The sequence below is a fragment of the Harpegnathos saltator genome, unplaced genomic scaffold, assembly GCF_003227715.2.
Source record: "Harpegnathos saltator strain DR-91 unplaced genomic scaffold, Hsal_v8.6 scaffold542, whole genome shotgun sequence".
NCBI classification, from domain to species: Eukaryota; Metazoa; Arthropoda; class Insecta; order Hymenoptera; family Formicidae; genus Harpegnathos; species Harpegnathos saltator.
The window spans coordinates 1-137,773 of record NW_020230363.1 but is presented as its reverse complement, the minus strand read 5'-3'; the positions used below and the strand labels follow the sequence as shown (position 1 = coordinate 137,773).

Genomic DNA, 137,773 nt, shown 5'->3' with positions numbered 1-137,773 from the left:
TCACGAGCATGTGGTAATCAAGCGCGAATCTCCCTTTAACGAATTAATGATAGCTTTATTCCCTGTCCGGCAGAATACGCGGATAAGACAGGCGCGCATCCGGAAGATAGTCAAGCTTTTAGTAGCTTATCCTTTCTAATATCCTCGAGAACCATCATATGCACTCCTCGACTAAGTGTAACTGAGTCACGCTTATCAATGATGAATAAACCAACTCCGGTTCGCAGTAAACAAGCAGATGAGCAAATTCCCTCAGCAACCGTGGGTAGAGACGACATCCAACGCGAACAAATACTCTTTGGATGTTGTAATCTCAGATGCCGGCAAAATGTGTCACATGAAATTGACAAATCCATGCACTCGCGGAAAGTCACTATAATCACGGATAAAGTCACGGTCCTATGAACGTGACGTATGGACGAAACAACCAACGATGTACGAAACCGACACTCGGTTACTTCCTAATTATAATGCAACTAAAGGAAGCACGAAATATAAATACCCGAATTTGATGGTACTTCGCTGAGTAAACTACAGATTTTCAATTGAAGTTCTTATGTTATGAATAATATTAATCCCAGGAAGAACCTAATGTTACTCGAAGCAATAATTATGTACTAAACTGAAAGGCAAGGCTATGAATAGAATTTCGATACTAGGAATATTCAAAATTTCAGAATTGAAACAGAATTAAGACAATGTTATTCTACTAGGAAAATACGAACACATTTACAAATTGAATTTAATCCTTGAGCAACGAGTAGGCGAAAGTGCGCAGAGTAGGATTAACTAACCGAAAACTTGCATGCAACTTTAGAAATCCATGATAAAATGGACAAACACACTTAACGGAAAAAATACATGTCACTTAGAAACTATAATTCATAAAACGAGGCGTTTTACAGACACTATTATTATTGGTCTAATAACGACGATAAGTTTACTCCGTTCGCTCACTAATCTATCGTACGTTCACGAAAGCCATAGCCCCGGAGCCAGTTTCAGTAAGATCTGATAATAGGATCGAGCGCTCGGTAGAGGATTGTGTTGTTATAAACAGATTAGAATTTTTTGTATTATTAAATTTGGGTAGACTGAAGAATGATTGTGAAGTTAGGAGAGTTATTAAGGACATAGTGTTTTTATAGTCTTTATGTGGTGTGTACTTTTTAAGGATGTGTTAATTTCCATCATATTAACATAGCTGGAATCAAGACATACAGCGACGGTTTCGGAAGAATCGCTATCATCGTACCGTGATTCTAAAGTTCTACGAATATTATCAGCGATGTCGCGAGTCGCGGCCTCGATTACACGCAACGAATTCAAGCGAGTATTTAATGAGCGATCGCTGAAAGACCGGAACGGTGCTAGTCTAATATTTGGTAGTCGTCCCTCAGACATTCAAATTTGCAATAGGAGTCCTTGGCTGACTTACAATATTGCTGTTATATACATATCTGCTTGGTGCTGTCTTCCTTAGCGGTGCAGTCCGTATCCGTCAACCCGTTGAGCTGAAACAACTCGAGGTGTACGCTCCTTTTCAGACCTTGCTGGTTCCGTGATTGTCCGGAGAATGCCGGTGAGCTCTCGTGTACTGCCTGACGTGGTGTGGGAGCCTCGGCTGCAGCTTATCGGGCTCCTGAGGTTCCTCTTCTTTTGCCAATCCTTACGGTATTGGTATGACCTGGATGGTGTCTGTATCTCCGCGATGCTGACCAATATGCAAGTTGTTGAGCGATCCCACCGCTGTCACCAAATTTGTCGTGGCCTTCGCGCCTGATGCACTAAGACCGGTTAGGTTTCGGGTTCGTTCGTGGTCTTAGGGATTGGGATCCCGAGCTTCGCTGGTCCAGGCGAGATAGAAGTAGTCGGTCGTACAAAAGAAGGTGGTGTTTATTTGTTCCTCCTTACACTTGCGCTTACGTACTAGCGTGGAATGACGGACCCAGATTTTATATGTAACTAACGAGACGCTCAGTTCTCGGTTCAATCTTCTATCTCCCCTTCTTTTTCGGCTCCAGTCTTATATATCCTGGTGCCTTTGGTATGACTGACACAATAACCTACTTTCGTGATCTCAGTCAGCAAAGTTGCAAGTTTATGTATTATATATACTTTATGGTGTCAGCACTCTAACCGAATTGTGTAAGACGTGCTTACTAACTGCAGCATAAGGTGGAATAATTAGGACGCGGTTTACAACACAAGGCCGACGGATTATGGAACACGGTGTCCTGCAGGGGTCGGTGTTGGGACCTCTGCTATGGGACATTGCGTTCGGCAGGGTGTTGCGTTCGCCCCTCCTCCCTGGTTGCCACGTTATCTGCTATGCAGATGACACTCTAGTGGTAGCCGGGAGGATGCCCGCGTCCATGCGGAGGTGGCTTTGGCGACGGTGGTGGGCACCATAAGTAGCCCGGGTCTGTAGGTGGCGCCCTAAAAAACGGAGGCCGTCTTCTTTCACGACGGCAGCCGTGGGGCGCCACCGGAGGCCCAGGTCATGGTGGACGGAGTCCGCGTCCACGTCGGGCCCAAGATAAAATATCTGAGCCTGACGTTGGACGGCCGATGGGACTTCAGGGCCCATTTCAGGGACCTGGCTCCCCGGGTGAGGAAAGCGGGTCTGGCATTAGCCAAACTTATGCAGACCCAGGGGGCCCGGGCTGACACGCGCGCCGCCTGTACGGAGTTCTCTCGATCGCCCTCTATGGGGCCTATATGGGCGCCCCAGCTAATGGCCACCACTCGAGGCAAAAGCCTCATGCGACAGGCGCTAAGGGCTGTGGTTATGAGGGCGATTCGGGGGTTCCATTCTATGTCGTACATGGCGGCGACGACCCTGGCCGGTTTCCTCCGTGGAGCTTCTAACGGACGAGAGAAGCGTCCTGTATTGGAGGATACGAGTGCTCCGCGAGAGGGGGACGGATTATCGGCCAGGGATCTAACGGCCCTGAAGTCCCAGTCCGTACTCTCGAGCGATAGGCGGATGCGATGTTCGCGCCGTGGGAGTTTGGGCGACTGACGTCAGAGGCTGTCCGCCCCTGCCTGGTGGAGTTCGTACGCAGGAGGGGGCGCGGACTCACTTATCATCTAGTGCAGGTGTCGTCCGGACATGGTAGTTTCGGACATTACCTGCACCGGATAAAGAAGGAGCCCACCACCGGATGCCACCACTGCCCGGAGCCGGATGACACCGTGCATACGCTCGCAGAATGCGAGGCGTGGAGTCGAGAGCGCGGTCTCCTAGCCCGGGCGGTGGGTTGCAGGGAGCAAGACCTCTCGCTCCCGTGCATTGTACGAGCCATGTGCGGGAGCGAGGAGGTATGGGGAGCGGCGGCCTCTTTTTGCCGCGACGTTATGTCGCGGAAAGAGGCCACCGATTGCGAGCGTCGCCCCGGAAACTGTTGCAGGGGCTCTCCCCAGACATGGGCAGCGGGCCTGAGGAGGCGCTGGCCGAGGAGGAGGCGTCACCGACTCGCCGAAGGCCACTTCCTCGGCCGCCTAGGTCCCACCATCGGATCCCTCTCTCTTAAGGAAGAGGGGGGATAAAGAGGAAGGGTGGATGTCCCCTTTCGCCAAGGTGACACCAGAAGGCCAACCGGCGGGGATACCCGCCGGGGACCGCACCTCTCCCATTAATTCCCCGAAAGGGGAAGGGGGTGCGGTACAAGAAGGCGAGGGGCTCTTGGAATAGGGCTCTGGGGCCGGGAGGTTGGGAGGGAATGCGGGAGCAATTCCCCTAACTCCCCTCCTCACGGTCCGACAGGTAGACATCCCGCAGCGGTTTTAGTCGGTAAGAGTCCGACATAACCCCCGCCCCTCCCTAAGGGGGCGGGGGTATCCATGATGGATTTCCCCTGCGTGAACAAAAAAAAGAGGGACCCTAACAGAAAGATTCCTTCCTGCAGGCATCGTGGTCACTGTAAGTGAGGTGACGGCAAGCCAGGCGACTGCCAGCTGGGCGGTCGCCACGGATACAGCCACCACCAGCAGGGCTGTTGCTGGTGAGGGGGGGGCAACCAGCTCTGTGCTGGGTAAAAGAAAAAAGGAAGAGAGCGGGGACTCCACTTCGTCGATCAAAAGAGAGGTGAAGGAGATCGTCAAGGGGCAGATCCGGGAAAGGGACCCTAGGGGAAGGAAAGCCACCACCGGGGCTGGTGTAGGCCTTCGACAAAAGAGAGGAAAGGAGGCGATTAGGAAGAAGGTAGTGACACACAGAAATCTGCAGAAGGAGGTGGAGGACCTCCTCAGCAGGGGCATGATTTGAACTTTGAATGACAAACGCCCTGCTGAGGAGGTCTTTAAGGACCCTGCTACAAGGGCATTATTAAAGAAGGCTGGGTCGGCAGAACTGGCCTCGGAGGCTGGCCGTGCACTCGGCGCGGTTCGGCTTGTGGCGCATAGGTCCCTCCGAGGGACCTCCTGGCTACCTCCGAGGCGGTCCTGTCGAACCTTATAGCGAGGATCGCGGCGCGTGATGGGGAGGAGGACATAGCCTCCGAGATGTGGAAAGAGATGTAGGAGCTTAAAGGGGAGCTCAAAGGGGTAAGGGTGCGGAATAGAGAGCTCGAGGAGGAGCTCGGTGCGGTCAAGCTGGCCGCGAATGATGCTGCACCCACATTTGCTATTCTAACCAAGGCCAGAGGAAGGACGTATGCTGAGGCATTGACGGGCAGTGGATCCTCGGCATCGGGAGGAAACGGGACTACCCAGCCGTAAAAGGACGGGATGGCAAAAAAGGAGGAAGGTGGTGAAGCCACCATCCGGGAAGAATCCAGCTCCACGGATGGCATGGAGATGGACACAGGTAGGATTAGATCCGATAATGACAATCTGGACCTGTTTAAAAGAGAGGAGGCAACTGCCCCGATGCCGCCGGCCAACAGGCGCTGTTCCTTCGCCTGCCCCAGGTACTGGGGCAGGCGAAGGAACTCAATGACGCCCTGGCAATCAGCAGTGTGGATGCTGGAACCAGGAAGTCATACGATCGACTAACGGGAAGGATGGAGAGATGCGTGGACGAGAGGGCGTGCCTTGACCCGACGAGAGAGGCACACCTTCATCTGACGCAGGAGCTGGAATGGCTCACGGGAAGGGGGAAAGAAGTTATGGAGGGTATGTCTAGGGGCTTGACCCTGGGACCGGTGGTGCGGACCAGGGCTCCTGACCCTGTCTCACTCCTGAAAGGGGAGGCTGCTGCCAACCCAGTCTGGGGTGGGGGGAAGGGGGTTAGGTCTGCACCCAAGGTCTCGAGGACTAAGTCCCAGAAAAGGAACACCCGAGGGAAGAGGCAAGAAGAGAAGAGGAGGCAAGCGGCAGCCATTCGAGGGACGGAGGTTGCCACATCGGACCCGGCTAAACGGAGACAGGGTATCCCCCAGAGTGAGGGGGTTATTCTTTACTCGCATGCGGCTGCCCGGGCAAGAGAAGAGGAGAGGAAGATAGGACCCACAAGGGGGCCCACCAATAAGACCCAGTCTATCCGGGAACCAGCGGAAGGTAAAGGAGAGTGGACGACGGTGAGGAGCCGGAGGGAGAAGGAGAGGATGAAGAAGGAGGAAAGGAGAGGACCTCTTCCTCCCACCAACCCTCCTCCTCAATCCACCGGGAAGAAGAAGGGGGGACAAAAGCTGAGGCCGCCGAGATCGGCCGCTGTCACTCATTTGCCCTGACGGCGAGTACGCCCAGTTTATGGCGGAGGTCAGGCACCGTATCAGGCCGGCGGACCTGAGGATCCCGGGATCCCTGAGGATCCGCCGGGCCCTCACGGGGGCCCTGCTTGTAGAGGTGCCTGGCCTCAATGCCGGGGCACCAGCCGACCGGCTTGCGGATGAGCTCCGCAGGCTGGCGGCTAAAAAGGGCCTCGAGTATCGGGTCCAGAGACCGGTGAGAACCGCAACGTTGCGGCTGACCTGCCTGAACCTGACTATCGGGGCCTAGGAAGTGGCGGAGGTTGTAACCTTCGCTGGGAGGTGCTCGCCCGCAGATGTGTCTGTGGGTGAGCTCCGGGTACTTCAGCGAGGGATGGCGACGGTTGTGGTGCGGTGTCCGCAGGCGGCGGCCGCTAAGGTCGCCACTGCGGAACGGCTCCAGGTTGGCTGGACCCAGGCCGGAGTGGTGATGTTGCCCGCTCGCGCATCGCTGCGTTTCAGATGTCTGGAACGCGGCCATGTGCGCGAGCGGTGCAAAAACACCGCTAACCGCAGCCATACTTGTTGTCGCTGTGGTAACCCCGGTCACCGCGCCAAGGAATGCAGGGCGGCCTCAGCTAGGTGCGCGGTGTGCGCCGAGAGGGGGCCCAGCCGACCATAAGGTCGGTGGGACAGCCTGCAAACCCCCGAGGAATCGGGGGTGGAGGGGGAAGAAGAGAACTGTAGAGGAAAGAAAGAGTGGGGAGGAGGCTGGAGCCCCTCCCTCCACCACTCGAAGGGACCCCCCCAGAAAGGAAGGGGGAGACCAGACCGTTCTCCCCCCAGCGGAGGACCGGGTACAGGAGGGAAGGAGGACGAGACTCTACTCCCTCCCCCATGGAGCTGGAACCGTGGACGGAGGTGGTCCAGGTTATGGTCCACAGGGATCTGGAGCAGGAGGAGCCGCTCCAACAGAGGATCACCAGGAAGAGGGGTCGGCCAAAGAGGACACTGTGGAACAAGCGGATCCGGAGTTGGGAGGAGAGACCGGACCTTTGGAGGTCAAAAAGGTGAGGAGGATGATGTCGGAGAGCTCACCCCCAACAGCCCTAGAAGGAGGGAAGTCGGAGGAAGCGCCCCCTCTAACTTCCCATATTGCGGACCCCTCTTCATACTCCCCAGAGGAGGAGGACACGTAGGCAGGGACTCCCTGTGTCTCCGCGAAGGCACCCGTTGATGCAGAGGTCACCATGGCCGAGATCCCCCAGGGTGGAGCTGGTGCGACGCCAGTGTCGCTGGAGGCTTTAACCGAGGGGGCAGAGGTGGACAGCCTGGAGGAGGTGCCGAAAGCGTAGCTTTCACCCCCCTCCTCCGGGTGTTCCAAGCCAACCTTGGCGTTAGCGCCCGGGCCCAGGACCTGTTGATATAGAGACTGAAGGAACTGGGCGCCGGCCTAGGGTTGGTCACCGAGCCGCACTTCATCTCGGTGAACAATACCGCGTGGATCAGGAGCCGGGGCGGCTCGGAGACCATGGTGTCAACCCCTTACCGTGCTCACCTCCCTGCCAACTTAGGAGGAAGGGGACCTGGTACGTGGCAGTCGATTGGGGACCCGTTACTGTGGTGGGGATATATCTTCCCCACCGCAGGAACAAGGCTGGTCTCGGTGAACTGCCCTACGTTATGGGGATACTTGACGAGGTCAGGGATGTGGTTCATCAGTGCCAGCCCCGACCCGTCGTGGTTGCCGGGGACTTCAACGCTCACTCCGTGGAGTGGGGTTGCGATCCCCGGCAGGGGGATCCCCGGAGGGGCGACGCCGTGATCGGCTGGGCGGCGGGACTCGGCCTCCTGTTGATGAACAGGGGGTCGGCCAGTGCCTTTGTACGGCCGAACGGAGAGTCGATCATTGATCTGACCTGGGCCTCCCCGTCGGCCGACCGGATTTTCCGGGAGTGGGCAGTGGTGACCGAGGGCGAGACGTTATCTGATCACAGATACATAGTCTGGCCCCTCGGTCCCGCCGACCCTCCGCAAGTACTGGACCGCCGCCCGGGGGAGGGAGGCGAGACTCCCTTCCACGCAGATGGGCCCTCAGTTGGCTGAATGCGGACATGTTCCAGGTGGCCTCGTGGCTACTTGGCACTTGGACGAGGTGCCAGGTGAGTGGGACACTAGCCCCCAGGAGGGGACTAGGCAGTTGGTGGGCATCATGACGGCGGTGTGCGATGTCGCGATGCCTCGGTCCCACCCCCATCGGCGCTGGGCTGTCTACTGGTGGACGAAGGGCACCGCCGAATTGTGCGGGGCCTGCGTCTACGCCAGACGGGAGTTCACCCGGACCCGGCAGCGCGACGGGGATGCCGCGAAGGAAAAGGAGGGCTATTGCCAGGTGAGAGAAGCCCTCAAGGCCGCCATAGCCGAGGCGAAGGAGAGAGCTTGGGAGCGGCTGACGAGCCCTCTGGACGACGACCCGTGGGGGCGTCCGTACAAGCGGACGGTCGGTAAGATCCGTTCGTGGGCGCCTCTACCCACGGAGTCGATGGACCCTTAGGACCTCGAGAAGCTCTTCGACACCTTTCCGAAGGTGGAGGGGGGCCCTCCCTAGATCCCCTCCCCGGAGGGAAGGGATTGGGGCGAGGAATTGGAGGTTGATTCGGGGGAATTCGTCAAGGCCAGAAAAAAGCTGGGGGCCAAGGGCAAAGCCCCGGGCCCCGACGGCATTCCTGGCCGGGCCTGGGCTCTCGCCCTCGGCGAAGGGAACATGGCCGCAGTCATGAGAGGGGTGATCAACGGGTGCCTCAGGGAGGGGGTCTTCCCCCCAGAGTGAAAGAGGGCCAAACTGGTCTTCCTCCCAAAAGCGAGCAAGACACAAGGTGGGCCACCAGCCTGCAGGCCGATCTGCCTTCTTGACGAGGCGGGCAAGTTGCTCGAACGCATAATTGCCGATCGCCTCGTCCAGCACCTGTCCTCAAAGGGGCTTCCACGACAGGCAATACGGGTTCAGGCCCGGACGGTCGACACTGGACGCGATACAGCACGTCCGGAACCTGACCTGTGCCGTTGTGAAGGGGATGTTATTGGCGGTGTCACTGGACATAACGAACGCCTTCAACATCCTGCCCTGGCCGGAGATTGGGCGGGCTCTCGAGCACCACCGGGTGCCCGCCTATCTCCGGCGCATCCTGGCGGCGTACTTTGAGGACAGCGACCTCGCCTTCTCCAAGAAGGGTGGGGTCCAAGGCCGGCGGAGCATAGAACGCGGTGTCCCGCAGGAGTCGGTATTGGGCTTTCTGCTATGAGACACGTGTTCGACAGGGTGTTGCGCACGTCCCTCCCTCTCGGCTGCTACGTCATCTGTTACGCGGATGACACACTAGTGGTGGCCGAGGGGAAGTACCGGGGGGAAGCCCACCTCCAGGCGGAGGTAGCGCTGGCCTCGGTGGTGGGAAACATCGAAGACCTGGGTCTGAAGGTGGCGCCCCAGAAAACGGAAACTGTCTTTTTCCATAACGGCCGCCGTAGGGCGCCACCAGAGCCCGGGGTCTCGGTGGACGAAGTCCGCGTCCAGGTCGGGCCCAAGATAAAATATCTGGGCCTGATCTTGGACAGCCGATGGAATTTCAGAGTCCACTTTAGGGATCTGGCTCCCCGGGTGAGGAAAGCGGGTCTGGCATTAGCCAGACTTATACGGACCCAGGGTGGCCCGGGTGCCCACCACGGGCTGTCACCACTGCCCGGAGCTGCAGGATACAGCGGAGCACACCTTGGCCGTGTGCCAGATTTGGGCTCCGCAACGCCGTGTCCTCGCTCGGGCAGTGGGGTGTCAAGAGGGGGCCCTCTCGCTCCTGCACTTGCTCAAAGCAATGTGCGGGAGCGAGGATGTTTGGGGAGCGGCGACCTCTTTTTGCCGGGACGTCATGTCCCGCAAGGAGGCCGCCGAACGGGAGCGCCGTCTAGGAGTCCGTCGCAGGGAGCGCCGGAGGGGGCGGCGCTCCTCAAGGGTGGGAAGCAGGCCTGAGGTGACGCCAGCCGAGGAGGAGAGGCCACCGGCTAGTTGGAGGCCGCCTCTTCGGCCGCCTCGGACATGCCTTCGACGTACCGATGGGGGTGGGTAGGAGAGGGGGTAAACTCTCTCGCCCACCCTGAGCGTCGGTGATGGCAGGAAAAAGGGGAGCGAGGACCGGTTGAGGCCGGGGTTCGCACCCCTGCCTCCCTACCCACCTAGTAGGGAAGGGGGAAAGCGGGGGCGAGGAGAGAGAGCGGGTGTCCTCTCTCTCTTAATTAGTACCGAAAGGCCAATCCGGCCGGATAACCGGCCGGGGCATCGCGCCCTTGACTTCCAGTTTGGGAGGGGCGCGGTACTTAGGCGTGAGGCTCCAGAGAGCCCTGGGCCCGGGGTGTCGGGGAGGGAATGCAGGCGTAGTTCCCCTGACTCCCCCCACCACGGTCCGAGCGGTAGGCACCCCGCAGGGGTTTCAGTCGATAGAAGTCCGACATAACCTACGCTCTCCCCAAGGGGCGGGGGTATCCATGAGGATTTCTCTGCGTAAAAAAAAGGGGGGGGCCGGTTGGCACGCTCGCTGCTTGTACGTCGGAGTGGTTCTCTCGATCGCCCTCTACGGGGCGCCCATATAGGCGCGCCGTAGAGGGCGCCCGAGATAGCAACCGTCCACTCTCCCATGGGCGCCACCTTGACGTGGTGGAGGAGCTTGAAGGTCCCGATGACGTACAGAGCTGTGCCGGCGGGGGTTTCGGCCCTACCATGCCGGAGTGGTCTGTACTGAGGGACTGGACTAAGAGCGCCCGACCAAGTTGGTTAACCAGCCTGTTCTTGACCAGACTGGTCATAGAGTGGGTGGGAGGAGAATATCCCTGGAGGCATTGCACGCCGATGTTCCGTCAGCCAAAAGGGATGACCTCTTCAGCACCCGCTCTAGGAAGGTGACCCCGTTCTTTGAGGCATTGCACACCGGTGCTCCGGCAGCCAATGGAAATAGACCACTCCCTACCCACCTCGATCCGACCGTTATCGTTAGATCGGGGTGGAGGGACGTACTCGCACCCAGGCTCCACCCCATGGGGATCCTCCTCCATGGTGCCTGGGAAGCGGAGGGATGCTCCGGGCCGCTCGGACATATTCCGAGGTCGGGATCGGGGCACCCTATCACGTCCTGAGAGGACCCCGCCTTCAGAGGCATTGCACGCCGGTGCTCCGGCAGCCAAAGAAGGTAGACCTCCCCGCTTTCCCTCATCCGTTCGACCTCGGCCGAGCGGAAGGAGGAACCCACACCTGGGTCTGCACACTATGGGGACTAACCTCCCCCATGGTACCCGGGGGGTGGAGGGGTGTCTCGGGCCGCTTGGACGTACTCCGAGGCGGAGTCGGGACACCCTCAAGCGCCAAATAGAGGACCCACTCCCGGAGGCATTGCACGCCGGTGGACCGGCAGCCGAAGAAAGTGGACCTCTCCCTCATCCGTCCCAGTCACGGCTGGGCGAAGGGAGGAACCCACACCCGGGTCTGTACACCATGAGGGCTTGGAACCCCTCATGGTACCCGGAGGGTGGAGGGGTGTTCCGGGCCGCTCGGACGTATTCCGAGGCGGGGCCGGAACCTCTGAGTGCTGTGCCCGAGGGAATGCGATCGCATCGCCCTAAAGCGTACCCTCGAGCGGCGCGAGCACGCTGGCTGCCATGGGGGAGGCGTTCCAGGTGGGGTGCGACATCGGTAAACTACCTCCTTCCATGGGGCCCCTCGCGTAGCGGCGTTCTGCACGGTATCCGCATTCGGAGGTGCGGGACCCCCGAAAACGATTTGGTCACCAGAAATAGTGGTCAGGGCATGTGTAGGGGGCAGAAGGCCAGTGCCGGTAATGCCCATCCACCGGCCCGTGCCATATGTCGGTTGCCCGACGAAATTCGGGGACACCATTCCGGTCATGTTTCGGGTGGTGCGGGTGTACCCGGTCGGCAGAGCCGTGCAGAGTTGTGGGTTTAAAACCAGAAATGACGACCTCGCAATCTTCTATTAAAAACGAAAACTTAAAAAAGGATCTGGACAATGATATCTGTATGACGAACTCGGCAAGTCTCAAGGAAAAGAGCGAGCTGGAGATCCTCCCCAGCCCGCAGACGGAGGAGACGGTAAGAACAACTTCCGTCATGAGCCAACCAGGCTCAAATAATGCGGCTAAGAGAGGGAAGCCTGGAAGCTCCTCTCGCAACGTAGCCACGAGAGGGAGAAGCACGCGCACAATAAGGCGAAGTGCTTCAAAGAGGAACAAGGAATCTCCGTCGAGGTCCAGATCCAGGACACCGAACAGGAAGGCAGAGTCCACGTCTGCCACCACGTCGCCAGAAAGACCGGCGTTACCCCCGGTATCCAGATGGTTCATCCCCGTCAAATCTGATGAGGAAACCGATGAGGAGGCATTCAAAGCCAAGGCCCTCCGTGGAAGAGGGAGACCAAAAGCGACTGGGGAATACGACCTCAAAAAAGAGTTCATGGCAAGAAAGGAGGCTCTCCAAACTAAAATGAAAGAGGAAGAGCTCCTTAAAGCAATGGAGAATCCGTCCACGTCATTTGCAAACCTGACGAACAACCGCAAATACGTGGCGGAAATTAATAAATAAACGGAGAGCATGGAAGACGCTCCGACAAACGATCTGGCAGCATCGGTACTACATGCGGCAAAGAAAGTGTTGGAGATCGCCATTAGGTCGGGGAATATCAAGGGGACATATATAAAGGTTCTCAGGGATACGGCAGCTGCAATAACAGTAGGGGCCATCCTGCTCAGTAAAAGAACAGCGGAAGGAGGCGGAGAGAGTGCGGAAATCCTAGAAGAAATAAGAAGGGAACATCAGAAGCTCCGCACTTCTCACGAAGAGATGAAGAAGGAGGTGGAGAAATTGAAGGATTCCCTCCGCAGAGCCAGGGAGGCAACACCACCAGTGCCGAAGAATCTGTCTCCTCCACCTCCCCCCACCCCAACTCCAGTATTCGTGAAGGAGGAGGAGGTGAGGAGATGTATCCATCCCATAAAGGATGGATACATATCCCCCCCAGCGAGGACATGGAAGAGAAACTGCCTTTGGCGGGGGTGATAGAAATTCAAAAAGGGCTGGTCAAAACAAACCTGAAAGGACCTGGCCCCAAGCGGACTTATAAAGAGGTCGTCAAAGCCGGGAGAGAGCAGGCCAAAGTCGGACCCACAATAAAGAAGGATATTCTGATCACTAAGAAGATCAGAATTGAGGAACAATGAGCACCAGAGGAATCGGAGGCATAAGCTCTCGAAAGGAAGGTGGCAGCAATTGTAGCCAGGTTGATGGGCACAACAGCGCCACAGAGAAAGGAACGGCAAGGGGAAATAACATCCCTACCGGCAGAGCAGCCAAAGCCGCAGAGAAAGGAGAGAAAGAGAAGAAAGGAGGTAAAGAGGGAGGAGAGACGGCGAAGCCAGCAGGAAAGAAAGAGGCACGTAAACCACAGCCTCCTCCTCACCCCAGGATTGAAAGAGAAGAATTCCCAGACCTTCCCAGCAAAGGACCGGTGGAAACAAAACCCACTGTGGTAGGGGAAAATTGGGTTGAGGTGGTGGGGAGCAAAGAAAGGAAAGGAAAGAGACGGAGAAGACTCGAATCCAGCCCCAAAAACCTGTAAGGAAAACAGGGGAAAAGGAAGAGGAGGGGGAACGAAGGAAAAAACAAAGAAAAAAGGGAAGACGCAGGATACCCAACACGGCTGCTGTGGCGATCACAGCGGAAGGCAGGAGGTATAAGGAGCTGTTGATGGAGGCGAAGGCTAAAGTCAACATTGAAGAGCTTGGGATCTTCAAGACGAGGACGAGAACGGGAGTAACCGGTGCTCTAATCTTGAAGATCCCAGGGGAAAGGAGATGCGAGCAAGCGGATCTGCTCGCTGAAAAATTGAGAGGTGTAGTGAAGGAAAGGGTTAAAATTAGCCGCCCCCAGAAGATGGGGGAGTTGAGACTGAGGGGACTCGAGCCGTCCACAATTCAAGAGGAGATTGTGGAGGAAGTAGCAAAGGCTGGAGGATGTGAGCCCAGATATGTGAAGACGGGGAGAATCAGGGTGACTTCGAACGGATATAGGTCGACATGGGTCCAGTGCCCCCTACCTGCCGCAAGAAAGGCGGCAGAAAAGGGGATATTGGCCATAGGTTAGACCCAAGTTAGGATGGAGACGTTAGAAACGAGGCCTCTCCAATACTACAGATGCATGGAGAGGGACCACGTCCAGACAAAATGTAGCAGTGAGACGGACAGGAGCAGGAATTGCTATAGGTGTGGAGAAGAAGGACACCTGGCCAGGAAGTGCGAGTCCCGGGCCAAATGTCAACTGTGCGCGGCAGGAGGAAAATCCTCCAACCATCGCATGGGAGTACCGGCAATCAATCCCCCTAAGAAAGGGAAGAGAAAGGGGAGGAAGGTGATGACTGGTGAAAGACCACCGATAGCAGCAGCGATAGTAGCAACAACATCGACAGCAACAACGACAACACCTTCCTCCCTAGAGAAGGAGAAAGACGTAGGAGAAGCAAAGACGGAGGTCACCTCCCCCATCTCCCCGTTCAAGGACCCACTTCCTCCCAACGCACGGAGAGAAGAGGTGATGGACGTAGAGAGAAGAGGGGAGATGAGACGGCAAGGAGAGTGACGGGCTGGAGGAGCCTGGTGAAAAGGTCGTTCTAGTAGAAGAACTATAATGGCTACCCGGCTCCTCCAAGCCAACCTGCACCGCGCTCGCGAAGCAATGGCTCTGTTTGAGCACACCATGGCAGAGCGCGGTGCAGGGTTGAGCATAGCAGCGGAGCCCTACCACGTCCCCAAGAACCACCCAAGATGGTTCGGGGACGATCTGGGTTCCGTCGCTATTACTTGGAAGGCGAGCAACCATTCCCCCCCCTCAACTCGATTGGGTGGGGGACAAGGGTTCGTCGTGGCCAGGTCGGGCTCCTTGATAGTGGTCAGAGTCTACCTCCCCCCAGCAAAAAGCCTGGACCTCAACTACAGGTCCAGGCTCCGAGAAATCGGGAGGGTCGTCAGACGGCATCTCCCAGGGCCTGTCATCATTGCCAGGGACTTCAACGCTAAATCAGCGTTATGGGGTTCCCGGGATGGTGAAAAGCGGGGGGAGGAGGTAGAGGAATAGGCCGTAGAACTAGGTCTGCATCTATTAAACGAGGGAAACAAGTCTACCTTCGTTGAGTCGCAGGGGGAATCGATCATCGATCTTACCTGGGCGACCCCTGCGGCCGGCAGAAGGGTGCGGACCTGGAAGGTGGCAGAGGAACTAGAGTCCATGTCTGACCATATGATCATAGAGATGGAACTCTCCGCTACCCCCAATGGATTACGGCCCAGAGCAATAAATAGGCCCCGATCAGCCAGATGGACCTTAAGCCAGCTCAACAAGGAAGAGCTGGACATTGTCCTGGAAGCGACCACCTGGCCACGATGGGTGGAGGGGCAGGACCTCAACTCGGCGGTGGCCGAGTTTACGGGTCTGATGACGCAGGTGTGTGATCGGGTCATGCCCAAAGTGAGGTCCTGCCCCAGAAGATCCGCCTGGTGGTGGACCGAAGAGATTGCCGAGCTCAGGCGCAAAACGGTCCACCTCAGGCGGGTTCGCCTGAGATGGAATCTTCAGAAGGGCTCCCGATGGCAAGAAACCCCGAGAGGAAACCTAGGCTGCCTGAATCGATTTTTGTTTAGCTCCGCGAGCATTGCACAAGGCGATAGGAGCAGCCAGGGGACAAGGATGGGACAACCTCCTCAGATCGCTGGATGCGGATACGTGGGGGCGTCCACACAAAGCGGTCATGCAGAAACTAAGGCCAGGGATGCCCCCACTGACGGAAACGCTGGACCCCCGGTTCCTGGAGCGGGTCATGGGGACTTTATTCCCAATGAGGGACGGGATTCTCCCCATAGACCCGTACATAGCTCCCCCTCTGGATCAACAGAGGGAGGTTCCGGGGGTCACGGAAGAGGAGGTGGCCGAGGCCATCAGAAAGGTCAAGAGCCGCAAAGCTCCAGGACCAAATGGCATACCCGGCCGTGTATTCACCTTTGCCTCGGGGGTCATCGCGGGCAGAATGGCCGAGATATTCTCGGTCGCCATGAGGGAAGGGAAGTTCCCCCCAGTCTGGGGGAGGGCCAATGTGGTCTTCCTCCGTAAAGAGGGCAAACCGGAGGACTCCCCCTCAGCGTACCGCCTCATATGTCTCCTGGATGAGGCGGGCAAAGTCTTCGAACGAATCATTGCTGCCCGTCTCACGGAGCATATGGCCCAGGTAGGTCCAAGCCTATATGACGGCCAATATGGCTTCCGGGAGGTTAGATCCACCACGGATGCGATATCGCATCTCAGGACTTTCTCGGAGACCATACTACAGAAGGGCAGGATGTCTGTGGCTGTATCTATTGATATAGTAAATGCCTTTAACACCCTGCTCTGGGGTAGTGTGGTGAAAGCGATGACAGATTATTTCCGCTTCCCACACTACCTCGTGGCCGTCATCAGGGACTACTTCCGGGGTCGGCGTCTGACCTGGACAGACGCCGACGGTAGGACGTGTTAAAGGGGGAGCTGTGGGGTTCCACAGGGGTCCGTGTTGAGCCCCCTCCTGTGGAACCTCGCCTACGACGAAGTCCTCCAGATGGCCCTCCCCCCCGGCTACAGTATCATATGCTACGCTGATGATAATCTGGTACTGGCCGGGGGGAGAGACTGGAGAGATGCGATTACCAATGCAAACCTCGCGGTGCACTGCGTCGTGCGTTCCATCAACGAGGTGGGCCTGGCGGTGGCGTAGAGGAAGACAGAGGCTATATTCTTCCACCGGAAAAGTATGAAGCCACCCCAGGCTCACCTGCGGATAGGCAGGATGAGGGTCTCTATAGAGGCCCATATGGGATACTTGAGCCTCAGACTGGACGGCACCTGGTGCTTCAAGAAGCACTACAGCCGCCTGGCTACCCAATTAAAGGTCATCTCGGCCAACTTGGGCAAGTTGATGCCCAATATCGGGGGACCCGATATGAAGGCGCGTCGTCTCCACGCGAGCATAATCAACTCGGTCGCCGTATACGGGGCGCCCATCTAGGCAGAGACTCTGGCCGCCAGCCGTCAGTTGCAGGCCATTAGGCGCAAGGTACAGAGGACGGTGGCGGTCAGGGTCATAAGGGCGTACCGAACGGTGTCCCACGTGGCGGCGACGGCCTTGGCGGTCATGCCCCCTCTGGAGCTACTCGCGTTGATGTACAGATCCATGTACAGGAAGAAAGGGGAGCTCCGGAGGAACATCAGGTTTGGCGAATCGCTCGCCGAAGCGCTGAAGAAGACTAAGCACCAGGCTCGGCAGCTCCTCCTCCAACGCTGAGATAGATGCCTGAGAAATGCTAGGTATGGGAGGAGGAATGTCGAGGCCGTCCAGCCCTGCCTGACCGATTGGGTGGGCAGGGGCACAGGAACCCTGACATTCAGAGCGACACAGGTGCTCACAGGCCATGGTTGTTTTGGCGAATACCTGTGTCACATTGGCAGGGAGCGCACGGTGCAGTGCTACCACTGCGCGGCTGACCATGACTCCGCGCAACACACCCTACAAGACTGCCCAACCTGGGCGGTGGAGCGGGGTCATGGTCAGGGAGTTGGGTCCCGACCTCTCGCCCCCCAGCGTGGTTAACGCAATATTGGGGAGCGAGAGGAAATGGGACGGTTGTCTCACAGAAGGAGGAGGCGGAAGAAATCCGCCGTCAAGCGAAGGGAAGAGGGAGAGCGCAGCGAAGACGGCAACGCCTTCGCGCTGAGCGCCGCTCCCCCAATAGGGAAGGAGATATAGACTCCTCGGAGGAGGAGGCTGTAAGGGACATGGTAAGAATACCCCCCACCACCTCCCGCACCACGTCGTCCACGTCCTCCCCCCAATTATCCCGACCCAACCTCCCACCCCGTCCTTCACATCCTCCCCTTTCCCGATCCTTACCCCACCCACTGCCTCGCAAGAAGGCCCTTCCCACCCGCGTAATGGCAAAACGCGCTGACCGTGCTGACCGCAAGGCAAAACGCGGGGGAAAGTTGTCGGCGGAAAGAACAGCCTGTGACCAATAACAGGCTGAAGAAAGAAAGAGATAGGACAGACGGGGAACTGGCGCTCAGGCGTCTCCCCGTCGCCCCCTAAGACAGGGGTTGGATGAAGGTAAGGGGGGAGGTGAAATGAGATGACACAGGCATCAAAAATCACCTCCCCCCTCTGCCTCACAGGACATTTAAGTGGGTAGGAAAGGAGGGGTTATGACCCTCTCTTCAGCCTTTTTACAGGCACATGTGCCCGGCGGCTAGGGGACAATATTATTCCCCCCGTAACCGTCGGGCGGGAGGATGGGGCACCGGGCGGGGATTCCCGGTGTCCCAACTAGCCCTCCCAATGTAGGGTGGCTGGCTGATTCGGTGAGTCAGCTAGCCACGCAACGGTATCTTGGCGGCGCCCCGCCTGGCTGGGGACGGAGGTTGAAGCGCAGGCGTTGCCGGCTTCCCCCTTCCTAGCCATATAGGTGGTGCGTAAGGGGTGGAAGGAGAGCGGTGGTCGAAGAGGAGTTACGGCTCGCTTCCCCCCTCCCTCCCGCCCCTTGGGGAAAAGACGACAGTTTTTGTCAGGACTCGGGGCCCCGATAGCAGTTACATGGCTCCGGGGTCCCGAGGAAAGTCCCTTCGCAGCGCCACCCTGGGAGGTTTTAGCCGGTAGGAGTCCGGCATAACCCCCCACTCTTCCCCAAGGGTGGGGGGTATTCATGACGGATTTCCTCCTCGTTAAAAAAAATGATGGCAACCGTCCAAGGCAGAAACCTGATGCGCCAGGCGCTGAGGACGGTGGTCGTGAAGGCGATACGGGGGTTCCGCTCCATGTCGTACATAGCGGCAACGACCCTGACCGGCTCCCCCCTGTGGAGCTCCTAGCTGAAGACCGTAGTGTTCTCTATTGGAGAATACTCAATTAGAGAGCTCCGCGAGGGAGGTGAGGCGACGACGGCCAGGGAATTGGCGGTCCTGTAGTCCCAGGCGGTCGCCGGGACTCTCGAGCGATGAGCTGACGTTATGTTAGAGCCACGAGGGTTCGGGCGGCTGACAACAGAAGCAGTCCGCCCCTGCCTGGCGGAGATGCTGGGCAGGAGGGGACGCGGGCTAACATATAATCTGGTGCAGGAGATGTCCGGGCATGGATGCTTCGGGCAATCCCCCGTGGGCGCCACCTTGTCGTGGTGGGGGAGCTTGTGTGTCCCGATGAAGTACAGAGCTGTGCCGGCGGGGGTTTCGACCCCTGGCAGGTCCTACCATGCCGGAGTGATTTGTACAGAGGGACCAGACAAAGAGCGTCCATAATACTTCTGGATGGGCAGCTGCCTCTAGGTTTTAACCAGGGTCTGGAGGGTCTCACTCGTGGGACCCAAAGGACCCTACAGCGCGGGCAGAGCGGGCTCGTGAGCCGGGTGAAGACAACCGTTCTAGGGGAAGGAAAACCCTGATTGCAAACCCATACTTGTCAGGACGTATAACCTGACACAATTGCGAGGGGCCAGGGTGCTTCGGTACTCTGGTACAGGGGACTCAGGCAACCCCGGCAGACCTTAGCCTACTACACCGTAACCCTAGGTCATGTCTCTAGGGCCAGGGGTCTTGCCTTAATTGCCGGACCACGAGGCGGGTCCTCTATAAAATACCACGTAATCCTACGGTTGAGGCATGCCACGCTTTGGGATGAATGGCAGATGCGTAACCTGTCACTAGAGGTTCCTCACCTTGGGCACCTGGCGAACCCAAGGGACATGCTAGCCTTACCCCGGGTGATGCGGGGGCTCTACCCGGGGTCGACGGCCACTTTCCGCCGAACTCGTGGGACGAAAATGAGATCTCCACAAATTAAAAAACCAAATTTCTCCGAGTCTTCGGACTCAGAGTCCCGAAAAGGTGGGTGTAGCAACCCGCCTAAGGGCTCACCACCTGCTTCGACAGGTGATTTTTTGTCAGAGGAAGAGAGAGGAGGAAGAATGGGCAGAGATTTGCCGGCGGGTGCCATCTCCCCTCCCCCCGGGGAGAGAGAGCATATGGACCTCGGAGGAATAGCCTCCGGGAGACCATCTAATGAGGGTAGTCCATCCCCCTCAACGACCACTAGCGATAGTGGTCGGGACTATCGTCCTCACCGGAGGATTGATAGGGTGAGCTCTCCGCGGAGGATCACGAGAGCGGCCACCCAACGAGGGACAGGCACGTTCCTGGGGTCCGGGGTCGCTGAGGGCCAGGGGACGCCGGTACCAGGAGCCAACAAGCCCAGCCCCCTCTGCAAAAAGAAGATGCAGAGAGAGTCTGTTCCCAAAGATAATCAGGGGGCACATGGGGCCAACCGGTATGCGGGTACCGAGAAGAGGGAGGGGGTGTCGGTGGAGAGGATCGCGGGGCCGGTCGTAGTCACTGACATACACCTCTCTCAGGGGTCTAGATACCAGGTCCGAAGAGCAGGGGGGAAGGCGCTGCTGCAACCGACAGTGGTCACGGGGATGAAGAGGGGAAGGTCTTCCACCAGCGGAGGATCCACATCGGCGGTGGAGATCGTGGAGGGCCCGGACCCGGCCCTAATACCAGAGGGAAGAAAGAGGGGAAGAACAGCCACGACCGGTGAAGGGGTTGGGCTAAAGGAGAGAAAAGAAAAGGAGGCGAGGGAGAAAAGAGAGGAGCGCCTCAAGAAGTTGGAGAAGGAGGCATGGAGCCTTCTTGAAAAGGGGCTCTTCCACACGTTGGTGGACAAGCGCCCGGCTGAACAGGTGTTGAGAGATGCCACCTCTCTGAACCTCCTCAGAGGAGCGGGTGCAGCGGAGCCGATGAGGTGGGACGGGCCCTGGGGGCGGTGAAGTTGGTGGCAGTACGCTCGAGCACCCTCAACGGGACGTTCACTGGTTTACTTAACCAGACTACTGCCACCACTCGGGCAGCTATGGTGACTTTGATAGCCAGGACAGCAGCACAGGAGGGTGGAGGAGCAGAGAAGCCAGAGGTGATGAGGGAGATAGAGGAGCTTAGGGAGGGAATCAGGGCACTGCGGGCCGAAAATCTGAAGCTCCAGGAGGAGCTTCAGAAGACCAGGGCCCTGGCGGTCCCCACTCAGCCCCCTCTCCCAGAGCCGTCCAGGAGAAGGAGGACATATGCGGAGGTAACGAGTGGAGAGGCGTCCACTTCGGCGGAGGAGGGAATAAGAGAGGAGAGGGAAAGGAAGAAAAAGAGGAAGAGGAGGAGAATGGCAAGAATCATCTCCCCCTCTTCCTCCCATGGGGGAGAGGTGAGGAAGGGGGAGGTTCTTCCGGGGGTCTACCCCGTATATATGACGATAGACTCCCGGGGGAGACTCCCTCTCCGACATGGAGACCCGAGTCTGAGCAGGTACAGGAGGACCCGGATGCCTCAATGGCGACTATGGCCCGTGCATCCGGGGACGGGGTGAGGCGACTGATTGATCAGAAGCCTCACCTCGTCTACGGATGGGACGGGAGCCGGGTCGCGGAGGGGGCGGGGACCCCTGTGCCGACCCAGGTTCACAAAGGGAAGGAGAGGGAAGAGGACTGCGGAAAGAAAGAGGGTCAGGCCCAGGCCCAACAAACTCCGGCGGACCGAACGGGGAAGAAGGAGAGGGCCAAGGAGAAGAAGAAGAGGAAGAAGGCGAGGGCTAGGTTCCAGAAGGAGAGGGAGAAGGAGCTAGCCAAGGAAGGAGGACCAGGAATTCCGGCCAAACAATTAGAGGGGCTGGGAATCGAGGAGGGACTAAGATATGCACTTCAGGTAGAGGGAAAGAAGGAAGAGGTTTGGTCCCGAGTACTGGGGAGAAAAGAGAAAAAGAAAGAAAAGGAAGGGGGAAAGAAGACTCTCACTCCTCCCCCTACCATCCAGATTGGGGCAAAGAAAGGGAAGGAGGCGAGACCGGGTCAGCCGAAGCCGCCAAAGAGCGCGGCCGTCGCCATAACCTGCCCCCCCGATCGCTATCGGGAATTTATGGTAGAGGCCAGGCGCCGCATTATACCAGTGGATCTGGATGTTCAGGGTTCCCTGAGGGTAACTCAGGCCCTGAACGGGGACATGCTGATCGAGGTGCCTGGCCTCACCGCGGGGACAACCGCCGACCGGCTTGCGGAAGAGCTCCGCAAGCTGGCGGCGGAGAAAAGCCCCGGTTTTCGCATCCGCAGGCCGGTCAAAATCGCAGCGTTGCGACTGACCGGCCTCGATGCGACGACCGGGGCCGACAAGGCCACAGTGGCCCTTGCAGGGGGATGCACGCCGGAGGAAAGCGTCTCCCGGTGGGGAACAGGCAAGGTGGTGGCGCGGTGTTCGCTGGCGGCTGCCGTAAAGGTAGCGCCGGGGTGGTGGCGCTGCCCGCTCGCGCAAAGCTATGCTAGCGGTGTTTGGAACCGGGGCATGTGCGCGAGCGGTGCGATAGCGCCCCCGACCACAGCGGACTGTGTTATCGCTGCGGTAAGCCCGGCCACCGCGCCAGAGGATGCCAAGAGGCGGCTCGCTGCCTGGTCTGCGCCGAGGCGAGCAGGCCCTCCGATTATAAGATCGGAGGGTCTGCCTGCAAACCTTCCTCCTCCAGGAAGAGGAGGGGGGTTAAGGCGCGAGAGAAGGAAAGGGCGGAGGAAGTGCTGCCGACCGTGGCCGAAGTAGCCGAGGAGGGGAGGCCCCCCCCGGAGGATCCCGTGGACCGGACCCAGCAGCCGCAGGAGGCCAGTCCGGCCCCCTCTGCAACGAAGGACCAGGATGCTCCGGGAGGAGACTACGAGGAGAGGGACTCCTCTCTGGTGTCGTGGGGGTTCCCAGAAAGGACGTCAACACCCGTCCAAATGGAGACCGAGCCGCTGCCGCAGAGAAAAAGGAGAAGAGACGAGCGGCAGAATACCAGCGGATCTTCAGAGGAGGACAAGACGACGAAGGTAAGGCGAGTGCTGTCCGTGGACTCTCCCCTAACCATCCTAGCAGAAGAGGAGATAGTGGGTGATACACCCATGTCTCCCCTCGTGACCGTAGACGACTCCCCCTCATACCCCCCAGAGGAAGGAGAAGTCCAGGTAGGGTCACCAGAGAAGCAATCGCCCTCCGCGCAAGAAGAGAAAGAGGTCATAGCCACCAAGGCCAAAGCCCCCTCTGGGGAGACTGAGGCGGTCCAGCCGCCAGAGGTCTCCCAAGATGAGGCGAAGGTAGAGTGCCCGGAGGAGGCGTGTAAGGCCTAGCCTTCACGCCACTCCGTGTCCTACAGGCCAATCTCGGCCGCGGCGCCCGGGCCCAGGACCTCTAGGAACAGAGGATCCGGGAACTGGGTGCCGGGCTGGAAGTGGCCACTGAGCCGCATTGGGTGCCGATCAGCAGTCTATGCTGGTTCGGCAGCCCGGACGGCTCGATGGCTATGGTGGCGGAACCCGCAGCGAGGACCCCCCTGTGTACTCAGGGAAAGGGGATCCTCATATGTGGCGGTCAATTGGGGTATATCTCCCCCACCACAGGAACAGGGCCGATCTCGATAATCTCGCCCGCATAAAAAGGGTCCTCGATGGGATCGGGGAGATGGTGCGGAAGTGCCATCCCCGACCCATCGTAATAGACGGGGACTTTAATGCCCACTCGGATGAGTGGGGCTGTAGTCCCCGGCAGAGGGACCCTCGGGGCGAGACTGTGATCGGCTGCGCAGCGGGGTTAGGCCTCTTGTTAATGAACAAGTGGTCGACCAGTACTTGTGTGCGGCCGGGGGGAGTTGGTTATTGACATGACCTGGGCTTTCCCCTCGGCTGCCTGGATGTTCCAGGAGTGGAAGGTGGAGGTGGTGGGCGAGACACTGTCTGATCACAAACATATAGTGTGGGCCCTCCGCCTCCCCGAACCCCCACGGGTGCTGGCCCGCTACCCATGGGGGAGGAACTTTCCCCTCCCCAAAAGATGGGCTCTCAGTCGACTGGACGCGGACAGGTTTCGGGCGGCAGTCCTTGCGGCCACCTGGCACCTAGACGAGGGGCCAGGTGAGTGGGACCCCAGCCCCACAGAAGGGGCTGGGGAAATAATGGATATTGTGGCGTCGGTGTGCGACGTCGCGATGCCCCGATCTCACCTTCGCCGACGCCGGATCACACACTGGTGGACGGAGGAAATAGCAGATCTCCGCGATACCTCCGTCCATGCCAGACGGTTGTATTACCGGGCCCAGCGACGAGGCGGGGATGCCGTAGGGGCGAGAGACGGCTACCTCCGCGCGAGGAATGCCCTCAAGGCCGCCATAGCCGAGGCTAAGCGAGTAGCCTGGGAGCAACTGGTGAGCTCCCTGACGATGATCCGTGGTCCATATAAGAGGACGATGGGGAAGATTCGTCCGCCCCCACCAACAGAGACAATAAGCCACCAAGCCCTCGAGGGGCTCCTGGATGCCCTTTTTCCGAAGGCGGAACGGGGCCCCCAGGATCCCTGTCCGCGATTTCGGGGAGGGAGATTGGGAAGAGGGTCTGGAGGTGAGTCCAGAGGAGTTCACCAGGGCCAGGAGAAGACTCGGCGCCAAGGGGAAAGCCCCTGACCCCGATGGAATCCCTGGCCGCGCCTGGGCTCTCGCATTCGGCGAGGGAAACCTGTCCGCGGCCGTGCGAAAAGTTATGAGTGGATGCCTCAAGGAGGGAGTTTTCCCCCCAGAGTGGAGGAGGTCCAAATTGATCCTCCCCAAGGAAGGCAAGGCACGCGGGAGTGCGTCGGCCTACAGGCCAATATGCTTGCTGGACGAGGCGGGCAAGTTGCTCGAGCGCATCATTGCCGACCGCATCGTCCAGCACCTGTCCTCGGAGGGGTCGAACCTCCACGACCGTCAGTATGGGTTCAGGCCCGGAAGATCGACACTGGACGCGATCCAGTGCCTCCGGGACCTGACCCAGACGGTCGAGGAGAGGGAGGGTGGGATATTATTAGCGGTGTCATTAGACATAACCAACGCCTTTAACACCCTGCCCTGGCCGGAGATCGGACGGGCCCTTGTGTATCAAGAGGTGCCCGCCTATTTCCGGCGGATCCTTTCGGCGTACTTCGGGAACAGGGACCTCACCTTCCCTAAAGAGGGCGGGGTCCAAGGCCGGCGCACAATGGAACGCGGTGTTCCACAGGGGTCGGTTCTCAGCCCTCTGCTATAGGACATCGCGTTCGACCGGGTGCTGCGCACTCCGTTCCCCCGGACTGCCACGTCATCTGCTACGCGGATGACACGTTAGTGGCAGCCGGGGGGGAGAGCTGGGAGTGGCCCACCTCCGTGCGGAGACGGCATTGGTATCGGTGGTGGGAACCATCAGAGACCTGGATCTCAAGGTGACGCCCGAGAAGACTGAAGCCGTGTTTTTTCACGACGACAGTCGAGGGTCGCCACCGGAGACACAGGTCCTGGTTGATGGCGTCCACATCCGCGTCGGGCCGACGATAACATCTCGGCCTGACGCTGGACAGCCGGTAGAGCTTTGGGCCTCATTTCAGGCAATTGGCCCTCAGGGTGCGCAAGGCTGGACTGGCGGTAGCCAGTTTAATGCACGCCCAAGGGGGCCCAGGTTGGAGGGCTCGTCCCCTGTACGTGAGTGCGGTACTCTCGATCGCTCTGTACGGGGCACCCATATAGGCGCCCCAGCTTTTGATCAGCAGCAGCGGGAAACGCTGCCTGAGGCAGGCTGAGGCCTGTAATGATCAGGGTGATTCGAGGGTTTCGCACAATATCGTATATGGCGGCGAACACCCTGGCCAGAACCCCCCCTCCTACGTGGAGCTCCTCGGTGAAAATAGGAGAATCCTCTACTGGAAGGTGAAGGAGCTCCGCGAGGGGGGTGACTTGTCGGCCGGGGATCTGAAGGCCCTGAGGCTCCAGGCCAAAACCCGGACCCTGGAGAGGTAGGACATTTTGTCCGACCCCCGAGGGCCCGAGCTCGCAACGGCCGAGGCTGTCCGCCCCTGCCTGTCCGAATTGACAGGCAAGAGGGGATGTGGAATGTCCTTCCATCTGGCGCAGGTACTGACCGGACATGGGTGCTCCGGTCGGTACCTGCGCCGGATCAGAAAGGAGCCCACTACCTGCTGTCACCACTGTTCTGTGCTGGAGGACACGACGCACCATACTCTGGCTGCATGCTCGGCATGGAGCCAGGAGCGCCGTGTCCTCACCAGGGCGGAGGGGTGCCGAGCGGGGGGGGGTGACTTTCGCTCCCGCAATTGGTAAAAGCCATATGTGGGAACATCGGAGATATGGTCAATGGCGGCCTCCTTCTGTAAGGACGTGATGTCCAGGAAGGAGGCCGCCGAGTGGGAGCGTCGACCCGGAAGGCGTTGCGGTAGGTAACGCGGGGGTCGAGCCTCCCCGGGGGGGGGATCTGCAGCGGACCGGAGGTAGCGTCGGCCGAGGAGGAGCGGCCACCGGTTAACCGGAAGCCGCCCCCTCGGCCGCCACAGGCACGACTTCGAAAGTGGGGGCAAGGGATGGCGGGTGAGCAAGCCCGCCCGTTCTCCCCGCGCGTCGGTAGGGGGTAGGTAAAAGGGAAAGTGGAAGCCCGGTTTGGGGCCGGGTACCACTTCCCCGCCCCCTTCTCTTGGAGGGGAGTAAGGGGGCGCGGAGGGAGGGTGGATCTCTCCTCCCTCCATGACAAAATCAGAAGGCCAACCCGGCTGGACAACCGGCTGGGTGAACGCGCCCTGGACTCCCTTTGTGGGACAGGGCGCGATATTCGTAACGCCGGCCATCGCGCCAGAGGGTGCCAAGGGGCGGCTCGCTGCCCGGTCTGCGCCGAGGCGGGCGGGCCCTCCGACCATAAGATCGGAGGACCTGCCTGCAAGGAACCTGCCTCAAGGAAGAGGAGGGGGGTTAAGGCGCAAGAGAAGGGGAGGCTGCCGACTGTGGTCGAGGGAACAGAGGAGGGGGAGGCCCGAACCCCTTAAGAAGATCCCGTGGACCGGACTCCGCAGCCGGAGGAGGCCAGCCCGGCCTCCTCTGCAACGAGAGACGACAAGGACGCTCCGGGAGGGGACCGAGAGAAGGGGGACTCCTCCCTGGCGTTGTGGGGGATCCCGGAGAGAACTTCGACTCCTGTTCAGATGGAGACCGAGCAGCTGTCCCAGAGGAAAAGGAGAGGGAGGAGGAACAAGGAAAGAGGGACCAGCGGATCCTCAGAGGAAAACAAAACGAGGAAGGTAAGGCGATTGCAGTCTGAGAACTCTCCCACAACCACCCTAGTGGAGGGAGAGACAGGGTGATCCACCCCTGTCTCCCTACCTTGTAGTAGACAACTCCCCCTCATACCCCCCAGAGGAAGGAGACGTTCAGACAGGGACACCCGAGCGGCAGTCGCCCTCCGTGCAGGAAGAGTCGAAGCCACCAAGGCCGAAGCCCCCTTTGGGGAGACCGAGGCGGCCCAGCCGCCAGAGGTCTCCCAAGAGGGGGCGGAGGTAGACAGCCCGGAGGAGGCGTGTAAGGCTTAGCATTCACGACACACGGGTGCTACAGGCGAACCTCGGCCGCGGCGCCCGGGCCCAGGACCTGTGGGTATACAGGATCCGGGAACTGGGCGCCGGGTTGCGGGTGGCCACCGAGCCGAACTGGGTGCCGATCAGCAGTGAATGCTGGTTCGGCAGCCCGGACGGCTCGGTGGCCATGGTGGCTGACCCTGCAGCGGGAACCCCTCCCTGTGTTTTAAGGGAAAAGTGGTCCTCGTGGCGGTCGACTGGGGGCCCATAACTGTGGTGGGGGTTATCTCCCCCATCGCAGGAACAAAGCCCTACTTGGCCGTCCCGCCCGTATCAAAGGGATCCTAGACACGATCGGGGACCTGGTACGGCAACCACGACAGGTCGGGAATGGCAAGTGCCATCCCCGACCTGTCGTGATTGCCGGGGACTTCAACGCCCACTCTGAGGAGTGGGGTTGCAGTCCCCGGCAGTGGGATCCCAGGGGCGAGGCGACCATCGGCTGGGCGGCGGGATTGGGCCTTCTATTACAAAACAGAGGGTCCACCGACACCTGCTTAAGGCCAGGAGGGAAGTCATCGGTCATTGATTTGACTTGGGCCTCCCACTCGGCCGCGAGGTTATTCTTTGAAAGTAGGGTGGAGGCGGAGAGTGAGACGTTATCTCACCACAGATACATAGTCGTAGTGGGCCCTCCGTCTCCCCAAACCGAAGCAGATGTCGGATCGCCGCCCAGGGGAGAGGAAGATTCCTCTCCCCAAAAGATGGGCCCTTAGGCGACTCGACGTGGACAGGTTCCAGGCTGCTGTCCTTGTGGCCACCTGGCATATAGAGCCAGGTGAGTGGGACCCTGACCCCCTGGAGGGGGTTGGGGAAATAACGGGGATAGTGGCGTTGCCATGCGACGCCGCGATGCGCCGTCCCGTCGGCGCCGGGGTAGCGTATTGGTGGTCGGAGAACATTGCGGTACTCCGCAGTGCCTCTGACCGCGCCAGGAGGGCGTACACGCGTGCCCGGCGATAAGAGCCACAAGGGCAAAGGAGGACTATCTTGCCGCCAGGGTAGTCCTCAAGAAAGCCATCAAAAAGGCCAAGCGGGAAGCCTGGGAGCAATTGGTGAGCTCCCTGGATGACGATCCGTGGGGGCGCCCAACAAGAGGACGATGGGGAAGATTCGTCCTTGGGCGCCCCCACAGATGGAAACGTTAGACCCCCAGGCCCTCGACATGCTCCTGGACGCCCTCTTCCCGAGGGCGGGAGGGGGCCCCCCGGTGATCCCTTCCCCAGAAATGGGGGAGGGGAACTGGGACGAGGGCCTGGAGGTCACTCCAGAGGAACTTGCCAAGGCCCGGAGAATGCTCGGGGGCAGGGACAAAGCCCCTGGCCCTGACGCGATTCCGGGCCGGGCCTGGGCTCTTGCGTTGGCCGAAGGGGACCTGTCCGCGGTCACGTGCAGGGTCATGACCGGATGTCTCAGGGAGGGGGTCTTCCCCCCAGAGTGGAGGCCAAACAGGCCCTCCTCCCGAAGGAGGGCAAGGAGCCCGGTAGTGCGTCAGCCTACAGGCCGATTTGCCTACTGGACGAGGCGGGCAAGATGCTTGAGCGCATCATCGTGGACCTCCTCGTCCAGCACATGTCCTCGAGTGGGCTGGACCTCCACGACCGCCAATACGGGTTCAGGCCCGGACGAGCCACGTTGGATGCTATCCAGTGGATCCGGGACCTGACCCGGTCGTGGAGATAAGAGGCAGGGTGTTGCTGACGGTGTCGTTAGACATTTCCAATGCCTTCAACACCCTGCCCTGGCCGGAGATAGGACGGGCTCTTGAGCACTTCGAGATGCCCGCCTATCGCCGGCGGATAATGTCCGCCTACTTCGGGGACAGAGACTTTGCCTTCACGAAGGAAGGCGGGGGGTTCTAGGCTGGTGCACCATGGAGCGCGGTGTCCCGCAGGGATCGATGCTCGGCCCCCTGCTATTGAACATCGGCTTCGACCGGGTTCTTCGCACTCCGCTCCCCGACGGCTGCCACGTCGTCTGCTACGCAGACGACACGTTAGTGGTGGCCGAAGGGAAGAACTGGGAAGAGGGCCGCTTCCGCGCGGAGGTGGCAGTGGCATCGGTGGTGGGAACCATCGGAGACTTGGGTCTCAAGGAGGCGCCCCAGAAGACTCAGGCTGTGTTCTTTCACGGCCGGCGTCGGGCGCCGCCGGAGACCCGGGTCCCAGTCGATGGCGTCCACGTCCGCGTCGGGCTGACGATGAAATATCTCGGCCTGACGTTGGACAGCCGGTGGTCATTCGGGCCACATTTCAGGCAGCTGGCCCCCAGGGTGCGCAAAGCTGGACTGGCTGTAGCCAGGCTGATGCGCACCCAAGGGGGCCCAGGATGGCAGGCTCGCCGCCTGTATGTCGGTGCGGTGCTCTCGCCCTGTACGGGGCGCCCATCTGGGCGCCCCAGCTGCTGGCCACTGCGGTGGCCAGACGGCTCATGAGGCAGGCCCTCAGGCCTCTCATGATCAGGGCGATTCGAGGGTACCGTACAGTGCCATACATGGCGGCGACCACTCTGGCCGGCTCCCTGTGGAGCTCCTAGCCGAGGAGAGGCGCGTCCTCTACTGGCGGGGAAAGGAGCTTCGCGAGGGGGGAGAGCTGACGGCCAGGGGCCTGAAGGCCCTAATGATCCAGGCCAGAGACCGGACCCTGGAGCGGTGGGAAGGCGCGCTAGCCGACCCCCGAGTGTCCGGTCTCGCAACGGCCGAGGCTGTCCGCCCCTGTCTGTCCGAAGTGGCAGACAGGAGGGGGCGTGGAATGTCCTTCCACCTGGTACAAGTATTGACCGGGCATGGTTGCTTCGGGAGATACCTGCACCGGATAAGGAAGGAGCCCACCGCTCGGTGCCACCACTGCCCCGAGCAAGAGGACTCGGTGCTGCATACCTTGGCTGCCTGCGCATCATGGGATGAGCAACGCCGTGTCCTGCCCGGGGCGGGGGACTGCCGTGACGGGGAGCTCTCGCTCCCGCACCTAGTGCGAGCTATTTGCGGGAGCGAGAGAGCGTGGGACATGGCGATCTCCTTCTGTAAGGAGGTAATCTCCCAGAAGGAGGTCGTCGAATGGAGGCGCCGGCCTGGGAAACGTCGTCGCAGAGGACGGCGGCGCCGGCGCTCCCCAGGGAGGGGAATCAATAGCGGGCCCGAGGTAACATCGGACGAGGAGAGGCCGCTGGCCTACACGGGCCGGCGCCTCCCTCGGCCACCTCGGGCCAGGCTCCGCCAATCGGGGGGAGCGAGGGGGATACCTCCCACTCCCCCGAGTGATCGGGAAGGATGGAAAAGGGGAGGTGGAATATTCGATTGGGGTCGGGCCCTCCTCCCCAATCCCCCCCTACCTGCATCTTTCAGGAAAGGGGGGGGATAAGGTGGAAGTTTGGATGTCCCCTTCCTCCTAGGAGACACCAGAAGGCCAACCGGTGGGATTACCCGCCGGGGACCGCGCTCCTCCCACTAATTCCCCGAAAGGGGAAGGGGGTGCGATACAAGAAGGCGAGGGGCTCTTAGTTAAGAGCCCTGGGGCCGGGGGGTTCGGGAGGGAATGCGGGAGCAGTTCCCCTAACTCCCCTCCTCACGGTCCGACAGGTAGACATCCCGCAGGGGTTTTAGTCGGTAAGAGTTTGACATAACCCCCTCCCCCCAAGAGGGGGATGATTATCCATAATGGATTTCCGCTGCGTGAACCAAAAAAAAAAAGGGTGTTGGCCTTAAATATATCAGGTGTAGTAAAAAGAAATCCATTATTTTTCCAATAGATGGCTGTAGTTCTCTATATCTCGTGTTGTATAAGTCCGATCGGGTTCCACTAAATGGCGTAAGAATGATGAGATTCGTACTAAAAAACTTTTGTGACAGTTTTGTGATTAGTTGACTCAGTTTTGTTTGAGCGCGCGTCGAAGATGGACACTAGCAAAGAGAAAATACGCTATATTTTACAGTTTTTCTTCGATAAAGGCGAAAACGCAAGCCAGGCAGCTGAAAGTGTGAATAGTGTTTATGGTCCTGATATTGTAACAGCCAATCACGCGCAATTTTGGTTGCGTCGATTCCGTTCCGGTAATTTCGATGTCAAAGATGCACCACGCACTGGAAGGCCAATTGTCGAAAATATCGATAAAATCATGGACATTGTCGAGTCCGACCGTCATGTAAGCACTGTTTCGATTGCCCAAGAGCTAAAGATTGCACAAAAAACCGTTTGGAACCATTTGAATAAGGCTGGATACAAAAAGAAGCTCGATATATGGGTGCCACACGAGTTAACGAAAAAAAACCTCATGGACCGAATTTCCATCTGCGAATCGCTGCTGAATCGCAACAAAATCGACCCATTTCTGAAGCGGTTGGTCACTGGTGATGAAAAGTGGATCACTTACGACAACGTCAAGCGAAAACGGTCGTGGTCGAATCGCGGTGAGCCGGCGGAAACGGTGGCCAAGCCAGGATTGACGGCCAGGAAGGTTTTGCTGTATGTTTGGTGGGATTGGCAGGGAATTATCTACTATGAGCTGCTCCCCTACGCAAAACTCTTAACTCGGAACTGTACTGTCAACAATTGGACCGTCTGAAGGAAGCAATCGCCCAGAAGCGGCCAGCCTTGGCCAATAGGAGAGGAATTGTGTTCCATCAGGCCACACACATCGATAGTGCCTCGCCAGAAGCTCCGGGAGCTTGGTTGGGAGGTTCTTATGCATCCACCTTATAGTCCGGACCTAGCACCAAGTGATTACCATCTGTTGCTGTCCATGGCGAACAATTTTGCTGGTGAAAAATTCGCTTCAAGAGAGGCTTGTGAAAATCGACTGTCTCAATTTTTTGCCAATAGGGACGAGAGCTTCTACGAGAGAGGCATAATGAAATTACCTTCAAAATGGCAAGAAGTTATCGAACAAAACGGCGCATATTTGACCTAAATCGGATCATTCTAACTATGATAATTAAAGCCTTCAATTTCATGCAAAAATAATGGATTTCTTTTTACTACACCTGATATATGGGCGGCAAAGGCAGCGGCGAAAAAGTAGGAGGTGAAATGCCTGTAGAGGGATGTGGAGAACCTCCTCAACGGGGGCATCCTTCGCTCCTTGAAGATCGGACGTCCCCTCGAGGAGGTGTTCAAGGACACTATCTCGAAGGAGCTGCTTAGGGAAGCAGGGTCGGCGGAACTAGCCTCGGAGGCAGGCCGTGCAATCGGTGCGGTTTGGCTGGTGGCACGGAGGTCCAAGACGTTGAAAGGGACCTTTGTGGAGCTGCTGAACCGCGCCGCGGCAGCCTCCGAGGCAGTTGTGTCGACCCTGATCGCAAGGGTTGTGGCGCAAGAGGGAGGGGAAAGAAGCCATCTCGGAGGTGAGAAAAGAGATGGATGGCTTAAAGGAGGAGATGAAGGCACTGAGGGTGGAGGACAGGCGACTCTTGAAGGAGCTGAATGCAGCCAAACAAGCCAACGCTGGTCCCATCCCTGCTTCCGATTCTTCGCCTCCCTTTGTAAAGGAGAGCACATACGCGGAGGTCACGTCCGGTGAGGACTCCTCCGCACGGAAGAGTGGGTCCAAACCACCAAGGTCGAAGAAGACCAGGAGAATGGAGAGAAGGAAGGCGACCAAAACTCCGCCCTGGGAATCCTCTAGTGAGATGGAGGAGAGGATGGAAGGGGTAAGCGAAATAAAGGTCTATGATGACAACTGCGACCTCTTCAGGAGGGAAGAAGACCTCTCCGGTGGCGGTGAATAGGCCGGCCCTGAAAGGAGTCCAAAAGGAGCTCGATGACTCTCTGGCCATAAGGCACCTGGACCCACTAGGGAAGGAGTTCTACAAGGAGATCCAGGGGGATCGACCGGATCCTGGACACGAGGAGGGACTATGATCGGCAAAGCGAGCGACATGGGCTTCTGACAGAGAAACTCCACAGACTGCTGAAAGAGAGGGAGAAGGTCATGGGGAGTAGAAGGGCAGAGGACTTGTTATCGGCGCCGGCGACGTGGACACTGGCTCCTGGCCCCGCTCCCCTCCCGGCCGGAGAGGAAACAGTCAATCCGGTTGGGATGGGCGGGGGGAGGGAGCTGAGCGTCCAAAGTCGGGGGTGCAGATGACAAAGACCCATAAGAGGTAGAACAGGAAGAAGAAGTAGGCGGAGAAGAAGAGACAGAGGGAAGCAATCCGGAAGACCGGATCGGGCCAGGCAGCGCTAGGACCGGACGGCTCCCACAGAGAAGGCGAGATTATATATGCCCAGGCGGCTGCTGGCGCAAGGATGGAGGAGAAGAGGGGTCCTGGGGGAAGCTCCAATAGAAGGAGCCGAAGAAGGAGCCCAACAGGCCGGCTACCCAGCCTCGACTCACTGCTCCGGTTGAGGAGAGTTGGACCGAGGTGAGAAGCCTGAAGGAGAAGAAGAGGGCGAAGAGGGAAAAGAAGGGAGGATCCGTCCCAATTCCTCCCCCTCCTCCTCAACCATCTTCCGTACGAAAGGAGGAGAAACGAAGCTGAGGCCTCCAAAATCGGCCGCCGTCAGCCTCAAATGCCCCGAGGGTTAGTATCACAAATTCATGGCGAAGGCCAGGCGCCGTATCAGGCCGACGGACCTTGGGATCCCCGGATCCATCAGAGTCCGCCGGGCCCTTACGGGGGCGCTCCTCGTGGAAGTGCCTGACCTCAACGCCAGGGTATCAGCCGACCGGCTTGCGGAAGAACGCAGCCCCCCGGAACGAGCCGAAGCGACACCTGTGTCGCAGGAAGCTCCAACGGAGGGGGTAAAGATGAGTGGCCCGGAGGATGAACTGGAAGCTTAGCTTTCACGCCCCTACTCCGGGTGCTACAAGCCAACCTCGGCCGCGGCCGCAGAGCCCAGGACCTTTTTGCCTAAGGGCTAAAGGAACTGGGGGCTGGGCTGGGGTTGGTCACCGAGCCGTTGTGGATCCCGGCCAACAGTCCCGACTGGTTCAGGAGCCAGAACGGCTTGGTGGCCATGGTGGCCAACTCCACACCGGGGTCCTCTCCCTGTCAACGCAGGAAGGAGTCCTCGTACATGGCGGTTGACTGGGGGCCCATTACTGTGGTAGGGATGTACTTCCCCCTCCGCAAAAATAAAGCTGGTCTCGGTGAATTGCCCAATGTTATGTGGATCCTTGATGAGGTCGGGGATGTAGTGCGACGATGCCACCCCCGACCCGTCGTGGTTGCCGGGGACTTCAACGCCCACTCCACGGAGTGGGGTTGCAATCCCCGGCAAGGGGATCCCCGGAGGGGCGACGCTGTGATTGGCTGGACGGCGGAACTCGGTCTCCTGTTGATGAACAGGGGGTCGGCCAACACCTGTGTGCGGCTGAAGGGGGAGTCGGTTATTGATTTGACCTGGGTTTCCCCTTCGGCCGCCCGGATTTTCTGGGAATGGGCGGTGGTGACCGAGGGCGAGACGTTATCTGATCACAGATATATAGTCTGGGCCCTCGGTCCGGCCGCACCTCCGCAGGTGCTGGACTGCCGCCCAGAGGGGGGGAACCGAAGTTCCCTCCCCCGAAGGTGGGCCCTCAGTCAGCTGAATGCAGACATGTTCCAGGCGGCCACCCTCGTGGCCACCTGGCATCTAAGAGAGGGGCAGGTGAGTGGGACGCTAGCCTCCTGAAGGGGGCTAGGAAAATGGTGGGCATCGTGACGGCGGTGTGCGACGTCGCGATGCCCCGGTCCCACCTCCGTCGTCACCGAACCGCGTATTGGTGGAGTGAGGCCTTGGCCGAGCTCAGCCAGGCCTGTATTCAGACCAGACAGGAGTATTCCCGGGCCCGCGAGAACGACGGGGATGCCGCGAGGGTAAGAGAGGGCTACCTCAAGGCGAGAAAAGCCCTCAAGGTCGCCGTAGTCGAGGCGAAAAAGGGAGCCTGGGAGCAACTGGTGAGCTTCCTGGACGACGACCCGTGCGGGCGCCCGTATAAGTGGACGGTCGGTAAGATCCGTCCATGGGCGCCCCCACCCACGGAGTCGATGGACCCCCAGGACCTCGAGAGGTTCCTCGACATCTTCCCGAGGGTGGAGGATGGCCCTCCCCAGATCCCCTCCCCAAAGGGAGGGGAATGGAGTGAGGAACTGTAGGTCGGTCCGGAGGAGCTCGCCAGGGCCAGGAAGCTGGGGGTCAAGGGCAAAGCCCCGGGCCCCGACGGCATTCTTGGCCGCGCCTGGGCTCTCGTCCTCGGCGAAAGGAACATGGCCGCAGCCACAAAGGGGATTATTAACGGATTCCTTAGGGAGGGGATTTTCCCTCAGGAGTGGAGGAGGGCCAAATTGGTCTTTCTGCCAAAGGCGAGCAAGGTACTCGGCGGGCCGCCGGCCTACAGACCGATTTGCCTGCTGGACGAGGCGGGGAAGATGCTTGAACGCATCGTTGCGGACCGCCTCGTCCAGCATTTGTTCCCGGAGGAGCCGAATCTCCACGGCCGTCACGGGTTCAGGCCCGGACGGTCAACACTGGATGCGATCCAGTATGTCCGGGACCTGAACCGGACGGTCGTGGAGCAGGGGGACGTGATGTTATTGGCGGTGTCCCTGGACATCATTAACGCTTTTAACACCCTGCCCTGGCCGGAAATTGGACGGGCCCTTGAACACCACGGGGTGCCCGTCTATCTCCGGCGTATCCTCGCGGCCTACTTCGAGGACCTCGCCTACTCGGAGGGAGGCGGGGTCCCAGGCCAGCGCCAAATGGAACGCGGTGTCCCGCAAGGGTCAGTTCTTGGGCCCCCTGCGCTGGGACATCGCGTTCGACAGGGTGCTTCGCTCTCACCTTTCCCTCGGCTGCCAGGTCGTCTGTTACGCGGAAGATACTTTGGTATTGGCCGGGGGGAGGACTGCGGGGAGGCCTGCCTCTTAGCGGAGGCGGCACTGCAGTCCGTGGTGAGCACCATCAAGGGCTTAGAACTAAAAGTGGCGCCCCAGAAACTGAAGCCGTGTATTTTCACGACGGCAGTCGAGAGGCGCCGCCGGAGTCGCAAGTCCTGGTGGATGGAGTCCCCGTTCACATCGGGCCAACGATGAAATATCTCGGTCTGACGTTGAACGGCCGATGGGACTTCGGGCGGCACTTCAGGCTCCTAGCCCCCCGGGTCCGTAGGATTTTGGTTTGGCCTTGGTCAACCTAATAAGGACCCAGAGGGGCCCTGGATGGAAGGCTCGCTGCCTGTATGTGAGTGTCGTGCTCTTGGTCGCCCTTTACGGGGCGCCCATATGGGCGCCCTAGCTCCAAGCCAGTTGTAGCAGCATCAGGCTGCTGCGGCAGGTCATGCAAGCCATTGTAATGAGGGCGATCCGGAGGTACGGCACAATATCATACATGGCACCACTCTGGCCGGCACTCCTCCCGTGGGGCTCCTGGCTCAGGAGAGATATACTCTCTACTGGAGAGTCAGAGAGCTCCACGAGGAAGGGGAGGTGGTAACGGCCAGAGACCTGGCGGCCTTGAAGTCGGAGGCCAGAGTCCAGGTACTAGATCGGTGGTCGGCCATGTTGGCGGAATCCCGAGGACCCGGGCTCCGAACGGCCGAGGTCGTCCGCCCCTGTCTGCCCGAGGTGGCGGGGATCCATCTTCCATCTGACGCAGGTGCAGGGACATGGATGTTTCGGAAAGTACCTGCGTCAGATCGGAAAGGAACACACCACCGGCTGCCATCACTGCCCGGAGCCCGTGCACACGGCGTTCCATACCCTGGCTACATGCTCAGTATGGAGCCAGGAGCGTCGTGTCCTGGCCCGGGCGGTGAAGTGCTGAGTGGAGGACCTCTCGCTCCCGCGCATGGTTCGGGCCATGTGCGGGAGCGAGGAGGCATGGGGGGCGACGGCCTCCTTCTGTCGCGACGTAATATCGCAGAAGGAGGCCGCCGAGTGGGAGCGTCGTCCAGGGATCCGCGGCCGCAGAGAGAGGCGGCGGCGGATCCCTGAGAGCTCTGGAGCCGGGGTGTCGGGGAGGGAATACGGGAGTAGTTCCCCTGACTCCCCTCACACTGGTCCGGTTGGTAGATATCCCGCAGGGGTTTTAGTCAGTAAGAGTCTGACATAACCCACGACCCCCCCCCCCAAAGGGTCGGGGATATCCATGATGGATTTCCCCTGCGTTAACAAAAAAAACTAAAGAGGCTAGGTCAAGTGGGAGCTACGGCGGACAAGGAGAAGTATAGAGAATTATTAATCGAAGCCAAGGCCAAGATTAATATCCTACCTAGGACCTAGGGATCTCCAAGTTGAGGACCAGAATGGGCGTGACCGGGGCACTAATACTGGAGATCCCTGGGCAAAAGCGCCGTGAACAGGCGGACATCCTTACAGGAAAATTGCAAGAGATATTAAGGGACAGAGCAAAGATTAGCTGCCCCCAAAAATGGGGGAGCTAAGACTGAGAGAGCTGGAAATAGCTACCACAGAAGAAGTAAGGGAACGAGTGGCAAAGGAAAGAGAATGTGATATAAAAGATATCAAAACGGGAAGGATAAAGGTCACACCAGCTGGATCCAGATCTTCATGCGTCCAGTGTCCCCTGGCTGCAGCGAAGAAGATAGCAAATAAGGGGACACTGGCTGTGGGCTGGACCCAAGCAAAAGTGGAACTTTTAGAAACAAACCCCTACAATGTTATAGGTGTCTGGAGAAGGGACATGTGCAGACAAACTGCAGCAGCGATACGGACAGAAGGGATAACTGTTACCGATGCGGGGAAAAAGGACACCTGGCCAGAAACTGCGAAGCAAAAGCCAAGTGTCAATTATGTACGGCAGGTAACAAACAATCAGACCACCATATGGGGGGACCGGCATGCCATCCCCCCAAACAAAAGAGGAGGGGGCAGAAGGTACCCGAGAGACAAAAGTCTACAGACACGATATCTCCTGCTCCAAATGAAACAAAGGAGAAAGAAGTGGAGAAAATCTCTCTCCCCTCTATCCCTCCACCCATCGACCCCCTCCCTTCCAACGCACGGGAAGAGCAGGAGATGGATGTGGAGAGGAGGGAAGAGAAGAGGGCACGTCCGAGAGACGAGGAAGGAAGCGATGGAGCGGAGAAGCCGGGTGAGAAGTTAATCGTCGTAGACGTGTAATAATGGCCACCCGACTCCTCCAAGCCAACCTGCACAGCGCCCGCCAAGCAATGCCTCTTTTTGAGCACACAATGACGGAGCGCGGTGCAGGGTTGGGAATAGCGGCGCAGTCGAATTATGTCCCCAAGAACTACCTTAGATGGTTCGGGGACGAGCTGGGCGTCCCTACAAGCGGATAGTAGGTAAACTCCGTCCGTGGGCGCCCCCGCCTACGGAGACTCTAGAGCACTAGGCTCTCGAGGGACACCTGGACACCCTCTTTCCGAGGGTGGGAGGGGGACCCCCCCAGATCCCCGTTCCAGAGTTACGGGACGGGGACTGGACGAGAGCCTGGAGGTCGATCCGGAGGAGCTCGCCGGGATCAGGAAAAGACTCGGGGCCAAGAGGAAAGCCCCTGGCCCCGATGGCATTCCTAACCGCGCCTGGGCTCTCGCCCTCGGCGAGGGAAGCTTGTCCGAGGACATGCGGGTTCTCATGAACATGTGCCTTAGGGTGGGAGCATTCCCCCCAGAGTGGAGGAGAGCTAGGTTGGTCCTCCTCCCGAAAGAGAGCAAAGCGCCCGGCGGCGCGTCGACCTTCAGGCCGATATGCCTGCTGGATGAGGCGAGCAAGATGCTCAAGCGCATCATTGCCGACCGCCTCATCCAGCATCTGTCCTCGGACGGGCCGAACCTCCACGACCATCAATACGGGTTCAGGCCCGGACGATCCACGCTGGATGCCATCCAGCACGTCCTAACCTCTAGGGTCGTGGAGGAGGGCGGAGTGTTGATGGCGGTGTTGTTGGACATCACCAACGCATTCAACATCCTGACCTGACCTGGCCGGAGATTGGACGGGCGCTCGAGTATCATGGGGTGCTCGTCTATCTCCGGCGCACACTATCGGCCTACTTCGGGGGCAGGGACCTCACCTACTCGGAGAGAGGCGAGGTCCAAGGTCGGCGCGTTATGGAGCGCGGTGTTCCGCAAGGGTCGGGCCTCGGCCCCCTGCTGTGGAACATCACGTTCGACCAGGTGCTTCGCTCTCCCCTTCCCCTGGCTGCCACATTATCTGCTATGCAGATGATACGTTAGTGTTAACCGGGGGGAGAGGCTAGGGGGAAGCTCGCCTCCAAGCGGAGGTGGCGCTGGAATCCGTGGTGGGCACCATCAAGGGCCTGGGATTGAAAGTGGCGCCCCAGAAGACGGAGGCCATGTATTTCCATAGTCCCCGTCGAGAGGCACCACCGGAGTCCCGGGTCCTGGTGGTGGATGGAGTCCGCGCCCGCGTCGGGCCCACGATCAAGTATCTGGGCCTGACGTTGGACGGCCGCTGGAATTTTTAGGCCCATTTCAGGAGTCGGGCCTCCCAGGTCTGTAAAGCAGGCCTGGCATTGGCCAACCTGATGAGGACCCAGGGGGTCCTGGATGGCATGCTCGCCGCCTCTATATCGGTGTGGTGCTCTTGATCGCCCTCTACGGAGCGCCCCGACTTATGGCCACCGGCCGCAACAAGAGTCGCCTGTAACAGGCGATGCGGTCGGTGGTCTTGAGGGCGATTCAGGGTACCGCACCATTTCGTATTGGGCGGCGACGGCCCTGGCCGGCTCCCCCTCCCGTGGAGTTCCTTGCCGAATCAAGGCACACCCTCTATTGGAGAGTATAAGGAGCTCCGCGAGGAGGGGAAAGGTCCATCGGCCAGGGACCTGAGAGCCTTGGAATCCCAGGCCAGATCCCGAGTCCTGGAACGGTGGTCAGCCATATTGGCTGACCCCAAAAGATTCGGGATCCGAACGGCCGAGGCTGTCTGCCCCTGTCTGCCAGAAATGGCAGACAGATGGGGACGCGGGCTCATCTTCCATATGGTGTAGGTGCTGACCGGGCACGGGTGCTTCGGTCGGTACCTGCACCGGATTGGAAGGGAGCCCACCATGGGCTGTCACCACTGCCCGGAGCCGCAGGACACGGCGGAGCACACCCTGGCCATGTGCCAGGCTCGGGCTCCGCAACGCCATGTCCTCGCTCGGGCAGTAGAGTGCCACTTGCTCAAAGCAATGTGCGGGAGCGAGGAGGTTTGGGGAGCGGCGGCCTCCTTTTGCCGGTCCCGCAAGGAGGCCGCCGAGCGGGAGTGCCGCCCAGGAGTCCGTCGCAGGGAGCGACGGAGGGGGCGGCGCTCTTCAGGGGTGGGAAGCGGGCCCGAGGTGGTGCCGGCCCCCCGAGCGCCACCTCGGGCCCGCTTCGATGTGCCGATGGAGGTGGGTGGGAGCCGGGCTTCGGTGATGGCAGGGAGAAGGGGAGCGAGGACCGGTTGGGGCCGGACCTCGCACCCTTGCCCCCCCTACCCACCCAGTAGGGAAGGGGGAAGGCGGGGGCGAGGAGAGAGGGCGAGTGTCCTCTCTCTCCTAATTAACACTGGAAGGCCAATCCGGCCGGACAACCGGCCGGGGCACCACGCCCTTGACTCCCAATCTGGGTGGGGCGCGGTACCTGGGCGTGGGGCTCCATAAGAGCTCCGGGGCCGGAGTGTCGGGGAGGGAATATTGGCGTAGATCCCCTGACTCCCCCCACCACGGTCCGATCGGTAGAGGTTTTAGCCGGTAGGAGTCCGGCATAATTCCCTACCCCCTAAGGGTCGGGAGTATCCATGATGGATTTCCCCTGCGTGATAAAAAAAAGCCCCTCTCCACGCATATACGTGTGCTGCAAGGATTACAAGGAGTTTGTTTGACGTTTATAATAAATTTACTCAGAAATCTTGTCATTAAGTGGATAGAATCATAAATTTATTAAGTACTGTTATCATTAACTGAATCAAAATGAGCCATAATTTCAAAAAATTTATCAATTCGATCTGCATAATTATATTTTCGTTTGAACAAAAATTCAGCTAAATAAAATGAGTAATGATTTTTACGCGTACCAAAACGAAGTATTCCATTGCGAATATCACATCATAATCGTTCAATATTCTGAGTATCAACTCCAGTAATAGGATCGACGAAATTACGAGAATGATTTACAGTTCTATGTAAATAATTCTCATTAGACAAAGCATCATAAGCACACCAACAATCGCTATGTATTATACTTCCAGAGGCAATATAACGACGAATTATAGGTACTAATATAGCTGCTGTTCTATCTGGGATTGATACTACAAGTAAACGGTCACTGTCTCTTTCAACACTACCAAACAACCAATGTCCAGTAATTAATCTGCCTTTATAATATTTTCGACGTCCGAATTTCGCTTCATCTATCTCAACAATTATTCCTGGACCACCTAACGGTTTGCTACTATCAGTCAACCACTGATTTAGTAACTATAAAATGTAAATAATTTAATAATTAGAAAATTTATTTTAGATTATTTGTTAATAATACTTACTTCACGACAAAAATTAGTCCAATCCGCAGTAATAGATGTTGATATTTGCATTTCAGTTTGAAATAGTTTCTGTCGTGGTGAATTTATCATTAAAAAGTTGGAAATAATACGACATATTTTTACTAGATCTAAATATGCCTTTATAAACCACGTTCCTGTTAATGCACTTAACTTATAATTGCAAGCCTTTCTTTGCCATTTTCGCCCACGTATTTGTTTATAATGCATATTAGTACAATGCATTATAAGTGATCCTTCTGGTTTTAATTGAATTTCTTTATTACATCGTGGACATAAAATACTTTTTTTAAGCACTTTTTTGGTACCTAACCAACTTACTAAATTGTTATATTGTTATAATTATACGTATTATATTGTTATAATTAAATTACGTAGTAATTCATACGTTTATAATTAAAATACGTAGTATATTGTTATAATTAAATTGTTATAATTATACGTTAAGTGAATTAATTCGTGAAACAGCATAACTACATGTATAATAACGATCTTTCTATGTTTCTGTTCCAACATACATTGGTAGTGTATATCAGAATACAAGCATGATTTGAAAATGAAAACAAACGAATTCTACATGTGAACAAAACAAATTGCCTGTTTACAGTGTCAGCAATCTACATGGTGGCCAAAAATTATATTCATTATATTCAATTTCTTTCTTTAATAACTTTTTAATAAATAATGAGCGACGGTTAAAACCATTTGAAGGTTACTCAGTAAGATGCCCTCTATAACATATTAAGATCGAAGTTATCGGAGTTGACTGTGCTAAAGTAAACATTTACCGACTCTACCCCTGGATCTCAGAAATGGCTTTAAATATAGAAAAATGTTTCAAACAAAAATTGTTATTAGGATATTAAGGGGAACAGATGAAAAAAATACGAATTTGACCTTGAGTGATTTTACTAGGTGCGCAACTAAGTTTCCGGGTTTTTTGATCAATGGAAAATGGAAAATTTCAAGAGAAATACAAAAAATGGTTTATTCAAAATATCGTCCCTCGCTAGCTACACATTTTTGTCATCTCTCTGGCAATACATGAATACCGCGACGATAAAACGACGCGTCTTTGGACCGAAACCATTTATCCAACCAATTTTGCACTTCTTCGAAATTAGCCAAGTGTTGCCCAGCCAAGCCATGCGCGATCGACCGAAACAAGTGATAATAGGAAGGGGCCAGGTCTGGCGAATACGGCGGGTGCGGTAACAGATCCCATTTCAGCGTTTTGATGGTATCCTGGATGATGGAAGTGCGATGGCACGGAGCGTTGTCGTGCTGCAATATCACTCGTTCGTGTCTCGTCTCATTCTGGCCGTTTTTCGAGCAATGCATGGTTCACATTGATCAGTTGTCGGTAGCGATGCCTATTGACAGTTTCGCCCGGTTTCAGCAGCTCATAGTACACGATTCCTTTCTGGTCCCACCAAACGCAGAGCATTGTTTTCTTTCCGAAGCGATTTGGCCGTGCCGCCGATGTTGATGCTTCGCCAGGTAAAAGCCACGATTTTTTGCGTTTGGGATTCTCGAAATATATCCACTTCTCATCACCAGTAACAATTCGATGCAGGAAATTCTTTCTTTCATGCCGCAAAAGCAAAATTTCGGAAGTGGCTCTTCGATTTTCCATCTGTCTCTCAGTCAACTCATGCGACACCCATTTTCCTTCCTTTCGAATTTTTCCCATGGCATGTAAACGTTTGGAAATATCTTGGCGAGCCATGTTTAACGCCTCCGCAAGTTGATCTTGTGTTTGCGTATCATCTTCATCCAATAACGCTTGCAGATCGGCGCCCTCAATTGTTTCTGGTCTTCCGGAGCGCTCCTTGTCCTCAGTGTCAAAATCGCCACTTCTGAAGCGTTTAAACCAATCTTCACAGGTAGTTGTCGATGGTGCATGTTCGCCGTAGGCCTCCTCAAGCAAACGACGTGCTTCAGCTGTACTTTTTTTCAAGTTAAAGCAGGCAAGCAAAGCTTTCCGCAAATGCTATTGGGTATGGGAATAAGTTTTAATCGTTTCCCCATAGATGGCATTAATAATATCGCTTGCATCTTTTCTAACCTTTCGATACATGGATTTAAAAGGTGTATATGTAAGCTGTTAAACGCAGTATAAGACTTTTGTTTGGAGTGCAAACAGCAAGTATTCATATCGCATCGAAAATGTCGGAATTTGTTCCAAAAAAGCAGCATTTGCGGGAAGTTCTTCTCCACTACTATCTTTTGAAGAAAAGTGCAGCGGAAACGTGCCGTTTGCTTGTAGATGTTTACGGCGACCATGCTCCATCGGAGCCAACTTGCAGATATTGGTTCCAACGCTTCAAAAGTGGTGATTTCGATGTCAACGACAAAGAACGCGATGGTGCCTCAAAAAAGTTCCAAAATGAGGAACTTGAGAAATTGCTTAATATTGATCCATGTCAGACACTTGAAGAATTGTCTGCAGCATTGGATGTTGATTGATCCACCGTTGGAAAACGCCTACATGCGCTGGGAATGGTTCAGAAGGTAAGAAATTGGGTACCACACAAGTTGAAGGAAAGGGACATTGAAAGGCGTTTGGTCACGTGCAAAATGTTGCTTCAACGACAAGAAAGAAAGAGTTTTTTGCATCGGATCATCACTGGCGATGAAAATGGATTCACTACGACAATCCTAAACGCAAACTAGCATGGGTGAAGCCAGGTAAACCAGGTCCATCAATGCCAAAGCGCAATATTCACGAGTCAAAGGTCATGCTCTGTATCTGGTGGGATATGCGGGGTGTAGTCTAATATGAGCTGCTGAAACCGTCCGAAACTATCAATTCCCAACGTTACCGACTTCAACTAATGCATTTGAAACAAGCTATTCAAGAAAAACGGCCGGAATGGCGCGATAGACACGAGAAGTTGATTTTGCAGCATGACAACGCTAGGTCACATGTTGGTCAACCCGTCCGGACATACCTAGAAGGAGTGAAATGGGAGGTCCTACCCCACCCACCGTATTCACCAGACATTATCCCTTCAGACTATCATTTGTTCCGGTCGATGTAGTCGGCACTTACTGGAGAACGCTTCACCTCATATGCCAGCATACAAAAATGGGTCGATGACTGGATCGAAAGAAATAGAATTCTTCACTCGAGGAATCCGTTTATTGCCCGAAAGATGGGCGAAGGTTATCGCTTCAGATGGAAAATATTTTGAATAAAATCATTTAATATTTTCATATTCAAACTGTTTTTTGCCTACATAAAAAGCTTATTCCCTTACCTTAGATTAAAACCTTAGATTAAAACTTATTCCCATACCTAATATTTATTTGGCACAAAACTCGACATCTTCGTTGTCAGAAAAAATATTTTTGCGTTGCGATATGTGTTGGTATTACGACTGGTTATTGTTAACAGATGTCCAAGCTATAAAAAAAAACACAACTTCAGACATGTATGTCGACTACATATGTCGTTAGCGCCATCCATGTGTGAAACCCGCAAACTTAGTTGCGCATCTAGTATTTGCCAACCGAATATATTAGGTGTACAACTTCCGCCGTTTTCCTACAGATGGCTTTAGCGGTAAGTAGTGGTCGAAATAAATAGATCATAGACGTCATGCAATAAACTTGGGCATTTGTCAACATAACCCCATAGAAACATTAGTCGATTTGTGTCTGCATCATATAGTTATTCTCGATTGAAAATGTCAGTTTACGAACCAAATTCTCGTCATTTGCGGGAGGTTTTAATTTTCTGCTTCAGTATGAAGAAATCTGCGACTGAGGCTCATCGAATGCTCTCAAATACTTATGGTGAGGCCGCTATTAGTGAAAGAACGTGTCGTGAATGGTTTCAACGCTTCAAGAATGGTGATTTTCACGTCGAAGACCGGCATAGCGGTGGAAGAGAGAAGGTTTTCGAAGATGCAGAATTGGAGGCATTACTTAACGAAGACTCGTGTCAAAGTCAAGAAGAATTGGCACGATCATTGGGAGTGACTCAACAAGCAATTTCAAAACGCCTCAAAGACATGGGAATGATTCAGAAGCAAGGAAATTGGGTACGAGTTGCCGTACGAGTTGAACCCGAGAAATGTTGAACGGCGTTTGTTTGCTTGTGAACAGTTGCTTGAAAGGCAAAGACGGAAGAGATTTCTGCATCGCATTGTTACTGGGGACGAAAAATGGGTTTGTTACGATAACCCCAAGCGCAGAAAATCATGGGCATATCCCGGCCATGCTTCCATGTCGACGGCCAAACCGAATATTCACGGTTCCAAGGTCATGCTCTGTATTTGGTGGGACCAGCTCGGCGTAGTGTATTATGAGCTGTTAAAACCGACTGAAACAATCACAGGCGATCGTTATCGAACGCAATTAGTGCGTTTGAGCTGAGCATTGAAAGACAAACGGCCGCAATACAACGAGAGACACGATAAGATTTTGCAGCATGACAATGCTCGACCCCATGTTGCGAAAGTGGTCAAGACATATTTAGAAACGTTGAAATGGGAAGTCCTACCCCACCCGCCGTATTCTTCAAACGTTGCTTCCTCTGACTATTATTTGTTTCGATCAATGGCACACGGCCTGGTTGACCAGCACTTCCGGTCTTATGAAGAAGTAAGAAATTGGATCGATTCGTGGATCGCTTCAAAAGATGACCAGTTTTTTCAACGCGGGATTCGTACGTTGCCCGAAAAATGGGAGAAAGTAGTGGCCAGCGATGGACAATACTTTGAATCATAAATGTATAACCAGTTTTTTACAATAAAGCCTCGAATTTCGGAAAAAAAACGGCGGAAGCAAAGTTGTACACCTAATATGTCATGTAAATAGGTAAATTATAATTTATTTTATATCTTTTATCCCTTTTAACACTTTATTTTAGATGTGGTTAGTTTTAATTTATTCAAATTATTTTCTATAATATAAAAAATATCTTCATCGTCGGTATGTTTTTAATAATGTAATTTATTGTACTTTAACAAATCTGATTGTTAATTTGTTTGATAATTTCTATCATGATCTACCATGATTGTTATGAAGTTTTTTCTTGGGGATCTTGAATATAATCTTTTACTACCAGGAAGAATATCTTTCCGAAATTAATAAATTCTACATACTGTGACGGTGTTCATTTTTTGCGTTGTAAGCGCTCACAAATCGAATAATGATGTTCTCATGATGTCATAACTTCTGCTTGTAAACACTTATTTCAACGAAATAGTAGTAGAGCAATAAAAATATACGTTTGGTTTAAAACACATTAAAAACAGTATTGAGTATAAGTATGGCTCCCATGTTATTAAAAGATACTGAAATGAAACAATTTACGATATTCGTTATTTTAGATCAAATAAACGTTCAGAAAGTGATAAATTTATTAATTATTTTCAAAATCATTATATTGTTACTATATTGCCAAATATTTGAAGATTATGAACTACATATTTTCCATTTCGTAATTCTTGTTAGTTAATGATCATTCTTATTATTTTTATATTATTACTTTCCTTGATTTTCAGATTTTGTTTTGGCAACTCAAAAATTAAATAAAATAATAAACAGAGTAAATCTGATATATAAATATATATGTTCTTCCTTTAAATCAGTTTATAATAAAATGTTAAGACACATATGTATATACAATATACAATATGTATATACAATATACAATATGTATATACAATATACAATATACAATTTTTAAGTTAAAAGTTTAAAATAAGTTTCTTAAAATAATATAAATACCTGGGTAAATGACACAAGTTAATTTTTTATTCGCCATTTTGATGCACTTGTAATTGCTCAAAATGGTGAAAATGTTGTTCCTTACTATCATATAAATGTTCATATATTAAATTGGACGATTAAGAATTTATAAGAGTGGGCATTTAGAGCGTGTGACTGCACAAAAGCATGAAGGCAACCCATAGAAGACTCACTGCAATACTTTATGTGTATTAAGTGAATAAAAAAAGAAAATTAGTTGACAATTTTTTGATCCTTAATGTAAACCTTTTATTAACATCAATAAATTTCATATAAGTATCGGAACAAAATAGAAACATTTAAATAATAAATTTAAATAATAAATAATAAATTAGTTTACCTTTATGTGTACAGTATATTTTAACACGTTAAGCGCAGCGTCGGTCTCTGGGGACTGACAGCGAATTTTCCATTTAGGCGGTATCGGTCCCTGGGGACTGACAATGAACTTTTCGTTTGGGCGGCGTTAGTCCTGAGGATCGGTAGTATTAAGGTTAAAAATAACTCACTCGATGAATCGCTATCTCCTTCTCCTCTCAACATTTTCGGTATTATGGGCAATACATTTTTTTGAAAATAATGACTGTGAAAATTACTTTATAAAACAGAACTAAAATTCTCTCTGCTCAAAGAACCTTTACACTTCCGCGGGCTTTTTCTAACTGATCGTCTTTTGGGGATCGCTTTCTTACCGTTCTCCATCTGATTATCTTTTGTTTATACTTTGTATACTTCTGTATCGGCGGCGCCATTACCATAGCCCAAACGGAAAATGAAGTAAAATCGTCACCGCGATATGTGTGTATCTTCTGTTTATACTATGTAACCCAACACTCGAGTGGTCGCCGCCCGCGCCGGCACGTCGCCTGAACGGAAAGCTCAGCAAAATCGGCTCCGCGCTTAACATGTTAAACAAACTACATACTCGTAATAACTAGAAACAACTGCAAATGATTCTTACCGTCCTTCATTATTATATTGTTTGATTTTAATTAAAGACTCTTACAATCATTTATTTGGAATTTGTCAAATAGCTCGCATTCAAAATGACAATTATATTGTACCTGCATTAGTACACTATATTAGTACGTATTTAGTATACTATACAATATATTTAGTATATTATACAATATACAATATACCTATATTGGTAAACGCTTTGACTTAAAAAAATATTGTTGACTAATAGCACCAATTTTTATTTCTTTTCTTCCTTCTTCCCTCAATCTATTTTCCTCGTTCAAAAATTTTCCTCGTGTCAAACGCCAACAAGTTTCAAAATCGTTTCGCAATTTACCTGAAAATCCCAGGTACATAATCGGTCGATCCTTTCAAAAGTCCCGTTGGAAATGAAGGCTTTGTGCAGCATGAGTTTTCTCAAAACAAGCAATCAATATTATTTAATAGAAAAGTTCTCAAACTTTATAATTCAATATATTGTTGTCACACACCTCATGGAATGTTTTTGCATTTTAGACGTATAAACAGCGGCATATGTACTATCGCTTCCTCCATTCACCAAATCCGAGTGTGGAGGCAAAATTTAGTTCTATTTAGTATATACTATATATAGTATATACTATACACGAGACTCGTCTGGTATTATATTGTATTATATATCGACGTCAGGCATGTATCTTCTTTCGATGATAAGTGCGTCATCCTTATAGAATCGTACATTTTCTTTTTTTCACCGGCTCAGGTGGTTCCAACGCAGCCAAAATGGCTTCGTCGAATACGTTCTTCAAGCCTTTCTAAAATTCCAGAATAATCATGATTTCGAATATAAATATATGTTATTGCATAATTACTATAATATATGTTATTATATAATTATTATATTAGTTATTATATAATTTTGAATATAAATATACATCATTATATAATGTAAATTGCTAATATAACATTTTATTATATTTCTGATTAAAATTATAAAATAATATGCTCAAAATTAAAACTTTGCCTCAGACGTCTTCAAAAAATAAACAGATTTGAAATAAGAATAACATACCAAAAAATATTGATATTAATATTAAAGAAGATTTTTACGATCAAATTAATCTAATCAATGCTTAACTGACAAAGTTATCAATTGAAATTTCTAAATCCTTCTCTCTTCCAATTTCTTCTTCAATAATTTTGTTAGTAACTCTATCAGTTACCCATCGGTTAGATTAACCAGACTTTGGTAAGTGACTTTGAGGCGATTTAGAAAGAATTTCACAGCTTAAAATCTTAACCTTTAAGTATGTCTTAAAATAAGCACTTATTTATTGATTTATAAGTGAGTTCCGTTTTATGTTCATAAACTAAATTTGTATATTTAAAGAATTCATTTCAATAAATTTTAATCTGTTATATATTCGGTCTATATAAAAAATTCTTGAACTACTACTATAAAGAATCCAAAAATGAAGTGATAAAGATTGATTTAAAGAAAACTTTTTATATAATGTCCATGGATTTTTATATAATGTTTATGGATATGTTAATACACGGACATGTTAATACATTAAGAACATTCCTGTAGCAACTGGAAATTATTTTGGAAATTGCTTCTGAAATTCGATATACAAAGTCGATAATTGCATAATCATCTTAATATTGAAGTAACATTTCCCCTTCATCGCTTAAATTTTGGAAATAAATACGTCTGCAGGAATCAAATCTGTCAAGTAAGGCGGATGACGAATGACGGGAATATTTAATTTCGTCTAAGTGACAGCACCGATTGTGTGCTACAGCTTGTTATTATGTAACAAGAAGAAAACACTTTTCGCGTACGAATCATGTCGCAATCGTGACATTCGTTTTGAGAAAGCCATTGTAAGACTTTCAAATATAATTTCGAGTTGGTTGCGGTCCTAGAGAAGACAAAATTCTGAATGAATAATAAAATGCTCCTTGCAATTAAAGAATGCAATGAGCATTATTTTAACTTTTAATTTAGTCTGCCAAACTTTTTGTAAATAGGACATGTTAGAAATCAGTCATTCAGCATGTTGATATTTTGTGGTCGATTCAGTTGGAAATACAGGGTTTTTCAATTGGTGCGGGTCGAAGTTGGCAGCCTGTGGCGGCCATGTTGTTTTGGCGGCGTCTATCTAACCTGTTGTTTATTATTCAGTCACCGATGCCAAATCACCATGACAAATTACACAATTAGGCAGCACATCCAAATGATAAAACTTTATTATCAAAATGAGTGTTCATTAGTGCAAACGTTGCGCGCGTTGCGCCCATTTTACGGCAGACGCGGTGGCCTTCAAAGTCTACTCTCCAACGTTTGGTGGCCAAATTCGAGACGACCGGTTCGGTAAACGATCAGCCAACACCCGTATGTCAAAGGAACGCCAGATCGGCCGAGAACATCGCCGCTATAAGTGAAAGTGTGCAGGAGAACCCGAGGCAGTCAATTCCTCGCCGTGCACAAGAACTCGGCCTTTCGCAGACTTCAACTTGGCGAATTTTGCGTTGGGACTTGGGCCTGCACCCGTACAAGATCCAACTGGCCCAGGAGCTCAAAGTTAATGACCATAGACAACGCCGTTTGTTCGCTGACTGGGCTTCAGAACATTTGGAAGAGGACCCCAATTTTGGCCGAAAAATCATCTTTAGCGACAAGGCGCATTTTTTGATGAATGGCTATGTTAACAAGCATAATTGCCATATATGGCACGACGCCAACCCACACGAGGTTCAACAGGTACTAATGCATCCACAAAAAGTTACTGTTTGGTGCGGATTTTGGGCTGGCGGCGTCATTGGTCCATACTTTTTCGAAAACAACGTTGGTGAGGCCATCACCGTCAATGGCGAGCGCTACAGAACGATGATAACCAATTTCTTTTGGCCCAAATTGAACGATATGGACATGGACGACACATGGTTCCAGCAGGACGGCACTACGTGCCACACAGCGGACACCATGATGGACATTCTGCATGAACGATTTGAGGGTATGGTTATCTCTCGCAGAGGTGACGTGAATTGGCCACCAAGATCGTGCGATTTGACCCCGCTAGACTTTTTCTTGTGGGGTTTTCTGAAGTCGCAGGTCTATGCCAATAAGCCGCAATCAACCGATGCCCTTAAAGTCAACATATCCCAGGCCATCGCTCAAATTCAGCCGGATCTATGCGGCAGAATCATTGAAAATTGGACTACTGGTTCGGACGGATCCGTGCCACCGTGAGAAGCCGCGGCGGACATTTGAACGATGTTATATTCCACACATAATGGCATATATGGGCCTTTCAAATAAAAAAAGAATTTCGTTAATACCTCACACACAGCTTGTTTTATTCCATTGCAACATCGACCCGCTCTTATTGAAAAACCCTTTAGTACGATTCATCGCCGGTTATCTTCTTCAATATGTTGGGATCATTTTTAACCATTTCAAGTAAAATTTTCGATACTGTTTTACACAGTATCAAAATACACAGTGTCAAAAAATGCAGTACCATTTTTATGCTCACTTTGCGATGGTTTAGTTTTTCCCGTAAAATAGTATATACTACATCTTTACTAACTTCATCTTTACTATTTTCAGCTCCTCTACAAGCATTTAACATATTACTCGACTGTTTTCAATCATTCTTGCATTTCGGCAATGTCAGTCATCCATTCTTTCACCATTTTCATCTTCGCAAAAATGTTTATGTCACAAAAATACTGTCGCACGTAACAAATATTTTTCCGCGTATGCACTTTGTAATATTCCGAAATTTTCCGCAGGTTTCTTCAGTTTAATACAAAATTTTATCATAATTCTTTGTTACATTTTAAATACAGATACAAGCGAGAAAATACACAATCTTTATACTTCTTCAATTATAGACTGATGATAACTAATTGTAAAAATTAGAAATTAGAAAAGATACTTAGATTATTATTATTGCCTATTTAGTCCAGCTAGTGGCGCCATTTAAACGCATATGTTCAATGAAAATTTTGTCTGGGTAAGCGCGGACCGGCCAAATCCAGGAGCAAGAGAAAAAAGTTGAAAGATATTTTTGAATGAAAAGTCTATTTTCCTTCGATTTGCGTGTCATATTTCTGCACCTGTTCATCCTTTCTTCTGCTCTCTAGGAAACTACAGTAGTATTTTGTTTAGCTGAGCGTGTGAGACATACAGGGTGTCCGGTAATTAACCGCCAACCCGAAGTGTGAAGGTAGATTGGGTTAAGACAAACATAAAAATTCCATACCGTTTTACGAGATTCGCAATAATTATCGAGTTATTAATGACAGAAATCTGAGGAGTGGCAATGCGCCGACATAGATGATTGAAGAAGCGTTGCAGCTGCTCAGGTCACAGCGCGGCCCAGTCGATCCAGAAACTATTGTTGCTGTGCAGTGAGGGGAAGAACAACGCACCGTTATTCGTTGTTTTATCTCGCCGCACCTACGTTTCGTCACACGCCGCCAAGTTGCTGGATCGACTGGGCCGCATTGTAATCAGAGAGGCTACGACGCTTCTCCAATCCTCCATTTCAGCGTGCGCTTATTTGCCAAATTTCTGTTATTAATAACTCGATAATTATTGCGAATCTCGCAAAATGGTATAGGACTGTTATGTTTGTTTTAATCCAATCTATCTTCACACTTCGGGTTGGCTGCTAATTACCGGACACCCTATATAAAGTGCTCCCTTACGAGTACTGTTATGTTCGTAACATATCTCTGTATCTTTCCAGCCCTAGTCTGTTTACCTATGTCCCAAACATTCCTATTCCTTTTCAAATATTGCTTTATGATCATATCTACTTTTATGACCCCATCCTTTTTTATAGCCCTTATTTAAGATAGTAGTTTTTCTCTGAACTTCTCACGAAACCGTTCATCAGTCTCCAGTTGTCTTCCTTCCTGTAAAGAACACCTGCCGCTCCTCTCGTAGCATATTCCTCTCGTAATGTATTTTCAAATATACATACATATATATTCGAATAAACTCTTCATCCTATAAATAGTCTCTTTCCCCAATTCATGAAGTAATTATTATAATCATTACGTTTCGAACGTAACGTCGGAACGTAACAGTACTTACGCCGGCTGAGGGTTATATTGGGTTGGCAACTAAGTGATTGCGGATTTTAAATAAGAATGAAAATTCAAAATTTTTAATTTGCTTTTTTAAATTTTTTTCAATGCATGTATGCGATACATTGAGCTTCTCTGCAATATCACGTGTTGTGCTATGACGATCTGAATCGATAATGGCCTTGATATGGGTCTCATCGACTTCAACTGGACGGCCAGATCGTTGAGCATTTTGCAATGAAAAATCACCAGAACGAAATCTGGCAAATCAACTTTGACACTGCCTTTCTTTCAAGGCTTCATTCCCATATACGGTACATAACTTCTTGTGTGCTTGCGATGCGTTCTTGTCTTTTCGGAAATAATACAATAAAATATGTCTGAAATGCACGTCTTGCTCTTCCATTTTTAAATTGGGATAAAAACAAAACTAAATAACTAATCGATATAATTTTTGTACTAAATGAAAGGTAGAAGTCCAAACAATAAGAAAAAAATATAGGTTAGGTACTTTGAACACGTTAAAGAAACAAAAGAAAGTGTAAAATCCATCTGTCGACAAAATCCGCAATCACTTAGTTGCCAACCCAATATATTCTCACCGGTGTACGAGGAAATAAGCAATGATCTTCAAAAATATTAGGTTGTTTAAAAAGTATTGAGCCTTTGGAGGTCAAAATTGAGAATATATTTATTGATATTTGAAAATAATATTATAAAACCACATATGCACCATTTTGTTCAATGACCTTCTGCCATTTTTCCGGCAACACCATAATCTCGTCGTTATAGAACTTCTGTGGTTTCTGATAAAAAAATTATGACATTATTATGGTTTTCACAGGCCTCTTTTGAAACTAACTTAACACCATTCAAGGAGTTCTGCAGAGACCGAAACAAATAGTCTGACGGTGCCAGGTCCAGGTTATACGGTGGATGTATTAAAACTTCCCAGCCAAGTTCTCTCAATTTCTGACGGGTCGTTAACCCTTTAACTGCTGAGATATTAAATGACCAGTGATCCTCTTTGCTGAGTTATTGTTACAATTATAAAATATTTTATAATGATAAGAGATGGCACTATATGCCCGCTCAATTCAAATACTTTTTACAAACTAAATTAAATGGGTATTACACATTGAAAGTCCAAATCGAGTAAACTCGATCGTAGCAAGGCCGTCATTTTTTCCACACTCGAGTTATCTCGACCGTAGCAGTTAAAGGGTTAAAGATGTATGCGATCTGACGTTGTCAGCGTGGTATACGACACCCTTTCTGTTGACCAGTTCCTGCCGTTTCTTTTGAATTGCTAGGTACAATTGTGCTAATTGTCGACAGTACAGGTCCGAGTCTATCATTCTGCCTGGCGGCAGCAGCTCGTGATGCACGATGCTCTTCCAATCCCACCAAACACACAGCATAACCTTGGGCGTTAGTGTGGGCTTTGCCACAGACTGTGGAGGTTCTCCTCGCTTCGACCACGATCTTTTTCGCACATTGTTGTCGTAGGTTATCCACTTTTCATCACTCGTGATCAACCGCTTCAGAAATGGCTCGATTTCGTTACGTTTCAGTAGAGATTCGCAGATAGAAATTCGATCGAATAAACTTTTTTGAGTCAGATCATGTGGCACCCAAACATTGAGCTTCTTTTTATAGCCAGCTTTCTCCAGATGGTTTAACACTGTTTGGTGATGGAAGTTTAGGTCATTGGCGATGTCATGACTGCTTACATGCCGGTCTTGCTCAATTTTTGCCAGAATATCATTCACTTTTTCTCTGGCCTTTTTCTGATTGGTCGCCCACTGCGAAGAGCATCTTGGACATCGAAATTTCGAGAACGAAAGCGACTGAACCATCTTTCAGCTGCTGCTTTTGATAACGTATCTTGCCCATAAACAGCACAATTTCTTTACGGGCCTGCGCAGCATTTGCGCCTTTATCGAAGTAAAATTGTAAAATGTAGCGCAGTTTTATGGAAAATTTACTCATCTTCACGGCGCAATATTTTACGTCTGATTATAAGAATTCCAACACTTTTTGTATGTCTACTAACTTCAACTGTCAGCTGTCAAATGACGTTAGGTCTGACCTGCTGCGACTCATATACCCTGAGATTTAGGACACTAACGCTATCTCGTGCGCAAAAGGCTCAATACTTTTTAGACAACCTGGTATATGACAAAAGAATCGATCTCTGAAATTAGAATGGAAATAGAAAAGGCCGCTGGTGCAAAAAGATCTTATCAATCCACATATGAAGAAACTGTAGAACAATCATCTCAGAAAGACAAAAGCGTCATAAAGATGGCGAAAAACAATGAAAATCCAAGGAAAAGAATTACTCTAATTGATATATCGACTGAAAAATAGACGGAAGAAGGAATACAAACACAACCACCTTCAGCAACACCTTATGACTCGAACACCAGAAACAATAGGTTGGAACCCTGCGAAAGGTCAAATAAATATGACGCTTTTTCCTGGGCATCTTTGTTCATATTAAGAGAATTTCGACTAACAACAAAGGTAAAAACAATTACCTTTGTTAGAAGTATCGAAAAAACTATACAAAGCCAATCTCAAATTTAAGTACAGTATTAATAACTACTCTTATAACACATGGAACTATTTCGCTAACTATTTCATATCAGAAGAAAAAGTGGTAACTTTTTCTTCCTGACTTTTGTTAATTTGATGATTTTGAAATTTCCAAAGATCGATAAATTAACAGTTAAAGCACAATTAATGTAACAATATATTCTTGAAATTAAATAGAATAAAAAAGCCTAGTACCATTTTTTCTTCTGACAATTAGTTAACGAGATATCATAAGTTAAATATTGAAAAAGTTACCAAGTTTACATATCTAAAAAAATACATTACATATCTAAAAAAATATTAAGCAAATAAAAAAATGTTCCAGACAAAAGTTGTTAAAATTAATTAGTAGAAAAAGAAGATATAATAAAAAATTGGACTTCCTGTTTAAAAAAATTAAGTTGACCTTCATCTGATCTTAAATACACGTTTCAAGGTCAAACCATTGCACGTTCCCCTTTAAACCATATAATTTTTATTTAAAACATTTCTCCAACGCTTCGTTTTTGAGATATTTCGTATTATCAACTTAAATGGTCCATCCTATATACAAGGTGTTTCTGAATAGTCTGTACAAACTTTCAAGATATGTTCCAGGGACCAAAACAAGCAGAAAATGTCATATGAACATGGGGTTGAACACGCTTACTTATAAAGTTATGACGATTCGAAATTTTCCTGCAGTAGAAGAGTTACGACAATTCAAAGAACCGTCTTAAGAAAAATTTTCTCTTTTCAACATCAGATTCGAACAGTTCTCGAACAGTTCTTGGAGCATCATTGGCTGTTATCAGCCTGAATTGCCCAATTTCTCATAATCGCCGATTAACTGCTGAACGTTTAATTCGATGGCCTGGAGTTTCTTGCTACATTCGAGTTTTTCATTTGTTTTTTTGTTTTGTTTTTGTTTTGTTTTGTTTTGAAGTAAAACTATGTAATTTGATGTGATAAGTTCTTTAGTTACTGAAAAATTTCAAAGCATCGTAACTCCAAAAGCAATCATTTCAGTTGAAAGTATCCCGCAAAGCTCGTTTATAAGCCTATTTTAAAAACATGAATGAATATTCATTTGAAGAATTGGCGGATATTCATCTGATGTATGGCCGTGCCGTGGAAATGAACGGTTAGTCTCTCGAATGTACCAAAAACTTTTCCAGACCGTCGAACTCCAAATTATCAAACATTCGCAGCAGTTGATCGTCAACTATGAGAAACTGGGCAATTCAGGCTGGTAACAGCCAACTATGGTGCTTCAAGAACTGTGGTGTTCGAACAACTGATGTTGAAGAAAACGTTTTAGATGGAGTTGACAACAATCCCAGTATCAGTATAAGAAAAATTGCAGCAGCAGAACATATATCTCACATTACCGTATGGAGAATTCTGCATGAATAGCTACTTTATCCATATCATTTGCAGAGAGTCCAGACTCTCTTTAGCAGATTTTCCAGCAAAACTTGTGTTTTCTCAATTGTTTTTACAACAGTGTGTGGATCTATTTGCATGGTGACGCAATGCCAAAGGCCAGTTTGCACCCGATGAAGGTGATGCTCTCTGTTTGGTGGGATTGCAAGGGCATAATCTATTTCGAGCTTCTCCCCGCTGGCAAAACGATTGATTCGGACAAGTACTGTCGCCAATTAACCAATCTGAATCGAGAAATAAAAGAGAAACGTCCGATTTTGTCAAATCGCAAGGGAGTCGTCTTTCATCACGACAACGCCAGACCACACGTTTCGAAAAAGACGCTGCGCAAACTGAAGAGCCTGAAATGGGATGTCTTAACGCATCCACCGTATTCTCCTGATATCGCACCATCTGACTATCACTTGTTCCGGTCATTGCAAAATTATTTAAATGGAAAAAACTTTGACTCTTTGGAGGCCTTAAAAAACGGCGTCTCTTCGTTCTTCGAATCTAAACCGCGCAGTTTTTATGATCGAGGCATCCGTATGCTGCCAGAACGTTGGGAAAAGATTATAGAAAACGATGGAGAATATATCATTGATTGAATAAAGATTTTTGTTTGCCTAATCACTGTGTGACTTTTACTCACAAACTCCGCACGAACTTTTGCACTCACCCAATAGTTTTTTATTCTTCTTTACTTTTTACGAATGAAGCTGATTTTAACAGGGATGGAATAATTAATTTTCACGACAATCACCTCTGGGCAGAAAAAAACCCTCACGGTATTGTGCAATCGGTATTAGGCATCAACAGCAATTTAGCCTGAATATTTGGACAGGAATTATCGGCAATCACTTGATTGGGCTGTATTTCTTACCAGCAAGATTAAATGATGAAACTTATCGCGATTTCCTAGAAAATCGACTTACAAGACTCCTAAAGAATGTCCTATTGCCTATACGACAAAGAATGTGGTTTATGCATGACGGTCCACCAGCCCATTTCAGTCGACCCGCCAGAGAATTCTTAAATGCCACCTATTCTGGTCGATAGGTAGATCGGGGAGGACCAATATCGTGGCCAGCACGCTCACCTGACATGAATCCATTGGACTTCTTCTTCTGAGGGTATTTGAAAACTCTTGTTTATTCTGTTCCAGTACTAGATATTGTAACTCTTCGTCAGCGGACCCTGAATGGCTGCGACATCATCCGTAATATACCTGATATTTTCCAACGGATTCGCCAATCAATGCGGCAACGTGTACAAGCTTCCTTGAAATCTAACGGAGGCCATTTTGAGCATTTGCTATAGCAAGTGTATTGTCTTGTTATATCAGTAGAAATAAATATAGTTTGCAACTCCTATACGATTTAACGTTATAATTTCTTCTACTGCAGGAAAACTTCAAACCGTTATAACTCTAGAAAGAAGTATTTTCGACTTCATGTTCATATGACATGTTCTGCTTGTTTTGATCATAAAATACTAGGACATATCTTGAAAGTTTGTACAGACCATTCAGAAATACTCTGTATGCACGTTCATCTAACATCTGTATTTCGTGTAATAAGTTGCATATTGTGTCATTAAAATTAATTCTCTTGCATATTATAGTATGAGGAAATATGCGTAAGAGACAGTTATTGAGTACAACGCAACTGAAAAGAAATAACACAACACCTATCTATAGCATGGCGCCTATAGTATGATATCTTATTTTTCTAAAAATTAATCATGACCATATTGTATTATTATATATGGATGTATTCGGCATCAAATGCTCTTTAATTTTTGCCCTAATGAAATTTTTTAAATTTAATTTTTTGCAAAATTAAAGGAATAGGGGAGGTTGAAAAATTTGACACTTTTGAAAAATTTGAGTATACTGTTGCAAACAGTATAAAATACTGTAAAACTTTCGTAGGAAATATTTTTTTATATACCTCGTACTTTAGAAAATATCCATATAAAATGAAAATGTTATTTCTTTTCGGGAGGTTGTGTCACCCCCTAAACCTTGAGAGATACGCCAATAAAAAAAATATGTATCTAATGTTTTATATTGCTCTACAACATATCCAAGGCCTATTAAAACCGGTGAGGGACAGTTCCGACGGTTTCCTTGTGAAAGGACAAAAATACTTTTGGAAAGACAAAATGAATGAAGAATTTCTGAATTGGTGTCACCAAGAATCGGGAAGACGAGGTGTTTATTTCTGCCATAATTATCTAGATAACTCTCGTTATCCATGGTTTCACAAATTCCATATAGATAGGAGTCACGATGATTAACAGACTGCGAAGTGGACATACTGTTGCGTGCAAAAGTTTTGAGCCATAGTGTCTTTTTAAGATACATGACAATATATTGATTTGCTCTAAAAATTAATTATATTAATTATATATTAAAATTATATATTAATTATATATTAGAAATTAATTATATAAAATAGTTGACATAACATTCTTACAAATAATAGTACAGTTACAAAATTTTGAAATTACATAGTTTCTAATTATTTAGTCATACAGAGTGTTATAAAAGACCCGGAAGAGCAGAATAACTCGAAAAATATGAGTTCTAGGAAAAAATGCGAAGTACTGGGTTTTTATGATCTTTTCTTGGCTATCTGACGGTGACCTTGGATTTGACTTTGACAATGACTTTGAAGGTCATTTCAAGGTCAGGTCAATTTTTTTAATGGGACCCCATACTTTTGACCCCAGAAATGAAAAAAGCGGAAAATTTTACGTTCGGATATGACCTTGAACACTGCCAAATTTGACTAAAAGTCTAAAAGTCACATAAAGGTCTAAGCTTGCTTTAGGCTGAAAACGCGAATATCTTCGAATATGCACCTGCTAAGGAGCAATGTTACGCATATGAATAAGAATGTAGAGGTCAACGAGGGACATTCACCCGTGACCTTGCCCTTATTCTCAAGGTCATGAGTTAAGATTATTATTAAGGTCAAACCGGACTTTTTTAGGACTGAAAATTCATACATTTGACCTAAAAGTGTCAAGATTGAAAAATTTTACGTTCGGATATGACGTTTTCAACTTTGACCTTGTTCTTAAGGTTATGTGTCAATCATATCAAGGTCAATTAATTTTTTTAGGCTGGAAACATACTTTTACCCCCCTCCCCCCCATAATGTGAAGAGTGAGATTTTACGTACGAGGTCACATTCCGATTGTTGATAATTTCTCAATATCGGGCGCCATTTTGGATCGGTCATCTTGAATTTGTAAAATCCAACATCGGATTCGATTTCAGAAAAAACTCCAAAAGCTCCTTAAACGAGATCTAATTTTTGTTATTCTTAAATATCGGCCGCTATCTTGAATCGGCCATCTGGAATTTGCAAAATCCGATATCGGATTCGGTTTTAGCGAGCTCAAAAATCCCAGGATCGGTATCCGAAAAATTTATTCGCCATCGATAAAGTGTATGCTTCAAGGTTTTTATTTGTCTCGATTCTATCAGTGTCAAACAGATAATAGATTGTTTTTGAGTTTTCATCGATTTAACAAGTTTTGATGTCATTCTAGTCCGTTTTGAATTATTATCATATTATTATTAACGATCAATGGTACATTATTTATTATTTTTATTTAAAGGTAAAGAAACCGAATTTTTTATACCAAATTTTTGCAAACTTTTTGTTTTCAATTTCAAATGGCTTCTCTTACAGAGCATGAGAGAGTTTCGCTATTGATGATGAGAGAATGGGGGGATAGACAAAGGTCATACAGTGAAGTGAGATTGCTGTTCAATGAAAATTTTCGTAATGAAGGAGAAGGTATTTCAATATCGACTTATCTCGCACCATCAGACGATTTGTAGAAACCGGGAGTAATAAAAACCGCCAAAAATCTGGGAGGCCAAAGTCCCAAACGACAGAAGAGCGACAATTTGAAGTAGCCCAATCATTTGTTGAAAATTCCAGATTGTCAATTAGAAAAGCATCTCAACAGCTTCAAATGAGTGTATTGTCAATTTCCAAATATCTAAAGACCATTAAGTTTCACTCCTACAAAATTCATCTCCACCATGAGTTGAATGAGGATGATTTTGACCGCAGGGTGCAATTTTCAGAAGTTATGATACAAAGAATTGATCATAAACCGAATTTTTTGCATAATATTGTTTTTTCAGACGAAACGTCTTTTGAAATTACTGGTAAGGTAAACCGTCATAATTTTAGATATTGGGACAATGAAAATCCTCATTGGATGCTTGAAGCACATACGCAGCGACCTCAAAAATTGAACGTTTGGGCAGGTCTTTATGATAATCAAGTGGTTGGGCCTTTTTTTATAAATGGGAATTTGAACTCAGAAATCTATCTGCAGCTTCTAACAGATCAAATTGTTCCATCAATACAGGAGATTGTTGGTGATAATTTTGATGATGTTTGGTTCCAGCAAGATGGGGCACCGCCACATTATGGACGCATTGTCGGACTATTCGCATTCGGAACTATTTAAACGATACTTTCCCTAATCGATGGCTAGGTAGAACCGATGGATAGGTAGAAGAGGAACAATCGAATGGCCACCGAGATCGCCCGACATTGCACCACTTGATTTCTTTCTTTGGGGCTACATAAAGAATAAAGTTTATTTCACTAAACCTCGTAACCTGGATGAGCTTCAACAACGGGTTATAGACGAATGTGCTGCAATACCTCCAGAAATGATAAGGAGTGCGACTGACAATTTGTCCGCTTAGCACACTGTCAAACGGTCAATGGGGAACATTTTGAACATCTCTTGTAATCTCAGGCCGAGTTACAAGATGCTTTGCCTTCGGTGGCCGGGACTAACTGAACCTTGCCTTCAGTGGTCGGGTTTGAGACACCTTGCCTTCAGTGGTCAGGTTTGAGACACCTTGCCTTCAGCGGTTGGGTTTGAGACACCTTGCCTTCAGTGGTCAGGTTTGAGACACCTTGCCTTCAGTGGTCGGGTTCCGAAACGCTTTACTTTCAGTAGACTTCACGATCAGTGAAGTAACGTAAAACGCATAATTTTGAGAACAAGATCAAGGTTGAAAGCGTCATATCCGAACGTAAAATTTTTCAATCTTGACACTTCTAGGTCAAAAGTATGGATTTTCAGTCCTAAAAAAGTCCGCTTTGACCTTAATAATAGTCTTAACTCATGACCTTGAGAATAAGGGCAAGGTCACGGATGAATGTCCCTCGTTGACCTCTACATTCTTATTCATATGCATAACATTGCTCCCTAGCAGGTGCATTTTCGAAGATATTCGCGTTTTCAGCCTAAAACAAGCTTAGAGCTTTATGTGACCTTCAGAGGTCAAATTTGGCAGTGTTCAAGGTCATATCCGAATGTAAAATTTTCCGCTCTTTTCATTTCTGGGGTCAAAAATATGGGGTCCCATTTAAAAAAATTGACCTGATCTTAAAACGACCTTCAAGGTCAAATCCAAGGTCACCGTCAGATAACCAAGAAAAAATCATAAAAACCCAGTACTTCGCATTTTTTCTAGGACTCATATTTTTCGAGTTATTCTGCTCTTCCGGGACTTTTATAACACCCTGTATAATATTTACATGTGTTCAAAAGTATTGAGCCGTATTCTTGTTGTGACTTTATGAGCCCGGTTTGTTTACGTTTCTTATGAAACTCCTTCGTAAATATTTACTTTAACTAAGGTTCAGTCAATTGTCTACCGCAATACCGAAACACACAATACAAGCTTTCAGTTACGCGAAGCCGTGATTAATCTTTCTCAACAAGGTAAAGTTTCTTTCGAAATTGTAAATTGCTTATTAGTTGATAAAAGTACTGTAAATAGGATTATTGCTAAATATAAGTTGACGAACTCTCTAGCTGATAAATCACGAAACGGTAGACCTCGCAAAACTACAAAGCGCGTCGATAAAATGATTAAAAGAAAGTCGATAGCAGATGTTAGAAAAACTGCCATTATATATTTCTCGAGAACTACGAGAAGAAAATCTTGCAGATATTAGTCGAAGTACAATATCTCGATATCTAAAGGAAGTAGGATTTTTAGGACGTGCTGGTGTAAAAAGAAAACATTAATTAGTGCAAAAAATAAGAAAGCTCGATTAGATTTTGCAAAGAAATTTGAACATTGGACTAAAGTTGATTGGCGAAAAGTACTTTTCTCTGACGAATCAAAGTTTCAGTTATTCGGAAGTGACGGTAGAAAGTATATATGACGTCCAACAAGCACAAGATATAACTCAAGATACCAAATTCATACCGTATAAAACATAGTGGAGATAACGTGATGGTTTGGGGATCATCTTTTTATAATGGAGTTGGTCCATTGGTTGAGATCACGGGTACTATGGACACTATAATGTATCGAGATATATTGACACAGCATATGCTGCCATATGCAACTTGAAACATGCCACGTAGTTGGATTTTCCAACAAGATAACGATCCCAAACATTCATCAAAACTAATAAAAAAATTTTTCATCGTGAAAAAAATGCGAGTTCTTGACTGGCCCTCGCAATCGCCGGACTTGAATTCTATTGAGCATTTGTGACAAGAACTCAAACTACGTACACGAAATAAGAAACACTCAAATACAGCTGAATTGTGGCAAGATTTGCAAACTCGATGGCAAAATTTACCTCAAGATTGCATTTCTAATTTAATAGCATCAATGCCTTGCCGTTATGCTGCAGTGATTGCTTCTAAAGGCATGGCAACAAAGTGTTAAGTTTAAAAAAGTTGACAACATTTTCTGTTAGTTTTCAATAATATATTTTTCTTATGAATAAGAAAACTTTTTGGCGCAATACTTTTGCACTGTTTGTAATAAGACATTGTGTAAAAATAAAATATTTAGAATTATTAAGAATAAAGTTTATATAATTATAGGACAAATAAATACATTTTGTTTATATATATATATATATGTGTAAGGTTTTTAGCGTTCATTATGAAATGAATATATAATAATTTTGTGGCTCAAAAGTTTTGCACGCCACTGTACCTCGCTTCGTGTTAGTCTTTTTCGTTTCGGCATTGTGGACTCCCCATTATGTACGCAGTGTGGAGTGGAGGAGACTCCCAACCACGTTTTCTGGATCTGTCTGGACACAAAAGTACAAAGGATAATATTAGAAAAAGAAACAACTGCAGTGCGCGGATTCCTTCCTCGCTCTGTGGAGTACCTGCTCGCGACTATTGATAAAAATATAATTTACTCGACAAATTCATTACTTTGATTAATAAAAACATATAGGCCTGATAACTACGATCATGTTAGATTACATACACTCTCAGGAAAAGACGAATGTAACTTAAAGATTTTTGCGTTATAATTTTGACTAGTGTATCGATGATAGCTTTATCCATAACTTAAACATCTTTGTTTCAATGTATATCTCTAGACTGTCATATTTAAGTTATGGTCTATGGTCATCAAAACTTATGGCACCAAAATATCAAAATATGTAATTCATAGTTTAAGGCTGTGTTTCTTATACGGTCTGTTCTATAGTACTAGAAAGAAATCCATCCTGGTAAAAACTGTTATTACGTTAAGTGTATAAAATAATAGTTTTTTAATTTTAAGAAAACAAAATCTTCTAACTCTAGGTCTAATTATAAGTATGGCACAGTTATTTTCTTCAGTTTCCGTCCGTTAAGATATGACACTATAGCAGAGGTTAATACGGGTATAAAAATGGAGGGCATAATTTTATATATCGCCCTCGGAACAATGTAAATCGTTAAGTTTGTCTATTTAATTTCGAGGTATAAGAGTTAATATAATCAAATAAGCTAGCACTTAATGGCTGTCTTTTTATTAATAAAAAAATTGTCTGATTAGCGTATAACAGATAATAAATTTTTTATTATCTGTTTTATTATCTGATTTTTTAACAGATAATGTATTTTCTATTATTAAATACAACTTATTTATTTAGTAATTTGTTAATTCTTGTCTGAAAAAGTTTTAGAGTTTTAATGCAAAAAACTTTTTTATAAATTCATCAATCTCAGTATCATTATATGAAGATTATATTAATTTAATAAATTTTGAATATAAACAGAAAGAAATCTAATAGGACAAATCCGGAGAATAAGATGGATAAGGTGGAAGTAACCATAGGAGCTCCATAATTTTTTCTTGGTTTATTCTAGTTGTGGTTAGCTGTTATAGTAAGATTACATTGTTGCAAACAGTGAGAGCTGACTACTTTTCTTCAATATAAATACTGATTCGTAAATAATGCTCATAACCATTTGAAGATAATATATTGATACATAGATACAATACTTAGATACTTGATACAATAATTAGATACTTCTCAGAAATAATTATTACTTTATAACGGAACTTATTTATGAATCAACCAAATATTATGGGTCTACTAGATACAAATCGAGATTCGTATAATCATGAAATTTTTTATGAACTTTATCACAACATAATCGCCGTATGGACTTGGGCGAAGAAATAAGATGAGAGGATTCGTGCGACAAGGGTTCACATATAAAAGTTTATGCAGTGGCAATGTTGCAATTAAGCAAATAGAATCAAGCAAATGCCGTTTTATCCAAAATCATCGCTTCGAATGATAGATAAAATAGTGGATACAAGGTTTTTCAATTGGTGCGGGTCGATGTTGGCAGCCTGTGGCGGCCATGTTGTTTTGCCGGCGTCTGTCTAACCTGTTGTTTATTATTCAGTCACTGATGCCAAGTCACCATGACAAGTTACACGATTGAGCAGCACGTCCAAATGATAAAACTTTATTATCAAAATGAGTGTTCGTTAATGCAAACGTTGCGCGCGTTGCGCCCATTTTACGGCAGACGCGGTGGCCCTTCAAAGTCTACTCTCCAACGTTTGGTGGCCAAATTCGAGACGATCGGTTCGGTAAACGATCAGCCAACACCCGTACGTCAAAGGAACGCCAGATCGGCCGAGAATATCGCCACTGTAAGTGAAAGTGTGCAGGAGAATCCGAGGCAGTCAATTCCTCGCCGTACACAAGAACTCGGCCTTTCGCAGACTTCACTTGGCGAATTTTGCGTCAGGACTTGGGCCTGCACCCGTACAAGATCCAACTGGCCCAGGAGCTCAAAGTTAATGACTATAGACAACGCCGTTTGTTCGCTGACTTGGCTTCGGAGCATTTGGAAGAGGACCCCAATTTTGGCTGAAAAATTATCTTTAGCGACGAGGCGCATTTTTGGATGAATGGCTATGTTAACAAGCATAATTGCCGTATATGGCACGACGCCAACCCACACGAGGTTCAACAGGTAGCAATGCATCCACAAAAAGTTATTGTTTGGTGCGGATTTTGGGCCGGCAGCGTCATTGGTCCGTACTTTTTCGAAAACGACATTGGTGAGGCCATCACCGTCAATGGCGAGCGCTACAGAACGATGATAACCAATTTCTTTTGGCCCAAATTGAACGATATGGACATGGACGACATGTGGTTCCAGCAGGACGGCGCTACGTGCCACACAGCGGACGCCACGATGGACATTCTGCATGAACGATTTGAGGATATGGTTATCTCTCGCAGAGGTGACGTGAATTGGCCACCAAGGTCGTGCGATTTGACCCCGCTAGACTTTTTCTTGTGGGGTTTTCTGAAGTCGCAGGTCTATGCCAATAAGCCGCAATCGACCGATGCCCTTAAAGTCAACATAACCTAGGTCATCGCTCAAATTCAGCCGGATCTATGCGGCAGAATCATTAAAAATTGGACCACTCGGATCCGTGAGAAGCCGCGGCGGACATTTGAACGATGTTATATTCCACACATAATGGCATACATGGGCCTTTCAAATAAAAAAAGAATTTCATTAATACCTCACACACAGCTTGTTTTATTCCATTGCAACATCGACCCGCCCTTATTGAAAAACCCTTTAGAAAAATATCGTGACTGCTTGATTTTAAACTTAGAATTAGTTTTTAATTTAGTTTTAAAGAAAGATTAGATTTTTAACTTAAACTTAATTATTTTAAATCAATTTTTTTATTTTTATTTATTTAATTATAATTAACTTAAAATCAATATTAACCCTTATCGGTCGTAAGTCACCTCTCATGTGACAACAGTACTTTGTCGCTGCGGTCGTACGTCACGTGGGAGGTAACAAGACGGAACCTGTCGAAACTCGCTCTCTGTGAAATGCGGGCACGATTGCCTTGTCAGTTAAGCATCAGCAACAGAGCAATTGAAATCTCCAGTGATATATCACTTTTTGTATTCAATTTTTAATATATTGAGCCCAAAAATGAATAAAGAAAATTTTATAAATTTCGATAGTGATAGTGGCAGTGAATGTTTTGAAAACAATTCTCAAAGTGATTTTGATTCTAGTGATGAGAGTAGCAGTCACATCTTATTACAACCTAAGAAAAGAAAAGTTATGCCTATAAAATATTCAAGTGAAGAAGAAAATGATGTAGAAATAGAAAATGTTGATAACTCAGACGATGATGGGATTGAAATCGAGAGTGATGACGATGGTCTTCCTAGTAGGATTCCTTTTACAAATATCAATCGCTAAATTTTTGGAAATGTTCAGCAGCCTATGGATTATTTCAAAATATTTATTACTAACGAACTCATAACAGAAATTATAACGCAAATAAACTTATATGCGAACGAGCAAATTGCAAAAAAGGAATTTACGTGAAGGTGAAACTGCGCGATATGGAACGCCATCAACAACAGACAATGAGGAGAGATTAGATGGAAAGCTACATATCTTGCAACTTGATGCTAAAGGAAAACATAATGACTGCTTAGTATGTTCTAATCGTAAGTAAACCTGGAGGAAGAAAAACAACAGTATACTTCTGTGAAACGTGCAACAGAAAACCATTCCTTCATGTTGGAGATTGTTTCAAAAAATATCATACATTAAAAACTTATAAATAATTATTTGAAACTCATATATTTGTAATACTCCTTCAAAAAATAAATAATTTCTAACAAAAATGTTATTCTTATAATACTGAAAATTTTTCGTACATTTATGGAAACCAGCTACAATCTAGTGAGAATCACGTATAAAAAGCTAATGTCCGATAAGGGTTAATATCATAAGATTCCTTTATTATCGAAATATATCGAGTTGAGCAAAAACGAGTCAAACATTCAATTTTCAATTCCCAACATTATTTTTTACTCCTGTTTATATATAAAAAACTTCATTTAGAAAAAATAATAAATTCAGAAAAGAAACTTGGAGTTTTCCATTTACTTTGCAATAAATATCGATCATTATTTATAATTCATTCGTCTTCTGTGAATAATTAAAGTCAAAAAGACGTATTTTACTTAAACATTAAATAATTCGGTGAAAAACATCGTATAATAAACAGTATGTATGTAAAGGTGAAGATTCATTCTTCTAACAGCTATATTCGTATATAAAAATTATTTAAGGATAATGTTTTACTTACACAAGAAACATGGATTGAATCCCCTACGATTTCGCTGAGCTTAAAATATGTAATAATCTAGACAAAATTAAGGATACACAATTTTTTTTATATATATCTAATTGACCTTATAAGCAGTGAAATATTCTTTTGAAAAAAATCTGTATTTTTCTTTCGAAGCATGCATTATCAAAAGTATAAGGGATGAAAGAAAACCTTTCGAATAAAAACTTAACGGTTTGAAAAGTACTTCATGTTTTCAATTTTTTTAAAAATGTTAAAAATTTAAACATATCCCTACCACTTAACAACTTCTTTCATAATCTAAAAATTTGATTTTTACTGAACAAAAGGATATTTTACGTCCAATCCAACCATATATTATATATTAATTCTATTTTCTAACAAACGAACTTCTCGAAAAATCGATGAGAATACTTTCATAAATCCGTAATGGTATACGTTGCCATTTACTTCATATTACTTGATACAGAGAGAAGAAGGAGAGAGGTCATGGACCGCTTTTAACCGTGTCCAGTGTGAGGCGCCCTCTGCACAAGCGTGCACATGAACTACGATGCCAATGTCCACGACTCTTTTCTGATTTCCCCCACCATGCACGCACCCATAGCCGGCTCAGTCTATCCGTATGGACCACGCGCTCGGCAATCGTCGGCGCGCCGAGCGACAGAGAAATATCATTCCATTCACGCGAGTGAGGCTAATTCTTTCTGCAGCTGGATTCTGTAACTCGTTATTGGAGTTAATGACGCTTTCGTTATCATTGCGCAGCTTTTCTGCGGTATACAAAAGCTGCGCAACGATAACGAAAGTGTCGTTAACTCCAATAACGAGTTACAGAATCGCACCACTGGGCTATAATCTGACAAGGGCTGCTGCCAAATTTGGGGTCACTGATTTTGACGAGCTTTGGCAGAAATGTAGTATAGATCCAGCAAAAGCTACTGTTAACCGGAGACGATGTAACACTCAAGCATTTGGGAGAAATTACAAATTGAAATTTCGCGATTTTAAGTGTTACATCCTGCGAACTTCAGACAATTAATTAAAATTTTTTTCCTCTTCTCTTTTCTCTCTCTCCTTTCGAACTTCTATTCTCCTAATACAACTATATAATAGGAATATATATATATATATATAAATATAAAATAGGCAACAGACCCATCTGGCGAACAGCCGTCGCGCCAAATGAAAGGCGATTCAGGAAAATTTCATAACAGGAAACAGTGTCCTGTTGTAAAAATCTAGAGTTTATATTTGGATAGTGTTCGCCAAGTGTGTCCGTCGGCTTAGCTATAAACATTTGAAACTCTGCGCTGACAGATCTCCAGTAGAACAAAGCAACTCGAAATATTCCTGCTCTAAAACTTTGAAACCTACATCTTCCTTATCTAAAACCATATGCTGCCTAACAACAAAGCTCGTAAAATCTGATCTCAGCCCTTGATTTTCGGCATCTTGACTTTTCCAGCTGGTCACTTGTATACATCTCTCTACCCCACAAGAATCCACCACCATCACACTTGTCGTACCTAATCATAACCTATCCACCGAAAACTATGAGACATCCATGCTCCACCCCTTATCCCATCTATATTCATGTCTTCTAGAACTAACTGTCTTCTCCCACAATGTCTTTTAATTTCGCTCATAACTTCTAATGGCTAAGACTTTTTCCGACTAAGATCAACCAGGGTCAATACTAAAAATTTACTAATTAAATCTTTGACATCATTGGACTCTCCTTGGGGCTTCACCCCTTCCCGAAAGGCCACCTCTTTACTCACCCTGGCGGGTTCTGCCTCCGATCACCAGTATAAAAATCGCGACGCCTTCGCAGGCATTTAGAATTCAGATTTGAGCATTCCAGATCTCAGATTCAGATTTAAAAGTTATTCGAGTATTCAAGCATTCAAATATTCCAGATTCAGATTTTAAAATTATCCGAGTATTCAGAGCATTAACCCTTCAGATCTTTAGAACATCCAGATATCTGAACATATAGACATTTTGATAAAAATATGACCTGTGGCAAGTGCGCAGTGAATACCATTTTTAGTGAGGTCTTGCTAACCCTTCTCAACCAAAGAATCGGCTGTCAGCAATTGGACATCCGCAAACGGACCCCACGTGGGCTATTTTCAATTATTGTTTTCCTCGTGTAAACACCGGAACCAGCGGTAAGTTTGTTTAACTTTCTATTCATATTCCTTCCTTTTTTCATTCCTTCTTCTTCCACTTCTCACACACATACACACACACGCACACACGCATACACACACGCACACACACACACACACACATACATACAATCATTCGCGTAAATTGTCATATGTTAAATCGCGCCGTTGTATCATTTGTTATTGTCTCCATTTTAATAAATCTGTTAACAGTTTATTTTCATCCAATTAATTTCAAAATCCTCCTCCACCTTCCAACAGTTGACTCATGGTCCTATTCCCGGTAAAGAGATTCGCGTCCTTGACCGAAAAACGGACCGCTCGTCGTACGTCAGTGACCGAGTAAAGGGACTCGTCGGGTTCTTGACCCGTTCCTTGGCACGCGTGTACGAATAAGGTTCGCCTTTGCTGCGAACGAAAAAGTTGTGCTCCTCCTCTAGGACGTAACATAAGTATGCTCCATTATACTAACATTTGTAGAACTATTTCCAAATGATGGTGTAGCGCAGCAGAGTGGGCGCAGTGCTAGTACTCGCCAGATTGCGTGTTCGCGCCTAGTTGTTTCTTGTTACTTCTTTTTAATTTATGTTATTTTTACTCTTACGAATAAAAATATATATGTTACAGAAGAATAGGAAGATAAATTCATTATACAAACAGCTTTTTCTATGTTTTATGAAGGAGAATGGACACACAATTCAAAAAGAGGTATACAGGGTGCACGATTTATCTGAAGACATTGAAATATTTCGAGAACTATGCATTGGATAAAAAAAAGTGGTTAATGAAAGTTGTTAGTCTCGGAGGGGGACATCCAATGATATCAAACTCGACCTCCCATCCCCCCTGGGGGTGGGGATTGGGGGCAACTTTGAAATCTTAAATGGAAATCCCCATTTTTTATTGCAGATACGGATTCTACGCCATAAAATACGTAAATTTTGTCCGAAACTTTTTTTTTATTCGTGATAGATGGCGCTGTAATCGCAAAAAATTATATTTTCCGCAATTCTTCAGAAATGATCATTGGATTGAGAAATAAAAAATACCTGTTCAATATTTTTAAAGAACATAATAAAAGTTATTCCCCTCCCATCCTCTCGGGGTAGGGTAGGTGATAACGTTCAAATCTCAAATGGGAACCCGAATCGAAGAGGGAACTGCTCGACGCGCCATTGTGGGTGTATGGCGAACTACGGCTTATAAAAGGCAGTACAATGCTATCTATCACGAATGAAAAAAATTGTTTCAACAAAAATTTCACAATCTAATTCTGCAATGAAAAATGTGGGTCCCCATTTGAGATTTGAACGTTATCACCCACCCTACCCCGAGAGGATGGGGGGGAGAATAACTTTTATTATGTTCTTTAAAAATATTGAACAGGTATTTTTTATTTCTCAATCCAATAATCATTTCTGGAGAATTGCAGAAAATATAATTTTTTGCGATTACAGCGCCATCTATCACGAATCAAGAAAAAAGTTTCGAACAAAATTTACGTATTTTGTGGCGTAGAATCCGCATCTGCAATACAAAATGGCGGTTTCCATTTAAGATTTCAAAGTTGCCCCCAACCCCCACCCCCAGGGGTGGGGTGGGAGGTCGAGTTTGGTATCATTGGATGTCCCCCCTCGAGACTAACAACTTTCATTAACCACTTTTTTTTATCCAATGCATAGTTCTCGAGATATTTCAATGTCTTCAGATAAATCGTGCACTCTGTATATTATATATAATTAGTATTTATTGCATACATTTTTTAATTAATACATTTGTATGTATGTTGTTTGTATGTATGTAATACATTTGTATGTATATACAGGGTGTCCGGAATGTGATCATTAATATTTTGTGTACTGGTAGATTGGGTGTAGCCGAGAAGAAAAGTCATGTACCGTAATGTCAAATTGGCAATAATTATCGAGTTATTAATTGAAACATGTGAGCCAATGAGCGCGTAGAGAGCGCTGGGCGGCCGCCTCTTGTCGCTTACGCTCGCTCGCTCGCTCGTCGTTCGCGCTCGCTCGCTCCTCGTCGCGCGCGCATGCCTCTTGTCGCTTACGGTTGCCTTTCGCCGCGCGAGGTAAGCCATCTTTTTATACACAGAGCCCGTCCTGTCGCTTTCTCGTGTGCTCATTCGTTTACACATTTTAATTAATTACGGAATAAATATTGAAAAAATTGTAAAATGGCACAGGACTTTTTTAATTGCTTTAACAAATTCTACCAGTACACAAAATATTAATGATCGTATTCCGGACACCCTGTATATAAAATTTATGTATATATACAGGGTATCCGGAATGTGATCATTGATACTTTGTGTAGTGGTAGAACTCGTTAAAACAATTAAAAAAGTCTTGTGTCATTTTACAATTTTTTCAATATTTATTCCGTAATTAATTAAAATGTGTAAACGAATGAGCGCACGAGAAAGCGACAGGACGAGCTCTGTGTTTAAGAAGATGGCTTACCTCGCGCGGCAAGAGGCAACCGTAAGCAACAAGAGGCGTGCACGCGCAACGAGGAGTGAGCGAGCGCAAGCGACAAAAGGCGGCTGCCCAGCGCTCTCTACGCGCTCATTGGCTCATATATTTCAATTAATAACTCGATAACTATTGCCAATTTGACATTATGATACATGACTTTTCTTCTCGGCTACACCAATCTACCAGTACACAAAATATTACCAGGTCTGTAAATATGAAACCGTAATTTGCCCATATATGGCCCTAGCTGTCAATGCAGTTACCGTCAAACCGCGTCATTGGCGCCATTTCCATTTGTTGACATCTGACAAAGATTTTCAACTCACAACAATACAAGTTTCATACAACAGCATAGTTTGTAATAGCGTTGAACATGTCGAATTTTGTGCCTGGAAACTACGATTTGCGGACAGCATTGATTTTCTGTTACTATTTGAAGAAAACTGCTGCAGAATCGCATCGAATGCTTGTCGAAGCTTACGGTGAGCATGCTCTTGGTAAATCACAGTGCTTTGAGTGGTTTAAAAATTCAAACGTGGCGATTTTGACGTGAGAAACGAAGAATGTGGAAGACCACCGAAAAAGTTTGAAGACAGCGAATTGCAAGCATTGTTGGATGAGGATGACGCTCAAACGCAACAACAACTCGCGGATCAATTAAATGTGACACGAGAAGCCGTCTCCATACGTTTGAAAGCCATGAGAAAGATCCAGAAGATGGGAAAATGGGTTCCACATGAACTGAATGAAAGACAGCAGAAAAACCGAAAAACCACTTGCGAAATGCTGCTCGCCAGGTACAAAAGAAAGTCATTTCTCCATCGAATTGTGACTGGCGATGAAAAGTGGATATATTTTGAGAATCCTAAGCGTAAAAGATCATGAGTAATTCCAGGCGAACTATCGACATCGACTGCAAAGCCAAATCGCTATGGACGGAAGACAATGCTCTGTGTTTGGTGGAATCAGAAGGTTGTGATCTATTATGAGCTGCTAAAACCTCGCGAAGCCGTTAATACTGAACGCTACCGACAATAAATGATCGATTTGAATCAAACTTTGCGTGAAAAACGACCAGAATATCAAAAAAGGCAACACAAAGTAATTTTGCTTCATGATAATGCACCATCGCACATAGCAAAACTGGTCAAGGAAACGATTGAGGCGTTTAGTTGGGAAATACTTTCGCATGCGGCTTACTCACCAGACTTGGCTCCGTCCGATTACTACTTATTTGCATCGATGGGACACGCACTTGCTGAGCAGCGCTTCACTTCTTACGAAAATGTACGAAAATGGCTCGATGACTGGTTTGCCTCAAAAGAGCAACAGTTTTTTTGACGTGGCATCCATAAATTGTTAGACAAGTAGGAAAAATGTGTAACTAGCGATGGGCAATACATCGAATAAAATTTTTTTATCATTTTCATACAATAAACGTGTATTTTCTATACAAAAATTCCGGTTTCATATTTACATACCTGGTAATGATCACATTCCGGACACCCTTTATATATATAGATGGTGGGGGGTTATAAGTTTACAACCCGAAATGTGAAGGTAGATTGGGTTAAGAGAAACATAAAAGTCCCATACCGTTTTGCGAGATTCGCAATAATTATCGAGTTATTAACGACAGAAATCTGAGGAGCGGGAGCGCGCCGATATAGATGATTGGAGAAGCGTTGCAGCTGTTTAGGCCGCAGCGCGGCCCAGTTGACCCAGTAACTGTTGCCGGTGTGCGGCGAGGAGAAAGACAATACGCTGCTATTCGTTGTTTTATCTCGTCGGACCTACGTCTCATCGCACACCGCCAACAATTGCTACAGTCTGTAAAGTAAGAGCATGTACGGGTTAATGTGTAGAAAAATTTATTTTTAATGATTTTTAAGTACATGAATTTGTTGTACTCCATGAGAAGAAAAATGCTATACCATTAATAATGAGTCCAGTCACCACCGGCATTGCCTGGCATCTCCGAGACATACTTTCTACTAAGTTGATTGCGTATTCGTTCAATAAAGACCTCCAAATGAGACGAATTTGTCGTATCAGCTGCTTCAAAGTGCACTCTTTTTCCTCGAAGCTTGTGCTTGAGATAAGCCCATACATTTTCAATGGGATTTGCATCTGGCGACTGCGATGGCCAATCAAATGTGACGATGCCAGACTGTTCTTTCCACTCGGTGCAAAGCTTGCTCCGGTGTTTTGGATCGTTGTCTTCCTGTAAGATCCAGTCCTCGTTTTTTTTTATGAAGCATCGTTCAGCAGTCGGCAACAAATACTTCTCATAAATTTTAAGCATTTTCGGAGCATTTAAATTGTATGTAAACAGATGTAATGCTCCAAAACCCTGTTTCGAAAAGCAGCCCCAAAGATGAACTATTACAGTGTGTTTAACAGTCCGTTGTATTAATCTATTGGTCAAGGTTGACCAGGAACGTCGGATGGCAATATATCCCCAAACAGAAGCTTCTCCGTAAAGATCACGTTATTCTAATCCCGGTCCAAATTCTCCTTTGCCCAAGCGAGTCTTTTCGTCACATGTTTTTTCGTCTAACAGTGGTTTCTTCATTATGCTTCGATATTTGAGGTTATGCGCAAGGAGATGGGTTCGAATAGTTGTATGTGATATTTCTATACCCTTCTGTTTTAATTTTGCTGCTCCTTGTCGCAATGTTAAGGTCGGGTTTCGCTTAAACAAATTCACAATTTTTTTTTCTATATTCGGCGTCACTTTGCCTATCGAGCCACGTTTTGGCAAGTCATCGACATTTTTGATCTTCTTATATTGCTGAACCCGCTTAGCGACGAACGATTTTGACTTTCCCATGTATTTAGCAGCCACTGCATTATGACATTTTTGGTCCTTTGGGGTGGGAACAAAGGAACACAGCTTCGTAGCGCGATGCGTATACGGCACTCAATTAACGTGTTTCTCGGGTTAGAGTTCGACGCCAACTGAATCTTTTGTGACAAAGCATTCACGACAAAGATTTCATCTATCGGCTCACAAAAAAATTAGGACGATATTTGAAGCCAACTGCCATTTATGCCGTCCACGCTCTTACTTTACAGACTGTAGGTCGAGTGGGCCGCGCTGTGGCCTGAGTAGCTGCAACGCTTCTCCAATCATCTATGTCGGCGCGCTCCCATTCCTCAGATTTCTGTCATTAATAACTCGATAATTATTACGAATCTCGCAAAACGGTATGGGACTTTTATATTTGTCTTAAGGGTCTACAGGAGCCATACTAGAGACCTCTCGCGGAGACCCGCGAACCAGGTAAAATTATATTGCAAATTATGAACAAAATACGAAGAGAATCACCTTATATGTATGATATTTGTAATCAGGAGAAACGTCCGCAAGGTCGTACAGAGCGCTTTGTTGAAAAAAAAGTCGAAATAAAAATCGATTAAATAATTTGAATGAACGTTCATCCCGCGGTGCAGCACGAACCTATATTTTCATTTATTACAAATTTTCAAGAACCTATATGCAAAATCGGGCTCTGTACGACCCTATTATTAGATATTAATATAAGGAAGATGTCCATGTATGTCTGATAAGCAAATATGATGTATGCGTGACAAAATTTGTAAGTGTAGATAACACGGAAAGTGTAGCCCAGTTGCACTATAGTGCAGTCTATATGACTTAACCTTCCTGCCTTGTGTTCGTGCGAGCAATACATTAGGATTAGCGTATAAATGAGCAGTGCATAAGTATTGCCATGTGTATGTGTATGAATACTTTCCAGCTTCCACTTTAAAACATAAGATATTTTGCCACGTTGACGATATATGTAACCACCAAATTGATATGGAATATTCCTTGAACTATTATCGAGGTCCCTACAGAGCCAAATTTTGTAATCCAGCCGTTAAAAATTTATAATATTTTAATGAAGCGAGCGTCGTACGAAACATCGCAGCGAGTCCCGCGAAATACCATGTTACAAGAAAATATATTTTGCCTCGTTGCACTCATATATTACCACCAAATTGTTACAACATATTTCTCGATCTATTTCCGAGGTCTCTACAATGCCAGATTTCGCAATCAGCCGTCTAACTTTTATCATAAATAAATAAAGATGCACCAAGCGCCAAGGCGGATGACGCGAATAATAAATTTTCACAAGAAGAGATATTCCGTCTCATTGACGATATATGTAACCGCCAAATTGATATGGAATATTCCGTGAACTATTATCGAGGTCCCTACAGGGCTAGATTTTGCAATCTGGCCGTCTAAAATTTATAAAAAATAAATGAGTTCGCCGTACCAAGCATCGCAGCGAATCACTCCAAAAATTATTTTACGAGATGCAAAATTTCGTCTCGTTTACGATACGTATAATTGCTAAACTGTTATAGCATCTTCCTTGAACTACCCCGAGGACCTTACATAGCCAGGTTATGCAATCTAGCCGTTCAAAATTTATAATATATATAAATAAAGCATCAGCCGTACCAGGAGTTGCAGCGAGTCAGGTGGAATACCATTTTACAAGCAATATTTTGCCTTGTTGACGTAATATATGTCCATGAACTTGTTTTAGCATCTTCCTACAACTATTCCCGAGATCTCTGCAGAGTTATATTTTACAAACAGGCCGTCAACAATTTATTATACATAATTAAAGCGTTAGCTGTACCAAATATCGCAGCGAATCAGGCGGAATACAATTTTACAAGAACAAATATATTGCCTCGTTGACAATATATATAACCGCCAAATTATTATGGTACCTTCCTTGAACTATCCCTGAGAACCCTACAGAGCTAGATCTTGCAATCCGGCCGTCAAAAATTTATAATACTGTTGTGTCCGAGCCACAAGGCAGGATACCAAATTCAAACGTAACAGGTGAAAAATCTCGAAAACTGTGAAAGATATTAGAAAAAGCTGAAACACGTGTCCCATAATTTCGAAGGGGAAACAGAATGGCATTATCAGTTTTTTATTATAGCATTTTCAAGGTGAGTTGAAGGTCAACTTAATTTTTTAAAATAGAAAATTCAATTTTTTATTATATTTTCTTTTTCTACCAATTAATTTTAACAACTTTTGTCTGAAACATTTTTTTATTTGTCTAATATTTTTTGAAATATTTAATATTTAAGGAAAACTAGGTAACTTTTTCAAGATTTAACTTACGATATCTCGCTAACTATTCGTCGAAAGAAAAAATAGTATTAAACTTTTTTACTTTATTTACTATCAAGAATATATTATTATAATAGTGCCCTAACTTTTGTTAACTTATAGACCTTTGGAAATTTCAGAATTATTACATTAACAAAAGTTAGGACACTATTATAGTAATATATTTTTGATTATAGTAATATATTCTTGATAGTAAATAAAGTAAAAAAGTCTAATACTATTTTTTCTGTTGACGAATAGTTAGCGAGATATCGTAAGTTAAATGTTGAAAAAGTTACCAAGATTCCCTTAAATATTTCTAAAAAAATATTAGGCAAATAAAAAAATGTTTCGGACAAAAGTCGTTCAAATTAATTGGTAGAAAAAGAAGATATAATAAAAAATTAGGCTTTCAACTTAAAAAAATTGACCTTCAACCAACTTTGAAAATGCCTTCCAAATAAAAAACTGATAATGCCATTCTCTTTCCCCTTCGAAATCATCGAATACGTGTTTTAGCTTTATTTAATATCTTTCATAGTTTTCTAGATTTCTTACCTGTTATGTTTGAAATTTAGCACCCTACATATATATTTACAAAATCGGTCCTGAAATATGAAGAAATAAAAATAAATTCATTAATAAACTTCTAATATTACAACAACTTTAATGGTTCCTACAGTTACTTGTAGGAGTTAACAGTTAACAGTTACCTGTTGTTGTCCCGTACAGTCGCTTATAATATATATATATATATGTGTTAATAATCAAAACCCTGCTTTATAGTGACGTTAGAAATAATACAAGGAATACAGCTGAACAATTTGATGGTGATATATTACATTAACAAGACAATATTTCTCATGTTCCAAAATTGTACGTGACATACTGCAATGCCCGGTACAGTCTTTTATATACGATAAATGTTAGGCGGCCTGATTGCGAAATCTGGTTTTGCAGAGACCTCGGGAATAGATCGAGGAATAGGTTATAACAATTTGGTGCTGTTATATGACAGCAACGAGGCAAAATATTTTTTCTTGTAACATGGTATTTCGCGGGACTCGCTGCGATGTTTCGTACGACACACGCTTTATTAATATATGATAAATTTTTGATGGCCGGAATGCAAAATCTGGCTCTGTAGGGACTTCGATAATAGTTCAAGGAATATTCCATATTAATTCGGCGGTTACATATATCGTCAACGAGGCGGAATATCTCTTCTTGTGAAAATTTATTATTTGCGTCATCCGCCTTGACGCTTGATGCATCTTTATTTATTTATGATAAAAGTTAGACGGCCAGATTACGAAATCTGGCATTGTAGAGACCTCGGAAATAGATCGAGAAATATGTTGTAACAATTTGGTGGTAATATATGAGTGCAACGAGGCAAAATATATTTTCTTGTAACATGGTATTTCGCGGGACTCGCTGCGATGTTTCGTATGACGCTCGCTTCATTAAAATATTATAAATTTTTAACGGCTGGATTGCAAAATCTGGCCCTGTAGGGACCTCGATAATAGTTCAAGGAATATTCCATATCAATTCGGCGGTTACATATATATTACGCCAACAAGGCAAAATATCTCTTCTTGTGAAATTGTATTCGCGTGATCCACGTTGACGCTTGATGCATTTTTATTTATTTATAATAAAAGTTAGACAGCCCGATTGCAAAATCTGGCTTTGTGAGGGTCTTAGGAATAGTTTTAGATATATGCTATAACAATATGATGATGATACGAGGGTAGTTTGATAAGTCAGTGACTTTTTTAACAAAAGATATTTTTTTCGGCAAATAAGCGTTTTATTTCTCAACGTAGTCTCCTTTTCGATACATTTAGTCCACCGTTTTTCCAATTCTTTTATTCCTTCCAAATAATAGGTTTTCTCAAGGCCCTCAAAATAGGCATTTGTTTCAGTGATGACCTCTTCATTCGACCCAAATCTCTTACCGCCCAGCCATTTCTTCAGGTTTGGAAACAGGAAATAGTCGCAGGGGGCTAAATCTGGTGCATGGGGTAGCAGTTCGTAGCCCAATTTATGGATTTTTGCCATGGTGACTACACACGTGTACACCCGTGCATTGTCCTGATGGAACAGCACTTTTTTCTTCGCCAAATGCGGTCGTTTTTGCTTCAAATCAATATCGAATCTGTCCAAAAGCTCTGAATAATATTCGCCGGTGATCGTTTTACCTTTTTCAAGGTAATCGATGTGAATGATACCGCGTGCATCCCAAAAAACTGTGGCCATGACCTTGTTGGCCAACAGACCCACCTTGGCCTTCTTTGGTGCACGTTCATCCGAAGAAACCTACTGTCTTGATTGTTCCTTGGTCTCTGGTGTGGTGTGATGGATCCATGTTTCGTCTACGGTAACGAAACGGCGCAAAAACTCGTTCGGATTGCGGCTGAACATCGCCAAACACTCCTTTGAAATGGTCACACGGTTGCGCTTATGGTCGAATGTGAGCAATCGCGGCACCCATCGCGCGGATAGCTTTTTCATGTCCAAATATTCATGTAAAATGTGATGTACCCGCTCAGTTGAGATGCCTACAGCCTCAGCCACTTCACGCACTTTCATTCTCCGATCGTCCAATATCATTCCATAGATTTTATCGACGATTTCTGGCGTGACGACCTCCTTTGGGCGACCTGAACGTTCGGCGTCACTTGTGCTGGTACGACCACAACGGAACTCAGTAAACCACTTCTTAACCATTGAAATTGATGGTGCAGAGTCCCCATAGTATTTATCAAGCTTTGCCTTGGTTTCGGTGATGGTTTTTTTACGCAAAAAATAATGCTTAATCAACACACGAAATTCACTTTTTTCCATTTTCGTTAAAATTCACGAGATTGTCTGCTTTCAATGGCTGTCAAACACTAACTAAATGGCGCAGCTTGCCCAAACTTGTACAGTAGTCTATTAATAGATGGCAGTTGACGGGAGCAGTGCTGCATTTAAAGTTACTGCGCGGAAAATTCAAAAAGTCACTGACTTATCAAACTGCCCTCGTATATTACATCAGTGAAGGAATATATCTCATTTTGTAAAATGGTATTGTACGTGATCCGCTCCGACGCTTCATAAATCTTTATTTATTTATGATACATTTCTCACAGCCTTACTGCAAAATCTGGCTCTGTAGGTTTCTCGGAGATAATTAAAAAAAGATGCTATAACAATTTGGCGGTGAAACATATCGTCAAGGAGGTGAAATTTTACATCTCCTACAATTATTTTTCAACTGATTCGCTCCAACGCCTGGTTCGACGGGCGCTTTATTCATATATTATAAATTTTTGACGACCGGATTGCAAAATCCGGCTTTGTACCAATCTCGGGAATAGTACGAAGAAGATGCTGCAACAATTTGGTAATAATACGTATCATCAAAGAGACGAAATATTGCATCTCGTAAAATGATATTTCGAGTGACTCGCAGCGACGCTTGGTACAGCGAACGCTTTATTAATGTATGATAAATTTTTGACGGCCGGATTGCAAAATCTGGCTCTGTAGGTTTCTCGGGGATAGTTCAAGGAAAATACCATAATAATTTGGTGATTATATATATTGTCAACGAGGCAATATATTTGTTCTTGTAAAATTGTATTCCGCCTGACTCGCTGCGATTTGGTACAGCTGACGCTTTATTTATGTATAATAAATTGTTGATAGCCTATTTGTAAAATCTAACTCTGTAGAGATCTCGGAATTAGTTGTAGGAAGATGCTATAACAAATTCATGGTCATATATTACGTCAATAAGGCAAAATATTGCTTCTTGTAAAATGGTATTCCACCTGCAACTCGCCGCAAACCACCTGCGACTTGCTCCTGGTACGGCTGATACTTTATTTATATATTATAAATTTTGGGCGGCCGGATTGTAAAATCTGGCTGTGTAGGTCCTCAGGGATAGTTCAAGGAAGATGCTGTAACAGTTTAGCAATTATACGTATCGTCAACGAGGTGAAATTTGCATCTTGTAAAATAATTTTTGGAGTGATTCGCTGCGATGCTTGGTATGGCGGATGCTTCATTTATTTTTCATAAATTTTGGACGGCCGGATTGCAAAATCTAGCTTTGTGGGGATCTCGGGAATAATATAAGGAACATGCTATAATAATTTGGCGGTGATATATAACGTTAGCTAGACAAAATACGTCAATTTGTAAAATGGTATTGCACGTGAATCGCTGCGACGCTTGGCTCACTCACTCAAAAGCCTGAAAAGCATTTTCTCGCCGTGTATCGGCCGGCGAAATGCCCGAGTGAGTAAGACAAGGACAGTGCGATCGATTGTTCGTCCTTGTCAAACTGACTTGACCCAACCTTCCTGCTCTTGCGCTCGCGCGCACGGTGTTGGTTCACGATCTCACCGCACGAGGCCTCCAAAGTCAACGCTGGATTTGTCTTTGGCTCCTGTAGACCCTTAACCCAATCTACCTTCACACTTCGGGTTGTAAACTTATAACCCCCCACCATGTATACAGGGTGTTTGATAGCTGATCATGCAGACGAAATTTGGAGATAGATTGGGTGTAGCCGAGAAGAAAAGTCACGTAACATAATGCCAAATTGCCAATAGTTATCCAGTTATTAATTAAAACATGTGAGCCAACGAGCGCGTAGAGAGCGGAGGGCGACCGCAGTAAGCACGTAGACATTTGATACAGGCGGAGTCAGTGAGTGACGGTAGGCAAGCGCGCGCGGCGAGGGACAACGTAAGCGACAAGAGGTGATCGCGCGCGACGAGGAGCGAGCGAGCTTTTTCTTTATAGCTTTTTCCTTATAGCTCGCTCGCTCCTCGTCGTTCGCGCTCGCTCGGCTCTTGTCGCTTGCGCTCGCTCGCTCCTCGTCGTTCGCGCTCGCTCGCTCCTCGTCGCGCGCGTTCGCCTCTTGTTGCTTACGTTGCCCCTCGCCGCGCGCGCTCGCCTACCGTCTCTCGCTGACTCCGCCTGTATCAAATGTCTATGTGCTTACTGCGGTCGCCCTCCGCTCTCTACGCGCACGTTGGCTCACATGTTTTAATTAATAACTGGATAACTATTGGCAATTTGACATTATGGTACATGACTTTTCTTCTCGGCTACACCCAATCTATCTCTAACTTTCGTCTGCATGATCAGCTATCAAACACCCTGTATATACAGGGTGTCCGGAATGTGATCATTAATATTTTGTGTACTGGTAGATTGAGTGTAGCCGAGAAGAAAAGTCATGTACCATAATGTCAAATTGGCAATAGTTATCGAGTTATTAATTGAAATATGTGAGCCAATGAGCGCGTAGAGAGCGTTGGGCGGCCGCCTCTTGTCGCTTGCGCTCGCTCGCTCGTCTTTCGCGCTCGCTTGCTCATCGTCGCATGCGCACTCCTCTTATCGCTTATGGTTGCCTCTCGCCGCGCGAGGTAAGCCATCTTCTTATACACAGAGACCGTTCTGTCGCTTTCTCGTGCGCTCATTCGTTTACACATTTTAATTAATTACGGAATAAATATTTAAAAAATTATAAAATGGCACAGGACTTTTTAAATTGTTTTAACGAGTTCTACCACTACACAAAATATTAATGATCACATTCCGGGCACCCTGTATATATATACAGGGTGTTTGATAGCTGATCATGCAGACGAAAGTTGGAGATAGATTAGGTGTAGCCGAGAAGAAAAGTCATGTACCATAATGTCAAATTGCCAATAGTTATCGAGTTATTAATTAAAACATGTGAGCCAACGAGCGTGTAGAGAGCGGAGGGCGACCGCAGTAAGCACGTAGACATTTGATACAGGCGAAGTCAGCGAGTGACGGTAGGCGAGCGCGCGTGGCGAGGAGCAACGTAAAGGACAAGAGGCGAGCGCGCGCGACGAGGAGCAAGCGAGCGCGAACGACGAGGAGCGAGCGAGCGCAAGCGACAAGAGGCGAGCGAGCGCGACGAAGAGCGAGCGAGCACGAACGACGAGCGAGCGAGCTATAAGGAAAAAGCTATAAAGAAAAAGCTCGCTCGCTCCTCGTCGCGCACAATCGCCTCTTGTCGTTTACGTTGCCCCTCGCCACGTGCGCTTGCCTACCGCCACTCACTGACTCCGCCTGTATCAAATGTCTACATGCTTACTGCGGCCGCCCTCAGCTCTCTACGCGCTCGTTGGCTCACATGTTTTAATTAATAACTCGGTAACTATTGCCAATTTGACATTATGGTACATGACTTTTCTTCTCGGCTACACCCAATCTATCTCCAACTTTCGTCTGCATGATCAGCTATCAAACACCTTGTATAAATTTTATATATTTCTATACATACAAATATATTACATACATACAAACAACATACATACAAATGTATTAATAAAAAAATGTATGCAATAAATACTAATTATATATTGGGTCTGGGAAAAAGTTCGTGGCGTTTTTCCCGATAGATGGCGTCAATTGCAAATAACTTGTGGGGACTTTGAGTTCCCCAAAGCGCACGCATCCGTTTTCCGTGCGGCGCTATAGAGCGCGCGCAAGTCTCACTTGTGCGGGATAAAGAGCAACGGAATTAGTAACCGTTGGAAGCGCTCACAGAGCGCACGGATATACAATCGCTAGTTCATAGCTTTGATTATTCTTCCATTGTCTTGTGTGATACCGCGATTTTTACACGCGGTCGCGTGTGTGCGAGAGCAGGCAGGCAGGTGCATCCTGGCTCCGGTCTGCCCATACACACATACAAGTTCCGCTGTGACTCGTATATCGTGCGAGCGTAGAAATTGTTTTTTGTACCTTCGAGGCGCATACGCCACATCTGTGATTCACGTGCTCTGCGACTGGCAGGAACGTGCGCAATAAAGAGACCAAACGAAAAGAACACGCCTAGGTTGATTTAGGAACCTACCCTCCACTTGCAATCGACGAGAGAGCAAGAGGACATCCAAAACCCTAAAAACTCCGGAAACACAGATCGCAGCGACACCACTAAATGCTTGTTGGAAAGGTGACACTTCGAGTATTACTTTGAGTGTATAAACATCGAAATTGGCGCAGTGGTTGGAAAGTTGTTTGCGTTTGAAAATGGAGAAAAGTAATGAAAAATTGCGCTATATTTTGCAATATTATTACGACAAAGGGAAGAACGCTGCGCAGGCTTGTGACAAAATTTGTGCTGTGTACGGTGAAGGTACTTTATCAAAATCTGCTGCACGGAAATGGTTCGCTCGCTTTCGTCCTGGTAATTTTGATGTGAAAGATGAGTCACGCTCTGGTCGTCCAATCACTGAAAAAAGCTGATAAAATTCTTGAAATAGTCCAGCAAGATAAGTATATCAGCAGTGTCGATATTGGTATGGAGTTAGGCATTGACCACAAAACTGTTTTGAACCATTTACACAAAGCTGGCTATAAAAAGAAGCTCAATGTATGGGTTCCTCATGAGTTGAGCGCGAAAAACATGATAGACCGAATTAACATCTGCGATGCGCTGCTGAAACGTGTCATAACCGGTGATGAGAAATGGATCACGTACGACAATCGGAAGCGTCAAAGATCGTAGACAAGGGATGGTGAGCCGTCACAAGCATTCGCGAAGCCAGGATTGACGCCGAAAAAGGTGATGGGTGTGTGGTGGGACTGGAAGGGAATCGTCCACCATGAGCTACTTCCAGTTGGTCAGATGATTGATTCTCAATTCTACTGTGGACAACTAAAGAGATTACGCCAGGCAATTGAAAGAAAACGGCCCGAATTGAATAATAGGAAAGGTGTTGTCTTCCATTATGACAACGCCCGACCACACACTTCTTTGATGACCCGTCAAAAATTGCGAAAGCTTGGTTGGGAAGTTTTGATGCATCCACCGTACAGTCTAGACATAGCACCCTCTGACTATCACTTGTTCCGATCTCTGCAGAACTCTCTCAATGGAATTAAGCTGGTTTCAAAAGAAGCCTGTGAAAACCACTTGATTCAGTTTTTCAACCAGAAACCACAGAAGTTCTTCACCGATGGCATCATGGCTCTACCCGAAAAATGGCGAAACATTGTCGATAATAATGGAGCATATTTGGTTTAAATAAATTCATTTTCACACTATAAGAAAACCAGTTGAATTTTATTAAAAAAACGCCACGAACTTTTTCCCAGACCCAATATAATATATATCTCTTTATGAATTGTGTATCCATTCTCCTTCATAAAACATAGGAAAGGCTGTTTGTATAATGAATTTATCTTCCTATTCTTCTGTAACATATATATTTTTATTCGTAAGAATAAAGAAAATATAAATTAAAAAGAAGTAACAAGACACAACTAGGCGCGGACACGCAATCTGACGAGTACTAGCACCGCGTCCACTCTGCTGTGCTACACCGTCATTTGGAAATAGCTCTACAAATGTTAGGATAATGGAGCATACTTAAAATCGTGAAATTTCAATTTGTAATTTCTCCCAAAACTTTGAGTGTTGCATCCTCTCCGGTTAACAGTAGTTTTTGTTGGACCTATACTACATTTCTGCCAAAGCTCGTCAAAATCAATGACCCTTAGTTTGGCAGCAGCCCTTGTCAGATTATAGCCCAGGAAGAATTAGCCTCGCTCGCGTCGTTGAGCGAGAACAAGAGCGAGAAAGAGGGAAAGATATTCTCGCTCGCGTTGCTGAGCGAACATGAGAACGAGAAGGAGGGAATGATATTAGGAGTACAAATAAGTTTCCGCCGTTTGACAAAAGATGGCCCCACCAGAAGGTTATGTGGAAATGGTCAGATGTATAACGTAATATCGTAAGTTTGGATATCTGGTAACAACATAACCTTGAAGTATTAGTGACTCCGTATCAGTATCACATTATTTTCGTGCGAAAATGTCAAGTTTTGTGCCGAATAAGCGTCATTTGCGGGAACTTTTGATTTACTTCTTTAATTTGAAGAAATCTGCAGCTGAGGCGCATCGATTGCTTGTAGAAGCATATGGTGAAGCTGCTTTAAGTGAGAGAAGTTGTCGTGAGTGGTTTCAAGAGTTTAAAAATGGTGAGTTTGACGTGGAAGACAAAGAACGTAGTGGAAGGTCGAAAGTGTACGAAGACACGGAATTGAAAGCATTATTGGAGGAAGATTCGTGCCAAACGCAAGAAGAACTTGCACTTACATTAGAAGTGACTCAACAAGCAATTTCACATCGTTTAAAATCGTTGGGAATGATTAAAAAACAAGGAAATTAGGTTCCATATGAACTGAAGCCGAGAGACGTTGAACGCCGATTTTGCACGTGTGAAATGCTGCTTGCCAGGAATAAAAGAAAGGGTTTTTTACATCGTATAGTCACTGGTGATGAAAAATGGATCCACTACAATAACCCAAAGAAGAGAAAATCATGGGGACCACCTGGCCATGCTTCAACATCGACAGCCAAACCGAATATTCATGGAAAAAAACTCATGCTGTGTATTTGGTGGGATCAGCTTGGTGTCGTGTATTATGAGTTGCTCAAACCGAGCGAAACCATTACTGGAGCTCTCTACCGAACATAATTAATGAGATTGAGCTGAGCACTCAAGGAAAAACACGCCCATTACTACTCCAAACACGACAAAATTATTCTCCTACATGACAAGGCTCGGCCACAAGTTGCAAAATCGGTCAAAACCTATTTGGAAACACTTAATTGGAAAGTCCTACCCTACCCGCCGTATTTACCAGACATTGCCCCTTCCGATTATCACTTGTTCCGGTCGATGGCACATGGCCTGTCTAAGCAGCGCTTTACATCATATGAAGATATTAGAAATTGGGTTGATTCGTGGATAGCCTCAAAAAATGAAGAGTTCTTCCGACGTAGTATCCGAATGCTGCCAGAAAGATGGGAAAAGTAGTGATGGACAATACTTCGAGTAAAACGTAATGTACCGTTCTTTCACAATAAATTCCTAATTTTTGATAGAAAACGGCGGAAACTTATTTGTACTTCTAATATCTCTTTGTCGCTCAGCACGCCGACGATTGCCGAGCGCGTGGTCCACACGGATAGACTGAGCCGGCTATGGGTGCGTGCGTGGTGGAGGAAATCAAAAAAGTGTCGTGGACATTGGCTTCGTAATTCATATGCACGGTTGTGCAGAGGGGGCCTCACACTGGGCGCGGCTAAAAGCGGCCCGTGACCTTTCTCCTTCTCCTCTCTGCTTGATACATATACGCAACACTTCTTCGAAGTTCTGTATAGTAAAAGACGATTAGTATTAATATACAGGATATGTAATATTAAAATATTAAAATATTAGGATATGTAATAATAAAATATTTCAATATACAACAATAATAATATTATTATAATTGTTTGATACCCAACAATAGTCATATATTCTCATATATTGTCTATACGAGAAAGATATACAGTGTATACAGAGTGTCTCATAACTAACCTGGCAGAGCTCGTGGAGACATAGAGCGGGTTAAGACAAATATAAAAGTCCCATACCGTTTTGTGAGATTCGCAATAATTATCGAGTTATTAATGACAAAAATTAGAGGAATGAGCGCGCACCGAAACGTTATGGGAGGAGCATCTAGCCGCTCAGGTTAGAGAGCACTGCCCAGTCGACAAAGGAACTGTTGCCGGCGCGCGGCGAGGGGAAGGACAACGCGCCAATGTTTATGTCCTTACCTCGCCGCTCCTACATCCCGCCGCACCGCGTCTATGCTCGCGCCGAAATGGCCGCTGAATATTCGCGATTACAATTACGAGATTATTTTATGAGGTACCACAGACAGCTCATATTGAATTATAAAGTTCAAGGTTCAAAAGTTCTTTGATCAAGGAAAACATCGAAAAGGAGAAAGCAATAGAGAGCGATGAGATCTACAGAAATTCTCATTGTTTTCTATCGCAATCTATCGTTTTGCTGCATCGGATCCGAAAGAAATGATATCGCGTAAAGACAGAGTACGATGAACACTTTTCATCGTACTCTATTGTACTCTATCGTTAGGAGAATATTTAATTGTTAGAGTATGATATCGTTAGATATTGTTAGAGTATGAATTCGCGTAGAGACTCATCGTGTCCTATCGTTTTATTCAAGTCTACACGGAAAATATGTTTGGTTGAATGAACCAATTTTCTGACGAAATGAGAGAGAGAGAGAGAGAGAGAGAACGATTAAGAAATTTCGATTGAAAATAGCACAATTTTGTTTAAGTTAACCATAAACCTTGATGAATTAGACTCAGTGTTAATATTTTCAGTTAATATTTCTCTGTATCGTTCATATTTCATTTGCAAGCTGTATCATGGACCAAACATTTTTATCATATATCGTGCATAAATTGTTGTCTTATATCGTAATTCTTGTCAGTGGTATATTAACGACAGAAGAAACTGGAAATTCTGTATCGTACAATTGCGAAAAGAGGATCATCGTTGTCAATGGTGCACCAACGATACTCGGCATAAAATTGATTCCTAGGTATAATCGCGATACAACGCAAATCCGAGTGTGTTATTTTGACACGCATAAATGTATGATTGATTGACGCTTTCTTTACACGTTTCTTGTCGTTGAATCGTGCAAAAAAAACATTTTATAGTTAAATATTTCACGCATCTCCCTAATTTTTTAATAAGATACCAAAGGAGAACATAAAGAATCAATCGTTAATTCACAATTCCTAGAGTAAGAAATGACACGAAACGACAAGAAAATCCGATGCGATAAATAATAAACTTCCTAAAGGGCAATTATTTTATTTATTTTATTAAAAAATTAGGGAGATGCGTGAAATATTTAACTATAAAATGTTTTTTTTGCACGATTCAACGACAAGAAACGTGTAAAGAAAGCGTCAATCAATCATACATTTATGCGTGTCAAAATAACACTCGGATTTGTGTTGTATCGCGATTATACCTAGGAATCAATTTTATGCCGTGTATCGTTGGTGCACCATTGACAACGATGGTCCTCTTTTCGCAATTGTACGATACAGAATTTCCAGTTTCTTCTGTCGTTAATATACCATTGACAAGAATTACGATATAAGACAACAATTTATGCACGATATATGATAAAAATATTTGGTCCATGATACAGCTTGCAAATGAAATATGAACGATACAGAGAAATATTAACTGAAAATATTAACACTGAGTCTAATTCATCAAGGTTTATGGTTAACTTAAACAAAATTGTGCTATTTTCAATCGAAATTTCTTAATCGTTCTCTCTCTCTCTCTCTCTCTCTCATTTCGTCAGAAAATTGGTTCATTCAACCAAACATATTTTCCGTGTAGACTTGAATAAAACGATAGGACACGATGAGTCTCTACGCGAATTCATACTCTAACAATATCTAACGATATCATACTCTAACAATTAAATATTCTCCTAACGATAGAGTACAATAGAGTACGATGAAAAGTGTTCATCGTACTCTGTCTTTACGCGATATCATTTCTTTCGGATCCGATGCAGCAAAACGATAGATTGCGATAGAAAACAATGAGAATTTCTGTAGATCTCATCGCTCTCTATTGCTTTCTCCTTTTCGATGTTTTCCTTGATCAAAGAACTTTTGAACCTTGAACTTTATAATTCAATATGAGCTGTCTGTGGTACCTCATAAAATAATCTCGTAATTGTAATCGCGAATATTCAGCGGCCATTTCGGCGCGAGCATAGACGCGGTGCGGCGGGATGTAGGAGCGGCGAGGTAAGGACATAAACATTGGCGCGTTGTCCTTCCCCTCGCCGCGCGCCGGCAACAGTTCCTTTGTCGACTGGGCAGTGCTCTCTAGCCTGAGCGGCTAGATGCTCCTCCCATAACGTTTCGGTGCGCGCTCATTCCTCTAATTTTTGTCATTAATAACTCGATAATTATTGCGAATCTCACAAAACGGTATGGGACTTTTATATTTGTCTTAACCCGCTCTATGTCTCCACGAGCTCTGCCAGGTTAGTTATGAGACACCCTGTATAAAGTACCAAGACGGTGAAATATTTCGAAAATTAAGCATTTTAGAGAAAATTTTCAGACAGAAGTTATACGGTTTCAAGGAGAACATGAAACGACTATATCGTTTTGTTCACAGATGGCGCCACTTTTTACGTACGTGTGGGGACTTTGAGTTCCCCAACATCTGCGCATCTGTTCGCGCAGCGTTGAAGAGCGCGCGCAACCCTCTCGCGCTGTGCTATTCCTCATCCCTGTAGATTCCGAACTTTCCAACTGGTAGGACGTTACTTTTCTGTTCTCTATTTTTGACTGCGAGCAAGCGATAATTACATTGTGATAATTCTGTGTGTAACGAGAAACAAGTAAGTGCGTCGGCACTTTCTTGTCTAGTCTTATAAGTAGAAGTGTGATACGTGTGCCTCACACAGGTAAACTTTTGTACCACACGCACGCGGAAACGTTTGTGATTCACGTGCTCTGTGCACGTGGTTGATACAGGCACCTGCAGAATAAAGACTCTGTAATTTGTAGAGTGAACACGCGTAGGTTTATTTGGGAACCTAACCTCCACCCACGGGGGTAAAATCCTCATAAACATACGCATATTGCATTAGTATCACATCGTTATAAAAAAACGTAATGAAAAAATACACACTGCCCAATATTTTAATATCAGGTGTAGTAAAAAGAAATCCATTATTTTTGCATGAAATTGAAGGCTTTAATTATCATAGTTAGAATGATCCGATTTAGGTCAAATATGCGCCGTTTTGTTCGATAACTTCTTACCATTTTGAAGGTAATTTCATTATGCCTCTCTCATAGAAGCTCTCGTCCCTATTGGCAAAAAATTGAGACAGTCGATTTTCACAAGCCTCTCTTGAAGCGAATTTTTCACCAGCAAAATTGTTCGCCATGGACAGCAACAGATGGTAATCACTTGGTGCTAGGTCCGGACTATAAGGTGGATGCATAAGAACCTCCCAACCAAGCTCCCGGAGCTTCTGGCGAGGCACTATCGATGTGTGTGGCCTGATGGAACACAATTCCTCTCCTATTGGCCAAGGCTGGCCGCTTCTGGGCGATTGCTTCCTTCAGACGGTCCAATTGTTGACAGTACAGTTCCGAGTTAAGAGTTTTGCGTAGGGGAGCAGCTCATAGTAGATAATTCCCTGCCAATCCCACCAAACATACAGCAAAACCTTCCTGGCCGTCAATCCTGGCTTGGCCACCGTTTCCGCCGGCTCACCGCGATTCGACCACGACCGTTTTCGCTTGACGTTGTCGTAAGTGATCCACTTTTCATCACCAGTGACCAACCGCTTCAGAAATGGGTCGATTTTGTTGCGATTCAGCAGCGATTCGCAGATGGAAATTCGGTCCATGAGGTTTTTTTTCGTTACTCGTGTGGCACCCATATATCGAGCTTCTTTTTGTATCCAGCCTTATTCAAATGGTTCCAAACGGTTTTTTGTGCAATCTTTAGCTCTTGGGCAATCGAAACAGTGCTTACATGACGGTCGGACTCGACAATGTCCATGATTTTATCGATATTTTCGACAATTGGCCTTCCAGTGCGTGGTGCATCTTTGACATCGAAATTACCGGAACGGAATCGACGAAACCAAAATTGCGCGTGATTGGCTGTTACAGTATCAGGACCATAAACACTATTCACATTTTCAGCCGCCTGGCTTGCGTTTTCGCCTTTATCGAAGAAAAACTGTAAAATATAGCGTATTTTCTCTCACCAAATACACAGCATGAGTCAACTAATCACAAAACTGTCACAAAAGTTTTTTTAGTACGAAATCTCATCTTTCTAACGCCATCTAGTGGAACCCGATCGGACTTATACAACGCGAGATACAGATAATTAAAGCCATCTATTGGAAAAATAATGGATTTCTTTCTACTACACCTGATATATTAACATAATATTATGTTTAAATTAAACATATTAGGAGTACAAATAAGTTTCCGCTGTTTTCTATCAAAAATTAGGAATTTATTGTGAAAGAACGGTACATTACGTTTTATTCAAAGTATTATCCATCACTAGCCACTACTTTTTCCCATCTTTCTGGCAGCATTCGGATACCGCGTCGGAAGAACTCTTCATCTTTTGAGGCTATCCACGAATCGACCCAATTTTTAGTATCTTCATATGATGTAAAGCACTACTTAGAGAGGCCATGTGCCATCAACCGGAACAAGTGATAATCGGAAGGGGCAATGTCTGGTGAATACGGCGGGTGGGATAGGACTTCCCAATTAAGTGTTTCCAAATATGTTTTGACCGGTTTTGCAACATGTGGCCGAGCGGTGTCATGTAGGAGAATAATTTTGTCGTGTCTGGAGTAGTAATGGGCACGTTTTTCCTTGAGTGCTCGGCTCAATCTCATTAATTGTGTTCGGTAGAGAATTCCAGTATTGGTTTCGCTCGGTTTGAGCAACTCATAATACACGACACCAAGCTGATCCCACCAAATACACAGCATGAGTTTTTTCCATAAATATTCGGTTTGGCTGTCGATGTTGAAGCATGGCCAGGTGGTCCCCATGATTTTCTCTTCTTTGGGTTATTGTAGTGGATCCATTTTTCATCACCAGTGACTATACGATGCAAAAAACCCTTTCTTTTATGCCTAGCAAGCAGCATTTCACACGTGCAAAATCAGCATTCAACGTCTCTCGGCTTCAGTTCATACTCAATTTCCTTGTTTTTGAATCATTCCCAACGATTTTAAACGGTGTGAAATTGCTTGTTGAGTCACTTCTAATGTAAGTGCAAGTTCTTGCATTTGGCACGAATCTTCCTCCAATAATGCTTCCAATTCTGTGTCTTCGTACACTTTTGACCTTCCACTACGTTCTTTGTCAAACTAACCGTTTTTAAACTTTTGAAACTACTCACGATAACTTCTCTCACTTAAAGCAGTCTCACCATATGCTTCTACAAGCAATCGATGCGCCTCAGCTGCAGATTTCTTCAACTTAAAGAAGTAAGTCAAAAGTTCCCGCAAATGACGCTTATTCGGCACAAAACTTGACATTTTCGCACGAAAAAAATTATGTGATGCTAATACGGAGTCACTAATACTTCAAGGTTATGTTGTTACCAGATGTCCAAACTTACGATATTACGTTTTACATTTGATAATTTCAACATAACCTTCTGGTGGGGCCATCTTTTGTCAAACGGCGGAAATTTATTTGTACTCCTAACAAAATTTTATGTTAGTAAAAATAAATACATAATTATTATTTGATTAAAATTTGATAAAAATTTATAAAAATACTTAAAGTGTGTTAAGACTTAAAGCTACTCTCTCTCTCTCTCTCTTTCTCTCTCTCTCTCTCTCTCGCTCTCTCCCTCCCTCCCTCTCTCTCTCTCTCTCTCTCGCTCGCTCTCTCTCGCTCTCCCTCTCTCGCTATCCCTCTCTCTCTCTCTCTCTCTCTCTCCCGCTCTCTCTCTCTCGTTCTCCCTCTCTCGCTCTCCCTCTCTCTCTCTCTCTCTCTCTCTCCCGCTCTCTCTCTCTCCCGCTCTCTCTCTCTCTCTCTCTCTCTCTCTCTCTCTCTCTCTCTCTCTCTCTCTCCCTCTTTCCCACCCTCCCTCCCTCTCTCTCTATTTCCCCCTCTCCTTCTTTCTCCTCTCTGCCTCTCCTTCTCCCTATCTCTGTCCGATTATAAAAATAGGGAAAATATAATCTCTCTTTTTCTCATATCATATGGCCCAGAGATTTTGTCTCCTTAGCGGGAGAGCCGGAGCTTTTGTGTTTCGCCTGGAGAATCCGGGCGAAAACCGGAAAGGTGGCAACCGTGGCCAGGACACGGAGTCGTAGTAGGCATGTGAAATATTCTTTTTACATTTATTATACTTTAATAATAGATAAAGCAATTGTACAATGAAAATATAACTAGTTCAATAACGTATATATTAATAGCTGCTGATGAAGCGCTTCTCATCGAAATATATCAAAATTTACGCTTAATACGGTCATATTGGCATACATTAAAATATACTATGAATTAGATAAACAAGGCTCTTATGACGTATAAACTGATAGTGATAATGTCACCGCCGAATATTTTTCCGGACTTATAACGCGTTAATAAGTATGACCAACCATCTACTACGTATATCGCTTCTTTTGCAGTAAAAATATAAATAATGTTTAATTTTATAATGATCATTATCGCACGATGTTTAATTTGAACTTAATATGTTAATATATTCGAAAATTTAATATTTGATACGTATTTTTATTTGTTCTTGCCTTCCCCTCCCGCGCTCTTTAGACCTCCGGGCAAAGCCTAGCATAGAGGTGGCAACCGTGGTCCTGACTATAGGTCTGAGTTGGAGATGTTGCGTGGTGTAAAGCTACATAAATAGATAAAATGCGCGACATGAATTTAAATCGCTATAAATTTAAATAATGGAGAATATAAGCCTATATGACTAAGAATATTCAGCTTATTTGGTCAAGGATTATTCTCTACCATTATAATTCAGATTTTATTTCACGCATTTTATTAATGTAGCTTTCTATCATGTAACATTTCTATCATGTAACATTTCTAATCCAGGACATGGACATCGCATGGTAGATATGTAAAATATTCTTTTTAAATTGATTACACTTTAATAACAGATAAAGCGATTGCACAATAAAAATATAACAAATTCAATAACGTATATATTAATAGCTACTTTTCATCGTTTTTCATCGGAATATATAAAAAATCACGCTTGATACGGTCATATCGGCACACATATTAAAATATACTATGAATTAGATAAACAAGGTTTCTATGATATTGGGTGTGTGAATATGACTCCGCCCTTTTTTGTTAAAATAAAATACATTTGCTTATTTAGAAAATTAAAGAAAAGTTTATTGAAAGTATGCTCCATCTGCAGCTACAACCTTCGCCCATCTTTCAGGTAATTTATATATTCCTTGCCTGAAGAAGTCCTGGTCTTTTGAGCTGATCCAATTATCAAATCAAATTTTGATACTTTCGTATGAAGTGGACCGTTCTCCCGTAAGATCTGACTGCATCGTCCGGAATAAGTAGTAATCTGAAGGAGCTATGTCTGGCGAATATGGCGGATGGAGTAGCACTTCCCAGTCCTGTCCATCTAAATATCTTTTCACGACTTCTGCGGTATGCGGTTTGGCATTAACATGCTAAAGAATTAATTTGCTGTGCCTATTCACCCATTCTGGCCGTTTTTCTTCTATGTCTCGCTTCAAACGCATTAGTTGTCGTCGGTAAACTTCTCCTTTAATAGTTTGGCAACAATCCTCTGTCAATAATGCTTCCAATTCAGCATCTTCAAATTTTTTTGGTGGTTTCCCATGTTCTCTGTCCTCAGTTCCAATGTCCTCATGTTCACACACCCAATATATAAACTGACAGTGATAATGCACACGCCGAATATTTTTCCGGGCTTACAACGTGTTAATAAATATGACCGACCATGTACTACATGTATAGCTTCTTTCATTGTGTAGTTACATCACACACTACAAAAATAGACATAAGTTTCTTATAAATAAAATTTCATTTTCAGGGAACATGTATATACTTTCTCGTAAAGACAAAGTATGGGAATATATGACTATTGTTTCGTATCAAACAATTAATATTATTATTGTTGTATATTGAAATATTTTATGATTTCTGCATATTAATACTAATTGTCTTTTATTATAGAGAACTTCGAAGAAGTGTTGTATATGTATCAAGTAATATAAAGTAAGTGGCAACGTATAGCGTTACGGATTTATGAAAATATTCTCACCGATTTCTTGAAAAGTTTGTTTATTAGAAAATAGAATTAATATATATGGTTGAATTAGACATAAAATATCCTTTCGTTCGACAGAAATCAAATTTTTAGATTATGAAAGAAGTTAAGTGATAGGGATATGTTTAAAATTTTAACATCTTTTAAAAAACTGAAAATGTTATAAAGTACTTTTCAAACCGTTTAAATTTTTATTCGAAAAGTTTTCTTCCATCTCTTATACTTTTGATAATGTATGCAATTTGATAATACTTCGAAAGAAAAATACTGATTTTTTTCAAAAGGATATTTCGCTGCTTAAAAGGTCAATTAGACATTATAAAAAAATTGCATATCCTTTATTTTGTCTAGATTACTATATATTTTAAGCTTATCGGAATTATAGGGAAACATATCCATGTATTTCTTTGGTCCGCAGAACTTTATAAACTTGAACAATTTCAAGAGTTAATGACTCTTGGTATGTGTCTTTGCAAATGCGTAATAAATTATATCTTTATTTAAAGGCAGGTCTGAAAAGTTAAAATTTATAGTTGTAAAATTCTTTTCGAGCTGTCTCATTTATTATTATAATATTATTTCCTTATACCTTCTTTATAGTTTCTTTATAGTTATACCTTCTTTAAGTTTGCCTATTTTTTGAAGACATATAGAGTAATGATTCATTTTTTGTGACTTATATTCTACAAAATATTTGATATATAAAGAGTTAATTTTTTTATTACCTGGGTCAGAGCACTGCATTCTACATATTTTACAGCCTTAAGTTCCTTAGCGAGTTTCTCTCCCTGTTCTGCTGATATTGGTTTCTGTTTGTTTTTTGCGAGCTTCTCTACTGTCGCAACATCATCTCTCAAGTCGATTTGTGTTCCAACAAGTAAAAACGGAGTTCTCTGACAGTGATGTGTTATTTCAGGCACCCACTGCGATAAAGTGCGTTGAGATATAATATAATATCAGCTAACGTTTATATATTTATACATGTAAAAATAATTACAATATATTGTATATTACCTTTTCTTTCACATTTTCGAACGATGACGGTGAAACAACTGAGAAACATACGAGAAACACATCAGTCTGAGGATAGCTTAAAGGACGCAATCTGTCATAATCTTCTTGACCTTAAAAAACAAAAGGCCAATTATTAATATAATTTACATAAATAAATAATATATATGATATTATAAATATTATATAAATAAGTACTATAAATAATGAAATTATACAATGAATTATACAATGTGTTTGATACAACACATATATCTATTCGCGTGCAGATAAAACTCATCGTACAATACTAAGCAGAAAAGTTCTTTACCAATCATTTTTATATACAAACGATAATTATTCAAATATTAATCCAAGAAAATTAACAAATAAATACGTGTAACGTGTACGAAAGTCTTATTCAAGATATTTGGATCTATTAATAATCTTCTAAGTAACGATGAGCGGTGTGTGATGCATTACGTGAAAGCATATAGTTCAGTGGAATGTGGTCAAAAGTTACTTGTTTTAACTTTATCTTTACAAGTGCTACTATACGAGGGTGGCCCGATAAGTACTTAGCCTACAAAAGAAAAACGAAAATTTTGGAAAAGGCGATTTATTTCTCAACATAGTCTCCTTTTAGCTCGATACACTTGACCCAGCGATGCTCCAACTTCTTTAATCCGTCTGAAAAATACGTTTTCTCGAGGTCTGCGAAGTAAGCCTCCGTGGCGGTGATGACCTCCTCATTCGACTCAAATTTCTGCCCGGCGAGTGACTTTTTCAAGTTTGGAAACAAAAAGAAGTCGCACGGGGCCAAATCTGGAGAATACGGTGGATGGGGCAGCAGTTCGTAGCCCAATTCGACCAATTTGACCGTGGCGAGGGCGGAGGTGTGAGCCGGTGCGTTGTCATGGTGGAAGAGCACTTTTTTCTTCGCCAAATGGGGCCGTTTTTTCTGCAATTCGGCGTCGAATCGGCTCAATAATTCGGCATAGTACAGCCCTGTGACCGTTTTGCCCTTCTCCAGGTAGTCGATGTAGATCACACCTTGTGAATCCCAGAAAACGGTGGCCATCACCTTTCCAGCCGATAGGACAGTCTTCGCCTTCTTCGGAGCACGTTCGCTGGGTGAAGTCCACTATTTCGACTGTTCCTGGTCTCTGGTGTGTACCAGTGGATCCATGTTTCGTCGACGGTCACGAAACGATGCAGAAACTCCTTCGGATTGCGCTTAAACAGCGTCAAACACTGCTCTGAAGTGGTCTCACGGTTGCGCTTGTTGTCCGGAGTGAGCAAACGCGGCACCCATCGCGCCGACAGCTTTCTCATGCCCAAAATTTCATGCACGATATGACCCACGCGGTCTTTTGAGATACTGTCTCAGCTATCTCGCGCACCTTCAATCGGCGGTCTGCCAATACGAGATCGTGGATTTTTGTCATGTTATCCTCCGTGGTAGCCGTTTTCGGGGCACCTGGGCGTGGCTCATCAAAAACCGACGTGCGACCACGTTGAAACTCGTTAAACAAATTTTTGACGGTCGCCATCGAAGGAGAAGAATCACCGTACACAGCATCCAAGCGCTCTTTGATTTCGCTGCGCGATTTCCCTTCCAAAAACAAGAATCGAATCACCGACCGATATTGCTCTTTTTCCACTTTTCTAAAATCCGCGGACACGCCCGCTTCCACACGCGGTCAAAACAAAACTACGAGTCCGATTCGGTTGAAATTTCGACAGTAGCCGTCTACGAGAATGTACTACACGATAGTAAATTTCTCTTGCGATAGTGGCGCCATCGGGCGGTGAGGCTAAGTACTTATCGGACCGCCCTCGTATAGTACTATATATATTCACCGTCAAACATTTTCTTTAACCAAGAAAAAATCTTACCTGCTGTATCAAATAATCCTAATGTATAGGGATCACCTCCTATCATCACAGTTACTGCATAGTTGTCAAAGACAGTAGGCACATATTCTGAGGGAAATTTGTTTGTTGTATATGAAATTAAGAGACACGTTTTACCGACAGCTCCATCGCCTACTACAACGCATTTTATTGTTTGCATCTTTATATGATCTGAAACAATATTGAAAGATATACATAAATAAAATAATTTAAGTAATAAAGCATATAGAAATGAAACAAAATATTTTTTAGATAAAAATTTACTATTTACATAATCATGCAGTTTCTATTTATAATCTATATTATGTAATAATTTTGTTATAAATTATGCTCACAAGATCAATATACAAAATGATCTCATTTTAAATACCTATTTATAGCAATATATTATGAGATATATTTAAGATAAAAATATAGTTTATAATTTTAAGAAAATAATAAAATTTCGATTTGAAGATCATCGCTATGATCTTCAATAATATAGCGCTAAGATCGAATAAAAATTAATTTAAAATATTTTTTAATGAAACTATATAATCTTTTTTAACACAAATTAATTTCTTTCGTCATTTTGCACATAAACGTACTAAAATGAGATCATTAACCCTATACGTTATGGTGAAACATTCAGCATCCCACCTTTTTCCGCGCAGTTTTTAATTATTTTAACCAATTTCTTGATATAAAATACAGGTGTTCCTGTTTTTATAGTCTCTTGTATATGTAGGAATGTAAAAAAGAAATAGGCAATTATAAATTTTCATTTGCATAATTGCTATAAATAAACAAATGTTCAAAAGCTGTGCTTTTTATAGGAGAAATGCATTTTCCACTAAACTATTATCAACATCGGAATATCAATCAGACACTTATTTAGAACACCCTAAAGTATTTTTCAGAATTATTTCAGATTTTTTCGCAGCTTCGTTTTTTATTATATCGGGTTGGCAAATAAGTTCGTTCGGTTTTTGTTTCAGTGTAAGTTTCATGCGGATTCGCTTTTCTTTCCTCAGCGCTATCGTGCAAATCGAATACACATTTGAAAGGTTATGTTTCACTGTTTATGCTGTGCTGTATTTGGTTTGACTAACATCAGTATTGTGTGCTGCGCAGCTGTGAATATGGAAATAGATAACGTGCATTATCGTCATATTTTACTCTATTATTTTAAAAAAGGCAAACGAGCTGCGGATGCTCATAAAAAGACATGCCGTGTGTATGGAGATGATGCCTTAACAGAACCCGTATGCCAAAAGTGGTATGGCAATTTCCGTTCTGGAGATTTCGACGTCAATGATGCGCCCAGCTTCGGTCGCCCGACCGAGATTAATTCAAGTGACATTAAGGCTATAATCGAAGTAAATCCATCCCAATCGGTACGAGAGATTGCTACGACATTGAATATATCCCACACAAGCGTATAAAAGCATTTGCGCCAGCTGGGACACGTTTCTCGACTTAATGTTTGGGTGCCGCATCAAATAACCGAAGCTAACTTGACCACACGCATATCCATCTGCGATTTGCTACGGAAACGCCAAGAAAACGATCCATTATTGAAACGAATGGTGACGGGTGACGAAAAACGGGTCGTCTACGATAATATAACGCGTAAAAGACACCGCAAACAACCTCGAAGGCGGGATTGCACCCGAAGAAAATAATGCTCTCCGTATGGTGGGATTTCAAGGGTCTATCATCTATTACGAATTGTTACCGTCAGGTAAAACGATTGATTCAACTGTATATTGTTCTCAATTGACGAAATTGAACCAAGCAATCCGCACAAAACGTCCAGAATTGGCAGATCGCAAGGGTGTCGTCTTCCACCACGACAACGCCAAACCTCATTCGTCATTGACCACTCGGAACAAATTGCTTCAGCTTGGCTGGGATGTTTTGCCTCATTCTCCGTATTCACCGGATCTTGCCCCTTCCGATTATCATTTATTCCGGTCGCTGCAGAACTCTATGAACAGGAAAACCTTCAAGGATGAAGAGGCCGTTAAAAACCACCTGGATTGGTTTTACGCCGATAAGCTCCCAACGTTTTACGAATAATGAAGCGGCATAATGAAGTTAGTGGAAATATGGCTAGAGGTCATCGATAAAGATGGCCAACATATAATTGATAAAAATTTATCTTGTGTATCAAAAAATTGTGTTTTATTCTACTCTAAAAAACCGAACGAACTTATTTGCCAACCCAATAAATTACTAATCTTTGAAAAAAATGGAAAAATTAATATTTTCCACTATAAATCCAAATAAATACTAGGAATACAAATAAGTTTCCGCCGTTTGACAAAAGATGGCCCCACCAGAAGGTTATGTTGAAATTGTCAGATGTAAAACGTAATATCGTAAGTTTGGACATCTGGTAACAACATAACCTTGAAGTATTAATGACTCCGTATCAGTATCACATAATTTTTTTCGTGCGAAAATGTCAAGTTTTGTGCCGAATAAGCGTCATTTGCGGGAACTTTTGATTTACTTCTTTAAGTTGAAGAAATCTGCAGCTGAGGCGCATCGATTGCTTGTAGAAGCATATGGTGAGACTGCTTTAAGTGAGAGAAGTTGTCGTGAGTAGTTTCAAAAGTTTAAAAACGGTTAGTTTGACGTGGAAGACAAAGAACGTAGTGGAAGGTCAAAAATGTACGAAGACACAGAATTGGAAGCATTATTGGAGGAAGATCGTGCCAAACGCAAGAAGAACTTGCACTTACATTAGAAGTGACTCAACAAGCAATTTCACATCGTTTAAGGCAGGATACCACCTTTGCACTTTGAAAAAATTGAAAATTTTTTTGTTCTTAAAGTACTCTTTCAAGTGTATAGAATCGAAATTCATTTATTAGAAAGGTGGCCGAAACCTTTTTCTTGTGTAAAAACCGGTTTGGAACAGAGCGCTCTCGGTGCGTTTCTCGGGCTGCCGAGCGCGCGCACACTGTCTGTCTCATATACAATTTACCGACCACATTACGGGTTTTAGTTCCCATTACCCTTTTAGTTCCAAATAGTGAAATAGTGATAGTAGTAGATATCGCTAGTTAGGATTTTCACTATAATATAACATAGATACTTCTATATTTTATATAATAGTTCATAACGAATTGGTCGTGTAAACATCATTCACGTGTTGCTTGGTTGTGTAACGTCTTTCACGTGTTTCTTTCGAATTTATGCATTGTTCATCATGGGGAAGACAAAAGTAGAGGAGAGAAAAGGAACAAAAGCAGAAAATAGACGTGCCTCGAAACCGAGAAACAGCAAAAAGAAGCCGCAGAATCGATACGTGTTAGAAGGAGAAAGTGAGAGTATCAGTACATCGGCAAAGAAATTGAAACAGAGTAAAAATGAATATCATATCAATGTGGACGCAACTATTGATTATCGTTTAATCGATTTTGTGACTGTTTTTGCAGCAATGTCTGAATTTCTAGTGTGCAAAGTGTGTAAATCTCCCGTAAAGTTTCAAGAAGCAAGTATTCGAGGACTGGGTTCCAAAATTGCAATTCTTTGTGAACAATGCTCACCGAAATATATAAAGTCGTGTTCCGTCATAAATAATCATGCATATGATATAAATCGTCGTATAGTTTTTGTTATGCGATTGCTCGGTGTTGGTGTAAATGGAATTAAAAAATTCTGTTCATTCATGTGTCTACCACATCCAGTATTTCAGTCATTTTATGACAAAATCGTTTCGACTATTTCTATTGCTACCGCAGCCGTACGAGAGGAATCAATGAAGAACGCAGCTGCTAAAGAGAAAGAATTGTCAGTACAGAAGGAACTTACAGAAGGGATAGTAGTTTCAGGCGACGGTACGTGGAAGAAGAGAATCTCGTCTTTATTAGGCATTACGTCATTGATAGGATGGTGCACCGGGAAAGTCATTGATGTTAATGTAAAATCAAAAATATGTAATCAATGCAATTACTGGAAAGGAAAAGAAGGAACGGCAGAATACGAAGAATGGGCTGCGAAGATAGCTGTCAAAATCACGAGGGATCGGCTGGAAAAATGGAGGTTGACGCAATTATTGAAATGTTTCAACGATCAGACGAACTCCATAGTTTGAAATATAGTCACTACATAGGGGATGGAGACAGTAAAACATATAAAGATATTTTACACTCGAAACCATATGAAAATTTGGACGTTAAGAAAAAAGAATGTATCGACCACGTTCAAAAAAGGATGGGAACGCGACTTCGAAATTAAAAAAAAAATGTACGAGGTATTGGTGGCAGAGGCAAGCTAACTGGAAAATTAATTGACGATCTATCACTATATTTTGGTCTAGCAATACGCAGGAATTATGATTCAATTGTAAACATGAAGAAATAAATATGGGCCACGCTTTATCATAAGATTTCTACGGACGACAACCCGCAGCACGATAGATGTTCAGATGGCGAAAATTCCTGGTGCTCATGGAAACAGGCTAAAGCTCGCAACGAACTCGACAATTATCAACACAAACCAGCAATGAAAGATGAAGTTTTCAATGCTGTTAAACCCATTTATGAAGAATTGAGCCGCGATGAACTATTATCTCGGTGCTTGGGTGGGTTTACGCAGAACAGCAACGAGTGCTTCAATTCTGTTCTGTGGGCTCTCGCTCCTAAATCTATGTCCAGTGGCAAAAAAATCGTTGACATTGCTGCTGATATTGCAGTATGTAATTTTAACGATGGGTTACACAGCATTATGGACATTATGCAAACTTTGAACCTGCCTATAAGTCAAAGTTGCTATACATTTTGTGTACAAGCCGATAATTATCGCATTCAGAGAGCGGAAGATTCGATGACTGAAGCTGTTCGAGAGGCTAGAAGAAGTGGTATTTCTGCTTGCAAGCTTACCAATGAAGAGGATATAGATGCTGAAGGAGTATTATATGGTGCAGGCATTGCAGATTGACGGTTAGTTGAAAATATTTACTAGTTATATCTATATAAAACTTTAAACGCGTTTTTCTCGAAACGATGTTTTTGAAATCGGCGTGTCAGATTACTCTTACAATTTTCAGCGGATTGACTTGAAACTTTGCACAATTCTTCCCCGTGGTATAATCTAATGATGTACGTAGGACTTTTGCTGTAGCGTTGTTATTTTTTTTTGGTGCACAATTTTATGAACTTCTTTACCCTAAGAAATTGACCTTTTTGTTAAAATGACCGCCATTTTCTTGAAAATCGAAATTTCCTAAAATTCCTACGTACAGCATTAAAAAATATTGTTGTTAATAGGAACATTCTTTGGTTTTTTTTCTAGAAGCCACGTACACAGCGGAATTTGACACGCCGTCTAACGGTGTTCCTCCAAAGGAATGTATTTTGGCGCCACCTACAAGAGATTATTTTTGACTTTTTCAGTTTCAAAAAATGTGTAATTACAGATTAAAGTTACATTAATGAATGACTAAAACCGATTTTGTTTCTGCGTACTCTTTGTATGCAAAAAAAAATTCATGAAAAACGCCTCCAAAATCGCAGTCAAAGGTGGTATCCTGCCTTAAAATCGTTGAGAATGATTCAAAAATAGGGAAATTGGGTTCCATATGAATTGAAGCCGAGAGACGTTGAACGTCGATTTTGCACGTGTGAAATGCTGCTTGCCAGGCATAAAAGAAAGGGTTTTTTGCATCGTATAGTCACTGGTGATGAAAAATGGATCCACTACAATAACCCAAAGAAGAGAAAATCATGGGGACCACCTGGCCATGCTTCAACATCGACAGCCAAACCGAATATTCATGGAAAAAACTCATGCTGTGTATTTGGTGGGATCAGCTTGGTGTCGTGTATTATGAGTTGCTCAAACCGAGCGAAACCAATACTGGAACTCTCTACCGAACACAATTAATGAGATTGAGCCGAGCACTCAAGGAAAAACGCGCCCATTACTACTCCAGACACGACAAAATTATTCTCCTACATGACACCGCTCGGCCACATGTTGCAAAACCGGTCAAAACATATTTGGAAACACTTAATTGGGAAGTCCTATCCCACCCGCCGTATTCACCAGACATTGCCCCTTCCGATTATCATTTGTTCCGATCACTTGTTGATGGCACATGGCCTCTCTAAGTAGCGCTTTACATCATATGAAGATACTAAAAATTGGGTCGATTCGTGGATAGCCTCAAAAGATGAAGAGTTCTTCCGACGTGGTATCCGAATGCTGCCAGAAAGATGGGAAAAAGTAGTAGCTAGTGATGGACAATACTTTGAATAAAACGTAATGTACCGTTCTTTCACAATAAATTCCTAATTTTTGATAGAAAACGGCGGGAACTTATTTATACTTCTAATAGTTTAAAATATCTCTTATAATAGTGTCCAGGAGGTTTTCTGGGTCACTGAATTCTGCTCTGGTCAGAATTTTCAAATTTTTTTGAAATGCAAGATGGCGATACCATACCAGTATGGTTGACCAAAAACAAAAAAATAGCCCCATTATTTTGGAATTTGTTTTCTGGCTTTTTTTTTAGTCGCTGCATCCAAACTTGATGTCAACATTTTCGAATACTGAAAATCCAAGATGGCGTTACCAAAATGGACAAAAAATAATAAAATGGTTGTATTGTTCTGCAATATGTTTTGCAGGATATTTGGCTGCAACATGTTCGATCAAAATTTTTAAAAACTAAAATGCTTATAAGAGAATAGAATTTGCTGCATGTACACATGTATTAGGTGCGCAACTAAGTTCCCGCTGTTTTTCAAGAGATGGCTCCAGTCGTAAGTGCTGGTCGATTGTGACATAACCAAAACGTCATGAACCAAGCTTAGACATATGGTAAACAAACCGCTTTGACACATTAGTGATTTTGTTTTTGCGTCATATACTTTTGGTTGTGTGAAAATGTCTTATTTTGTGCCAAATAATCGTCATTTGCGGGAAGTGTTGCTTTTTTTCTTTCATTCGAAGAAAACGGCGGCTGAAGCGCATCGAGAACTTCAAAAAGTTTACGGAGATGCTGCTCTAAGTGAAATAACGTGCCGTGATTGGTTCCGTCGCTTCAAAGACGGTGATTTCAATGTTGACGACTGTTCGCGTGAAGGAAGGCCAAAAGCCTTCGAAGACGCTGAATTGGAGGCATTGCTCGATGAGGATCCGTGCCAAACGCAAAAAGAGCTTGCTTCAGCATTAGGAGTTAATCCGCCAAGCCATTTCCAAGCGATTGCATGCGTTGGGAATGATTCAAAAACAAGGAACTTGGGTTCCTTGTGATTTGAAGCCAAGAGACGTTGAGCGTCGTTTTTTCGCCTGTGAACAACTGCTCCAGCGGCAAAAAAGGAAGGGTTTTCTTCACCGCATCGTTACGAGTGATGAAAAATGGATTCATTACAGCAACCCAAAGAGAACAAAATCATGGGGACTGCCCGGTCATGCTTCTACGTCGTCGGCTCGGCCGAATATTCACGCTGCGAAGGTTTTGCTGTGTATTTGGTGGAACCAGGGCGGTGTTATTTATTATGAGCTGTTGAAACCGAATGAAACCATCACTGGGGAACGGTATCGAACTCAATTGATGCGATTGAGCCGAGCACTGCGCGAAAAACGGCCACAATACGAGCAGAGGCACGAAAAAGTGATTCTACAGCATAACAACGCTCGGCCTCACGTTGCCAAGCCGTTAAAAGCTACTTAGAAACGCTCAAATGGGAAGTCCTACCCCACCCGCCATATTCCCCAGATATTGCGCCGTCCGATTATTACTTGTTCCGTTCGATGGCACATGGTCTGGCTAATCAGCAGTTCCGCTCATATGAAGACATCTCAAAATGGTGGATAGCCTCAAAAGACGAACACTTCTACCGTGACGGTATTCGAGCTCTGCCAGAAAGATGGGAAAAAGTTGTCGCTAGCGATGGGCAATATTTTGAATGATTCATTTGTAACCATTTTTTCACAATAAAGTTGCATTTTCATCAAAAAAACAGCGAGAACTTAGTTGCGCACCTAATAATTATCATTCCTAATCTCGCTCTTAGCGCTACCACCATTACGCTCTTAGCCAGAATTAACGACGAGGACGTGACGAGGTCCTAGTTCCGTTAATTTCTTTTAATTTTTTTTATTTTGTTTTATTTTACAATTCTGATTTCTGATTCGTAATTAGCGACCCGAAAAACCCCCAGGTATTGATTTTCATAAAATTAAGAAAAATTTTTTTAATTATTGATCCGCCATATTAGATCGACCATTTTGAATCTTATAATTTTGATTTCTAATTCGTAATCTGCGACCCCGAAAATACTTAAATACCACATTTGAAAAGTTCCATCGAGAAATAAAATATATGGCTGAAAGCGTTAAAAATAAATATTTTCCGAAGCATTTTACATCTGATCTTAATGTTTTTAAATAAAGTATACGGAATATTCCATAAAATATTCATTTTTCAATAACCTTATGTCTTAATACCTTTATACGTAAAATGAAAGCAATCAATCGATAATATTAAACTTTGCATACTAAAGCATCAATAAATCTATAAAATGCAACGGAATTTTCGTGCAGCGCGTTATTTTTCCCCTCGCCGCACACCGGCAACACTTTCTAGATTGACTGGGCCACTGTAGCCCGAGCAGCGGCAACGCTTCTCCAATCATCTATGTCGGCGCATTCCCACTCCTCAGATTTCTGTCATTAATAACTCGATAATTATTGCGACTCTTGCAAAATTGTATATTACTCTTCTTTTCAGCTTAACCCAATCTCTACCTTCATTCTTCGGGTTGGTAACTAATTATCGGACACCCTGTATATATTTACGATATCTCGCTGTTTGTCGCAAAAAATTAATACTGAACATTTTAACTCTATTTGGTCTCAAGAATATATTATTATAATACCATTCTGACTTTTGTTAACTTAATGACTTTAAAATTTCCAAAGATCGATAAGTTAACAGAAAGTAGGGCACTATTATAATAATGTATACCGGGTGTATCTGACCATCCGCTCACCTCGATTATTTTGTAAACGCGACATTTTAGGAAAAAATATATCAGAGAAAAATTATATGGTTTTAAAGGTAACATAAAACGACTATATCAGTTTGTTTATATTAGGAGTACAAATAAGTTTCCGCCGTTTTCTATAAAAAATTAGGAATTTATTGTGAAAGAACGGTACATTACGTTTCAAAGTATTGTCCATCACTAGCCACTACTTTTTCCCATCTTTCTGGCAGTATTCGGGTACCACGTCGGAAGAATTCTTCATCTTTTGAGGCTATCCACGAATCGACCCAATTTTTAGTATCTTCATATGATGTAAAGCACTGCTAGACAGGCCATGTGCCATCGACCGGCACAAGTGATAATCGGAAAGGGCAATGTCTGGTGAATACGGCGGGTGGAATAGGACTTCCCAATTAAGTGTTTCCAAATATGTTTTGACCGGTTTTGCAACATGTGGCCGAGCGTTGTCATGTAGGAGAATAATTTTGTCGTGTCTGGAGTAGTAATGGGCGCGTTTTTCCTTGAGTGCTCGGCTCAATCTCATTAATTGTGTTCGGTAGAGAGTTACAGTATTGGTTTCGCTCGGTTTGAGCAACTCATAATACACGACACCAAGCTGATCCCACCAAATACACAGCATGAGTTTTTTCCATGAATATTCGGTTTGGCTGTCGATGTTGAAGCATGGCCAGGTGGTCCCCATGATTTTCTCTTCTTTGGGTTATTGTAGTGGATCCATTTTTCATCACCAGTGACTATACGATGCAAAAACCCTTTCTTTTATGCCTGGCAAGCAGCATTTCACACGTGCAAAATCGGCGTTCAACATCTCTCGGCTTCAGTTCATATTGTTGCGCAAGAAAAATAACACGGAATTAACAAAACGAAAGAAGCTTTATTTTAATACGTCCGTTCGTCGTGACAAAACCAGGGCGACTCTCTCTCATCTCTTCTTCTTTCCTTTGTTATTTATTAAACAACCTCCTTGACAACAACAGCTGTCAAACAATCTCTACTCGATTCCTTTGTAGTCCACTCCCAGGAGCGTGGGGATAACATGTCCCCCAAAGGCACGGGCGCAGCAATATAGAACCCAATTTCCTTGTTTTTTAATCATTCCCAACGATTTTAAACGATGTGTAATTGCTTGTTAAGTCACTTCTAATGTAAGTGCAAGTTCTTCTTGCGTTTGGCACGAATCTTCCTCCAATAATGCTTCCAATTACGTGTCTTCGTACACTTTTGGCCTTCCACTACGTTCTTCCACGTCAAACTCACCATTTTTAAACTTTTGAAACTACTCACGATAACTTCTCTCACTTAAAGTAGTCTCACCATATGCTTCTACAAGCAATCGATGCGCCTCAGCTGCAGATTTCTTCAAATTAAAGAAGCAAATCAAAAGTTCACGCAAATGACGCTTATTCGGCACAAAACTTGACATTTTCGCACGAAAAAAATTATGTGATACTGATATGGAGTCACTAATACTTCAAGGTTATGTTGTTACCAGATGTCCATACTTACGATATTACGTTTTACATCTGACAATTTCAACATAACCTTCTGGTGGGGTCATCTTTTGTCAAACGGCGGAAACTTATTTGTACTCCTAATAAATAACACCATTTTCGAGATATTTACTGATCATTACTATTCTTAAATGGAAACTCCAATTTTTTATTATATCATCTTTTTCTACCAATTAATTTGAACAATTTTTGTCTGAAATATTTTTTTATTTGTCTAATATTTTTTTAGATGTTTAAGGAAAGGTTGGTAACTTTTTCAACATTTAACTTACGATATCTTGTTGTTTGTTAGAAGAAAAAGTATTTAGTATTAAACTTTTTTACTCTATTTAGTCTCAAGAATATAATGTTACAGTAATGCCATAACTTTTGTTAACTTATTGATTTCTGGAAATTTTATAATTAGTTAAAAATCAAGGCTCTATTGTTACAATATATTCTTGAGATCAAATAGAGTAGAAAAGTCTAATACCATCTTTTCTTTCAATAAACAATCAACAAAATATCGTAAGTTAATGTTGAAAAAGTTACCAAATTTTCTTTAAGTATTTCAAAAAATATTAGGCAAATAAAAAAATGTTTCAGACAAAAATTGTTCAAATTGGTAGGAAAAGATTATATAATAAAAAGTTGGGATTTCTATTTAAGAAAAGTAATGATCAGTGAATATCTTGAAAGTGGCGCCACCTATAAATAAACTAATATAGTTGTTTTATGTTCCTCTTGAAAGCAAACAAATTTTCTCTGAAATATTTTTTTCTAAAATGTCTCATTTACAAAAAAATCGAGGTAGGGACGGGTAATCAGATACATCCGGTATATGGTATAAAATGTTATGCCCAAGCGTCGTTTTCCTCTCACTCACGATCACCTGTGTAAATAGTAAGCAACATTCCCGTGAACGAATAACATGAACTCTTTAATATAAACAAAGCTTTGTACAAGGTTTGCGAACGAGAATAATTATTCAGAGAAAACTCTTAACGTAATTCGACCGAACCGCTCGATCGCTCCAAAGAAAGTTACCCTTCTTGTTCACATCAACAACCGTAACAACGGTTGCTAAGATGAGCGCCGACACATTCCACGTTCGGCAAGACGTATATACGAGAGCGTAACCCTATCCCCCGTCTCTTCAAATTGTCGTCCCGACAATTCTCTTAGACAATGTCATCTTCTTCCTTGACTCTAAAGATCTTCATGACTCTTGTCCTACCCTGAGCTGCTGCTACAGGTTACCGGACTCCATGAATTCCTGATCTCAATCAAGGATTCTGAGGATCTTGACTCTTCGCCTTCAGAACATCATCTCTATCCCCGTCCTCTAGGAGATGATCAGTCTCCAGGGCCTTTTGGGCCAGTCTTCTTGTTCCGGTCTCCTTCAAAGCGTAAGAACTGCTAGCCCTCCTTGAACGCCGTCCGAGTCTCTTTTTTCGTCCTTCCAATATCTTTCCAATAAGACGAAGTCTTCGGACAAAATGAGAGGGAGTATAACTTCCCCGTGGTCCCTAACATCCTTAAAGGATTTCTTTTTGTCCCCGTCTCGGCATTTGCCCTCAGTCCCGTGAAAAAATCACGGGGCCCAAAAAAACCGCGAGCGAGACGGTCTTCTTCCATTGAACGACTAACAAGCATATTCCGGGAATCTGGAAATTTTCAGCTTAATTTACAATCCCATTTTCTTCTTCGAATGTCAACACCACACCAAAACTTCAGAAGCACCCAAGACTTCATCCTGGCAAAAAAATAGAATTAAGAGTTTATCTTTCCAAAAATGGAGCTATTCTATCTGAATGAACAACCTTTTGCCTATGCCTAGCCGATTTGCGAATTCCAAAAACTATCTCACTAAGCTGCCTGACAATCTCATAAGGCCCCTCCCAATTATTTTGTAATTTCGAGGCCCTTCCCTTCCTTCTTTGAGGATTAAATAACTAAACTTTTTGTCTTATTTTGAAATTAATCCGCTTAGCTTTCTGATCATAGCGATCCTTTACTCGCAAAGATTTTAGATTCAAGTGTTCTCTCGCACTGCGATGGATCGCATCCAGCCTTTCCCTGAATTTCCAAGTATAACATTCCCTTGCGTTACTATGCCTAATCTCAGGTGGATGTCCACGCAATAAATCCATGGGAAGCCGAAGTTCCCGACCAAAATACAATTCCGCAGGAGTAGAACCTGTAGCCTCATGCCTTGACGACCGACAAGCTAACATGCACAAAGGAATCCATTTATTCCAGTCCCTTTGATTTTCTGCCACAAATTTTGACAGATAATTCAAAATTGTCTGATGCTAGCGTTCAATCTGACCATCGGACTTGGGGTGTAAGGCAGTTCTAGTTTTCTTAATTCCCAACAAACGAATAATTTCCTGAAAAACTTTCGATTCGAAATTTCTCCCCAGATCAGTATGCAATTCGCATGACACGCCATGCCTAGAAACTATTTCATAAACAAAAACTTTCGCCACCGTCTTAGCTCTACTATTTTTTAATGGAAAAGCCTCGACCTATTTCGTAAAAAAGCCAACTATTACCAGAAAAAACGATTCCCCGAAAACAAATATGGAAGAGGACCTAAAATGTCCATCTGAATTCTTTCAAATGGAGCACCGACATTGTAAATTTGCAACGGAAATTTACCCTTCCCAAAGGGACCCTTTCTTGCATTACAAATATTACAGTTCCGACACCAATTTTCCACATCTTGCTTATACGAAGCCCAATAAAAACGTTTATGAATTTTATTCAGAGTTTTATTGATCCCGAAATGACCTCCTGTAGGCGTGTCGTGAGCAGCTCTCGAAATTTGTTCCACCCGACTTCGAGGAACTATAATCTGATCAATAACGAGTTTAGTATTTGGAGATTCCCACCTCTTATAAAGAACCCCAAAAGAGCATCCCAATAGGAAAAATAAACCCTGACCGAAGATTCAACACTGGCCAAGTCCTCACAAAGTAGAATTTCTCCTTTTCCTTTAGCACGTAAAAATACAGAGACCACTGAATCTTCAAATTGTTCCTTACGCCACTCCTCCAGAACATCTTCCTGCAAAACTATTCGAGCTGTTAAGCCTTCCTCACTGGATTCCTTTCTAGCTTCCACCTTATCACAATAACTGCAGCCATCTCGAGAACATGGCCGTCTAGATAACCCATCTGCGTTTTGATGCGATATTCCCTTTCGATACACTATCCGGAAATCATACTACTCCAATCTCTCTAACCATCGAGCTAGTTGTCCTTCCAATTCCCTAAAGGAAGTCAACCAATATAAAGAATTATGATCAGTCTTAACAAAAAAATTCCTACCGTATAAATAATGATAGAAAGATTTTATAGAATTAACTATTGTTAATAACTCCCGACGGGTCACACAATAATTTCGTTCTGATTTATTTAAAACCTGACTAAAATATGTAATAACCCTTTCAACTCCATCTTGATTTTGTGACAAAACTGCTCCTATCCCGTGATTAGAAGCATCTGTATCCAAAATAAACCCTCCCGTTTCAGAAGGAAAACTGAGCACCGGAGAAGAAATTAGAACCTGCTTAAGACCATCAAAAACTTCCTCACTTGACTTTGTCCAAATATATTTTTCGTGACTTTGTCAATTTATAAAGAGGCTTTGCTAATATTGAAAATCCCTTAATAAATTTCCGATAATAAGAACAGAATCCCAAAAAACTCCGAACTTGCTTTTTGCTCTGAGGAATCGGCCAGTCTTTTACCGCAGAAATCTTTTCAGGATCTGTAGTCAACCCTTTCTCAGAAATAATGTGACCCAAATACTTAACTTTTTTACTAAAGAAAGAACACTTTTTGGGATTAATTTTCAAACTAGCCTTTCTTAAATAAATAAATACCTTTCATAAGTTTTTCAACATTTCTTCAAAAGTTTTGCCAAAAATAATAACATCGTCTAGATAAACCAAACAAATTTTATGATGCACCTCCCGAAGAACCTTTTCCATTAATTTTTCAAACGTAGCCGGTGCATTACAAAGACCGAATGCCATCACTGTAAATTGCCATAAACCATTTCCAATCGAAAATGCAGTCTTTTCCCTATCTGAAGGACGAATCCCAACGCCAATGCCAATAACCATTCTTAAGGTCTAGGGTACTGAACCAAGAATTATTCGAAAGCTGATCAAGGATATCATCCATTCTTGGTAAAGGATAAGTCTTTAATAGTAACCGCATTCAATTTTTTATAATCCACACAAAACCTAAGCAAACAATCCCTCTTCCTAACCATGACCGCAGGAGAACCCCAAGAACATTGCGATTCTTCAATAATACCCTGACGTTTCATATCCTCAATAATTCTACCTCCTGATTCTACCTCCTGATGTATGTGAATTGGAATTCGCCTAGGAGTTTGCCTTAATTGGCCTAACTCCAGAAACATCGATAGAATGTTCCAAAATTTTACAATTTCCAGCAGAAATGTCTTCTGCAAAAACGTCTTGAAAATCACCCAAGAAAGAGGCAAAGATCTCCTGCGGAACATCCAATCCCTCCGAACTTTTTTCAAAAAACTCCTGCAGAAAAACCGAAACCTTACTCTCCGAAATTACACGAGAACAAGTAAACATCTCCCTTTCCGGCCGAATCTTGCTAGTAAATTTTTAAAAAATTTTTTCTAATTTAATTTTCTTTAAAAAGTCGACACCTAAAATACAATCGTCAAAGATGATAGCTACAAGGAAAGGAAATTCCACTTTATGCCTACCTATATCTACCCTTACAAGCACTTTATAATGCACCATTACTTCTTCCCCAGTCGGATATCTTAGAAAATAATTAAATTATTAAATAATTAAAAAATAATTAAATTAAATAATAGTTACTAACTGAAAAACGCTGTCTATAAGTTTTTACCAATTTTTCACTAAGTAAAGAAATATCGGAACCTGTATCAATTCTAAAATTACACACCTCTCCATCCATTAAACCCTTATAACAAAAAGAACTTTCATTCCCAACAACTCCACCATTCCTAAAAGAAAAATTATATTTATTTTTATTCAGTCTTTTGACGGGGGTACGTTTACTAATAGTCAAGCTCCTCCCGCTCAGCTCGACCCAACCAAGTTTCCCTTCTTTTTATCACCCAATGAAGGACACTCTGACCGAAAATGCCTACTTGCGCCACATTGCCAGCACTCTTTGCCACTAAGTTGCTTACCACGATTATCCCACAAATTCCGTTGCTGTTCCCCAAAGATTCCTTCGAAATCCTTTTTCTGCTTATTCTTTTTTCTATCGAAATTTTTATTTTCCCTTGAAAAATTATTGACGTTCTTAAAGTTATTCCGGTACCCCCTTTCGAAACTATTTCTCTGAATAGTTTTAATTGCTATACTTCTCTCAACGGCCGATCTTAATGAATTTACTTCTTCTAACTATAACGTTTGTTTAGCAAAACCGTCCGACAAGGCAGAAATGAATTGCGCGCATGCTATTTTATCACGCACCGCAAAATCACACTTCCCATACGCTAAACGTGCCAACCGTTCAATCTCATTTCCCAGAGACGCGTAATCCTCATTGAATTTTTGTTTTCGATTAGTGAACTGTAAATAATATGACTGAGCCGAGAGTCCCTCACCAAAAAGTAATTCTAATTTCGCCTTAATCTCCGAAAATGAAATCGCTCCGATTTCCATGTTCCCGTCAAGAATTGAGCGTGCCTTTCCTCGAAGACACGAAACAAGAGCCACGGTCTTGGCCGAATTGCCCCAACCATTTGAATGCGCAATTAAATCAAACTGCGCCATAAATTCACGAACAGGAACGCTTCCGTCATAAATATCCGTTTTTAATTTAAACCCGAGATCCAATTGCGTACCCTCTACCGGATGACTAACTTCATTCGGAGAAATATTATTAGAAGAACTTAGCTGGACCAAACGCTTCTTAAAAGCTTTAGCGCTTCGTCCCGCTGAAGAAGCTGAGACTGGAATTCGACCTCCCGTGCCTGCTGCCGCTGCCTTTCCTCGCGTAACGAGCTCAGCTCCTTACGTATGGCCCGTAACATTTCCGCTCCACTTGGCTGCTCCGGCGTCATTACACGAGGATTCTTCCTTAATTGTACTCCTGACACAGTCGCCGTTGACGCGTCACCGGAATTCATCCCGGACGAGCCCCCAAAATGTTACGCCCAAGCGTCGTTTTCCTCTAACTCACGATCACTCGCGTAAATAGTAAGCACTCCCGTGAACAAATAACAAGAACTCTTTAATATAAACAAAGCTTTGTACAAGGTTTGCGAACGAAAACAAATATTCAGAGAAAACTTTTAACGTAATTCGACCGAACCGTTCGATCGCTCCAAAGAAAGTTACCCTTCCTGTCCACAACAACTGTAACAACGGTTGCTAAGATGAGCGCCGACACATTCCACGTTCGGCAAGCGTATATACGGGAGCGTAGCAATGTATATACAGGGTGCTAAATTTCAAACATCACAGGTAAAAAATCTCGAAAACTAAATGATATTGAGGTCCGCCTTTTTGTATATTGTGTTATTTCGAAGGGAACACATTTTGATTAAAACAAAATTTAATTTTGGGTGGTGGCGTCAAAGTAAAAAGAAGGTCAATCTTTTTTTAAATGGAATTCTAATTTTTTTAACACCTACGTTTGTAGCCCTTGTCATGACGAATTTAATAACCACATACTCAAGGTGATTAGAGGTCAAATAATGGAAGACTCAGGAAAGAAAAAATAATGCTTGAATAAAGCAAAAAGAAATAAACTTTATCAATAAATTTTCAATAAGAACAAAATATCTTAGAGAAAAGAAGCGTTTTTCTCTTCGAAATGAAGAATTTCATTAATTTAAGTGTTCGAAATGTTATCGTCTTGCATCTATGCAAGCCTGCAATCTTCGTTGAAAATCATTAAGCACTCTTTGTAATTCGCTCGTTGAAATTATTTAACTCGCTTCGCATATTCGTTGCATCATATTTTCTATTGTATTGTAGTTGGAGAATTAACATAAACAATTTCCCGTATTCTACCTCAAAATTAATAATCTAGGCAGGTCAAATCAGGTGATCTGGGTGGCCAAGACACTGGACCTCCTCGACCTATCCATCGATTAGGAAAAATAACATTCATGTATTGTCTGACAGCCAAACTAAAGTGAGGAGGTGCTTCGTCAAGTTGTATCCACATGTTTTGCCGAAGGTTTAGAGGCAAATCTTCCAGAAGAATAGGTAATTTCTCAACTAAGAAATTAAAAAAACTCGTCCGCTTATGATACCGAAGAAAAATGGACCGATAATTATGACACCAATAATGGCACAACACGCATTCAACAACCACACATGTTGATTATCAATTGGTCTTAACCATCTGGGATTTTGGTCGTTCCAATAATGAAAATTATGACGATTTACAAGTCCATTACTACGAAACGTAACTTCATCGCTCCATAATACTCTAGAAAAGAACGTTTCATCCTTTTCATAGCGTTGTAAAGCCCATCGACAAAATTCCATTTTCCTACCATGATCCTCCTGCGTTAAGGCTTGGTGTAAGTTGATATGGAACGGATGTTGGCGCTCACGATGCAAGATATTCCAAATACTTACATGGGATATTCCAAGTTCCCGTGACAATTGTCATGTACTGTAATGAGGATTTACAATAATTTCTGCTAAAACAGTTATTGTTGTGTCCTGATTACAAACTGGATCAGACCGATTCATATTGCGATGAACTACAAAAGTTCCATGTTCTCCCAAACGATGATATAAACGAATGAAGACCATCATCCGTTCTTCAAAAATTTGAAAAAAATCGATTTTCCAGCACCCGACGTCAAGAGTAAACACGTTTTTTTTCTTGTTCCAACCGAGTGCTTTTTATTCTGAATTGTTCTAGGCTTAAGAATTATAGTTTTAGAATATGAATCTTGTGAAGAAAGCATGTGTTTACTCTTGACATCGGGTGCTGGAAAATAGATTTTTTTCAAATTTTGGGAGAACGGATGGTGGTAAGAGATTCAAACTCTAAAATTATAATTCTTAAACCTAGAACAACTCAGAACAAAAAGAGTTCGGTTGGAACAAGAAAAAAATGTGTTTACTCTTGACGTCGGATGCTGGAAAATCGATTTTTTTCAAATTTTGAGAGAATAGATGATGGTACGATTTATACTCTAAAACTATAATTTTTAAGCCTAGAACAATTCAGAACAAAAAGGGCTCGGTTGGAACAAGAAAGATAATATAAGTTTACTCTTGGTCCGGTAGACTGTCAAAAACTTTTTTGTCACTTTTGGGACTTATAATTCAACTTATGGATTTGTCTTTTTGGAACAATGTTTGGAACAACTAGAACAATCTATAGCGGTATCGAAATGTTCGATTTTTGAAAAAAGGGGTGCCAGTTCAAAAAATCACTTGTTTTCGGAACCGTTCGGAAACCGTTTGGAATGAAGCAATAACACTTTGAAACAATGTAGTATAAAGTCAGAACAATTTGGAACAACTTTCAAAATTATAAATTTCGAAAAAGGGGTGCCAATTTCATAATACCCTACATAAAGCTTATTTTGTAACTTTGTAAAATACTGTTCCATTATGTTGTCGTTACGCGGTTTTTCTACAATATATAAAGTGATCCACGTGAAATGTTTTAAGTTAATATCTCCAGAATTATACAGTGCCCGCCAAAAGTTTCGGGCCTAAATAACTTTTGAATGGTTTAAGATATTGGATTGAGATTTATAGTGATACAATGGGATTACAAAGTCTATCATTTAACCACAAAAACACCCACCTCCACATTACGGGGGGGGGGAAGAGGGAGGTCAGAAAATCTTAAATGATATATAGGGTTGAGTGAGGGCTCGTTTGAAAGAACTTTCCGAGATGAGAACAACGTGGGATCATCGAGATCTCTACGATTTTTTTTCGCAGAGTTATGATCATTTAAAAATTTCTATTGAGATTTTGCGATAAAGAGGCCACGACGAGTAAGGCTTCACGCGTGTTTCTAAGCAGGTAGAAGCACATTTGTGTATCTGTGCATGCGTGCGTGCGCACGCGTGTTTATGTTCGCCGCGAGGATAAGAACTCCGTGGTTCGTTAGCTCCATAATATTTCACGACTTCAGACTCTCTTTACCGCGAAAAATGCAGGCACACCTATAAAGTTTCTAACACTGATGATATGTATGAAGGAATAAAAACATTAATTATTTCATTAAATGTTTTAATTGGTGTCCTTCGACAACTTGGCAGTGTCCTAAGCGAACGTAAAACGTATCCGTAACGTTAGTTAATTAACGTTAGTTAGTTAAGATCTGGTGTAACTGAATTCGAAACGTTCACTATTTTTTCTTGCAGCTCTTCTAAGTTTGCGGACTTGGTTTCATAAACTTTGGCTTTTAAATATCGCCGATAAAAAAAGTCCAATGGGGTCAGATCTGATGACCTCGGTAGCCATTCTATTGTGCCTCTTCTACCAATCTATTGATCAGTAAAAACATCATTGAGAAGAAATCGAGCTTCCAGAGAAAAATGAGCCGGAGCCCAATCCTGCTGAAACTAAATATTGTGGAAAACATCTCCAGCAATATTCTGAATAGCTGGTATCACTTAGTTATTTAGTAAATTGTAATAATTTTGTGAATTTGTTTCCTTCAATAAAAAATGGTCCTATAATACGATTAAATATTATTTCGACCCAAATATTAACTTTCTGAGGATACTGCGTGTGACCGTTTTTCATTCAATGCAGATTTTCATTTTCTCAGTATCTCATATTTTGTTGATGTACAGAACCATTTAATTCAAATGTTGCCTTGTCAAAAAAACAGATCCAGTTAAAAACTGATGATTATCACTAAATCATTGTTATCATTGTGTTGCAATTTTACTCTTTTGTCATAGTCGTCTTCGGATAGCCCCTGAACTAGATGTATTTTGTAAAGATGATAGTGATGCCTTTTGAAAATTCGATGGACTGATATCGTTGCGCTAATATCATTTTGTTGAGCTGCTTTCGAAACCGATATATGAGGATTATTATTTACAGTTAGCAGAACATCTAAAGCTTTTTCATTATTAGTGGCATCTTTGGGTCTTCCGGATCTTGGTGCCTTTAATTGAACCGGTTCTTTGGAAACGACCAACAGTTGTCTTTCAATAGTCTTTCAACAGTCTTCTTTGTTTTTGAAATTGGATCACGGTCAGGATAAGTGGCATTGAATAAATCCGCTAATTCTCGATAGAACCTCACTGTCGTCATACTCTCTCATCATTAATATAGTGATCCTTTCCATATCAGTTAAATATATTTTCTGATAAAAGAAATGTACTAAAATGAAAATTACAAAATCAAATAAGGAATTGAACCGACGCTCTCCAAAATTCTAAAGTAACTGCATATGAATTTATAATGTATTAACTTATAGTTGGAACTTATAGCTTATTTGATTGTAACTCACAAATCACGTAAACACGTATGGCTGAACGCGTGTATTATATTGTATATTCCATAGCACAACCAAGTGAGACTAAGTCTGGGAGGTCTAGGAATCCTCGTGGCGAACACGCGCGCGCGCGCGTACACACACGTACACACATGTACTTCTATCTACTTAGAAACACGCATGAAGTCTTATCTTACTCGCCGTGGCCTCTTTATCACAAAATCTCAATGAAAATACTTAAATGATCATAACTCTGCAAAAAAATTCGTAGACCTCAATGATCCCGCGTTGTTTTCATCTCGGAAAGCCTTTTCAAACGAGCCCTCATCCTCAACTCCACATGTAATTTAAGATTTTCCGACCTTCCTCTCCCCACGTCCCTCATAATGTGGAGATGGATGTTATTGTGGTTAAATGATAGACTTTGTAATCCCATTGTATCTCTATAAATTTCAATCCAATATCTTAAACCATTCAGAAATTATTTAGGTGGCCCGGAACTTTCTTGACGAGCATTGTATGTGAACATTAGATAGATCCTATATAATCAATCTATCAATAGTGTTCAATAGTTAGTTTCCAAATTTTGAACTCAGTAACATACATATAATTATATTAGTAAAATATAGTTCCGCACTGTTTTGCTAAAACCACATACTACTCCCCACTTATAACAGAATGTCTTGTAATAATAAAATTGTTATATGAAAATTATAATTTCCATTATGTAAATACTTTAGATCTTCTCTCTGCGACAAATTTTGTATAAAATCATTTTAGAAAACCATGTTTTCTACAAAAATAACTTATTTTTTTTTGCAGAATACGAAAATAGAATTTTTTTTGAAAAATTCTATTAAACATTTTAAACCTACAACATTCGCGTAAAAAGGGTTCGATTGAAAACTCATTTTGACATAATTATAAAACTTTCTGCAAGTTCAAAAAAAAAAAGCATAAAATGACAAATTGATCTGCATAGTTCCAGAGATATATTTTAACTATATGCGAGCCACTTCCTGTATCATATCTGCACAAAATAATATAACGTTAATAACATTATTGTTGAAAGTTATAGAAAAAAAATTGTAGAATAGGCTCACCAAATACAGATATAATAAATTTCAATATAAACTCTTGAGGCAATTTTCTCCTAATAATTAAACACAATGTAGAAGAGTTAATCGAGATGAGAGAAATTTCTTGTTCTAACAAATCTATTTAGTTCATCCTATAAATGTTCAATTGGGGATTTAAATCTGATATTGACTATCAATTTATTAAATCAATTATATTAAATCGAATATTGACCAGATCTAATATTAAACACTCTTTTCTCACTGAAATAATCCTATATAAACTTTATGCAGTGTTTAAAATTGTTATTTTGTTAAAATATTCAGTTTGAATACTTATTCTTACTTAACTGGTTTATCTCAAATATTTCTAAATAAAATAATTTTGGTGACAAATTTATCTAAAAAATGCCATCAAAATATTGATTCTATTCTCAATTGCAAAATATATGTTTTCAATCAATTCTTATCCTTGTAAAAGCAACTATAATCTTCTTATTGTCAGATAAGAATCTTTTATTACCTTCGAATGCTAGGTTAGGTTAACTTAATAATCAAGTAACAAACCATGAACTAATTAAAATTTTATCATGAAAACATAAATGTTAAATCCATAATTTTTAAAAAATAAATCCTAAATAATATTTATAAATCTTTAAATCTGTAATAAAATTTAAATAATATATTATATATACTTATACAAAGTTGAATTGTTTTACGATCTTTTTAATTCGTGCAGTTGTTTTCTTAGGATATCTTTAACAAAAATAACAAGGCCTTGAGTTATATACAAGTTAATACTCTAAATATACATCGTACAAAATATACTCCCAAAATTTAAGTACTACAATATAACTGTTTTTTTCCTTAAAAATTCATATTACAGTTTCCTTAAAATCTGATGAACATTCCTAACTTCATATCCATGTTATATATGGTATTTAGATATATTGAACATTGTTTCATATTTTAGCTATTACATATAAATTTTGGACAATCATTCAAATTAGATTTTTGAAATTCTTCAGTTTATTAAATAAAAAATGCTTTTATTATGTGTTAATATTAATATGTAGCAAAGAATGTATCCTTATTGCATATACATATATAATATTAAAATTTTCATATCAATGATACAAATTTTGCATGCAACAATATTTTAAGATTTTTTAAATATACTTGTATGTGTGTGTGTGTACACACACATAAATACAGCAAAAATAACATCAATAACATATATCAATGATAAAATTGTCGAAATATAACAATATCAATATATATTTGCCAATATTAATATACTTTCGTTGTAGTAATATATTCTACTCTTTAACTTTAACTTAAATTGATAGGTGTGTATATGTGACTTATGATGTATAGAAAGACATGCTGATATCTCAAAATATTCTCCACAGTCGAACAAAATATTTAACGATCCCAAATTGACGTTGAACTGAATTTTCTACGAAAGGAGTTTTGTATGCGATTTATGTGTAACGATGCTTCTTAATGCAGCACTACAACGAAAAAATTACCTGATAATTTGTGAACTTGTCATTAAAGGTTAAGTGCGCAGCTCATAATCCGTAATCCGGAAAACTCCAGAAGTGCCGGCAACAAAAATATCGCTCGAATCGTGCTTGTCAAATGCAAATTTTTAATGTGATGTTCGACGAAAATACTTTAACACGAAATCACCGAGTTTTTTATTACGACAATATGTATGTACAATATGTATTTCTCTTGGGTGATGGTCGCCAACGGCAAAATTATTAACTACCTGAAGGGCTGCGTTCTGAAATTCACTGCCAGTACTGAAAATGCATAGATTGTGTCACGTATACTATAGATTTTCAGTACTGGCAGTGAATTTCGGAACTCAGCCAAGACGGATCTGTATGATGATACTTTTGCACCCATATTCATAGGGTACATTCAGTACTACAACCGCTCACTGAGCGCTAAGTGAGCTCTTGCATCTGATTGGTGTATATTTTTAAATCTAAAGGAATATACCAATCAAATGTAAAAGCTCATTCAGCGCTCAGTGAGCGGTTGTAGTACTGAATGCACCCAATGCACCCATAGTCAGGCCTTATATTTAAGACTTTCTTAAGTTTCTTTGGTTTGTAGCCAATAAAATAATCCGTGCAGCATTTAAAGATGGATATAAGGAGGTCTCAAATATAAGGCCTGACTATGAATACGGATATTGTTCTGTTCTTTATAGCTGCACTGCTGAACTGGTGCAATAAGCTAGAGTGAGAAAACCTATATTTGTCTCACTTTAACTTATTGCACTAGTTCAACAGTGCAAAAATAGAACTTTGTGCAGAACAGTGCACAAAAAACAGACTACTTGGTTGCGTTCCGATATTCATTGCCAATCCTAAAAATCTATAATATACGTGACACAAACTATCTATTTTTAGTACTGGCAGCACAGATGTCTATACTATACTAGATTGCTAACTTCTCAAAAGAGCTGTGTCCCGCCCATTTTCCGGTTCGGCCATGAAGACCGCCAAGACATGGCGGCGGTGTGTGTTTGTAGTGTGTATGTGAGTACCCGATGCGTATGTAGTAGTGTGTGGTAGTGCGTATGTGACACTTGATGTGTCTACTACTATTTATGTTAGTAAAACTGCAAATCTACAAACGAGATAATGCCGAATAAGTATTGTAAATTTCAAAAATACGAACAAGAAAGAATATCATTTAAAGATGTGTGTATTAATAAGGTGTTGCTAATCTAAGTGTTTGGTAAAGGTTAAAATTAAATTGAATATATACACTTCAAAATATGTCAAAGTATTTGTATTAATATTTTTTACATACATATAAAGAATAAAATGCAACTTATGTGTTATTAAATAATATTAATTTTGTAAATTTGTGTCTGTTACTTGCAGGGTTTCTATCTTTCGTTGTTTTTGTAAGTGAATACATTCTAAGTGTTAAGTATTCTATCGCAGGAATAGTATCACATTCCATCATGGAACTCGTAACAGGTTGTATCAGAGGATCACTATTACATTCCACTGCAGGAACAGTGTCACAAGCAGGAGCTCTCAGAGCTATTGATGGCACAGCCAAATTTTTTAATAGAACACTACTTATATTTGCTTTTTCTATGATATCTGTAGGTAAAAAGTAACCACTACAGATTACATGGTATTTTTTTGGTGTAAAATTTCCTCCGATTGCACAAATCCATTTTTTAAAATCTCTGGACGTTTTATCGGAAATCTGAAATATTAACAATGTTTAATTGCAAGATAACTCTCACATATTACAAACCTCGAACATTTATTATATATAAATGTATTCTACTTACTTAAATAAGTGATATCCTTTTTTATTCGTATTATTGCAATTAACAATGCAACATGTACTTGGCATTATCTCGTTTATATATTTGCAGTTTTACTAATATAAATAGCAGTAGATACGACACATCAGTGTAGACACATCAGGTATCACATACTTACAGTACAGCACTATTACACACGCATCGGATACTCACGTACGCACTACAAACACACACCGCCGCCATGTTTTGGCGGTCTTCATGGCCGAACCGGAAAATAGACGGGACACAGCTCTTGTATAGGTCAAAGATCGAAGTTAGCAATTTAGTATAGTATAGACATCTGTGACTGGCAGTGAATTTTGAAACGCAGTCATAGAGTTTGTTCTTTCCAGCTGAACTCTTTACACTAGTTCAAGAAGTGTACACTGAAGCATTCTTTCTAGCAGAAGTGACGTTAGGTCAGAAAGAAGCTTGAGAGCGGTCACGCCGACGTTTTTGGCGACACCTTTGGCGTAGGTGGCGTTTTTAACGCCACCTACGCCTATTTGTAGCCGGGAACTACGTTGACTACGCTCATTTGCAAGCGCAGAGAAAAGCCTAAGAGCGGGCATTTACAGCGTTATTGAAAAGTTGGCTGATTCGAAGCGCCAACTGGGTCCATTTTCATGAACATGAACTACTAAGCCAGGTAAATATAGAGAATTTAGGCCTATACGCCGATTTTGACGAGACTAGGCTTATTCGATGCGTTTTTGCACGAGAAACAACTTTTTCTCTAGCAAAATCGGCGGTCTGCCTCACGAAGCGAGATATTAAACGTTAAAGTTGACGACTATACAGGATGATTGGAAACAACTTTCGACTTCCTACCCGTACCCCCCCTTCGGTGTGTGTGTGTGTGTGTACATGCTCGGTACAAACATTCGGCTAGTTATTTCAATAATCTTATCATGATTTTGACAACATATATGAAGATTAAAGTCACTCACTGTTCTCATGTACACGTTGGAACAAAAACAATTCTCGTGTTGTCACGATACAAAAATTATAACCCAGCAAACTCAGAATATAACTGTTATATAACATAGGAGCAACATGTAATATAACATATGTTATACTCTACCCAAATAGCCAAAAAGATGTCTTTTAGATTTCTAAAAGATATCTCGCCATGTCTTGAGATATCTTACTTTTTTCCCCAAAAGATTTCTTTTAGGGATCTAAAAGATGTCTTACGCAACATTTTGAGATATCTTTTAGATATCTAAAGATGTCTTGAAGATATCCTTAAGTAATCCTGAAGAAGTCTTAAAGACATCTTGCAGAAATGTAAAAAGACATCTTATAGAGTATTAAAAGATCTCTAATAAGATTTCTTTTATATATCTTCTAAATATCTAAAAGATATCTTAAAAAACATCTTGCAGAAATGTAAAAGACATCTAAAAGATTTCTTTTACACATATCTCAAAGATGTCTAACAAATATCTTTTAGAAGTCTTCAATATATTTTAAAAAACATAAATATTGAGAAATGAATAACAAATAATAGCATTGCGTTAATATTATATTTATTGACGATTATATTAACATTACAACACACACACACACATACATATATATATTGTGTATATATTTTTTTATTTATAAATATATATAGTTATTATATTTATAATTATTATATAAAAATTATATTAAATTATATATTAATTATTAATATATAATTATTAATTATATATTAAATATTATAATTATTACACTTTATATTTGACTGTTTTATAATAAAATATGTTTTCATATAAATTATATAACGTAACAACATTGTTTGCGTTAAAACGTTACTTGCTTGTTAAGATATGGGCGTAGCCAGAATTTTTTTTCAGGCAGACCATATACAAGCCACCTCTTTCAATTTAAGCATTCAATGCAAAAAAATTATATAAATTTTATCACTTTATTGCCGGTAAAAAATAAAAAAAAAACTTCAGCGCCTTCGTATAAAAAAATAAATTTTTTTCTACGTTTAGGGGACCGTCTTCCTCTGCCTCCTCCTGGCAACGCCCATGCAAGATATAATTAATTAATTTCTTATTATTAAGTATACAGGCTGTGCGGTAACTCGCTTTAGAAACACGATGTACAGGTAGATTAGGTGAAACTGAAGAAAAAATTCCTATATCATTTTGCGAAGAACCACATAAAATATAGAATTATTAATTAATTGATCATTAGCTAATTTCTTTAATTAATAACACAATTTTACGTCGTTCTTCGCAAAATCATAGAGGAATTGTTTTTTCAGTTTCACTTAATCTATTTTCATATCGCGGTTTTTAGCGGAATTATCGGGCACTCTGTATACTAATTACAGAGTAATTTATTGTTGCACTTTTTTGTTTCGATATCTCATTTTATCACCTGCATGTTGCAGCCAGTTTTTTACATGCTTGACAATCAATGCAATGGTACAGTCAGGTCCATTTCCTTTTGTACGATTGACAGTACCTGTGGATAGTATTTATATGTTTTTAGTACTAGTAGATATATCTGGTTGGAAAAATTCATATCTATTTATATAAACAAAAATAATAGTACTCTAAACATTATGACAAGTTATAGTCCTTACATATCACTAATGTTTAAAAGTATTTTTTGTATCTATATTTGAAAATGATATAAAAGAGAATTTAACATTTGGAAAAATTAAGAGACATATATATATATATAGTTTATTTGTAATTGTTAAAATATACGTACTAACTATAATGTTTGCAAAAGTTGTATTTTCGATTGCGATAGTATTTTTTGCACCAGTCCAAGTCAACTTGTGTCCTACATCAAATGTTATGCAATATGTGAGTATATTGGAGATCATTTTTTGTGTAGAGTCACCACCAATACACTTTATTTTCTTTTCCTGCAAAGAATAATGTTAATATATACGTTAATGTTCGTATACGTGACTTTTTTTCTTTTATTATTTATTATTATTCGTATTTCGATATTACTATATACATATGGCCAAATCTATGTGAGCAGATTTCGAGTGCAATCTAATATCATCAACAGTAGATCGCAAGTAAACAATAAATTTGATGCAAGATATATGAAATCCTGCTACCAAACTATTTTCACATATGCGACAATGTTTTCGATTGGGCATAAAATTATATATTGATGGATACGAAGAAAGTATTTGTACACATACACATATGTATGAATATATAGAGTGTTTGTTTAGGGATCATATTCAATGGAGGCATAGAACTGATTAAGATAAACAAGAAAGTCAAATATCATGTAGTAAAAATTATAAAAATAGCCGATTTATGCATGAACAAAAATTGGTTGTAGAACTCACGTTCGGTCTCTGCAGCTCGCAGATCGAGTTAAATCATCTAACGATACTTACCGGCACGTGACAAGCAGAAGGGAAAATGTGCAGAAATAATCCTTTCTTCTTCTTGCCGCGCGCCGATAACTATTGCTAGACGACTTGATTCGATATGCGAGCTTCAGCGACCAAACGCACCTCTTACTACCGCTGCGATGCACGATTTTTATTCATGCATTACTCAGTAATTTTTATGATTTTTGCAAAAAGATATTTGACTTTTGTTTATCTTAATCAGCTCTATGCCTCCATTGAATATGATCCTTTAGTTAACAAATACTCTGTATACACACACACACACACACACACATACACACACACACACACACACACACACACATATATATATATAATGTGCAATTCAATTAGTGATTCATTGACTGATATGAAGAAAATATTTATTATTCAATATATTCATATGTGTGTGTGATATATATATATATATATATATATCACACACACATATGAATATAAATACTTTCTTCATATCAGTCAATGAATCACTGATTGAATTGCACATTATTCAAAATATACTTACAAAACATTTACGAATTGCTTCATCATTTTTCAATGTTTCATTAAATTGTACGTATTCCTCGACGGATGTCATTGGAAATTCAGGCATTAAATCCATAGTTATTGCTTCATTTTCTTCATTTCTTTGGAAACTTTCTCTTAAAATAGCAACTATTTCTTTCAATTTTGTGTTATTTTTAGCTGCTTCGTGTTTTATCTCTGTTTTGAATTGTTGAAAGTCTTGATGTAAAGTATCTACTTTTTCATATAAAGAACCTGCAAGAAGAACTATTTATATTTCATCATTCATATTTTACTGTAAGCATCTTCAGAGACTAATTTTTTAATGTTATTAATAACTTTGTACACTACAATATACGATAAAAGTATTTTGGAAATATAATAATAACTATATTATATATGATGACAATACTAAAACAATACATTACTAAAATTTACAAATTTTTAGAAATGATTTACTATTTTCACTGTTTAGTATTCATTAGTATGATCAATCAATTAGTATTCATCTATATGAAAGAAAGTATTCATCTATATGAAAGAAAAATGTATCTTACTTATAATTACATGTATATCCTCGTCTACATTCATTTCTGTAATTGGGAGAGCCTTCATCGCTAAATAAAATAATAGAAATAGGTTCACAGATTATTGAATTTACTTATTCAACTAACTTTATATAATATATGCCATGACAAAAAGTATACCGCTATATAATTTGTCATTACCAATTATCTCATTTTCCTTATTATCGATGTTCCGATCATAATCACGAGAATTAGTATCATCCGTCATCTCTTCATCATCTTGCTCATCCTCATGAAAAACTTGAATTGAAAATTGGTGTTCATTTAAAGGTGAAGGGACATTGCAATTAGATGGATTATTTTTGACGGATAAAATTTTATCTTCCTCCTGGAATTCAAAGTATATTAATATACAAATTGTATGTGTGTGTAAATCTAACATATACGTGTGTGTGTACAAATATATATTTATGTATGTATTTATAAATTAAATAACGATTTTTGTCCGAATTTATTCAACTCTCATCTATATTTACATATAAATAAATAAAAATATAAAATACTATTAATTAAGTAATAATTATTCACGTATTGTAATAAATATATAAATGGTTTTATCAAATGCTACTATTTTGTTTCACTGAACAACATAGAAATGCGTGTGAAATGTCTATTTTGCAGCTATGTATTGATAGTTACGATTATTCCAATTATAAATTATTAAAAAATAATCGATGTCTGAATAAAAGCACGTCCTAATTAGCGCTATTTTTCTCTATATATTAATCATTAATATTTGTAGTATTCACCCGCTTCTGCACGTTATATTCCGAACTCACTGATCTAAAATGTAATGAATTTTTCTCAAGTTCAACATTTGTAGATGTAGCTCCAATCCCTTCGTGTATTTTATAATTTGATGGGGGATGTTGATTTGATTTATATTTCTTGGAAATATTACCTATATTTTATAGAAAATTAGTTTTTTCAACGATTTACGACTTATCTTTATAATTATATACTTATCTTTATAATTATATACTTATATATAGTATATAATTATATTAGTAAATTAGTTTTGTTACTCATTTTCAATGTGCTACTTTACGTTTTATCATATTATATTTTGTAATTTGCTGTAATAGAATTTGAAACTTACAATTATTCACGTAATTATTCGATTCATCGTCATAAAATTTTTTTTTCGTTATCAAACGTTTCAGAGGCAATGTTTGGATTGGTTCATTTAAAGAAGCAAATTGAATATCATCCGAAGTGGATATATCAATACAAGATTTTTCTGCTTCCCGAGCCTTATCAAATGTATTGTAAGGTCCTAAAATTTTATGAAAATGACTGATGTTCCAATCATTTCCAGGACTTATCTTCTTCTTTATTGTATTGGTAATATTTTTTTTAGACAATGGAAACGTAAATGTTTTTGCATTAAAGTTTACCCAAGAATCGGGAACGACTTGGCAGTATTCGTCCCAAAATACGACGTAATACATCTGTAACAATAAATACTGATTAAGTAATGATGAAGTATTTAAGAGAATAAATGAAAATAATTTCACTCATAATTATTATGATTTTCTATCCTAAAGCATCCAAATTATGGTTCAAACTTGTCATAATTTATTGTTAAAAAATATTTATATATATAAAACTTATTATTTATATAAATATCTATCATAATTACAAATTGGATTAAACAATATTATTTGTATAATATAATATATTTATGTATGATATAATACAATTTATAAATTAGTAGTTTTATTTATAAATTATTACAGTTGTTTTTATAAAAAATAACAACTCACTTCAATCATTAGTATGTAGAATAGGAATTATACAAAATGTATCTTTGTAAGGAAGTCGCATTGCTTTTGCGCTTATTTGACTTATTGGATACATTCCAATTTCAGACCATTCATTTCCGACATAGATTTTCAAATTTCGCGAATCACATGGATATGAAGATATATTATCGAAATTTTTTAACTTTTTTCCAAGTATTACTGTTTCTCCATTCTTTTTTCCAATATATTCAATCATGAGAACATTTCTGTTATTCATATAACAATAAAAATCGGCTTCTTTGATGCAGGATAGTGTAAATTTTTCAAATATTATTTCTTTATGAGATTGTGTACATCCAAACAATAATTCTTCGTTCTTGGCATTTTGAAGAATGGGATATTCTTCAGGTTTATACCCAATATTTCTTACAGTTTGACATTTTTCCATTAATCGTCTGTGCAATTGTTGTAACGGTTGTGCATTTTTTCGTAGCATTCGTTTCATTTCTTGAAAATAATTTTCGAATGGAAAAGCACTGAACATGTCCAGACACCCATGATTCTTAACATCAACATGTAAATGAACCAAGTTATGTACATTGTATGTAACGTAGTTCTCAGAATATAACATTTTAAATGTTTGTACAAAATGTACTAATAATTCATGTGCATATTCGTTATTGTATTCGCAATCGGCAGGATTACAAAGAATATAAATTGCACAATGTAGAACATAAAAATGTCTCAAATAATCATTTGGCAAATATGACCATAAAATTGATAGACTAGTATATAAGAGAAACAGTCTAAATTCTGTCACTTTCCAGCGATCTAATTCATCTAAACCTCTTGGTTTCCTAGAAAATTCTCTAGGTATGTATGTTATTAACTGCTTTAAATCTATAGATAATTGATCAATTTGAGAAGCACGCAGTTTAATGCCCTTTATTCCTCGGATCCACATATTTATAAGTCTTTTCATGACACCGAGACAAACAAGATGCATATAATCTAATGGGAACTGTGTTACCATTTTCAATCCAATGTTTTCAAAAGGTGAATTATCCACATGATGATCTTCATTATGTCGTAATAAAAATTTTGCATCTGTGCGTAATGGAGCATTTTCATTAAGGAATAACATTCGATTGTTCCTCCATTCACCTTCCTCTTCACATTTATCGCATCCATAATATCCTGTATGACTTTTAATACATTTCATGAATGCTTTTGCCGGGGCGTCGCATATTATAGCATTTATTAAAACTTTGTATTTTTTTCCTCGATATTGGAATCCTTTATTTTGAATTTCACTATATTCTTCAATAAATTGATGAATAATCTCATTCGGTTTCTTCGGCTTACAATATCCGTGGAATACTCCAATGACAAAAGGTTTTTCTCTATAATGAACGTGGACAATTTGCCCTAAAAGTGGCCAAAATTGCGATTTAGAACTCTTTGCCAATGGTAGTCCGTCAATGCTTAAGTTGATTTTAATTTCATTTTCACAACGTTCATGGAGAGGTTTATTATATCGTAAATGATTCTTCAATGCTGTCTGCAATCCATGATAATAAAAAGTACCAGAATGATTCTTAATTATTGATGTTGTTCTCGGAGTTCCCAATAAAGTTCTCGCATTACAAGGAAGCTTTTCATATCCATTGATTTTGAGACCTTGAAGCAATTTTGTTAGAGCCACATGAGTAATGTTATACTCAAGACTCCATGTCCGAAGAAATTTGTATAATGCAAGTTCTTTCTGTACATTAAAACTCAAATCTTTATAACATTGATTATTGCATTCGGCAATCAATTCCATATCAGATTCTGAATAACTACAATTTGAATAAGAATCAATTCTTTGATTGCATTCTTCGACATCTCCATACATATATATATTATTATTATTCAAATAATTGTTACTATTCTCTTCAATAAGAATATTGTCATTAGACATTTCATGAGGAATCTCAATGTCTAAATTAATATTATATGTATCGCCTGTATCAATAGTATGTACTGCACAATCAATATTTTGTCGCCGACGCCATTGTTGAGACCGACTCAAATCGTTATATCTTTTTCTTTTCGGCATTATTAATTTTTTTATTATATGTCGTTTGAAACCTACATACAAATGATGAAAATTTCATGATATAAAGGCAAAATATTTAATAAATAATATGTAGTTCTTCCACATATAAAAATACGAAAATCGAATATCGAATATATGAAAAAGTGAAATTATTCCAGATATTTAATATTTAATATTATTATATTAATTATGCCAGAGTATGAAATATCTTTTAAACTATTATATTTTTTAATTTTATCTTTGAATGAATATCAATGATTTTATTACAAAGATATTTCGTGTAGATTAAAAAAGAAACATCATATCCTATTTCTTCTTTGTAGTAGCGTCCAGATGAGTACTGGCGTCCTGGAACAGCTTTATATCGACGTTTCAGAAACGTTGCAGTTTGCATCTTAAGAGCTGAGAGCTTTGATATTAATTATTCTCTCCTCTTCTTTCTTCAACACAAGGAAAGGGATACCTAAGCACACTCACGAAAGAGGAAAATTCAATATCAGGACTCCTCAGCCTTGAAGATGCAAACTGCAATGTTAGCGAAACGTCGACATAAAACTGTTTCAGGACGCGGTACTCAACCGGAAACTATTACAATGAAGAAATTCACCGACCATGAAACCCTCAAATCTGAAACAATCAGTGCACATACTGACGTCAGATTGGCGACAGATCCACAGACATCTGTGTCCACAATCTGTTGTTAGACTGCCGGCAGAGTATGCTAACACAATCTATGACAGCTCTGACAGCAGCTTGATGGCAGAATGCAGATCTTGCTAACGTCTATTAGCAGGCTCTGCACGCAATATACCACGAATCTGCCATAAAAACCTAATTAATACATACTGTGTGCAATCTATTGCCTTTGTGTTACAAATGCTGCTAAGAGATTGCTCGCACAGGTTTGGTTATTTGCTTATTATATTATTTCTAGTTTTCAATTTTTCAAAGAATCGTAATCATTACTTGAACATACCTTATCGAGGAGTTTACCAGCAAGTAATTCATAAAATTAGATAATTTCTATGGCGATAATTGTGTGAAGACGGAAGACAACAACCAAGTACTACTGGTACAGTCCGAATATTGTGTCAATTCCGTTGTAAACCTAAACATAAAATGTGATTGATTAAAATCCTAATGTTCATTGAAGTACAAGATGTAGCACATTTATTACTAACATTATAATTTTCCAGCAAAACATAAGGTTAGGATAGAGTAAATTATATTAAAATATTCTTAGTTATACAAATCGCACAGAAAATATTAAACATTGAATGGCAAAAGGATTTAAGTATAAAGACAGATACAATTGTAAATTTGAAGGATTTCGAAGGACCTTTGATAAATATCGGATCCTTGAACCGCACGTTTCTTTTCGGTGGGAAGTCATGAGGTCTGTTGTTTGGAATTGCACTGCTGAACTATCTAATCAAATGTTGCACGGATTATTTCATTGGCTACGAAGGTCTCAAGGGCTGCGTTCTGTAATTCACTGACAGCATTGAAATGCTATAGTATACGTTACATGAACTATAGATTTTCAGTACTGGCAGTGAATTAGGGAATGTAGCCAAGATAAGCTTCAGAAGGTCTTAAATGTAATGGAGGATTGTGTCACAAATACTGCTAATAGATTGCTCGCACAGGTTTGGTTATTTGCTTGTTATGTTATTTCTAATTTTCAATTTTTCAAAGAATCGTAATCATTACTTGAATACCTTATCGAGGAATTTATCAGCAAGTAATTCATTAAATTAGATAATTTCTATGGCGATAATTGTGTGAAGACGGAGGAAAACAACCAAATACTACTGGTACAGTCCGAATATTGTGTCAATTCCGTTGTAAACCTAAACATAAAATGTGATTGATTAAAATCCTAATGTTCATTGAAGTACAAAATGTAGCACATTTATTACTAACATTAATTTTCCAGCAAAACATAAGGTTAGGATAGAGTAAATTATATTAAAATATTCTTAGTTATACAAATCGCACAGAAAATATTAAACATTGAATGGCAAAAGGATTTAAGTATAAAGACAGATACAATTGTAAATTTGAAGGATTTCGAGGATTACCTTTGATAAATATCGGATCCTTGAACCGCACGGTTTCTTTTCGGTAGGAAGTCACGAGGTCTGGGAGTCGATTGCGTGTATTGAAACAAGTGAATGACAAAAGTGAGTGAATTTACTAGAATTCACCACGTTTCAAGATACGCAATCGATCTGTTTTTGTTTACCTCCCAGATAGCACAATGTCTACAAAGATGTTTAAAAACTTCTAAAAGAAGTAGGACGTCTTTTAGACATCTTTTAGAAGTCTAAAAGACATGTTTGCGCACATTTTGCTATCTGGGCTGTTCTTTGTTGTTATTTGTCTGTTGTTTGTTGTTATGTTGCACGGATTATTTTATTGGCTACGAAGTATCTCAAGGGTTGCGTTCTGTAATTCACTGACAGCACTGAAATTCTATATACGTTACATGAACTACAGATTTTCAGTATTGGCCGTGAATTAGGGAATGCAGCCAAGATGAACTTCAGAATGTCTTAAATATAATTGAAGATTCACACGAGATCGGATGATACGATATATCCCATAGGAGAACAATTTCTTATAGAATACCGGCCTTAGGGCCGGTTGTTCCAAGTTTAAAGTAATTAGTTAATTTGTCTATTTTTATTCCTTCCTTAAATTAGACAGACAAATTATGATTAAACTATTATTTAACTTACCAAGAAGTTGAAACAATCGGCTCTTAAAGATATCTTCTAAAAGATATCATTTAGATATCTATTACAAATATATTGAAGATATCTTTTAAGATATCTTTCAGATGTCTATAGATATCTTTTATAAATTCTACAAAGATATCTTCCACTACATCTATTTAGATATCTTATAGACAACTTGTAGATATCTTTTAGAAATATCTTAAAGAAATCTTTCATAAGATATCTTTTAGACATCTACAAGACCTCGTTGTTTTCTGGGTAGTTATATTGAGGTTATATAATTTGGTTTCATAGTTGTAATATAATTCTGTTATAAATCTGTTACACTGTTTTGTTATAAACTAGAATAACATTATAATAATAATATAACAGTAATGTAACACGTTATATAACAATAATTACGTTCATATTACATTAATGTTATACAATACAAATTCATGCGCAGTCTATTAAAAGCTGCAAATGCTTTTTATTGCGAAATAAAGTATTGTACAAGTATTGTATAAAAAGTAATACATTTCGATAGAGAAAGAAAATAACAAAGCGGAACAGAAACAAATAAAAAAAATGGTGGAAAGCTAATCAATCAGAAATTCCGTTCCGCTTTTTTTGTAGATGTTTTATTTTGTAGTTTCTATTTTTTATGTATTTTTAAATACCTTCATCGTGCTTAAGCAGACCATATTGACGTTTATATGCATACTGATATGTATATTCCCACAAAAAAGTATATCGAATCCACGTAGAACGCATTCGTTGCATTCACATGGAATCCACAAAACCACATGGATTTCACGTGGACACAACGTTCTTATTTTCGTGGAGATATCCACACT

General features: G+C 43.3%; 4 protein-coding genes and 1 long non-coding RNA gene across 18 annotated transcripts; 1 reads left to right on the top strand and 4 right to left on the bottom strand.

Moving 5' to 3' along the window:
- Positions 1 to 16,515: 16,515 nt before the first annotated feature.
- LOC112589573 (uncharacterized) lies at positions 16,516 to 17,046 on the top strand. The gene is made up of 2 exons (XM_025303419.1): positions 16,516 to 16,710; positions 16,771 to 17,046. The coding sequence occupies exons 1-2, from the start codon at positions 16,516 to 16,518 to the stop codon at positions 17,044 to 17,046; spliced, it is 471 nt and encodes a 156-aa protein (XP_025159204.1).
- A 23,994-nt stretch (positions 17,047 to 41,040) lies between these two features.
- LOC105182989 (uncharacterized) lies at positions 41,041 to 47,015 on the bottom strand. 2 transcript variants are annotated; one of them, XM_025303433.1, is made up of 3 exons: positions 46,788 to 47,015; positions 41,656 to 41,724; positions 41,041 to 41,590 (listed from the first exon to the last, which is right to left on the bottom strand). In XM_025303433.1, the coding sequence occupies exons 1-3, from the start codon at positions 46,800 to 46,802 to the stop codon at positions 41,219 to 41,221; spliced, it is 456 nt and encodes a 151-aa protein (XP_025159218.1). In that variant the 5' UTR covers positions 46,803 to 47,015; the 3' UTR covers positions 41,041 to 41,218. The 2 variants fall into 2 exon arrangements, with proteins under 2 accessions (XP_025159218.1, XP_011139124.1); XM_011140822.3 differs by lacking the exon at positions 46,788 to 47,015 and having other exon boundaries at positions 41,656 to 42,010.
- An 838-nt stretch (positions 47,016 to 47,853) lies between these two features.
- LOC105184926 (cdc42 homolog) lies at positions 47,854 to 124,331 on the bottom strand. 6 transcript variants are annotated; one of them, XM_025303421.1, is made up of 7 exons: positions 124,052 to 124,330; positions 100,444 to 100,632; positions 98,569 to 98,678; positions 98,280 to 98,477; positions 48,888 to 49,190; positions 48,579 to 48,812; positions 47,854 to 48,500 (listed from the first exon to the last, which is right to left on the bottom strand). In XM_025303421.1, the coding sequence occupies exons 2-5, from the start codon at positions 100,619 to 100,621 to the stop codon at positions 49,101 to 49,103; spliced, it is 576 nt and encodes a 191-aa protein (XP_025159206.1). In that variant the 5' UTR covers positions 100,622 to 100,632; positions 124,052 to 124,330; the 3' UTR covers positions 47,854 to 48,500; positions 48,579 to 48,812; positions 48,888 to 49,100. The 6 variants fall into 6 exon arrangements, with proteins under 6 accessions (XP_025159206.1, XP_025159207.1, XP_025159208.1 ...); XM_025303422.1 differs by having other exon boundaries at positions 48,579 to 48,733; XM_025303423.1 differs by lacking the exons at positions 47,854 to 48,500; positions 48,579 to 48,812; positions 48,888 to 49,190 and adding an exon at positions 64,439 to 64,604 and having other exon boundaries at positions 124,052 to 124,331.
- Positions 124,332 to 125,701: 1,370 nt separating this feature from the next.
- On the bottom strand, positions 125,702 to 126,195 carry LOC109504575 (uncharacterized). The gene is made up of 2 exons (XR_002163097.2): positions 125,854 to 126,195; positions 125,702 to 125,765 (listed from the first exon to the last, which is right to left on the bottom strand). It is a non-coding gene; the product is annotated as an uncharacterized LOC109504575 (long non-coding RNA).
- A 1,407-nt stretch (positions 126,196 to 127,602) lies between these two features.
- Positions 127,603 to 136,946, bottom strand: LOC105184306 (uncharacterized). Of its 8 annotated transcripts, none has more exons than XM_025303428.1 (11): positions 136,278 to 136,946; positions 135,915 to 136,046; positions 135,533 to 135,621; positions 135,170 to 135,301; positions 131,447 to 131,798; positions 131,097 to 131,248; positions 130,489 to 130,675; positions 130,318 to 130,377; positions 129,762 to 130,015; positions 128,587 to 128,746; positions 127,603 to 128,334 (listed from the first exon to the last, which is right to left on the bottom strand). In XM_025303428.1, the coding sequence occupies exons 5-11, from the start codon at positions 131,796 to 131,798 to the stop codon at positions 128,207 to 128,209; spliced, it is 1,293 nt and encodes a 430-aa protein (XP_025159213.1). In that variant the 5' UTR covers positions 135,170 to 135,301; positions 135,533 to 135,621; positions 135,915 to 136,046; positions 136,278 to 136,946; the 3' UTR covers positions 127,603 to 128,206. The 8 variants fall into 8 exon arrangements, 6 of the variants coding, with proteins under 6 accessions (XP_025159213.1, XP_025159214.1, XP_025159216.1 ...); XM_025303429.1 differs by having other exon boundaries at positions 135,533 to 135,617; XM_025303431.1 differs by lacking the exon at positions 135,915 to 136,046.
- Between the last annotated feature and the right edge of the window lie 827 nt (positions 136,947 to 137,773).

Excerpts from the sequence above, each read along its gene's own strand:
- LOC105182989 (XM_011140822.3), bottom strand. The coding sequence starts at position 41,898 with ATGCATTGTACTAATATGCATTATAAACAAATACGTGGGCGAAAATGG. Across the intron at positions 41,591-41,655 it reads GGACTAATTTTTGTCGTGAA|TTACTAAATCAGTGGTTGAC; the intron begins GTAAGTATTATT and ends TACATTTTATAG.
- LOC105184306 (XM_025303427.1), bottom strand. Across the intron at positions 131,249-131,446 it reads GAATAATTACGTGAATAATT|GTAATATTTCCAAGAAATAT; the intron begins GTAAGTTTCAAA and ends TATAAAATATAG. Across the intron at positions 130,378-130,488 it reads TAAGGAAAATGAGATAATTG|CGATGAAGGCTCTCCCAATT; the intron begins GTAATGACAAAT and ends TATTTTATTTAG.
- LOC112589573 (XM_025303419.1), top strand. The coding sequence starts at position 16,516 with ATGAAGCCACCCCAGGCTCACCTGCGGATAGGCAGGATGAGGGTCTCT. Across the intron at positions 16,711-16,770 it reads TCGGGGGACCCGATATGAAG|GCAGAGACTCTGGCCGCCAG; the intron begins GCGCGTCGTCTC and ends GCGCCCATCTAG.
- LOC105184926 (XM_025303421.1), bottom strand. The coding sequence starts at position 100,621 with ATGCAAACAATAAAATGCGTTGTAGTAGGCGATGGAGCTGTCGGTAAA. Across the intron at positions 98,679-100,443 it reads AGGATTATTTGATACAGCAG|GTCAAGAAGATTATGACAGA; the intron begins GTAAGATTTTTT and ends TTGTTTTTTAAG. Across the intron at positions 98,478-98,568 it reads TCGAAAATGTGAAAGAAAAG|TGGGTGCCTGAAATAACACA; the intron begins GTAATATACAAT and ends ACTTTATCGCAG.